General features: G+C 45.4%; 1 protein-coding gene and 1 pseudogene across 6 annotated transcripts; one reads left to right on the top strand and one right to left on the bottom strand.

Annotated features, from left to right (window-relative positions):
• Positions 1 to 26,563: 26,563 nt before the first annotated feature.
• On the bottom strand, positions 26,564 to 79,236 carry LOC308530452 (zinc finger protein 320-like). Of its 5 annotated transcripts, none has more exons than XR_013996846.1 (13): positions 79,075 to 79,236; positions 77,884 to 78,019; positions 72,900 to 73,026; positions 58,693 to 58,795; positions 51,458 to 51,565; positions 51,103 to 51,223; positions 44,836 to 44,981; positions 39,991 to 40,150; positions 38,215 to 38,323; positions 36,276 to 36,422; positions 32,787 to 32,913; positions 31,394 to 31,467; positions 26,564 to 29,814 (listed from the first exon to the last, which is right to left on the bottom strand). XR_013996846.1 is itself a non-coding variant. In XM_081107118.1 (5 exons), exons 2-5 carry the CDS (start codon positions 77,914 to 77,916, stop codon positions 58,787 to 58,789), a joined length of 225 nt encoding a protein of 74 aa, XP_080963244.1. In that variant the 5' UTR covers positions 77,917 to 78,019; positions 79,075 to 79,236; the 3' UTR covers positions 58,693 to 58,786. The 5 variants fall into 5 exon arrangements, 1 of the variants encoding a protein (XP_080963244.1); XR_013996847.1 differs by lacking the exon at positions 39,991 to 40,150 and adding an exon at positions 66,691 to 66,764 and having other exon boundaries at positions 79,075 to 79,235; XR_013996849.1 differs by lacking the exons at positions 51,103 to 51,223; positions 51,458 to 51,565; positions 58,693 to 58,795; ... (1 more) ...; positions 77,884 to 78,019; positions 79,075 to 79,236 and adding an exon at positions 49,511 to 49,672.
• A 10,471-nt stretch (positions 79,237 to 89,707) lies between these two features.
• LOC308530450 (sterol carrier protein 2-like) lies at positions 89,708 to 90,109 on the top strand (annotated as a pseudogene). The gene has a single exon. The product of its transcript is annotated as a sterol carrier protein 2-like (transcript).
• The last annotated feature ends 24,727 nt before the right edge of the window (positions 90,110 to 114,836 follow it).

The raw sequence follows: 114,836 nt of genomic DNA, 5'->3' as shown, positions 1-114,836 counted from the left end.
ACATTGCTAAATTGAGCACATTTTAATTTTATAGGTACATTATAAATCTATATATTTTAGAAATGATTGACGAAGTTTAATCCCACCCTGCATTTTTAAACAACGCAAATTATTTACACTACAGACTATGCGAATTCCTAGTTTTTCCAGATTTCCTTTCCAAGAATGCATAACAGTAAAAACTTGTTTTTAACCTTCATGTGCACAAACACACTGATCGACCAATGTAACTGACTTCAAATTGGGAGGTTTCCCAAATTCATAATATACTTGACTTTTTTAGGTAAAAAGAAATTTATTATGATAATTTTTCCAAATTAGTTCTGTTTATATTAATATCCTCTGTTGTCATCACACTCTTCCTCAAATTTCAAGGCTTTCATTAAGTGTACATTATCACATACACTTAGGAAGTGTACACCTTTTATATCTTACCAGTATTATTTCAGAGAATAAATCTTGTATTCCGGGCTTTGGCATAAAGGCCTGGTTATCTTTAGGTGACATAGCTGAAAGAAAACAAATTTTTCGTTTTGACAGTCACGTGAGTGCACTTAGAGCTTACCAGCAAGTATTGAGCAAATAACATTTTCGAGTACTCCAAGAACCAGTGTAGGATTCAACAAAAGCTCAAGATAGGTACAACGAGGAAAACTCACATCAAAGAGGGACAAAGAGTTGCTTACATCTGCCAATGATACTGGCTCAAATCCCCTGGCACACAATGGCAATATTATAAAAACACTCCCAATTCCCAGTTTCTTCACTGGAGAGCGAGATGAGGAAAGTGCATTTGTGCATCTTCTACTTGTGGTGTTCTATTAAAGAAACACGCATCACTTTGATTTCTCTTGTGGAACTTTAGAAAATAAAAGGAATAGTCTGAGTGGTGTGGCTCCGTGGATAAGGGTCCTACCTATGAACCAGAGGTCACAGTTTCATTACCGGTGAGGGCACATGCGTGTGTTGCGAGCTCATTCCCCAGTGTGGTGAAGCCAATCAATGATTCTCTCCATTATGGATATTTCTATATCTCTCCCCATCTCCTTCTTTGAAATTAAAAGGTGTTTTGAAAAAATAAAAAAATATATAAGAAGAATAAAATCTTAAATCTCTGCTGGCACACATTAAAGATAATGTGATATCAACGTATGTGTGTACATGGGTAAAAATGGCAATCTGCAGAGTTTTTGTATGCAGTTGACACTATGAGTTTAGGATACATTGTTATAACCTCAAGATATTTTAAGTAGTTCTCATGGTCACAAGAAAAAGAGAAAATAAAAATAGAAAATAAATACAATGGCCCTAGCCGGTTTGGCTCAGTGGATAGAGTGTCAGCCTGCGGACTGAAAGGTCCTGGATTCCATTCTGGCCAAATGCACATGCCTGGATTGTGGGCTCGATCCCCAGGAGGGGGCGTGCAGGAGGCAGATGATCAATGATTCTCTCTCATCATTGATGTTTCTATCTCTCTCTCCTTCTCCCTTCCTTTCTGAAATCAATAAAGAAATATACTTTTAAAAAATAATAAAATGATCTCTCCTAAGATGTGATAGAATTCTGTATTGCAAATCACAGACTCCATATTTCTAAAAATTTAGATGTAGATATAGAATTAATTTCTCAAAACATGCCATGTAAAACCACCCACAAAGTTAGGTGTGTTCCTGTAAGGTAACAAATATTAATACAAAATAACAAATTAAGTATGTATTTACATGAATAACAGCATAATTGAAAATGAAATATTAACAATTTACTTCCCAAGAAGGTGCACAACTTGTATGCTGTGAAGCATAAAATATTGCTTGGTGCCCTCTGCAGTGTGTCTCAGTGGTTACAGCATGGGCCCACCCACCAAATGGTTGCAGGTTTGATTCAAACCCCATTTGGGACATGTGAGGAAGCGAAACAACAATGTGACTCTCTCGCATCGAGATATATATATATATATAAAATATATTTCTTTATTGATTTCAGAGAGGGAGAGGGAAGAGAGAGAAACATCAATGATGAGAGAGAATCACTGATCGGCTGCCTCCTGCCCGCCCCCTACTGGGGATCAAGCCCGCAACCTAGGCATGTGCCCTTGGCAGGAATCGAACTTGGGACCCTTTAGTCTGCAGGCTGACGCTCTATCCACTGAGCCAAGCCGGCAAGCGCCGGATCAATATATTTCTCTCTCTTTCAATCCCCCTCCCTCCTTTCCACTCTCTCTAAAATGCAATGGGAAAAGTAACATCAGGTGAGAAGTAACAAGAGAAAACACACACACACACACACACACACGAACACATTGGCTGGCTGTAATTAAACACCGAATCAGTATGTTGGAAAACACAGTCCATGATCCGACTGAAATGCTAACAGTATCAGCTGTCATTAGTACCCAAAGTGACCTAAACATTCAAAGCAATCCCTATTAAAGTCCCAACGACACTTTTGGTGGAAATAGAAATTAATTTCTTTCCAAAATTAACGTGAATGTCACAGGACTCCATGTAACCAAGTGAACCATTAAAAGAATGTATGAAATTAAAGGCTTCAGGCTTCTTGATTTTAAAACATACTTCAAAGCTTCTGTTATCAAAAAAATTGTAATACAGCTCTAGCTGTAAGAAAACATTTATAAAAGTCAACTTGGCCGAGCTGGCACGGCTCAGCAGTTCAGTGTCGACCTATGAACCAAGATGTAACATTTTGAGTCCTACTCAGGGCACATGGCAGCCAATCAATGATACTCTCTGATCATTGATGTTTCTTTTTTTATATATATATATTTTATTGATTTTTTACAGAGAGGAAGGGAGAGAGATAGAGAGTTAGATACATTAATCAGCCGCCTCCTGCACATCTCCTACAGGGGATGTGCCCGCAACCAAGGTACATGCCCTTTGACCAGAATCGAACCTGGGAGCCTTCAGTCCGCAGGCCGACGCTCTATCCACTGAGCAAAACCAGCTTCAGCTGATCATTGATGTTTCTATCTCTCTGTCCTTCTCATCATTTCTCTGAAGTCAATAAAAAAATCTATATATTGTCCGGGAGTTTGACCTGGAGAGCGGAGTTCGATCGCAACCTATGACGTGCACTAACCACCAGGGGGCGAACAGCAGAAGTGGTGGGGCTGTGAAGGAGGGAAGGAGGAGGCCAGAAGGCCAGGCCTGGGAACCCTACCCAGCATGCATTTTGTACTCCAGGCCTCTAGTGTGTGTGTGTGTGTGTGTGTGTGTGTGTGTGTGTGTGTGTAAATAAAAAAGTCAACATACACAGGACAATTATGCAAAATAGACAAAGAAGTCTTCAAATTCAACATCGACAAAACAACTTGAAAAGGACCAAACACCTTAACGCACAGCACTACAAAATATATACTCAGAGAAAATCAGTGTAACAAGATCTTGCACGTCTTATGTCATTAAAGAAATGCACATTATAACAAAGAGAAGTAACAAAGAGCACAACCAAGCAATACTAAACCACCATGGAACAGGTCAGAATACAGAACACTGACCCCACCAAATGCCTTTGTGATGGTGGAACAACTGGAACTCCCAATCACTGCTGCTAAAAATGCCAAATGCTACAGCCCATTGGAGAGGTGCTCTGGAGTTTTTTATAAAGCTAAATATACACTCAGTAATTGGGCTCCTTACTCTTAAACCAAAGAGTTGAGCCTTTTATCTATACAAAACCCTACAAGGAGCTGCTTATTCATAATTTTCAATTATTAGAAGCAATGAAAAGGTCCGTCAACAAGTGAATAGATAAATACACTGAAGTACAAACAATGAAGTATTACTCACTACTATCATCATATCTAATAAAGAGGGAATATGCTAATTGGCCTTCACAGCATCGCAAAGATGGTAATTCACACAGTCAATAAGGAGGGAATATGCTAATTGACTGTCACACCCTTAAGATAGCAGCACCCATAGCCAATAAGACGGGAATATGCTAATTGCTGTCCCGCCCTCAAAGATGACTATTTCCATGGCCAATAAGGAGGGAATACGCTAAGTGAATGCCACACCTTCAAAGATGGCGGCACCCACAGCCACAAGATGGTCGGCAGGGGAGGGCAGTTGGGAGCGATCAGGATGGCAGGGGAGTGATTAGGGGGTGGTCACACTGGCAGGCAGAAGCAGTTAGGGGCAATCAGGTAGGTAGGCAGGCGAGCGGTTGGGAGCCAGCAGTCCCAGATTGTGGGACTGGCAGTTGGACAATCCCCAAGGGGATCCCAGATTGCAAAGGGTGCAGGATGGGCTGAGTGCACCCCCACCACCCAAGTACACAGATTTCATGCACCAGGTATCTAGTAAAGAAATAATACATCAAGACATGAAAAGACATGATAGAAGCCAAGATACATAGAACTAAGTGAAAGAATCCAATTTGCCTGCACAGGTAGCCCAGTTGCTTAGAGGATTATACCAATATGCTAAAGTAGTATGTTTGATCTCTGGTCAGGGCCCATATAAAAAAAATCAATGAATGCCCAGTTGAAGTTTCTATCTCTCTCTAATTCTCCCTTCCTCCCTGAATTCAATAAAATCTTTAAAAATATAAAAATTAAAGAAAATGCAGTATTTTGAGAGAGGCTTTCCCGTTTCCAATCCAGGTTGTCCTCTGGCCAGAACACATGGTAGAATGTTAGAATATTCTAGAAAATGATTTTCTAAAATTTTATCTTATGATAGTATTGTAATTAGTGTATACACCATGGAAAGTATGCAAACACTGAGTTCCTAATTCACGTACCTCACAAAGCCTTTCTTTTCTACCCTCAATTTGTTTCTCTTTTTAAAAATGTATATTTTTATTGCTTTCAGAGATGAAGGGAGAGGGAGAGATAGAAACATCATTGATGAGAGAAAATCATTGATTGGTTGCCTCCTGCAAACACCATACTGGGGAGGGAGCCAGCAACCCAGGCATTGGCCCTTGACGGGAATCAAACCTGGGACTTTTAAACCTGCAGGCTGGCACTCAATCCACTGAGCGTAACCAGATAAGGCCCAATTTGTTCTTTGAGAGCAAGAATCTACCAGAAAAAGCAGAAGCCCCTGAGAGATGTTAAAACAATGAAGGAAACAAAACCCTGAATATGGAGTAGGAAATCGGGAAGGAAGTCATCCTTACCCAGGGAAGCCAGGTTGCTGTAGTTTTCCAACATCACATCCATGTATAACTTCCGCTGAGCTGGGTCCAGGCATTCCCACTCCTCCTGAGAGAAATCTATGGCCACATCCCTGAAGGTCAACGGTCCCTGAAGGAAAACACACATTGACCAAGAGGTCACCAGAAGAGTTCATAATGTCACCCAACATGAAAAGAGAGTTAGGAGAAGAGGTTTTGACCTATGGGGTATCCTGAATTATCCAGTAAGATCACTTTGCCCCAGTAACATTCTCTGATGTGTTTTCTGACACTGACACACAAGATGACACATGTCCACAGTACAGATTTTATTTTACAGGAAAATAACCTTTAAAATTCAGGAATGCACAGGGGCATATGGATTTCTGAAGGCTGCATTTACATCGTTCAGGGTCAGTGATGTATATTTCTCAGCGGGAAAGGTCATGCTGGTTGGAAGTATATGGACTTCTTCTCAAGTGTGAAGCAGACCACAACGAAATGAACTTCTGTAAAAATACAGATGCTGCCCTAACTGGTTTGGCTCAATGGATAGAGCATCGGCCTGGGACTCAAGGGTCCCAGGTTCGATTCCAGTCAAGGGCATGTACCTTGGTTGCGGGCACATCCCCAGTGGGGAGTGTGCAAGAGGCAGCTGATCCATGTTTCTCTCTCATCGATGTTTCTAACTCTCTATCCCTCTCCGTTCCTCTCTGTAAGAAATCAATAATATATATATTTTTAAAAAAATACAGACGCTGATCCAGGTTCTGAGATGGGGCCTGTGTTTCCACATGTGTCACAAGCTCAGGTTTTACTTGTGATGCCAATATTTCCGCACGATGTGCCAAACATCTGAATACCCAGAAAAAGAAAACACAAGGAAAAATTCATACAGAACTTTGAACTAAAAGTGTCTATTAATGGAATTCAGTTCTCATGGAATAGGACACATAGGAATTACAATCCAATTTGGAAATTTACTGAGTAATCGTAGAAGAAGATTATTCGGCCAGATCCAGCTGGTGTGGCTCAGTGTTGCGTGCTGACCCATGCACCAAAAGGTCACTCACTCAATTCCTGCTCTGGACACACGAGCAGGTTGCAGGCTCAATTCCAAGTGTGGGGTGTACAGGAGGCAGCCGGTCAATGATTCTCTCTCATCATTGATGCTTCTATCTCTTTCTACCTCTCTCGTCCTCTTTGAAATACATAAAAATATACTTGGGGAAAAACACCAAGAAAAAATAGCTAAAATAAAGTTAACAGTTTAGGCACAGACACACACATTTTACAACTATGAAATCAAAATGGCTTAGTGACTGTATAAATCTCATGAATCTATTTGTGTATGATCGCCTTTGTGTTTTATAAACACAATACAGAGAGAAACTTAATGATATAAAGCCAAAAAGGCACACTGTTACCTATGTGTGGTTGTAAATGCTCCCCTGGGGAGATATTTTCCATTGACTTTTTGAGAGTGAAAGGCAGGAAGGTAGAGTGAAAGGCAAGCAGAGAGAGGGAGAGAGGTCAATGTGAAGAGAGACAGATTGGCTGCCTACCACAGGTACCCAGGAGCTACTTGCCCTAGGACAGGAATCAAACCCTCCACCACTGATCCACACCAGCCTGGGGGAACTAATTTTTTCTTACTAATACATTTCTTTCTAAATTTTTACATATCATTAGTGGAGAGCTATGTTGTAGAAATTTAGTAAAACTGATCAGACATTAATGATATCATTCTTGGAAACTTTCTAGAAAGTACAAAAAGTGACCATGTAGGGTACGTTCATGATGGAAGAATAGAATACAAGGAAAATGTAAAGAATCAAGGCCTAATTGTTTACAGCTCCCATGCAAAAGCTAATGATCTGTAGGAAAGAAAAGTAAGTCTTTCATTTTCTAAAGCAAACGCTACCTAAGAGGACGGACACTGCCAGATGTGAAGTGATGGTCTTTGCACAACTTTCATTAAATCGCTACTACAGTGAGGGGAGCACCTCTGCCATGTGAACATCAGGTGGACTGAGACAAAGGGCATCAGGTGACTGAAGCACAGTGAAGGTCAAGTCATCACTGGTGTGAAATTACTGCGAAAAATACCTCAATAAATTTTAAAAATTTCTGGAAATGATCACAAATAAACATTTATTTTTGCATGTGTCAATCCACGTGTACCTTTCATGTTCTGTAAGCTAATAGTACATTTATTTCCGAAGTCTTTCATAGTAATCTAATGAGCAAGTTTCTTCTATTTGCCCTTCTTTTCAGAGTTTTCTGAGCTATTCTGAGCAGTAAAATGTGCATCTTCTTACCTCTGATCTAGAGCTCATGCTGCAGCCCCGTGAACCTAAAACCTGCATTTTCCTTCTTCACTGATGCCTGGACCTCTGACCCCATCCCAGTAGGGATGTTAGACATGGCTGCCTTCCAAGTTTGATCTGTCACAAAAGAAATATTTTGAGCTGAAACCGGTTTGGCTCAGTGGATAGAGTGTCGGCCTGCGGGCTGAAGGGTCCCAGGTTCGATTCCGGTCAAGGGCATGTACCTGGGTTGCGGGCACATCCCCAGTAGGAGATGTGGAGGAGGCAGCTGATCGATGTTTCTCTCTCATCGATGTTTCTAACTCTCTCTCTCTCTCCCTTCCTCTCTGTAAAAAATCAATAGAATATAAAAAAAAAAAGAAATATTTTGATTAGTTGAAAGTCACCAATTAAAGGTAGTAATGCTTCCTAACCTGTGGAGGGTGACAAAATGAATGCAGACACGGCTCTGGCACAAAGGAGGGAATTATAGCCCAACCAGTGTGGCTGAGATGTAAAGGGCTGACCTAAGAACCAGGAGGGCAGGCTCCAGATTTCAGACTCCATACCCAGTGCAGGGTGGGGTGCAGAAGGCAGCTGATCCATAATTCTCTAACGTAATTGATATTTCTATCTCTCTCTCCCTCTCCTATCCATTCTGAAATCAATAAAAAATATTTTTAAAAAAAGAGAGTCAGAAAAAAAAAGAAAAACACACAAAAGAGAGAAATATAGAAACTGCTGACATTGACTGTGATCCATAAAGTAATGAAATAAGAAACAAAAACAACCTGCAAAGGCAAGAACACCAGAAAGAGAGAAATAAATCAACAGATGTTAGAGGAAAAGCAAACACAGTTTCTGTTCAGGACACATCTGATACCTGAGAGGCAGCCATTGGGTCCCGGTTCTGATCGGGGTCTGGGGTTGTTTCCTCAGGTGACACTATGTTGAGGAGTCACAGCCTGTTAATCAGCTCCCCTCACATTCAGTCAGAAGGACCTGGAAATGAGGAAAAGGTCACCCCTCCTGTCCTTGGTCACAGGAGAGAGACAGGAACAATGAGCTCCTACATGGAGACCCTACTGTGAATTTTCGAGTGTATATGTCATGAGTCTCTCCTCCCGTAGACTTTCACAAACTCCTACAGAAATGAGAAGGTGGGCTGCTATCCGGACCCCCTAAACCAAAGAGCACCCCCTTACCTCCCCTGAACAAAGTTTGCTCCCTACTCTCACAAAGGCATCCTGCAACCCTCCAGCTAATCCCTGTCCTCACCTTCCAATCACCTCAATAACCAATGATGCCCCACCTAGAGGAGCTGTCCAACTCTATGGGGGAAAGCGCACCTGAGGGAATTTCTTTAAACTCCTCAGGGAATCTGAGAAGACCCAGAGGATTTATCTCAGGATGTTTTTAAATAATAAATTGTCAGACATAGAAAAAGTAAATCCAGGAAAGTAACACACACACACACACACACACACACACACACACCACCACCACCAACAACAACCACAGCAACAAAACTAAGGCTTCGAATATTCCTTTTAAAAAGCATCAGATGATGACAGACACAGGTGACTTACTCCTTGCCATACCAGGAAATGACATGGGACCCATGACCAACAGACAAGTATCTCCCCTCTGAGTGAATGAAGTTTGCAATTGGAAGCAAATACTTACAAAATTCCCAAGCCTTATACAGTGGACATTTATAATTGTCATTCAAATCTGCATAACTAAGACAATTCAGCTGTTAAATGAAATATATAAAGTCACACCTAGAAGGCATAACTCAGTGACTGAGCTGGGACCTCTGAACAAGGAGGTCATGGTTAGATTCCTCCCTGCGGGCAGGTCGCCTCTTCAGGGCCTATGGCCAGGTTGCAGGTTTGATGCCCAGTGAGGGGCCAGGAGTAGGCAGCTGATCAATAATTGCCTCTCTTTTCCTCTCTTTGCCTCCCGGAGATCAATAGTAATATGTATCTCTAAATACACATATACACTCACACACATAAAGCCACAAGCCTATAGATCCCAACTTAACCATCCACCACCCCCTCAGCTCATCCCTCACCGAGATCAGGGATCCCCGCCTCCCACTACATGTATTTCTGTCTGTGGATCTGTCTCTGTCTCCTGCTCCCTTTCTCTCCACTGTGGTCCTTTCCTGTGTCCCCCTCTCCCCTGCTCCCTCTCCCCTTTTCTCTCTGTCTGTCCTACACCTGGACCATGAAACTCCTGAAACCTACTTCCCTTCAGGGGCTCTGTCTCCTGGTCTCTGAGGCTCCATCTCCACACACGTCTGCGTCTTCCCCTCCCCACGCCCGCGGCCCCTCTGCTGCCTGTTCCCGTCTGTCCGCGCCCACAGCTGCTGACTCAGGGCTGCTCCCTCTGCTCCCTCAGCCCTGAGCCCCCCTTTCTGTCCCTGCACTCGCTCCCCAACTCTTCTCCTCTGAACCAGTGTCTCTGTCTCAAGTGCCTCCTGTGCGGCCCCCACTTCTGCTCCCCAGGACCCGCTCCCTCTCAGCCCCCCTTCCTCTCTCTGGGTCCCCCTCCTCCCTGTGTCTCCACTTCCTTCCTCCTCAGGCCACTTTCCCGAGTGACCCCCTCACTCCTACCGTCGCCGTCCAGTCCCCCCCCACACCCCTATGGGCCCCTCTCTGTGGACCCCTCGCTGCCCTTTCTCCCGCCCACGTGTCTGTCTCTCACTCCCTCTCCTGACCCCCCAGCCTGGGCCCCCGCCCCCCGCAGTCACCGCGCCCACAAAGCCCCTCCCTGAGGGCAGGTCGCCTCTTCAGGGGACACCGCGTCTTTCCCCCGGAGCCCCCCACATGGACACTGTGCGCCCCGGGCAGGCAGACCCCTTATTCAATGGGGGTGGGCCTAGGAGGGGGGTGCAGACTCCCAGGCCGGGAGCCATCCGGGCTCTTTAGGCGGAAAGCGCCGGCGGGGGGAGGGGCGCAAAGGGCGGGAACCCCCTGACCCAGACTCTCAGCCCCGCGGGGAGCACCGGCGGCCCCGGGAACGGTTTTCAGCGGGAAAACCGCGCGGCAGGCGGTGGCCACAGCTACAGGCGGAGAGACCCCGGGCCGGGGCCTCCGTTTCCTCCCAAAGGAACGTGGCGCCCGCACCGCGCAGCCTCCCGGGACGCGGACTCACCGCTGAGAGAGGCTCCGGGGCGGGGACCCCAACAGGGACTTCAGCGCCGGCAGCGCCCTCAGCCTTCCCTGCGGGGAGGGGGGCGGGGAGCGTCAGCTTTAAAGACAAACACCCACCTCAGGGGGAACCGCCACCTCCCCCTCCACAGTAGCTTCCGGGTCTGCAAGGAACTGCGCATGCGCCTTCCCGCGGGGTGGGCGGGGCCAGAGCCTGAGCTGAGCGACTCCGCGATGGGGGCGGGGCCGAGCCCGGCGGCCAGGCCTGTGCAGGGACAGAGGGAGGGAGGGCGGGGCAGGAGCGAGGGGGCAGCCCCGGGTCCCCGCACCTCCTCCCACAGGGACAGCCCTTCCTGGGGGAGTTTCCCACGTCATTGTCAGGGTTTTGGCTGTTGACGCGGCTGCGAAAGGATTCACAAGGGAGAGAAGAGACAGGAGCAGAGGGAGGGCGTTTCTTTTACTTCTTTAAAGGGAGGAAAGGGCCAGGTGCCCTCTGATGGCACAAGGCACCCCAGATAGAGGGGCTCTTCCTTTATTAGGGTGCTAGCGAGTAAATGGCAGCTGTGGCAAAAGCATGAAGGGGGGGGGGGGGACCTGGAATTCACACAGAAGTTTCCCAGTTCCCAGAGGATCTGCTTAGAGCTACTGGCTGGTCTGCCCTTCAGCTGCAGGTGTCCCAGGGAGGGGTCTTTCCCAGGATCTTCACAACCCGGGAACACATTCTTATGGTGAACTTACAGAGAACTCAAAAGGCGGGCAGATTGGGTTTGAAACCAGAAACTTTCTGCCTCTGATTTGCCTGGATCCTTAAACCCTCAGTGAGGAGCTGGGAGGGGAAGGGCCTCCTTCTCTCAGCCCCTCCCTGTCTCCCCAACTGAAGGGAGAGGCAGCTTGAGTTAGGGAAGCAGGTGGATGGGGGTGTCAGAGACAGACCCAGATATCCAGTCATGGTTAGGCACCTGATGAGATAAGGTTCCACCCAACAGAGTGGGAAACAGATTTTAATTTATGTATTTTTCAAGGGATAAAAACTTTCTAGTTATAAGTTGTGATCTCTGAAGTCTTTGTGTTCTGGGAATGCATTGTAAAATTAATATTTTTTACTTTAGTAGTCCCTATAACCTAGTTAATGGAACACTGATATTAATGTAGAATGTCTCCTGTTAGTTTTCCTTATATTTTGGAAGCAGTACAATTTTAAAATCAACAATATTTAAAACAGTTATTAGAATATTAATATTGTCAGTTTACTTATTTCCATCTCCATTTTTGTTTATTTTTATTATTTTCCAGTATTTTCATGAATGTAGGTATTCATTCGAATTTTATAAATCCTCATTTACTTTAAAGATATTACTGTTGCCCTAGCTGGTTTGGCTCAGCGGATAGAGCGTTGGCCTGCGGACTCAAGGGTCCCAGGTTCGATTCCGGTGAAGGGCATGTACCTGGGTTGTGGGCACATCCCCAATAGGAGGCGTGCAAGAGGCAGCTGAATCGATGTTTCTCTCTCATGGATGTTTCTACCTCGCTATCCCTCTTCCTTCCTCTCTGTAAAAAAATCAATAAAATGTATTTTAAAAAAAGATATTACTTTGCCGAAACCGGTTTGGCTCAGTGGATAGAGCGTCGGCCTGCGGAATGAAGGGTCCCAGGTTCGATTCCGGTCAAGGGCATGTACCTGGGTTGCGGGCATATCTCCATTGGGAGATGTGCAGGAGGCAGCTGATCGATGTTTCTCTCTCATCGATGTTTCTGGCTCTCTATCTCTCTCCCTTCCTCTCTGTAAAAAAATCAATAAAATATATTAAAAAAAAAGAAAAAGATATTACTGTTATGCCCAGATTTCGAGATCCCCAATAGACCAACAGGGAGCCAGCCGGGTCTGATGCAAAAGCAGAGAGTCTTTATTATTACAGACCCGGGTCTGGCTTCCAGCTTCTACTGATTCAATAGTGAGAGGAGAGTGCCAGCCCCTGGGAAAAAGGGGTTTTAATAGGGGGGTGGAGTGAGGGGAGGAGAGATGACTGTGGGCCCTGCTGATTGGCCAGGTGCAAGTCGGATCTTGTTACACAGGATGTGGTCATATCTATGGTGCGCACATCCCTTGATTGTCATTGGTTAGTTTAAAGAAATCCTGGGCGTGGCTAGCAGAGGCTTGGGCTTCCCGGAAGAAGCCTTTCGGAGCACATGGCTGCTAGGGTAAGATGGAGGGCATAGCCCTCGCCCTTTCAATTACTTGTTTAGAAACCTGTAATTTAAAGTATGTCAGACCAGAAGATTGTGTTTAACCTATATAAGTATTTAATTGATTTAGGCCAATAAAATATCAACCCTTAGTAATGCCACCTGAAGCCAGTAAACACACCACATACAATAAACAGATAAACACACTGTTAACGTAAAAACCATTGAAACCTGTAAAGAATTTTGTGAGTTTATTTGAGCCAAAGTGTCAACATATGCTGGGAAGCGGAACCTCAATGAACTGAGATAATGCTCCAGAGAATGGCGGGGTTACATCCGTATTTATACATTGCAATCAAAGGAGGAACATAGGTGGGTTACAGGAAATTCATTGGTGACAGATTAAGGAGGAGGGATAAGCAAAGCAGGGAAACCCCTGGGATTGGGTAAAAAGTAAAATGATGGACACACACTTAGGTGGGTGCAGGAACAATTAACATGATAATGAAGGAATCTGTGGTATCTGTCCTGGGACCCAGCACATTTGGTTGTGCCCCAGGGGCTCCAGATAAAAGGAAGTCACAAATTACCCAGACATTTCAAAGGTATGTTATCATAGACGCAAAAAGACAGATATGCTCAGTTAAGGTAAAGGTTGACCTTGTCAGTGAAGATACTGGCCTAGGATGTAACTGCCCACCGTAACTGCTTTTAGTCAAAGTTTAATTTCAGACCAGCCTTTGTGGTTACTTTAAGTCTCTGAGTTAGCAAGACTGCAATGCAGGCCTCTCCTGAGCTTGTCAGGTCAGCATGTGGCCCCTTTCGTCCACAACATAAAGACAATCCATTCTACAAAGACGGTGAAAGACTTACACACTGAAAATGACACAGCAATGCTAAAGGAAGCAGATACAAATAAACTGAAAGACATTACTTAATATGTCCAAGTGTCTACACAATAAATAGATTACTTATTGAAATTCAAGACAGTTTTGGTTGTACTTTAAGCAAAAGAGATTCGGGAGAGGTTAAATACTTCAAATACAGGAAGATTCAATTTTTTACCCTGAAAAATATTTTACAAAGCAAGAGTAACCAAGTGGTTGTGATCCTGGATTAACACAGGTACATACACCAATGGAACTGAGGGGAATGCCCAGACAGAAACTCTGATGAAGCCTCACCTGCATCCAAGAGGAGCCTTCTCTGTGGGATAGGATACAATCCACAGGGGCAAACGCAACCTCCAGAAATGATGTTAAAAGTGATCTACTGAAGTATGGTAGCAATCATTTTGGGTAGAAACTGTAGTTTAACTCTAACCCTGCTGTTTGGTTTCTGTACTTTTCTTGCTAAAATAATAGAAAAGTTATTTTAATTATCTGAATTATAATAAATCACCCCATTTGATTAAATACCCTATTGATTGTAATGTGAAATCCCATTGGTTGTGGTCATACTGGCCTTAGAAAGCACATTTTCCTTTACCTGGGAAGGACAACAAAACACACCACTGATAGAAGAAACACTTTTGCCATCTGAGGTTACATAGGGTGTTTCTGACTCAAAAGTATTAATAACTGGTAACAAAATGGAAAGTTCAGAGATAGAACTAAGGTTCAAAGAGGGGTTTTAAATGACATAATTAGTGTTAAAATGTATCATGAATGTGACTTTTGAACAGTGAGTATTTGTTATTCTCTGCATGTCCTTCTCACAAAAAACCTTGGTGTTCAGCTGGGGATTCTCATTGTGCAGGTGACTGCAATAAAAGTGGATATAATTTATCCAAGACATAGAACCCATATGTGAGCTAAATGTAAGAACTCTGAGATAAAAACATAGGATTGAATCTTTATGACCTCGGATTTTACAATAGTTTGAGATATGATACCAACACAAAAACAGAGAAAGTTTAAATAATTACTCATCATCAAAATAAATACTCTGTGCATTGAAAGCCTATAGTACATGGGGGAAAATACAATCTATCAGATGAGAAAAAGTGATTGTAAGTCATAGGTCTTGAAGCATCTGTATCCCTATTTCCCCAAGTCCTACAAATCAACAACCAAAATACAAAGATCCCAGGGGGAAAAGATCAATCTCTGCTTTCATGTCCACCAACATTTGCTTTATACACTCAGGTCCTCCTACTTTGCATCCATAAGTGTTTATAAGGGTTTTATCCTCTTGATAAGATGATCCCTTTATCATTAGGAAGTACCTCAAATGATTTCAGGATAAAATAGTAACACTCTAAGAAATTGTACATATGGAAACATAAATTCTTTTGATATATTTAAGTATAGAAATATTACCTAACTACATTTAAAGAATGGAGTACACTGCATAATAAACTTTCTGATTGAGAGCAATACCTGAAAGGCATTTTTGCTACCTATCTAGTGTGAATTCAGTGATACTTTAAAATTCTTAATCAATTATATAGTTGGTTCAAGTTTTTACTTTTTAAATTCCTTGGAATTTTGTAAACTGTGTATTTTGAACAAAAGTCCTCTCTCCTGTATCATGAATGTAGAATTTCTACCCAATTACAATCCCTAATATTAACTGAAACTGTAGGAACAACTATATAATTTCCCACATTCTTCAGTGTTAAGGTTTCCGACTACAATGAATTCGAATGTGAGAAATAAGCTTCAGATGCTGATTAAAGAACTTAGGGCATTGTTTATATTTGTATTATTTCTCCCCAGTATGAATTCTGATGTTGGGTAAGGTTTGCATACTGAGTAAGCTTTGTCACATTCTTTGTATTTGCTGGGCTTTGATCCAGTAATAATTATCAGATGTTGTATGACATATAAAGATATACACTTTGACATATGCCTCATAATTTGTCAGACCTTATTTCATCATTCTCAATGATAAACCATGGGCAAATGTTTGAATGAAAACTTTATATTATTGCTCTCTTTCGAATGATTCCTAAAATGCTGAGTAGGTTAGACCTCAGGTTAAAGGCTTTCTCACATTTTTTACAGTGTAACCCTTCCCTCCACTATAAAAGTCTGTTATTAGGTAAATTTTGAGCTGTGAGTGCAGGCTCTTGCACATGCTCAAAATTTGAAAGGACTCTCTTTAGTATGAAGTCTATCAGGTACAGTTAAAGCATTTTCTACATTTTTCACATTTGTAAGGCTTCTTGCCAGTATGAAATCTGTCATGTTCAGTAAGTTCTGTTTGTAAAGGACTTAGGACACTCCTCAGATCTGTAAGTCTTCTCTCAAGTATGAACTCTGCTGTACAGAAAGGCAGGAACACTGACAAAAGTCTGTGTTATATTTTCTACATTTACAAGGATTCTCTCCAGAATGAACTCCCTGATGCTTACTAAGGCCTGAGGAGCTTCCAAAGGATTTGCCACATTCTCTACACTTACCTGGTATATGGTTTCTCTCCATTGTGAACTCTCATGATTAACAAGGGAGGAGGACTGGCTAAGGCTTTGCCACATTCTCTACCTTCATAAGGCTTCTCTCCAGTATGAACTTTTTCAGAACAAGTAAGGGATGAGGACTGGCTAAAGGACTTGCCATTCTCTACATTTATAAGGTTTCTCTCCAGTGTGAACTCTTTGATGATAAATAAGGAATGACAGAACACGAAAGGCTTTGCCACATTCTGTACATTTATAAGGCTTCTCTCCAGTATGAATTCTCTGATGACAAGTAAGGGATGAGGACTGGCTAAAAGCTCTGCCACATTCTCTACATTTATAAGGCTTCTCTCCAGTATGAACTCTCTGATGACAAGTAAGGGATGAGGACTGCCTAAAGTCTGTGCCACATTCTCTACATTTAAAAGGCTTCTCACCAGTATGAACTCTCTGATGATTAGTAAGGTGTGAAGACTGGCAGAAAGCTTTGCCACATTCTCGACATTTGTATGGCTTCTCTCCAGTATGAATACAGTTATGTGTAGTAAGATCTCTATGGCTGATGAACGCTTTTCAACATTCTCTACATTTTTTTTTTTAACATTCTCTACATTTATGAGGCTTCTCTCCAGTGTAAATTCTCTGTTGTGCAGTAAGGTCTGAGGAACTGCTAAAGGTTTTGTCACTTTCTCTACATTTATAAGATTTATGTCCAGTGTGAATTCTTTGATGAATACTAAGTTTTGAGGGTCAGCTAAAGGATTTGTCACATTCTCTATATTTATATGGCTTCTATGCAATATGAACTCGCTGATGTTGATTAAGGGCTGTGGACTCACTGAATGTTTTACCGCATTCTGCACATTTATAAGGCTTCTCTCCAGTATGAATACACTGATGACGAATAAGGGATAAGGGCCGGCTAAAGGCTTTGCCACATTCTGAACATTTATAAGGCGTCTCTCCAGTATGAATTCTCTGATAAGGGATGAGGAATCAGAGAAAGCTTTGCCACATTCTCTACATTTATAAGGTTTCTCTCCAGTGTGAATTCTCTGATGAATACTAAGACAGTTGAAGACTTGCTGGGGGATGTATCCTTCTGCTGCTATAATTTCAGCAAACGTTTTGAGGTCATCCTCACCTGCCTTTATATCCGCGCTCACTGCCTCACCATGTCTGACAACGGAGTGAATGCCAATCCTCTTTTTAAAATTTTTGAACCAGCCCCGACTGCTTTAAATGGCTCGCCCGATGCCTCGTCCATTGAAGTGCCTAGGGTCTGCTGCAGCAAATCAGCTTAAATAGCTCGTGCCTTCTCAGATATTCAAATATGCTGATCAAGTGAATTCACCATGAATAGATGGGCTCTGTGGGAACCAAGTTTCAGGTCAACCCAGTCCATCCTTTAACATTTTCTGAGAATGGAAAAGAGCGACTTGAGGGGAGCAGCTCCTTTGGGGCTCACAGTTACTAAATCAACAAATCACATAAAGGGAAGGAAGCAGATTCTCAGAGAACTAGACTCTGACTGTTATGATCGACATCCTTATCAGGTGCACGCTGAGATCGCCTCTATTACTAAGTGTCAATGAATGTTTCGAGATATGTTAAACAGTAGAAAAGACACAGGAGTGAGAATGTGAGCTACACACAATATATTTAAAACTAAAAACATCGCTGCTCAGCCTTTTGGCTAAGATCAAGTGTAGTATCTGTTCTTATCAGTTAATATGTGATACATCCTCTATCCAAGGACATTACATTAAATGTATTTTTGGAGCAGAGATATGGAACAGGAGCTTGCTCTGTCCACTCCACTCATTAAGGTGGTACTGCAGTACCTCTGCAATGATGCAAGAAGAAAAACAGACAAACAAAACCCACAAAAACAATTGTGGTGGTTATTTTTTTAATGTAGTGATATCTAGATTTAAATATGTAAAAAGGTGGAGACTACCTTATATTAAGAATGATAAGAGCTGCTTCTGAGATGTCACCAATGCTTATTTCAGCAGTTAAATATTTACATGAAGGAAATGTCAGAGACTTTCTCCCCAGTTTTCTCCACTGGGGAGAAAAAAAAGATTGATCTTTCTAATAATCCTTGATAAAACATCCTGTGGGGGCAGACTCAGTCATTTCTTGTCCCAGGTCACCTCCTTCTTGCCATCCCGGCAAATGACAGGGGGACAATCAGTAACATACCAGTCTCTCCCTCTGTGTGAATAGGTTTGCAAATGGTAGCAAATAAGTGTACATTTGGCAGACTTCATAAACTGGAGATTTGTAATTCTCAGTCAAATCTGTTTAAATAATTCAGTTGTTAAATTAACAATATCAACACACCAGACGATATACCACAACTTAATCATACACATCCCATCAGCTCCCCTCTCATCCAGATCAGGGTGCCCATATCTTCAACTACAATGTATTTATGTCTATAGTTCTGTTTCTGTCTCACTGTTCCCTTCTTCTCCACTGTGGTCCTTTCCTATATTTCACTTCCCTGTCTCTCGATCTTTCTCCCCTTTTCTTTCTGTCTGTCCTACACCTGGACCATGAAACTCCTGAAACCTACTTCCCTTCAGGGGCTCTGTCTCCTGGTCTCTGAGGCTCCATCTCCACACACGTCTGCGTCTCCCCCTCCCCACGCCCGCGGCCCCTCTGCTGCCTGTTCCCGTCTGTCCGCTCCCACAGCTGCTGACTCAGGGCTGCTCCCTCTGCTCCCTCATCCCTGAGCCCCCCTTTCTGTCCCTGCACTCGCTCCCCCAACTCTTCTCCTCTGAACCAGTGTCTCTGTCTCAAGCGCCTGCTCCTGTGCGGCCCCCACTTCTGCTCCCCAGGACCCGCTCCCTCTCACCCCCCTTCCTCTCTCTGGGCTCCCCCTCCTCCCTGTGTCTCCACTTCCTTCCTCCTCAGGCCACTTTCCCGAGTGACCCCCTCACTCCTACCGTCGCCGTCCAGTCCCCCCCAAACCCCTATAGGCCCCTCTCTGTGGGCCCTTCGCTGCCCTTCCTCCCGCCCACGTGTCTGTCTCTCACTCCCTCTCCTGACCCCCCAGCCTGGGCCCCCGCCCCCCGCAGTCACCGCGCCCACAAAGGCCCTCCCTGCAGGCAGGTCACCTCTTCAGGGGACACCGCGTCCTTCCCCCTGAGCCCCCCCATGGACACTGTGCTCCCCGGGCAGGCAGACCCCTTATTAAATGGGGGTGGGCCTAGGAGGGGGGTCAGACCCCCAGGCCGGGAGCCATCCGGGCTCTTTGGGCGGAAAGCTCCGGGCGGGGGGAGGGGCGCAGAGGGCGGGAAGCCCCTGACTCAGACTCTCAGCCCCGCGGGGAGCACTGGCGGCCCCGGGAACGGTTTTCAGCGGGAAAACCGCGCGGCAGGCGGTGGCCACAGCCACAGGCGGAGAGACCCCGGGCCGGGGCCTCCGTTTCCTCCCAAAGGAACGTGGCGCCCGCACCGCGCAGCCTCCCGGGACGCGGACTCACCGCTGAGAGAGGCTCCGGGGCGGGGACCCCAACAAGGACTTCAGCGCCGGCAGCGCCCTCAGCCTTCCCTGCGGGGAGGGGGACGGGGAGCGTCAGCTTTAAAGACAAACACCCTCCTCGGGAAACCGCCATGTTGCCCTCCATAGCGGCTTCCGCGTCTGCAAGGAACTGCGCATGCGCCTCCTGCGGGGTGGGCGGGGCCAGAGGCTTCGGCGAGCAATTCCGCTTGGAATTGGGGGGTGGGGCGAGCCCTCCGGCCAGGGCTGGGACAGAGGGAGGGAGGGCGGGGCAGGCGCAAGGGGGCAGCCTAGACTTTCTTCGTTTGCACAGCTCATGCACAGCTGGGCGCTGAGGGCAGATGCCCCCAGAGGCAACATAAGAACTGCCCTCCCCCTAACCCACTGGTGAAATCTCCTCCCTGTACTCCCTTGACCAAATCCTGCCTCCTCGCCTCTTGACCAACGTCTGCACCGCACCCTCACCCTTTCCTGCATACTTGTACCCTAAAGGAAGCCTAGTCACCCCTCAGGGCTGACACCAACACGCTGGTCTCAGGCCGCGGTGAGAGAATGCAATGCAATTTCCTAAAGTCTCACCATGTGTCTGGTGCTGGCTCCTGGACGTGGGACCAAACAGGAGGGAATGGGGGATATTCACACAGAAGTTTCCCAGATCCCAGGGGCTGTGCTTAGAGCTACTGACTGGTCTGCCCTTCAGCTGCAGGTGTCCCAGGGAGGGGTCTTTCCCAGGATCTTCACAAGCCGGGAGCACATTCTTACAGTGAAGTTACAAAGAATTCAAAAGTGGGGCCGATTGGGTTTGAAACCAGAAACTTCCTGACTCCCATTTCCCTGGAGTCATTAAAACCTCAGCGAGGCCGAAACCGGTTTGGCTCAGTGGATAGAGCGTCTGCCTGCGGACTGAAAGGTCCCAGGTTCGATTCCGGTCAAGGGCATGTACCTGGGTTGCGCGCACATCCCCACTGGGAGATGTGCAGGAGGCGGCTGACCGATGTTTCTAACTATCTCTCTCCCTTCCTCTCTCTGAAAAATCAATAAAAAAATATATATATAGCCGAAACCGGTTTGGCTCAGTGGATAGAGCGTCGGCCTGCGGACTGAAAGGTCCCAGGTTCGATTCCGGTCAAGGGCATGTACCTGGGTTGCGGGCACATCCCCGGTAGGAGATGTGCAGGAGGCAGCTGATCGATGTTCCTCTCTCATCGATGTTTCTAACTCTCTATCTCTCTCCCTTCCTCTCTGTAAAAAATCAATAAAATAAAATAAAAAAAATATATATATATATATATATATATATATATATATATATATATAAAAACCTCACCGGGGAGGGGAGAGGGGGGAAGGGGGAAGGGGGAGGGGGAGGGGGGAGGGGAGAGGGGGGAAGGGGGAAGGGGGAAAGGGGAGGGGGGAGGGGGGAGGGGGAGGGGGAGGGGGAGGGGGGAGGGGGAGGGGGAGGGGGAGGGGGGAGGGGGGAGGGCAGCCTGCTCTCTCAGCTCCTCTGTCTCTCCATTGGAGAGAGGCAGCTTGAATTAAGGAAGTCAGTCATCTCAGCGGATAATTATTAGGAATATAGTGTCTTCTTTTTAAAAATATATATATATATCTTTATTGATTTCAGAGAGGATGGGAGAGGGAGTTATAGAAACATCAATGATGAGAGAGAATCATTGATTGGTTGCCTCCTGCACGCCCCACACTTTGGATCGAGCCCCCAACCCAGGCATGTGCCCTTGGTCATAATCGTACCCGGCACCCTTCAGTCTGCATGCCGATGCTCTATTCACTGAGCCAAACCGGCTAGGGCTAGTGTCTTACTTTTTATCCAACGATCCAGGCCCCTGACCTCAACTTCACCTTGCCTTCCCTTTTTCTTTTCCCTTGGAATAACAACCCATTCCACCATTCCTTCCCACTTTCACTGCAATAAAATATCAACCACTCATCTGCCACCCCTTATTTTTTTTTTTAAATATATTTTATTGATTTTTTACAGAGAGGAAGGGAGAGAGATAGAGAGCCAGAAACATCGATGAGAGAGAAACATCGATCAGCTGCCTCCTGCACATCTCCTACTACTGGGGATGTGCCCGCAACCCAGGTACATGCCCTTGACCGGAATCAAACCCGGGACCCCTCAGTCCGCAGGCCGACGCTCCATCCACTGAGCCAAACCGGCTTCGGCTGCCACCCCTTATTTAAAAAAAAAAAAAAAAAGATGAAAGTGGGTGGGTTATATGAAATCCATTGGTGATAGATTAGAGAGGTAGGCGAGAGCCCAGTGAGGAAACCTCTGGAGTGGAAGAAAATTAAAATGATTGATATATGTCTTTTATATAGGTATACACGCCTTAATTAACAGTGAACAATTAACATAACAATGAGAAGGTTTACAGTTTCCCCTGGTGCATTGGTTGTGTCCTGAGGGCTGTGGAAAAGGGGGAGTTACCCTGATATTCCAAAGGAAATGTTATCCTGGCTGCAAAAGACAATAGACAGGCTTAGGTAAGGATTCTCTCGTTAGGGAAGATTCTTGCCTAGGACCTGACTACCTGCTATAAACTGCTTTTAGTGAAAAAAATTTTCATTTCAGACCATCCTTTCTGGTTACTTTAGGTCTCTGACTTTGAAAGACTGACCTGAAGGCCTTAAATGAGCTTGTTAACTTAGCATGTGTCCCCTTTTCGTGCATAGATTCCCTTTAGGATAATGAACCCAAAGGAAGTATTGAGGAGCCAACTTTCTGTAGGATAATGAGGTGCCCTGGTACTGGGAAGGCTCAGTCTTACTTTTTCTGCATAAATAACAGACCATTGGGGTTGGACAAAGACTGCAACCTTGGATAGAGTCAAGGCCAGTTTTGTTTTGTTTTTTGTAAAGTGAAAATACTGTAAATGGGAGGCAGTCAAGTCTTATGGGCCTCTATTAAGTATAACAAGCAATTTTTTAAAATAGATTTTTATTGATTTCAGAGAGGAAAGAAGAGGGAGAGCTGGGTCAGCTGTCTCCTGCCTGCCCCTCCCTGGGGATGGAGCCCACAACCCTGGCATGTGCACCAGCCTAGAATGGAACCCTCAGCTCCCAGTTCCTATGTCTATGCTCAATAACTGAGCCACACTGGTACGGCAGAAGAGATTAAATTTGTTATTATGATTCAGGTTTTGTTTTACTTATTATATATTGTGTTTAGTATATTTTCTTATAGTTTAAGAGCATATACCTTCAGTAATATTAATAGCTGTGACACATATATGTAAGCTTGACACAATCCTATTATTATTATTAATTACTGCTACTATTAGCAGTAACATTTGATAGGCCACATCAGTGTCTTCAGATGGCTGTCTATTTATGATGATTGGATTGTTCATTTCCGAAAAGTCTAATTTCTACTGTAGATGAGGGAAATGTCAGACAGACACAGATGTCCATCCATGGGTAGGCACCTGGTAACATAAGATACCTTCCAACACTGTGGGAGAGAAATTTTAATTAATGTATTTCTCAACAGAATATATTGATAGTAAGTTGTCATCTTTGAAGTCTTTGTGTTCTGGGAGCACATTATTAAATGAATGTTATTCATTTAGTAATCCCTATAATTTTATAAATGGGCCATTGATAATAATGTAAAATGTCTCCTTTTACTTTTCCTTCCCAAACAAATTTCTGGGGAATGAAAAACTATTTACATGCTGACTTCACTAAAAGGCAGCACTTTCACATGGGTCAGCTAACTCTGTAATATAATTGTATTCTTTAATATAACATTCATGCACTTGAGGGAGGTCCCTCAGCCTGCCACTACAGCTGTGCTCACCAGCTGTGAGCCTGGCTTTTGGCTGAGCTGTGTTCCCCCTGTGGGAGCGCACTGACCAACACCGGGCAGCTCCTGCATTGAGTGTCTGCCCCCTGGTGGTCAGTGGACGGCTTAGCAACCAGTTCCTCCACCATTCGGTCTATTTGCATATTAGCCTTTTATTATATAGGATTGCCTAGTTTTGTGTACCTATGCCACTTAATTATTTTTTTATAATTAAATCTTTATTGTTCAGATTATTACAGTTATTCCTCTTTTTCCCCCCCATAGCTCTCCTCCACCCAATTGCCACCCCACCCTCTGCCCTTACCCCTCCCATTGTTCTCATCCATAGGTGTATGATTTTTGTCCAGTCTCTTCCTGCACCCCCAAACACCTTTCCCCCCAAGAATTGTCAATCCGCTCCATTTCCATGCCCCTGGTTCTATTATATTCAACAGCTTACTCTGTTCAATAGATTTTCTTTTGTGTGTTTTTTTAAATTAAATCTTTATTGTTCAGATTATTACATTTGTTCCTCTTTTTCCCCCAAAAAACTCTCATCCACACAGTTCCCACCCCATCCTCCGCCCTCACTCCCCACCATCCTCTTGCATAGGTGCGCGATTTTTGTCCAGTCTCTTCCCGCATCCCCCACACCCCTTTCCCCCACAAGCTTTGGTGCTCACTGAGTCTGCCCCCTGAGTGTGTCCCTTATGGATCTGAGGAGTTGTAATATGGATGGTCCCGCTCTGACCACTGGGTACACTGGCTCTTGGATCTAAGGAGGTGCTAATTTAGCCTCTGCCTGAGGCTACCCAGCAGGAGTTACGAAGTGATCTGCAGATTCCCCTTCCTTTTTGGGGGTTTGGAGGTGCTCAGATGAGGCCCAGCTATGAAGCAATGCAAGCTGCTGTGCGGCCTTGGGCCTTCTCTTGGAAGTTCTGGGTCTGTCTGGCCCAGCTGCAATTTGTTAGGTAATTTTCAGATTGCAAAGGGCCAGGGCATTCATAAGCAAAAGCCTCTACTGCAGCCTGGGTGGGGCGGTGTCTTGGGGAATCAACAGGCAGAGCAAGCAGCTATGGCTGATCCTCAGCCCTGCCCTAAGGGGCCTCGTCTCAGTGTCCCAGTAATTGCTGCAAGCACCTCTGAGGGAAAGCCACCCTCAAGTTCTGAGTTCTGCCTGCTGCCAGACAGTCCAGTTTCTCCCCGTATGATACCTGGGTCCCCAGAGACTTCCCGGAACTGGAGTTCAGAGCAGTCGGGAGCTTGTGACTCCCTCCGGATTCAAAAAGACAGCAGCGTCCTAAGGTGCCAGCCCCTTTCCGCGTGTGCTTGAGGCTCCGTACCTCTGCACTTTACTTCCGCAGCTCCTCTGAGTCACAGTGTGCTTTTCTCTTTCCTTTTAGTTGTAGAATTTCCACTAAGCCAGCCTTCCTGTAGTTCTGGATGATTTGTTTTGTCTTTTCGTTGTATTTTTGAAGTTGTGGGAGGCAGCAATTTCTGGTGTTTACCTATGCCGCCATCTTGGTTTCTCTCCAGGTCAGCTAACTCTGAGCACGGTTATCCTTCCTCATGCCTACTGTATGTACACTGTCCAAGATTAGAGCTCTCACCAGAGCAAAATTCTCTGCAGAGTAGTTTCTTTGGGGCCCAAAGGTAGAGATGAAATAACTTTTTTTCCAACCATTTACTTCCATCTGAAATAGGTCTCATTTAGAGAGCATAAGTATGGGTATCGTTCTCATATCCATTCAGCTACCCTGTGTTTTCTGGTTGAAGCAGTTAACTCATTTATATTGTGATTATTGATAGGTATGTAGTTATTGGCATTTTTTAATTAATTAACACAGTCTGAGCAGGGAACTTTAGCTTCCCATTGACATCAATGGACAGATCTGCCAGAAAAAAAGTCAATACGCAAAATTGGTCTTAAATGGCTCATTAGACAAGATGGATTTGATGTTTATAGCAGAGATTATCAAGCAGAGTGTCACACTGGCAAACTGGTGTGCTGTGAGAATTTTTAGAAGGATAAACACCTGGCTATGTAGTCAATAGCACAGACTACATTACCCAGAGATTGTCAAATAAAATGTGACAAAGGCCAACACAGTAATAGCTGTGTGGTGGGCATGAGTCAAAGTCAGATATTTTTTAGACAGGTTGGCAAAATACATATTTTGGTGGACCTCTGAATTTCAGTAATTACTCCATTTGTGCCATGAGATTAAAAAATGTTAAAATCACTGACTTAGAGCTTTTCACCCCAAAGCAGAATATGCATTCTGGACAAAATGAACAGAGAAGGCCCTCTTAACCAAGAAACAATGTCTGCTTCATCAATTTTCCTAATGACCATGTGAAAAACAAATCTTTTGTATCTTTTACATCAATACACCCCCTCAATATTCCTCTTTAGAGTACCAGAAAATGGAACTATTGTCTAGGTGACATCAAATTTTTATGAATGATCCGGATCCAATAGTTTGTCCCGAACAAAACCATAAAACCTGTGGTCCAGATAGAGACCCAGTCACAAAATATCAGGATATTCTTATACGTATGAATGCTCCATGGGAATGTCAGGTAGTAGAGTAGAAGAGTATCCAATATCTCATTTCTTTAATCATTGTGTGATCCTTTGGATTGGCCCATGCAAAGCATATGATATTACCAGCTTGTACAAATTTACAAGAAACTGGAGAAGGAATGAATGTGGCACTTTCATTTCAATCACTGCTATCCTGCCGTCCCTGGGACTTACAGTAACGGTTAGGAAAACACTGCGGGGACAACTAACGCCTATGCACATAACTGTGGACATGCTGTCAATATACAAAATAACTTCTGATGAAAAATAAAATTTTTCAACCACACATCTGCCATGGTCTCTGGGATTCCTCTTCGAAGAATGACCAATAACAAGCAACATTTAAGTAATTGACAATAAAATCTGTTTAACAAGGGCTGAGCCCATCGCAAGAAATAAGGGAATGAGGTAACACAGAAATTCTTAATGAAAGTCAAGACAAGAAAAATCATTCCAGTGATAAAGCACACAGAAGCCAATTTATTATAATCCAAAAATTAACATTCATATTCAAAGTCTAGAATCCAGCATGGAAGCATCAATGGTTACCTTCCTACTTCATGAATATAAAGCAAGATATTGCCAAATTCTGAAGTCAGTTATCGCACTAGTAAAATTCTAAATTGCGGAACGGAAGCTACAGGGGCCAGAGGGCTCACGTGGGAGAGGAAGAGGTTTAGACGGCATTGTTAAAGCGGTGCAGAAAAGAGTATTAGCTGAGTAGAAAAATGAGAAGAAAAAATAACACTGAGAATATGAAATAGGAAATGAAAGAAATAAACTTAATTTTCTGAGTTCAGCTAGGAGTGCAGGTTGGAAACAGATGTCCTCTCTCCAATGCAGAGTTCATGGCAATTCTGCATCCTGGGTATGAAACATCTCCTACGTTGTACTACAACATCACTGATATAGGATGTGAGAGAGAAGGGAGGAAGAGAGATAGAAACAGCAATGTAACAGAGAATCATCTATCAGGTGCCTCTTGCATGAAAACTACTGGATATCCAGTCCACAAACAGGGCATGAAACTTAATCGGGAAATGAATGCTGACTTCCTGGTTCATGGGTCCATGCTCAACAACGTAGCTTCATAATGCAGGCAACCCCACTGCTGATCAAAGTTGCACACAGTACATTTATAGGTGTTCCCTCCACTACGAGTTCTCTTGTGTTGAGTAAGACAACAAGGACAATTAAAGTTGTGCCTCATTCTTCACATTTGTAAGGCTTTCCTTCACAATGAATTCTCTGATGTTAAATAATACTCCATTGACAAGAAAAGGATTAACCTCACTCATTACATTTGTAAGGTTTCTCTCCAGTATAAACTCTCTGATGTACAGGAAGGAATACACACTGACTAAATGTTTCCTCACAATTTTGTTTCCTCTTTCAAAATATATTTTTATTGATTTCAGAGAGGAAAGGAGAGTGCTGGAGAGAAATATGTATAAGAGGGAATCGTGGATCAGCTTGCTCCTACCAGCCCCACACTGGAGATCGCTTCCGCAACCAGGGCCACTGCCCTGACCAGGAATTGCACCCTGACATTGTGGTGCGTGGTCGAAGGTAAGCCACCAAGCCATGCCAGCCAGTGCTTTCTCACATTTTCTACAGTGTAAGGTTTCCTCCAGTATGAAATCTCTGATGTTTAGTAAATTTTGAGCTGTGGGTAAAGGCTCCAGCCTATTCTTTACATTTGTAAGGACTCTCTCTGTTAGGAAGTCTCTCAAGTACAGTAATACCTGAATGACTTTTCAAGGCTTTTTTACATTTTTCACATTCATTAGGCTTCTGTCCAGAGTGAATTCTGTGATGTTCAGTAAGTTCTCACTGCTGGTCAAGGACTCACGAAACTCTGCACATCTCTAAGACTTCTCTCAACTATGAAATCTATGCTGTCTAGTATGGCAGAAACAGTAAATAAAATCTTTGTCGTACTTTCTATATTTAACAGGCTTCTCTCCAGTATGATCTCTCTGCTGTGCAGTAAAGTCTGAAGACCTACCAACAGATTTGCCACATACTCTACATTTATAAGGCTTCTCTCCAGTGTAAACTCTCTGACGATAATTTACGTATGATGCTACAATGAAGGTTTTCCACATTCTCTACATATATGGTATAAGACTTCTGAGGACCTTCTAAAGACCTTGCCACATACTGTATATTTACAAGGTTTCTCTCCAGTATGACCTCTGTTATGTGTACTAAGTTCTGAAAAGCATCTATACTTTGCCATATTCTCCATATTTATAAAGCTTCTCTCCAGTATGAACTCTCTGATGCATAGTAAGGTGTGAGGACCATCTATAGGCTTTGCCACATTCTCCACATTTATAAGGCTTCTCTCCAGTATGAACTCTCTGATGCTTATTAAGTTCTGAGGATCTTCTAAAGGCTTTGCCACATATTCTACATTTATAAGGCTTCTCTCCAGTATGAACTCTCTTATGCAGAGTAAGTTCTGAGGACCATATAAAGGCTTTCCCACATTCTCTACATTTATTAGGCTTCTCTCCGGTATGAACTCTCTGATGGGTAGTAAGGTGTGAGTACCATCTATAGGCTTTACCACATTCTCCACATTTATAAGGCTTCTCTCCAGTATGAACTCTCTGATGCGTAGTAAGGTGTGAGGACCTTGTAAAGGCTTTGCCACATTCTCTACATTTATAAGGTTTCTCTCCAGTATGAACTCTCTTATGCGGAGTAAGTTCTGAGGACCATCTAAAGACTTTGCCACATACTCCACATTTATAAGGCTTCTCTCCAGTATGAACTCTCTGATGTCTAGTAAGGTGTGAGGACCATCTAAAGGCTTTGCCACATTCTCTACATTTATAAGGCTTCTCTCCAGTATGAACTCTCTGATGTGTATTAAGATGTGAGGACCATCTAAAGGCTTTACCACATTCTCTACATTTATAAGGCTTCTCTCCAGTATGAACTCTCTGATGCTTAGTAAGGTCTGAGGAGCTGCCATAGGCTTTGCCACAATCTCTGCAGTCATAAGGTTTTTCTCCAGTGTGAATTCTCAGATGAATGCTAAGGGTAGAGCACCGGTTAAAGTCTTTGTCACATTCTGAACATTTATAAGACTTTTCTCCGGTATAATTTCTATGATGTTGAATATGTCCTGAGGACTGACAGAAGCCTTGCCCATCTTCTCTGAGTTTGTAAAATTGTGCAATAGTATGAATTCTTCCCTCATGTACAATAAGAGATGAATGACATTTAAAGGTTTTGCCACATGCTTTACATTTGTAAGGCTTCTCTCCAGTATGAACTTTCTGATTTAGAGTACAACCTGAATGCCAAGTAGATATTTTACCAGAATCTTTACATTTATAAGGTTTTTCTCCATTATGGAATTTTTTGATTTTATTTAGACTGAATATTTGACTGGAAAATCTACCACAAGGATTCCACTTGTCAGCCTCCTCCCCCAAATGAATATTCTCTTGTTTTGTGTAATTTGAAGAATAATGAAAAGACTGGACACATTTACTTTCTTTGTGTGTCTTCTCCACAAGAAGAATAACCTGATGTACATTGTGATTGGACATTTGATCAATGACTTTTCCACTTTTATAACGGTCCTCTACAAGCTCCCTTCTCCATTGATGATTAAGATATGACTCTTGCTTAAAGTTTTTCCAATGTTCAATCCATTGATAACTGCTCTCTCCATTATAGGTACTCTGGTGATAATGGGAGATAGAAAGGCCGACAGTTATAACTTCATTAAACTTGTACACTTGTTGCATAAGAACCAGTACGTGATACTCATTAAACAAAGAGGGTTGTAGAGAAAAAGCTTTCCTAATTTATTAAAATTTTACACAAAAATAAATACAAAACATTGGCAGAGAAAGAAAAATGAATCCCTGTTTAAAAGATTGCCAAATTGCCCAGCAAGCATGGCTCACTGATTGAGCTTCAAGGTATGAGCAAGATGGTCATGGTTCCATTCCGGGTGAGGGCACAAGACCTGGGTTTAGAATCGGTCCCCAGTATGAGGAATGCAGGAGGCAGCCAAGAAATGATTATCTCTCATCATTGATGTTTGCCTTTCTCTCTTTTGCTATGTTCCTATATAAAATCAATAAAAATATATTTTTTAATTAAAAAAAATAATAAAATACCTAGCCTAATTGGCTCAGTGGATAGAGCATTGCCCTGAGGACTGAAGGGACCCAGGTTCAATTTCAGTCAAGGGCACATGCTCAGGTTTCGAATTTAATCCTCATATCGGGCATGCAGGAGGCAGCTGATCAATGATTCTTTCTTATCATTGATGTTTCTCTCACTCTTCCCCTCTCACTACTTCTCTGAATTTAATAAAAATATATTTAAAAGTAATAATATGCCGAAACCGGTTTGGCTCAGTGGATAGAGCGTCGGCCTGCGGACAGAGGTCCCGGGTTCGATTCCGGTCAAGGGCATGTGCCTGGGTTGCGGGCACATTCCCAGTGGGGGATGTGCAGGAGGCAGCTGATCGATGTTTCTCTCTCATCGATATTTCTAACTCTCTCTATCTCTCTCCCTTCCTCTCTGTGAAAAAATCAATAAAATATATTAAAAAAAAAAAATATTTAAAAGTAATAATAAGCCCAGGCTGGTTTGGTTCAGTGGATAGAGCATCAGCCTGCAGACTGGGGGATTCCCAGGTTCAAATTCCAGTCAAGGGCATGTACCTTGGCTGCAAGCACATTCCCAGTAGGGAGTGTGCAGGAGGCAGCTAATCAATGTTTCTCTCTCATCAATGTTTCTAACTTTCTAGCCCTCTCCCTTCCTCTCCGTAAAAAATCAATAGAATATATATATATATATATATATATATATATAAAATTAACAAGATTTCCAAATTGAGTACATTTAAATTTTATAGGTATATCATAAATCTCCACATTTTAGAAATGATTGCATGAAAATATAATCCCACCCTACATTTTAAGCAATTCAAAGGATTATTTACACTACAGACTACAATTCCTAGTTTTTCCAGATTTCCTTTCCAAGAATGCATAACAGTAAAAAGTTGTTTTCGACTTTCACCTTCAGAAACACATTGATCTGCCAATGGAACTGACTTTAATATGGGAGGTTTCCCAAAAGCATAATACTCTTGACCTGTATAGGTAACAACAATTTTATTATGATAACTATTCCAGATTAGTTCTGTTTATATTAATTCCCTCTCTTCTCATCACACTCTTCCTCAAATTCCAAGGCTTTTATTAAGTGTACATTATCAAAGTGACACCTTTTATATCTTACCAGTATTATTTCAGAGAACAAATCTTGTATTCCGGGTTTTGGAATAAAGGCTGGGTCATCTTCAGATGACATACCTGAAAGAAAACAAATTTTCAAGTTTGACAATCAGGTGGTGAGTGTTGAAGTTACCAGCAACTATAGGCCAATGACAGTTTTGAGTACTCCAAGACCCACTGAAGGATTCAACAAAGCTCAAGATAGGTACAATGAGGAAAACTCATATCAAAGAGGGACAAAGAGTTGCCTACATTTGCAAATGATACCTGCTTAAACCTCCTGGCATGCAATGGCAATATTATAAAAACACAGCAAAGCTATCATTCAGAATTGAAGGTCAGATAAAGAGCTTCACAGATAAGAAAAAGCGAAAGGAGTTCATCACCACCAAACCAGCATTATAGGAAATGCTGAAAGGTATTCTTTAAGCAGAGGAAGAAGAAAAAGGAACTCTTACCATTTGCCACAGCATGGATGGAACTGGAGAGCATTATGCTAAGTGAAATAAGCCAGTCAGAGAAGGATAAATACCACATGATCTCACTCATTTGTGGAATATAATGAACAACATAAACTGATGAACAAGGACTGATCCAGAAACGGAGAGGCATTGATTGGACTGTCAGGTCTTGGAGGGAAGGTAGGGGAGGATGGGGGTAAGGGGGAAAAATCAACCAAAGGACTTATATGCAAGCATATAGGCCTAACCAATGGACAAGGACAACGGGGGGGTGAGGGCATGAGTGGGGGGGTGCGGGGTAAGGGGTAACGTGGGGATAAGGACACATATGTAATATCTTAATCAATAAAAAATATTAAAAAAAAAAGATAAAAAAGAAAATGGAGTGTGAATTTTGATAAAGGCTTTCCCATTTCCAATCCAGGTTGTACTCTGGCCAGAAGACATGTTAGAATATTAAAATATTCTAGAAAATTATTTTCTAAAATATTTTCTTATAGAACCTCAATAATTGTAGGCAACATGTAATGTGTGAGTTCTTAATTCACATGTATCATAAAGCCTTTCTTTTATACCCCAAGGACACCCAATTTGTTCCTTTTTTTAAAAAAAATGTATTTTTTTATTGGTTTCAGAGGGAAAGGGAGAGGGAGAGAAAGAGAAACATCAATGATGAGAATCACTGATAGGATATCTCCTGCACGCACCCACTGGGGAGAGAGCCAGCAACCCTGGCATTGGCCCTGACCAGAATCAAACCTAGAACCTTTCAGTCTACAGACCTTTGCTGTATCTACTGAGCCAAACTAGCTAGAGCTCAATTTGTTCCTTGAGAGCAAGAATCTAGCACCGAAAGCAGAAGCCCCTAGAGATGTTAAAATAATAAAGGAAAACCCTGCAGGTGGAGTAGGAACTCGGGAAGGAAGTCATCCTCACCCAGGGAGGCCAGGTTGCTGCAGTTTTCCACCATCACATCCAGGTACAATTTCCGCTGAGCTGGGTTCAGGCATTTCCACTCCTCCTGAGAGAAATGTATGGCCACATCCCTGAAGGTCAAAGGTCCCTGAGAGAAAATAAATATTTACCAAGAGGTCACCAAAAGAGTTCAAGTTTCACAACATGAAAACAGTGTTAGAAGAGGTTGCGACCTATGGGAGTATACTGAATCACCTAATAAGATCACCTTGCCCCAGTAACTTTCCTTGATATGATTTCAAACACTGAGAAATGAGGATGACATATGTCCACAAATCCTAGATATAGATTTACCTTTACAGGAAAATAAACTTTACAATTAAGGCAAAGCCCTAGCTAGTTTGTCTCAGTGGATAGTGTCAGACTGTGCACTTAAGAGTCGTGGGATTAATTCTCATTGCAAGCTCAATCCCCAATAGGGGATGTGCAGGAGGCAGCCGATCAATGATTTTCTCTCATCATTGATATGTCTCTCTCTACCTCTACCTTCATCTCTGAAATAGATAAAAATGTACTTGAGAAAATAAGAAAAAAGAAAAAATAGCTGAAATAATGTTAAGAGTTTAAGCACAGAGACACACATTTTACCACTATGAAATCAAGGTGGTTTAGTGATCCTGTAAATCTTATGAATCTATTTGTGTGTGATCCCCATTGTGTTTTATAAACAAACTAGTGGCCCGATGCATGAAATTCATGCACATTAAAAGGGAATTAATCAGAGGAAATATTTTAATATTGCTATTTGCCCTTTCTCTATAATAGAAATTTCTGTCTGGCCCCAACCCCATTGGGCAACCTGCCTGGCGGGACACCCAGCCTCCCATCCCGGTGCTGGGGAGGGGTCCGCGGCCTCAGGGTCCCCCAACCTCGCCATGCAGAGCTGGAGACATTGGGACCTGCCTCCACAGCTCCACACTCACGATGTGATGGATTGTGACAGCATGAGGGCATCACAGCGTGATGGCATGAAGGTGTAAAGACCATTTGCATATTAGCTCTTTATTATATGGGAGAAGGAGAGAAACATAAGGATACAAAACAAGTTAAACCAGGGGTGGGCAAACTTTTTGACTCGAGGGCCACAATGGGTTCTTAAACTGGACCGGAGGGCCGGAACAAAAGCATGGATGGAGTGTTTGTGTGAACTAATATAAATTCAAAGTAAACATCATTACATAAAAGGGTACGGTCTTTTTGTTTTTTTTAGTTTTATTCATTTCAAACGGGCCACATCCGGCCCGCGGGCCGTAGTTTGCCCACGGCTGAGTTAAACCTACTTTCCTTTTTGTGGTTGTAAATCCTCACGTGGGGAGATTTTTTCCATTGAGTTTTAGAGAGCGGATAGCAGGGAGGTAGAGGGATGAGAAGGACAGAGAGAGAGAAAGAGAGAGAGAGAGAGAGAGAGAGAGAGAGAGAGAGAGAGAGAGAGAGAGGCATCAATGTGAAAGAGACACAAAGATACATGGATTGGCTGCCTACCGCAGATTCCCAGGAACTACTTGCCCTGGACCAAGAATCAAAACCTCCACCACTAATCCACAGGAGCCTGGGGGAACTAATATTTATTATCAGTACAATTCTTTCAAAATTTTTATGTATCATTAGTGGAGAGCTATTCCGTAGACATTTAATGAAATTGAACATACATTTATAATATCATTCTTGGAAACTTTCTAGAAAATACAAAAAATGACCATGTAGGGTATGTCCGTGATGGGAGTATAGAATATAACAAAAATTTAAAGAATCAAGGCCTGATTAGTTAAAGCTCCCATGAAAAAGCCAATGATCTGTAGGAAAGAAAAGTAAGTCCTTCATTTTCCAAAGGAAATGCAAACTAAGAAGTGGGACATTTCCAGATGTGAAGTGATGGTCTCTGCATAAATGTCATTAAATCGCTACCACAGCCTTGTTCTTGAGAAAGGGAGACTATTAACTCTGCATTTAGGCAAGCACCTCTGCCATGTGAACATCAGGTGGACTGAGACAATGGGCATCAAGTGACTGAGGCACACAGAAAGTCAGGTCACCACTGCTGTGACATTACTGCCAAAAATACCTCAATAAAGAAGGAATTATGTGGAAATGATCACAAATAAACATTAATTTTTGCAAGTGTCAATCCCCGGGTACCTCTCATGTTCTGTAAGCTAATAGAATATTTACCTACCAAGTCTTTCGTACTAATCTAGTGAGCAAGTCTCTTCTATTTACTATTTACTCATCTTTCAGAACTTTCTGAGCTATCCTGAGCAGTAAAATGTACATTTTCTTACCTCTGATCAAGAGCTGATGCTGTAGCCACTTGAACCTAAAACCTGCCTTTCCCTTCTTCAAGACACAAGAGCCTCTGACCCCATTCCAATAGGGATGTTATATATGGCTGCCTTCCCAGGTGGATCTATCACTAAAGGGATGTTCTGAGTTGAAAAGTCATTAATTAAAGGAGGGAATGCTTCTGGACCTCGGGGAGGCTGCATAAAATGAAGGCAGAGAAGGCTCTGGGAAAATGGAGAGAAGTATAGCCGGGCCAGTGTGGTTCACAGGTAGAATGTTAACCTATGAACCAGGAGGGCAGGTTTCCATTCCTGGTCAGGGCACACGCAAGGTTTCAGACTCCATCCCCAGTGGGGGGTGTGCAGGAGGCAGCTGATGAATGATTCTCTCTGCTCATTGATGTTTTTATCTCTCTCCCTCACCTTCTCATTCTGAAGTCAATAAAAACATACATTAAAAAAGAGAGAGGGAGCCGAAACCGGTTTGGCTCAGTGGATAGAGCGTCGGCCTGCGGACTGAAGGGTCCCGGGTTCGATTCCGGTCAAGGGCATGTGCCGGGGTTGCGGGCATATCCCCAGTGGGAGATGTGCGGGAGGCAGCTGATCGATGTTTCTCTCTCATCGATGTTTCTAACTCTCTATCTCTCTCGTTTCCTCTCTGTAAAAAATCAATAAAATATATTTTAAAATAAATAAATAAATAAATAAATAAATAAATAAATAAATAAAAAAGAGAGAGGGAAATATAGAAACTGCTGACACTGACTATCATCAGAAAAAAGGAAAGAAATAAGGAAAGGAAAACAACTTGGAACAGAAAGAACATCAGAAGTAGAGAAATATGGAGAGGAAGGCGCCCCAGAGACACCAAGGGGAGCTGCGAGGGAGAGGGGTTCTGGTGAACAGAAGTGGGGGCAAGAAAGGGAGAGGCACTTCAGACAAAGAGACTGGTTCAAGGAGAATTGGGGGAGCAGGTGCAGGAAAAGAAAGGGGGGTTTAGGAATGATGGAGCAGAGGGAGAAGCAGCACTGAGTCATCCAGCTGTGGGGAAACGGACAGAGTGTAAAAGGGGCAGCAGAGTAGACACAGGGGTGGGAAGGGAAAGAGAAATGTATCAACAGATGTTCAAGGAAAAGCAAACATAGCCACTGACACAGGACACATATTTTACCTGAGAAGCAGCCATTTAGTCCTGGTCCTGGTCCGGATCTGGGTTGTTTTCTCAGGTGACAATATGTTGAGGAGTCACAGAATGTGCCTTCAAAAGCACCCCTACAGCCTGTTAATCAGCTCATCTCACACTAACAGTCAGAAGGACCTGGAAATGAGGAAAAGGTCAGCCCCTCCTGTCCTGTGTCACAGGAGAGAGTCAGGAACAATGAGCTCCTACATGGAGACCACAATGGGAGGTGCTTTTTTCTGTCTTCATGTGTCAAACACTTCCACAAACTCCTACAGAAATGAGAACATGTGCTGCTCCGCTAAATCCCCAAACCCAGGAGAGCACCTGTTACCTCCCTTGAAAAAGCCTGCCCTCAGACCCATGACATGGCATCTTTTACTAGTTCCCTTCTGGGATCTGCGAGGCTCCCCCAGAGCAGTTTTCCTTAGCCCTGGGTAGCAGACATCACACCCAGCACCCCTGAGACCTCTGGGTAGTGGGAGGGGTTGAAGCAGGAACTTGTACACGTGCAGGTTTCCCAGGCAGATTTCCTTCCTCCTTCCCCAGGGAATTACAGAGAATAGATCTTCATGCTAAAGCCTTTGGGAAAAGTTAGCTATTGAAATATGCTCATCAAATGACTTCACCATGAATGAAGGAGGGTCTATGTGGCAACCAATTTCTAGTTCAATCCAGTCCATCCTTTAATATTTTTAGAGAATGGACAAGAAGGACTTAGGGGAATGTCTCCTTTATGGTTCATGGACACTAAATCAACAAATCACACATAAAGGGAAGGAAAGAGGAGCTAAACATTAGACCAACTCAAAAAACTAGCTTCTGACTGTTGATATCACTGACATCCTTACTAAGTGCACGCTGAGATCGCCTCGTATTACTAAGTGCCAATAGATGTCGCGAGGTGTGATAAACAGTAGAAAGGACGCAGGGCTCAGAATCTGAACTACACGTAATGCATTTAAAACCAAAAACAATTACGTTGTTTCTTTTAATGTAATGATTTCTAGGTTTAAAGTTTTGAAAAGGGAGAGACTGCCTTATATTAACAATGATAAGAAGTGCTTGTGAGATGTAACCAATGCTGATTTCAGAACTAAATGACTATTTACATGAATTGAATATCAGAGATAGAAAAATTCAAATCCCTGGGAAAGAAAAAAAGATCCAGCGCTTCTAATATTCCTTCATAAAACATCAGACTCAGTCATCTCTTATCCCAGGTCACCTCCTTTTTGCATTCCCAGGAAATAACAAGGGGCCCATCAGGAACATACCCATCAGGAACGTCTCTCCCTCTGTGTGATTAAGGTTGCAAAGGGTAGCAAATAATTATAAAATATTCATAAGCTTTATAAATTGGAGATCTGTAATTCTTATTCAAATCTGTTTAAACAATTCACTTGTTAAATTAAACATATAAGCCACAAGCCGATATATCACAACTTAACCATCCACATCCCATCAGCTCACCTCTGACCCAGATCAGGGTTCCCCTCCTTGCCACTGCTATGTATTTCTGTCTATGGATCTGTTTTTGTTCCCTGTTCCTTTTCTCTCCAATGTTGTCTTTTCCTATGTTTTTTGTTTTTGTTTTAATATATATTTTATTGATTTCAGAGAGGAAGGGAGAGGCAGAGATAGAAACATTAATGACGAGAGAGACTCCTTGATTGCTTGCCTCCTGCAAGCCCCCCAGGGGGGGACTAAGCCAAAAAACCAGACCAGGAATCAAACTGTCACCTCCTGGTTCATAGGGCCACCTTCCGCCACTGAAGCACGCTGACTGAACTTTTCCTATGTTCTGTCTCCCCACCCCCTTTTCTCTATCTCTGTCCCTACTCCTGCACCATGGAACTCCTGAAACCTACTTCACCCTCAGTTGCTCTTTCTCCCTGGTCTTTCTGATTGCTCCCATCTACATACACACCTGGGTCTTTCTCTTCCCACTTTTGTGTCCCCTCTGCTGCCGGTTACAGTCTGTCCTGTTCCCCAGAGTTGGCTGACTCAGTGCTGCTTCTCCCTCTCCTCTGTCATCCCTACAATTTAAAAAAATAAAGAAACTTCATGAGTATTCACAGCAGTTTCGGTAACTGAGAAGAGTAATAAAGACAGGTTAAGCAAGTAAGGAAAAATACCTCAAATAATGTTAACATTGTATGTAGAGTCAGACACATCTATGAGAACTATCTACAATAATAAAAGTGTAATATTCAAATCGACTGAATGACAGAACAGCAGGACTCTAGACGACCACACTATGATACACACTGGTGCCAGGTGAGCCAATGCAGGTGCGATGTGATTGGTCACAGGCCCGGCTATCGCCCCATTAATCGCCCTACAGTAGGAGGCCCAGGCCACTGGCCAGTAGGGCAAACGATCAGCTGGGTGGGCTCTACGTTTGCCCGAAACGGGAAGGCCCAGGCCACTGCTGGCTGTGACAGATGGGCAGGGTCTACCTCTTTGGGGTGATTGATCCTGGGGCACCCAGACTGTGAGAGACCGCAGGCCTGGCTGAGAAACAACCCCTCCCACCTCCCACCCCCCGCTCCCGCCCAGGTGTAAGAATTTTGTCCATTGGTCCTCTAGTGTACAATATAAAAGAGATAGAAAACAGAACTGTCATGTCAATGAACTCAAGATTATTTTGTGATTCCATAAATTTCATAAATCTATTTGTGAACGATACCCTTTGAGTATTATAAACAAAATATGGTGAGGAATTGACATAATGATAGAAAACAAATTAGACCTATTATTTCTTAGGCACTCATTTATGGGAAAACTAGTGGCCTGGTGCACAAAACTGTGAACGGGGTGGGGGGTAGGGGTGTCCCTGAGTCCAGCCTGCACCCTCTCCAATCTGGGACCCCTTAGGGGATGTCCGACTGCTGGTTTAGGCCCAATTCCCTCTCACAATCCAAGATTGCTGGCTCCTGACCACTCACCGGCCTGCCTGCCTAATCACTACTACACACTCTACCTGCTGGCCCTGCTCAACCCCAAATGCCCCCCGCCCCCTCTGGCCTGATCACCCCCAACTACCCTCCCTTCCTGGCCTGATCGCCCTTAATCGCCTCTGCCTCAGCTCTGCCACCATGGCTTTGTCTGGAAGGACGTCCGGAAGGTCTCCCGGTCTAATTAGAATATTACCCTTTTATTAGTATAGATTTCAGTATATCATTAGTGGAGAGCTACAATCATAGAAAATTTTTTTTTCAATTTATTTTATTGAATTTTTACAGAAAGGAAGGGAGAGGGATAGAGATTTAGAAACATTGATGAGAGAGAAACATCAATCAGCTGCCTCCTGAACACTCCCTACTGGGTATGTGCCCACAACCAAGGTACATGCCCTTGACTGTGGGAGCGTCCCTGTAGATGCCGCAGCAAACTGCTGGTTCTGGGTGCGTGGCCACTGTGACCTCTGAATGTCCCTCTCAGGTATGTTGGCAGTTGCTGGGGAAATGGAACCAAGTATGGTTGAGGGTAGTCTGGGAAACGGGGCAAGTTTATATTAGTAGTCGGGGCAATGGGGCAAATTGATTAATAATACCTTGGTAACGGGACAAAAATTGACTAATGATGTTTTATGTAATTCACTTGTTTTAGCAACCGCACTTAGCAACAATGATTGACTGTATAACTTTGAAGGAAATAAATAGGTTAGAACAGCGACCAAAAGGTGCCGTTGGCCATTCACCTGCATGTTGTGTAGGTGTCCTATTTTCCTTTCCACAGCTGGTGCCCCGTGTGAGGAATCCAGTGCCGCTTGCCAAGGGGAGCAGCGTAGGTCCGTGGAAAGACAGGGGAGTTCGATCGGAGGGATTGCGGCCGAATCCGAAAGAGCTTGGGTGAGTAGCCTTCAGGATAAAAGCATGGGGAATTCCATGATTAAGGATAAACAGCTTTTTTTTAAAGCTTATCCAGCAGTTGCTTCGGGCGACTGGCTGTGATTTATTGACTCTATTTATAGAGCAAATTCATTATCACTGTCTGTGGTTCCAGGATAAAGGCACGCTGGACGTGGAGGTGTGGAACCGTGTGGGCAGTACATTAAGGAGAGAGCAGGAGAGAGGCAGTGCGATGGGAGATTCTGTTTTAGGAACCTGGGCTTATATTACCACTGCTTTGCGGCCCTTGCAGCCAACTCAGGCGCCTATTACAGCAGCCTTGGTGTCAGAAGAACTGGAAAAGGCAGATGAGGAAGGGGCGGATAAGGAAGGGCATCGGTAATGACGGACCCTCTGGCTCCGCCGGATTCTAAAAATCTTTCCCCTGGAGGTGAGATTATTCCCCCCTTGCCAGGAGGCTAGGCAGTTGGTGAGCTCCTCCAGGCGGAACAGCGAGATGACAGTGCCCTCTGGCTTCCCCCTGTATCACTCTCACTGGCGCTGTCCACCACAGCCGCAATGGCTTGGGGAAGGAGGAGGAGCGGGAGAAAGCTGGGCTGCAAAGGAGTGGGCGCAGGGCGAGCGCGGGGAAAGTGCCAAGCTGAGTGCCTAACACCAGGGCGCAGACGCAGAGTGGCGAGAAGACAATGTTAACCTTTTAGAGTTATTTCTTTTACTCCTTTAGAGAATGCAATGACTGTTTTTACTAATAGATCAGGAAATACTGGTGTAGCTGGGATTTGCTGGAGTAAGCATAGAAGCTAGAAGCAATTTGCTGCTAAGAAATATTCCAACACCCAGCGAGCTGAGATAAAAGCTTTAATTTTAGCATTACAACATTTCCCCAATTCTTCACTCATATTACTAGCATCTCCTATAATCCCACTAGTCAGGGTATTTATAAAACGTGCCCATTCTACCTTGAAGGTTATATTGTTAAAACAAAAAAGGGGGGCCAAAACCGGTTTGGCTCAGTGGATAGAGCATCAGCCTGCGGACTGAAAGGTCCCAGGTTCGATTCCGGTCAAGGGCATGTACCTTGGTTGTGGGCACATCCCCAGTAGGAGATGTGCTGGAGGCGGCTGATCGATGTTTCTCTCTCATCGATGTTTCTCTCTCATCAATGTTTCTAACTATCTCTCTCCCTTCCTCTCTGTAAAAAAATCAATAAAATATATTAAAAAAAAAGGGGGGGGGAGTAGAGGGATGACGCCTAGAGATAGGCTAAATAGGGCACTGTATTTTTTAAATTTTTTATATCAGCAGCATGGGGAAATGGCTACTAAAAAACACTTAGTTCCTGAAGAACATAAGCCTAATCTAATCCTAAAGTAATGTACCGGGATCAGGAATCCTCCTTTTGGAAAGGCCCGGTGGATTTGCTAACTTGGGGAAGAGGGTATGCTTGTGTTTAAGTTCCAGATGCAGACCCCAACAACCGAGTTTGCAATGGATCTCTGAGGAAGAGGATAGAAGCCATAAACCTTCAGGACGCGCTCCAGGGGAGGGGTGGTCGGCAGATGGAGATAGCTCCTCCTATTACCTGGGACTCTTTGAAGAGGCTGGATGCGGAAGCTCAAAGCATTCACTCAGAACTCTTCCTGGGGGTTGATTTTGGCTTTGATCACCTTGACTGGACTTTTGCCAGTGACTTCGGCTGAGGTTCACTGGACTCATATGATTAATCCACCAACCTTCACTCTGCAGACTTAGAATGATCCTGATCCGCCTTGGACTACTAATGACTTGGACTATATTCAAGGGACTTGGGTGAGGCCTAATGGACATTTGGGGGACTCTCGTTTTCAAGCATTGTTTAACCAGACCCTCACCGGGAATGTACCCACTGTTCCTCTGTATATTCCTTAACAGCTTTTATTATGTCTACTATGGTAATTATCTCTTCTGCGGTAGCATCAGGATTTGCCTTGGAGACCTCTATCCTTACAGCCCAACAAGTGGATAGTAGGTTCACAACCTGACCTCTAACTTGGAAACACAGGTAGCCATTTATCAGCAGATTATGGCTAGGCTAGAAGCTCTGGAGGCTACCGTTTTGTGGATTGGTCAGTGTCAGCAGGCCATAGTCAGACAGCAGCAATTAACCTGTGATGCACAGTTTACCCGAATTTGTGTTACTAACTTCATTTATGCCAATAAATCTTGGAGTGATGAGCAACAAGCTCTCCTAGAAGTTTTTAATAGTAATCTTTCTCAGGATATTGGATCCTTAGAGAAGCAAGTGCACACTGAATTGGCAGGATTAATAACCGTTTCCCGAGAACAAGTGCGGGCAGACCTGTGGGGTCGCCTGCAATGGCACCCAAAGACCTGGTTCTCTTCCATTATTCCCAGTTCCTGGATCCCTGCAATACTAGTGGCTATCTTAGTACTGCTTTTAATCTTTTTTAAGAGAGGTTGACTAAAAAGGGGGGATATGTGGGAGAGTACCTGTAGATGCCGCAGCAAATTACTGGTTCCGGGTGCGTGGCCACTGTGACCTCTGAATGTCCCTCTCAGGTATGTTGGCAGCTGCTGGGGAAATGGAACCAACTATGGTCCAGGGTAGTCTGGGAAACGGGGCAAGTTTATAATAGTCTAGGAAACGGGGCAAGTTAATATTAGTAGTCGGGGTAACGGGGCAAGTTGATTAATAATATCTTGGTAACGGGACAAAAATTGACTAATGATGTTTTATGTAATTCACTTGTTTTAGTAACGGCACTTTGCAACAATGACTGATTGTATAACTTTGAAATAAATAGGTTAGAACGGCGACCAAAAGGTGCCGTTGGCCATTCACCTGCATGTTGTGTTGGAGTCTTATTTTCCTTTCCACACTCGACTGGAATCGAACCTGGGACCCTGGAATCCGCAGGCTGACACTCTGTCCACTGAGCCAAACTGGTTAGGGCTACAATCATAGAAATTTAGCTGAATTGAAGATAAATTAATATGATTCTTGTAAACATTCCAGAATATTCAAAAAGTGATCATGGACAGTATGTCCGTGACATGAATATAGAATATAATGAATATTTACAGGAACACGGCCTGACTGGTTAAAGCTCCTATGTCAAAAATCAAATATCTGTAGGAAAGAAAAGTAGGGCGTCTATTATTCAAAGCAAATAGAAACTAAGAAGTGGGGCCTTTCTAGATGCCATGTGATGGACTTTGAACGTCTCTCAACAAATCCCTACTAAACCCTTCCTACTGAGAAAGGGAGACCATCAGCTCTGCAGTGAGGGGAGCGCCTCTGCCACGTGAACCTCACATGAACTGAAACAATGGGCATCAGGTGACAGAGGCACAGCATAGGACAGGTCACCACTACTGACATTACTGGTAAAAATACATCAATAAAAAAATAATTGTGTGGCCGAAACCGGTTTGGCTCAGTGGATAGAGCGTCGGCCTGCGGACTGAAAGGTCCCAGGTTCGATTCCGGTCAAGGGCATGTACCTGGGTTGTGGGCAGATCCCCAGTAGGAGATGTGCAGGAGGCAGGTGATCGATGTTTCTCTCTCATCGATGTTTCTAACTCTCTATCTCTCTCCCTTCCTCTCTGTAAAAAATCAATAAAATATATTTAAAAAAAATAATTGTGTGAAAATGATCACAAATAAACATTAATTTTTGCAAGTGTTAATCCACATGTACCTCTAATGTTCTATAGGCTACTGGTACATTTCAATACCAAGTTTTTTGTACTAACCTAGTGAGCACGTCTCTTCTATTTACCCTGCTTTTCAGAACTTTCTGAGCTATTCTGAGCACTAAGATGTGCATCATCTTTTGTTTTTAATATTTTTTTTATCGGTTTCAAAGAGGAAGGGAGAAGGAGAGATAGAAACATAAATGATGAGAGGATCATTGATTGGCTGCTTCCTGCATGCCCCCTATTGGGGAGCGAGCCTGCAATCCGATCATGTGCCCTTGAACACAATCAAACCAGGGACCTTCGAGTCTGCAATCCAACGCTCTATCCATTGCGCCAAAACAGCTAGGGCATATGTGCATCTTCTTCCCGATCTAGAGCTGATGCTGCAGCCACTTGAACCTAACACCTACACTTGCCTTCTTCACTGATACCTGAGCCTCTGAGCCATCCCAGTAGGGATGTTAGACATGACTGCCCTGCAAGTTTGATCTCTCACAAAAAAAGATGTTTTGAGTACTTGAAAGTCACTAATTAAAGATAGGAATGCTTCCTGACCTGGGGAGTCTGCATGAAATGAAGGAGAGCATTATAGCCCGGCCAGTGTGGCTGAGAGGTAGATGACTGACCTATGGACCAGGAGGGCAGGGTTGGATTCCTGGTCAAGACACATTGCAGGATTCACACTAGACCCCTAGTGTGGGGTGTGCAGGAGGCAGCTGATCAATGATTCTTTCTCCTGATTGATGTTTCTCTGTCCCCCTCTCCTTTCCATTGTGAAATCAATAAAAATATTTTTTTTAAAAAGAGGGAGAAAAAAATTATGAAAAACAAGGGACAGAGAAATAAAGAAAATGTTAAAATTGACTATGATGAAAAAGGTAATGAAATAAGAAAACAACCTGCAAAGACAAGACCATCAGCAGTAGAGAAATAAATCAAAAGATATTCAAGGAAAAGCAAACACAGCCTCTGTCCCAGGACACATATTTTACCTGAAAAGTAGCCATTTGTCCTGGTCCCGATCAGGGCCTCGGATGTTTTCTCAGGAGACAATACGCTGAGGAGCCACAAAATGTGCCTTCAAAGAAGCCAGCACAGCCTGTTAATCAGCTCACCTCACACTCACAGGCAGAAGGACCTGGAAATGAGGAAAAGGCCACCCCTCCTTGGTCACAGGACAGAGTGAGGAACAATGAGCTCCTACATGGAGACCACACTGTGAGTTTGTGTGTGTATCTTCATGTGTCTCTCCTCCCAAAGACATCCGCAAACTCCTACAGAAATGAGAGTGTGAGCTGCTGTCCTGACCCCCCAAACGAAACAGAGCATCCCCTTACCTCCCCTGAACAAAGCCTGCTCCCCACTCTCACAAAGGCATCCTGCAACCCTCCTGCTAATCCCCGTCCTCACCTTCCATCACCTGGAGGCCCTCAGAAACCAATGATGCCCCACCCAGAGCAGCTGTCCAACTCCATGGGGGAAAGCCCACCTGAGGGCATTTCTAAAAGCTCCTCAGGGGATCTGGGAAAACCCAGAGAATTTATCTCAGGATGTTTTTAAATAATAAATTAAGTGTCAGACATAGAAAAAATAAAACCATGGAAGCAGCACACACACAGAGAGACACAAAACACCACAGCAACAAAGTTAAGGCTTCTAATATTCCGTGAAAAGGCATCAAGTGGTGATAAACCCAGGTCACCTCCTCGTTGCCATCCGAGGAATGGCACATGAGCAACAGACAAAAGTCTCTCCCCTCTGAGTGAAAAAGAGTTGCAATTGGAAGCAAATTATTATAACAGTAGAGGCCTGGTGCATGAAATTTGTGCAAGGGGGGCAGGGGGGTCCCTAAGCCTGACCTGTACCTTCTCCAATCCGGGCCTAAATGGGCAGTCAGACATTCCTCTCACAATATGGGACCTCTGGCTCCTAAGAGCTCACTTGCCTGCCTGCCCTAACCACTGTGCCTACCTTCCTGATTCCACCAACTGCCCTCCCCTGCCAGCCTAGTTGCCCCTAATTTCCCTCACCTGCTTGCCTGTTCTCCCTAACTGCCCTCCTTTGCAGGCCTGGTCGCCCCCAACTGCCCTCTTCTGCCGGCCTGGTTGCCCCTAATTTCCCTCACATGCTGACCTGTTCCCCATAACTGCCCACCCCAGCTGGCCTGGTCACCCCTAACTGCCCTCCCTGGCTCTCCTGACAATCTAAATGTCCTCACCTGTCAGCCTCATTGCTCCTAACTGCCATTCACTGCCACTCTGGTCATCCTACCTGCCCTCCCCTGCCGGCCTGGTCGCCCCCAACTGCCCTCCCCTGCCGGCCTGGTCGCACTCAACTGTGCTCCCCTGCTGGCCTGATCCCCTAACTGCCCTCCCCTGCTGGCCTGATCCCCATAAATACCATCCTCTGCTGGCCTGATCCTCACAATTGCCCTCCCCAGCCGGCCTCGTTGTCCCTAACTGTCATCCCCTGCCGAGCTGGTCACCCCTAACTGTCTTCCCCTGCTGGCCTGATCACCCCTAACTGCCCTCTCCTGATGGCCTCGTCGCCCCTAACAGCCTCTGCCAAGGCTCCCGCCATCGTGGATTTGTCCAGAAGAATGTCAGGATGGCTGTCTGGAAGATGTCCAGTCTAAATAGCATATTACCCTATTATTAGTACAGGTAAACCGGCACTCGGACATCCCACTCATAATCCAGGACCTCTGGCTCCTAACTCCTCACCTGCCTGCCTGCCTGATCCCCCTAGCTGCCCTCGCCTGCTAGTCTGATCACCCTAACTGCGCTCCTTTGCCTGCCTGATCCCCCCAACTACCCTCCCCTGATGGCCTGGTCACCCCTAAACGCCTCTGCCTCCGCCACAATAGCTTTGTCCAGAAGGACATGCGAATGGTTGTCCAGAAGATGACCAATGTAATTACCATATTATTCTTTTATTACAATAGATAAACTGGCAGTCGGACATCCATCTCGCAATCCCGGACCTCTGGCTCCTAACCATTCATCTGCCTGCCCTAACCACTCTGCCTATCTGCCTGATCCACCTAACTGCCCTCCCCGCTACCCTGATCCCCTTAAATGCCCTCCCCTGCCAGACTGGTCACCCTTAATGGCCCTCCCTACTGGACTGTATTCCCCTAAAGCACCCATGCCTCGGCCCCCACCACTGTGGCTTGGTCCAGAAGGATGTCCAAATGGTTGTCTGGAAGATGTCTGCTCTAATCAGCATATTACCCTTTTATTAGTATACATAAATCGGCAGTCGGACATCCCTCTCACAATCCAAGACCTCTGGCTCCTAACCACTCACAAGCCTGCCTGCCCTAACCACTCTACCTGCCTGCCTGATCCCTGTAACTGCCCTCCCCTGCCAGGCTGCTTGGCCCTAACTGCCCTCCCCTGCCGGACTGATCCCCCTAACTGCCCTCCCCAGCTGGCCTGGTCCCCGTAAATGACCTCCCTCTGGCCTGATCTGCCTAAATTCCCACCTCTGCCGGCCTGATCCCTATAAAATGCCCTCTCCTACCAGCCTGGTAACACCTAACTGCCCTCCCCTGCCGGCTTGGTTGCCCCTAACTGCCCTCCCCTGCCAGCCTGGTTGCCCCTAACTCCCCTCTCTTGCCGGCCTCATCGTCCTAAATTCCCTCCCCTGCTGGCTTGATCCACCTAAATGCCCACCCCTGCCAGCCTGATCCCCATTACTGCACTCCCCTGCCAGCCTTGTTGACTCTAACTGCCCTCACCTGCTGGCCTGGTCACCCTAAATGCCTTCCCCTTTCACCCTAGTCGCCCCTAACTGCCCTTCCCTGCCAGTATGTTTACTCTAACTGCCCTCCCCTGCCAGCCTGGTCGCCCCTAACTGCCCTCCCCTGCCGACCTGGTTGCCCCAAACGACCTTTGCATAGTCCCCTGTCACTGTGGCTTTGTCCAGAAGGTATCTGGTAGAATTAGCATATTACCCTTTTATTAGTATAGGTAAACCGGCAGTTGGACATCCTCTTGCAATCTGGGACCTCTGGCTCCTAACTCCTTACCTGCCTGCCTGATTCCCCTAACTGTTCTCCCCTACCAGCCTGGTCGCCCCTAACTGCACTACTCTGCCAGCCTGGTTGCCTGTAACCGCCTCTGCCTCAGCCCCTGCCACCATGACTTTTTCCAAAAAGACGTCTAATTAGCATATTACCCTTTTATTAGGATAGATTCCCAAGCCTTATAAACTGGAGATTTATAAGTCTGATTCAATCTGTGTAACAAAAAAAACAACAACAGCTGTTAAATATGTGAAGCCATGCTTAGGCAGCTCGATCACTGGTTGAGATTGGACTTAGGAACCAGGAGGTTATGGTTAGATTCCTAGTCAGGGCTTATGCCAAGGTGTCAGGTTTGATCCCCTGTGAGGAGCCTGCAGGAGGCAGGTGATCAATGATTGTGTCTCCTCATTGATATTTCTCTCCCTCTCCCTCTCCCTTTGAATTTGATATCGATAAAAAATATATTTTAAAATTTATATCTACATATATTTATATGCCACAAGCTGATATATCACAACTGAATCATCCACATCCCATCAGCTCACCCCTCACCCAGATCAGGGTTCCCTCCTCCCACTATATGTATTTCTGTCTGTGGATCTGTCTGTCTCCTGTTCCCTTTCCCTCCACTGTGGTCCTTTCCTGTGTCCTCCTCCCCCCTGCTTTCTCTCCCCTTTTCTGTCTGTCTGTCCTACACCTGGACCATGAAACTCCTGAAACCTACTTCCCTTCAGGGGCTCTGTCTCCCGGTCTCTGAGGCTCCATCTCCACACACGTCTGCGTCTCCCCCTCCCCACGCCCGCGGCCCCTCTGCTGCCTGTTCCCCTCTGTCCGCTCCCACAGCTGCGGACTCAGGGCTGCTCCCTCTGCTCCCTCATCCCTGAGCCCCCCTCTCTGTCCCTGCACTCGCTCCCCAACTCTTCTCCTCTGAACCAGTGTCTCTGTCTCAAGTGCCTCCTCCTGTGCGGCCCCCACTTCTGCTCCCCAGGACCCGCTCCCTCTCAGCCCCCCTTCCTCTCTCTGGGTCCCCCTCCTCCCTGTGTCTCCACTTCCTTCCTCCTCAGGCCACTTTCCTGAGTGGCCCCCTCACTCCTACCGCCGCCGTCCAGTCCCCCCCACACCCCCTATGGGCCCCTCTCTGTGGACCCCTCGCTGCCCTTCCTCCCGCCCACGTGTCTGTCTCTCTCTCCCTCTCCTGACCCCCCAGCCTGGGCCCCCGCCCCCCGCAGTCACCGCGCCCACAAAGCCCCTCCCTGCGGGCAGGTCGCCTCTTCAGGGGACACCGCGTCATCCCCCTGAGCCCCCCCCCATGGACACTGTGCTCCCCGGGCAGGCAGACCCCTTATTCAATGGGGGTGGGCCTAGGAGGGGGGTCAGACCCCCAGGCCGGCAGCCATCCGGGCTCTTTGGGCGGAAAACGCCGGGCGGGGGGAGGGGCGCAAAGGGCGGGAAGCCCCTGACCCAGACTCTCAGCCCCGCGGGGAGCACCGGCGGCCCCGGGAACGGTTTTCAGCGGGAAAACCGCGCGGCAGGCGGTGGCCACAGCCACAGGCGGAGAGACCACGGGCCGGGGCCTCCGTTTCCTCCCAAAGGAACGTGGCGCCCGCACCGCGCAGCCTCCCGGGACGCGGACTCACGGCTGAGAGAGGCTCCGGGGCGGGGACCCCAACAAGGACTTCAGCGCCCGCAACGCCCTCAGCCTTCCCTGCGGGGAGGGGGACGGGGAGCGTCAGCTTTAAAGACAAACACCCTCCTCAGGGGGAACCGCCACCTTCCCCTCCACAGCCGCTTCCGTCTGCAAGGAACTGCGCATGCGCCTCCCTGCGGGGTTGGCGGGGCCGCGCTGGATGGACAGAGAGGGCCAGGTGGCTTTTCTGATGTCACAAGGCACCCCAGACAGAGGGGCTGCTCCTTTATTAGGGTGCTAGCGAGTAAATGGCAGCTGTGGCAAAAGCATGAAGAGGGAGGAGGAACCTGGAATTCACACAGAAGTTTCCCAGCTCCCAGAGGCTGTGCTTAGAGCTACTGGCTGGTCTGCCCTTCAGCTGCAGGTGTCCCAGGGAGGGGTCTCTCCCAGGATCTTCACAAGCCGGGAGCACATTCTTACGGTGAAGTTACAGAGAACTCAAAAGGCGGGCAGATTGGGTTTGAAACCAGAACTTTCTGCCTGCGATTTGCCTGGATCCTTAAACCCTCAGTGAGGAGCTGGGAGGGGAAGGGCAGCCTGCTCTCTCAGCCCCTCCCTGTCTCCCCAACTGAAGGGAGAGGCAGCTTGAGTTAGGGAAGCAGGAGGGTGGGGGTGGCAGAGACACACCCAGATATCCATTCATGTTGGCACTTGATGAGATAGTCCCATCCATCATAGTGGGAAACAGGTTTATGTATTTTTTAAGGGATAAAAATTTTCTAGTTGTATGTTGCGGTCTTTGAAATCTTTGTGTTCTGGGAATGCAGTTTTAAATGAATATTTTGACTTTAGTAGTACCTATAGCCTAGTTAATGGGACACTGATATCAATGTAGAATGTATCCTGTTACCGTTTTCCTATTATTTGGGAAACAAAACAATTGAAAATCAATATTTAAAAGAGTTATAAGAATAATAACTATTATCATTTTACTTAGACCCATCACCATTTTTATTTTTATTATTTTCCAGTATTTTCATAAATATAGGTATTCATTTCAGTATTATAAATCTTTATTTACTTTAAAGATATGACCTGTTTAGAAACCTGTAATTTAGAGTAAGCCAGACCAGAGGATTATGTTTAACTTATATATTTAATTGGTTTATGCCAATAAAATATCACCTCTTAGTATTGCCACCTGAAGCCAGAAAACACACCACATATAATAAACAGTTAAACACATAAAGACAATCCATTCTACAAAGATGGTGAATGACTTACACACTGAAAATGACACAGCAATGCTAAAGGAAGCAGATACAAATAAACTGAAATACATTCCTTTATATGTCCAAGTGGCTACACAATAAATAGATTATCTATGGATATTCCAAGGCAATTTTGACTGTGATTTAAGCAAAAGAGATTCCAGAGAGGGTAAATACTTCAAATATAGGAAAGTGGGATATTCACGTTTTTACACTGAAAAACATTTTACACAGCAAGGGTAAGCAAGTGGGTGTGATCCTGGATTAACACAGATCCATACACCAATGGAACAGAGGAGAATGCCCGACATAAACCCTGATGAAGCCTTACCTGCATCCAATAGGGAGCCTTCTCTGTGCCAGAGGATACAATCCAAAGGGGCAAATGCAACCTCCAGAAATGATGTGGTAAAAGTGATCTTGAACTTTCCGACATGTCTGTGGATTTCCTCCTAAAAATTGATAATGAAATGAAACACCCTCTGGCAGTTATGTCTGCTTGTCAACATTCCTCTCCATTCCCAATGGTGAAGTTTGGAAGTCAGTGACTCACACAATTAGCTTCAAATATATTATGAAAGCACTCAGAAAGATTTCCACATGTGTTGGAAACTACAGTTGAAAAGGATTACATCAGGAACTAATTTACCTCCCCCCGGCCCATCCCACCCCCATCTCCTGCTTACCCTGGGCCAAGCAGGCACATATTGGTAGTGAGACTGAAGCAACTCTGTAGCAACTGGGATCTCAGGGAGGGTCTGGAAGTGAGGAGGGGCTTGAACTCAGGAACATGACTGCAATTGGAATTCATGTAAGCACTTTAATGAAACAAAAAATGGCAAATATGTGTTTGAGGATGAACTAGACTGTGAAACAAAACTCTCCATGGGTAGACAGGCAATTTCATACTGACACCGGCAGCCTTTTCCTGCTCCCTGCCTCAATCCCCAGGGAGACCATAGCTCAACATGGCTGAGTTTCAGAGCCTTTCAGGGACAGGATCTGGGATATGAGAATTAGATTCGATGGCTAGGACATATGATCATTTAGGACAATAGCACTGCTTAAAAATAAACCTTTTAAAAATATTGTTATAAACTGCATTACTAAAACAAATGTTGTGTCCGACACTTAAATTACCTTGAAGTACTATTTTTCACTACAAACCTTTTATTATTTCATGTATTACCTGTTCCAAAATTAAACAGGTCCTATATAATAAAGAGCTAACATGCTAATTAGCCCAAACATCAGAATGACCCACCAGATGAAGCTGGGGCTAAAAGGGCCGGGGGGCAGGGGCGCTGCGAGAGTCTGTGAGGGGCTGCGAGGGTCAGCCTTAGCACCTGGGGCTGTGAAGGCTGAGCCCTTTGCATGAATTTTGTGCATCAGGCCTCTAGTCTACATCCGATCTAATAATAGACAAACATGTTAATTAACTGTACCTCTGACACGCTTCCCATTAGCTAATCAGGGCAATATGCAAATTAACTGCCAACCAAGATGGCGGCCGGCAGCCAGGCAGCTGCAGCAAACAGGAGGCTTGTTTGTTCCAGTGATGGAGGAAGCCAAGGTTCCCCGCATGCCACTGCTGACCTCTGAGCTGCACTCTAAGAAACAATGTTACAATTATAGAAGCTAAACAAACCCCAGAAACCTGCTTTCTGCCAGCCGAGCCTCAGACCTGGAGCTGCAACAGTGTTTCAATTATAGAAGCCAAACAAACCCAGATACCTGCTTTCAGCAGCCGAGGTCTCAAGCTGGAGCCGAACCTCAGAACTAAAGCCAGCTCTCTCAGTTTCAGTGACAGCCATAGAAGGTAAATAAATCCCAGAATTAAAAAAAAAAGAAAAAAAGGAGAGGCTGGGAGCTTCAGTCACCCTCCAGCCTGAAAACGGCCCTCAGTCCCTCACCCAGACTGGCCAGGCATCCCAGTGGGGACCCCCACCCTGAAGGGGGTGTGACCAACTGCAAACAGCCATCAGCCCGTCATCCAGGCTGGCAAGGCACCCAAGCGGGACCCCACCCTGATCCGGGACACCCTTCAGGGAAAACTAGCCGGCCTCCACTCGTGCACCAGGCCTCCATCCTATATAGTAAAAGGATAATATGCAAACTGACCCTAACAGCAGGACTGGGAATGACTGGTCACTATGACACACACTGACCACAAGGGGGCAGACAATCAATGCAGGAGCCGCCCTCTGGTGGTCAGGGCGCTCTCACATGGAAGGAGTTCTGCTCAACCACAAGCCAGGCTGATGGCTGCCAGTACAGTGGTGGTGGTGGGAGCCTCTCCTGCCTCCTCAGCAGCGCTAAGGATGTCCGGCTGCAGTTTAGGTCTGCTCCCTGCTGGAAGTGGACATCCCCCGAGGGCTGCCAGAGGGATGTCTGACTGCCAGCTTAGGCCCAATCCCCTGGGGCGCGGGCCTAAGCCAGCAGGTGGTCATCCCTTGAGGGGTCCCAGACTGCGAGAGGGCACAGGCCGGGCTGATGGACACCGCCCCCCCGGCCCGAGTACACAAATTTTTGTGCACCGGGCCTTTAATATATATATATAAAAGGCTAATATGCAAAGTGTCCCCTTGTTAGTTTGACCGGGGGACTGGGAATTCGATTGCTCTCAAATTCTATGATGTGCACTAACCAGTAGAAGGTGGCGCAGAACATTGTGGGCTTCAGCAAAGCGGCTCCAACAGTGGGTGGCAATGGGGGCCCCAACGAGAGAGGGACCTCAGCAGGATGGTGGAGCAGGGGCCAGAACCACCTGCAGGTCATGGGGTGGCCCGCCACCCTGCTCCCAAGCACTCAGGGAGCTAGGGAATGAGGAGGCTGGGAGTCAAGTTGGGAACTAGTGGAAGCTGGCAACTGGCGAGGGGAGGAGGAGAGGAAGCAGGGAACCTGACTGACCCTGGTCGCTGGCCAGGCTTAGGGACTCTACCCATGCATGGCTTTCGTGCACCAACTCTCTAGTCAAAAATAAATATTGTGGACTTAACTCAGAAAAAGACATTGAACTATCCTTTCTTTTCCTTTTTTTAAAACATATTTTTATTGATTTCAGAGAGGAAGGAAAAGGGAGAGAGAGATAGAAATATCAGTGATGAGAGAATTATTGATCAGCTACTTCCTGCATGCCGCAGACTGGGGATCGAGACTGCAACTTTGGCATGTGCCCTTGACTGGAATCAAATCTGGGACCTTTATGTCCTCAGGCCGATGCTCTATCCACTGAGCCAAACTAGCTAGGGCAAACTATCCTTTCTAGATAATATTATCTAAAAAAAACTTCAGGAATATGTACAGACAGGTTACTTGATCTCCTTTTATAAGGAACCCACTTCTATCAGATTAGGACCCCACTCTTGTGACCTCATATAACCTTAATGACCTCCCTAAACCCCCAATCTCCAAATACAGACATATTGCAGGTTAGGCCTAAAAAATGTCCATTTTGAGGGGACACAATTCAGCCCTGTACAATCAGCATCTCAAGTTCATTATCTGTTTTATAAACCACCCAAAACTGATTCTCTTAATGCAACAATATTCAATATTTCTTAGGAATCTATGGGTTGCTCAGGTGGTTGTTCTGCTTCTTGTGCTATTGGCAAAAGGTTTGTTAATGTTTTCATTATATGAAAACATGATTTCCCAAAACAAACCAGAAAACCAAAAAAACACATGATTTCCTGTGCTTCCAGACTTCAATCCTATTTCCTTCGCTTGCAGCATCCACTAACAGTCTCCTTCCAGCCTCTATCCACTAGCCAGGCCCAAGGGCATGCCACACGCATTAGGTTTTTATTATTGAGCACCTCAATCTCAGGAACTCTGTTCTCTTACAACTAGTCTTTGTTGTGAAATAAAACACCCCAAAGTTTAGTGGCTTAAATCAACCAACATTCATCATTGCATATAATTCCGGGGTGGCTGAGTCCTTCTCCGCTGCTTTCACTTAGGCTAATACATGCAGGTGCCTCCAACTGGCAGGTCAGCTGTCTGGGGCCTCAGGGACTTGGAAAATACCTTGCTTTGAAAGTTTTTTTAAAGTTTTTTAAAAAATTTAATTTAGAGAGGAAGGCAGAGGAGATGAACATCCAATGGTTGCCTCACAAAAGTGCCCTGAGGAGCTCTGGAATCACACCCCCAATATGGCATTTGTGGGACCAGGAATGAAACTTGCAACGTTTTGGTGGAGGGAATACATGCAGAGAAATGAGCCAAATGAGACAGGGTTAGAAAGACCTTTGAGATAAACTTCCTTACATTGTGATATATTTGTCAGTCATATCTCATATAATGTAACTTCAAATTTTTTATAAGTCCCTTCAAAGAGAATCTATAGCTCATCAGGTGTGCTCAGTAGTTAGAGCATCATCCCTCCTGCAGTCAACAATTTGATTCCCAGTCAAGTCTGTTACCTGGGTGGAAGGTTTAGTCTCCAACCTACCCTGTGTGCCAGAGGGAAGCAACCAATTGATGTGTCGCTCTCATATCAATGTTTCTCTACCTCTCTACCCACTATCTCTCCCATTCTCTCTAAGATCAATGGAAAAAATTATCTTTAGATAAGAATTTAAAGAAAGAGAAACTACATTTACTTTTTAGAATATTTTATTGATTTCAGAAAGGAAAGGAGAAACATCAATAATGAGAGTGTATCAATGTTCCACTGACTCCTGCATACCTGCTCTTGGGGACTGAAGGGGAAACCTGGGCATGTGCCCTATGAATCTAACCTGACCTTCTGGTTCATAGGTCACTGCTCAACCACTAAGCAACACAGGCCGGGCCAGGAAGATTACTTCTTATATTATGACTAGAGTCTCTGTGCACAAAAATTTGTGCACTCGCGGGGGGAGGGTCCCTCAGCCCGGCCTGTGCCCTCTTGCAGTCTGGGACGCCTCGGGGGATGTCCACCTGCTGGCTTAGGCCCGCGCCCTGGGGGATCGGGCCTAAGCTGGCAGTCAGCCATCGCTCTGGCAGCCTGGGAGCCGTCAGCGGATGTCGACTTGCCAACAGGGAGCAGGCTGAGAAGCTGCAGTCGGACATCCTTAGTGCTGCTGAGGAGGTGGGAGAGGCTCCCACCACCACCGCTGTGCTGGCAGCCATCAGCCTGGCTTGTGGCTGAACAGAGCTCCCCCTGTGGGAGCGCACAGACCACCACAGGGCAGCTCCTGCATTGAGTGTCTGTCTGCCCCCTGGTGGTCAGTGTGTGTCATAGTGACCAGTCATTCCCAGTCTTTCTGCTGTTAGGTTCAATTTGCATATTACCCTTTTATTATATAGGACTAGAGGCCTGGTTCACAAAAATTTGTGCACTCGGGGGTGTCCCTCAGCCCAGCCTGTGCCCTCTCACAGTCTGGGACCCCTCGTGGGATGTCCACCTGCTGGTTTAGGCCCCTCCCTGGGGGATCAGACCTAAGCTGGCAGTCATCGACATCCCTCTGGCAGCCCAGGACCCCTCAGGGGATGTCCACTTGCCAGTGGGAAGCAGGCCTAAGCTGCAGTTGGATATCCTTTGTGCTCCTGAGGAGGCAGGAGAGGCTCCCACCACCACCGCTGTGCTGGCAGCTGGCAGCCTGACTGGTGGCTGAACAGAGCTCCCCCTGTGAAAGTGCACTGACCACCAGGGGGCAGCTTCTGCATTGAGCGTCTGTCTACCCCTTGGTGGTCAGTGTGTGTCATAGTGACCAGTGATTCCCAGTCGCTCTGCTGTTAGGATCAATTTGCATATTACCCTTTTATTATATAGGATAGAAGCCTGGTGCATGGGTGGGGACCGGCTGGTTTGCCCTGAAGGGTGTCCTGGATCAGGGTGGGGGTCCCGCTAGGGTGCCTGGCCAGCCTGGGTGAGGGGCTGAGGGCTGTTTTCAGGCTGGTCAAACACTCCAGCGGGGACCCTAACCCCATTGCAGTGTGGCCAGCCTGGGGGAGGGACTGATGGGCGTGTTCAGGCTGCTCATGGCCCAGGCTGGAAGCAGTTACCTGGGATTTATTTAACTTCTATAATTGAAACTTTGTAGCTTTGAACGGAGCTCAGGGCCGGCAGGGCAGGTGGAAAGTGTGGCTTCCTCTGTTGCCAGAGGCAACACTCCAGCTCCATGGCCGCTGCCATCTTAGTTGGGTTAATTTGCATATTTGCTCCTGATTGGCTGGTGTGTGTGACTTCTGGGCGTGACATGTGCGTGTAGCGAAGGTACGGTCAATTTGCATGTTTCTCTTTTATCAGATTAGCTAGAGGCCTGGTGCATGGGTGGGGGCCAGCTGGTTTGCCCTGAAGGGTGTCCCGGATCAGGATGGGGGTCCCACTGGAGTGCCTGGCCACCCTGGGTGAGGAGCTGAGGGCTGTTTTCAGGCTGGCCACACCCCCTTCAGGGAGGGGAGTCCTGCTGGGGTGCCTGGGTGAGGGGCTGATGGCAGGCTGGCCAAGACCCCGAGTGGGGACCCTCACCCCATGAGGGTGTGGCCTGGGTGAGGGTCTGATGGCTGTTTGCAGGCTGGCCACAGCCCCTAGCCACCCAAGCTCCCAGTGGAGGCTGGCTGGAAGCAGGTATCTGTTATTTATCTTCTATAATTGAAACTTTGTTGCCTTGAGTGGAGGCCGCAGCCAGCCAGGGAAGATAGGAAGCTTGGCTTCCTCCATCAGCGGGGCAATTGAGCCTCCTGCTTGCTCCAGGTCAGTGGATGCCAGTTGCCATCTTGGTTGGGTGAATTTGCATATAGTCGCTCTGATTGGCTGGTGGCCATGGCTTGGAGCATAGCGGAGGTGCAGTCAATTTGCATGTTTCTCTTTTATTAGATCAGATAGAGGCCTGGTGCATGGGTGGGGGTTGGCTGGTTTGCCCTGAAGGGTGTCCCGGGTAAGGGTGGGAGTCCCACTGGGGTGCCTGATCAGCTGGGGTGAGGAACTGAGGGCCATTTTCAGGCTAGGTAAGTCCCCCAGTGGGACCCTCACCCCATGGGATTGTGGCCAACCTGAGTTTGGGTCTGATGGCTGTTTGCAGGCTGGCCACAGACCCTTCAGGGTGGGCGTCTTGTTAGGGTGCCTAGCCAGCCTGGGTGAGGGGCTGAGGGCCGTTCTCAGGATGGCCACACCGCCTTCAGCGTGGGGGACCCACTGGGGTACCTGGCCAGCCTGGGTGAGGGGCTGATGACTGTTTTCAAGCTGGCCACGGCCGCAGGCTGGAAGCAGGTATCTGGGATTTATTTACCTTCTATAATTGAAACTTTGTAGATTTGAGCGGAGCTCAGGGCTGGCCAGGGCAGGCGGGAAGCTTGGCTTCCTCCACTGCTGGGGGCAACTTCAGCTCCATGGTTGCCACCATTTTAGTTGGGTTAATTTGCATATTCGCTCCTGATTGGTTGGTGGGGTGTGGGTTGTGGATGTAGTGGATATACGGTCAATTTGCATGTTTCCCTTTTATTATATTAGATATAACCTATTTTGTTCCCCTAACCCCACTCCCAAATCCTCTATTTTTTCTTTTGTTTTCTATTTCTGAATGATCTGTCACGTATGCATAAGAAACCTGTCAAGCCCTGGCCGACTTGGCTCAGTGGATAGAGCGTCGGCCTGCAGACTGAAGGGTCCCAGGTTCAATTCCGGCCGAGGGCATATGCCTGGGTTGTGGGCTCGTTCCCCAGTAGGGGGTGTGCAGGGGGCAGCCAATCAATGATTCTCTCTCATCGTTGATGTTTCTGTCTCCTTCTCCCTTCCTCTCTGAAATCAATAAAGAAATATATTTAAAAAAAAAGAAAGAAACCTGTCAAATATATACACTGAAGAAGACATTGGGACACATTTTTAGCTCAAGAATCATTAATTCCTGCTCTAGCGGGTGTCACTCAGTGGATACAGCACTGACTCATGGACTGAGAGTCCTGGCTTTGATTCTGGTAAAGGGGACGTACCTACCTTGAGGCTGGATTCCTAGCACGTGCAGGAGTGTTCCAATCAATGTGTCTCTCTCACACTGATGTTTCTCCCTCTGTGTCTGTCCCCTTTGTTTTCACTCTCTCTAAAAATCAATGGAAAAATAGACTCAGGTGAAGATTCACAACAAAAAGATTCATTAATTTTGTCCTGGCCACGGAGTAACTTTGCTGGTTGCAGCATCATCCTAATGTGCCAGGATTGCAAGTTTGAGCCCAGACTGGGGCACACTCAGGGGTCAAAAATAAACAACAAAAGAATCACTAATTCTGCAACATTTTGTATGATAGTATATTCTCTGTTACGTAAGCCTAAAAAGAAGTAAAGCCATTGATCAAATATCCAATAATTACATCTCCCTTTATACCCACAATAATTTTTACCACAATGTGTTAGTGAACATCTAATATGAAGTATATTTCATTGAAAAAAAATTCATCTATAAACAAACAGCAGGACATTCTCTGTGTAGTGAGTACACATGAGTGAGAGTAAGCTGAGTCCTGGGGGCTTCGTGTTTTGTTGTTGTTATTGTTTTTTATTTGTCCAATAGCAATGTATCTCCCAAACTTTCAATCTATCTCAGCATAAGAATTTATTTAAAAAAATAAAACCAGCCGAGAAAACCAAGATGGCAGCATAAAGGTAAAATTTTCAAAACAACAACACTGAAACTACCAACTATAAGACAAAACAGTTATCATTCAGACCATGGGAAAGCTGGCCCAGTGGAAGTTCTACAACTGGAAGGAAAGAAAGAAGAGCATTGAGACAGAGTAGGATGTGCAGAGGTGCCAAGAACAGAGGTACGGAGTCACGCACCAGGCGGGCTGCAACTGGATGCGTGTGTTTTTTTCAATCGGAAAGGGTTACAAACTCTCAAATCCACTGAGCTTGTTTGGGGCGGGATTCTGAGGTCCCAGACCCCTACGGGGAGAGGCGGGACGGCCTTGCAGCAGGTCGGAGAGCGAGGGTGGCTTTCTCGTGGAGCTATTTGCCAGCACTGGGGGACACGGAGATGCGGAGAGGCCATTGCTGTTTGCTCCGCCCTGGTGATTCCCTGAGATCCCACTCTAATCAATTTACATCCCCACCCAAGCTGTGCCAGTGGCACAAAAGGAACCACCTGCACTTATCCGAAAAAACTGCAGATTTCAACTCCTTGCATCCACAAGGGACACACTCAAGAAGCAGAATCAGGTTCAGAGGAAGCCGGAGCCGGACCCGGCTGAGCTGGCGACATGGAACCGCTGTACCAGAAAACGCACAAGCAGGTCCACCAGATCCAGTCTCACATGGGCCGCCAGGAGATGGCAGACAAGCAGTCTGTGCACTTAGTAGAAAACAAAATCCAAGAAGGCATACCAGATATTCAGCCAGCAAGAATGCCTGGAGATTTTGTCCAGCAAGGAGCTGCCCAACAAAAGACAGAATGTCAAACTTCATGTTGACCAGTTAAAGTATGATGTCCACAACCTGCAGACTGCTCTCAGAAACTTGCAGCATCGGTGATATGCAAGGGAGCAGCAGGAGAGACAGCAAGAGGAACTTCTGTCTCACACCTTCACCCCCAACGTGGGATGCGGCACCCCTTGCGAGGCTGCGACGACCCCTGTGAGGCACCAACAGCCCCTATGAGGCTGAGACGGCCCCTATGATGCTGAGGCAGTCCTGTGAGGCGCATGCGGAGGGGGCTGGCAGCTGAGGACATAGTTGTCTTTTTCAATCGGGAGGGAGTCTCAAGCTCTAAGCTCCAGTTCCGGGTGAGTCTCTGGGGACCCAGACTCATATGGGAGAAACTGGACTGTCTGGTATTGGTCGGAACTCGAGGGCAGCTTTCTCTTGGGGGTGCTTGCAGCGATTGCCAGGACACTGAGAAGTAGGGCCCCTCTAAGGGCAGGACTGAGAGCAGCCATAACTGCTTGCTCCACAGGCTTTTGCATATGAAAGGCCTGGCCCTTTGCAATCTGATAATTACCTAACAAACTGCAGCTGGCCCAAGGTCCCAGGGCAACTTGCATTGAGTCAAAGCTGGCTCCTGCTGGATAGCTTCAGGCAGAGTCTAGATTAGCACCTCCTTAGAGATCCAGTAGCCAGTGTGCCAGGTGGTCAGAGTGGGACCATCCAGATTGCAGCTCCTCTGATCCATAAAGGACACACTCAGGGAGCAGACTCAGTGAGCACCAAAGCCCCATTGAAGCAAGTCTTGACCCAGAGGGGTGTCTCCAGCACAGAAGTTCTCCCACTGCAGACACAGCTGATTCTCACAGCCAACTGGCCTGGAGGTCAATTCCTCCCAGTGATACCTACAACAATCAAGGCTTAACTACAACAAGACTGTGCACAAAACCCACAAGGGGGTGCACCAAGAGTGTCTACCTCAGGTAATTGGGGACGCTGAGCCACTGGGCCCTATAGGACACCTAGCACAGAAAGCCACTCTATCGACATAGTGAAGCATAAAAAAATGCGGAGACAAAGAAAGAGGACACAAATGACAGAAATAGAGGAAAGCAAACTACGGGATACAGAGTTCAAAACCACACTTTTAAGGTTTTTCAAGAATTTTCTAGAAACTACCGATAAATGTAGTGAGATCCTCAAGAAATCTAATGATGCCGAAACCGGTTTGGCTCAGTGGATAGAGCGTTGGCTTGCGGACTGAAAGGTCCCAGGTTCGATTCTGGTCAAGGGCATGTGCCTGGGTTGCGGGCACATCCCCAGTAGGAGATGTGCAGGAGGCAGTTGGTCGATGTTTCTCTCTCATCGATGTTTCTAACTCTCTATCTCACTCCCTCCCTCTCTGTAAAAAATCAATAAAATATATTTAAAAAAAAAAAAGAAATCTAATGAGACCCTTGAGGTTGTGATAAAGGACCAACTAGAAATTAAGCATACACTGACTGAAATAAAGAATATTATACAGACTCTCAACAGCAGACCAGAGGACCGCAAGAATCAAGTCAAAGATTTGAAATACGAAGAAACAAAAAACACCCAACCGGAAAAGCAAAATGAAAAAATCCAAAAATACGAAGACAGTATAAGGAGCCTCTGGGACAGCTTCAAGTGTACCAACATCTGAATTATAGGGGTGCCAGAAGAAAAGAGAGAGCGATACTGAAAACCTATTTGAAGAAATAATAACAGAAAACTTCCCCTACCTGGTGAAATAAAACAGACTTCCACGTCCAAGAAGCGCAGAGAACCCCAAACAAAAGGAATCCAAAGAGGACCACACCAAGACACATCATAATTAAAATGCCAAGAGCAAAAGACAAAGAGAGAATCTTAAAAGCTGCAAGAGAAAGACAGTCAGTTACCTACAAGGGAGTACCCATACGACTGACAGTCAGTTGATTTCTCAACAGAAACTTTGCGGGCCAGAAGGGAGTGGAAAGAAATATTCAAAGTGATGAATACCAAGAACCTACAACCAAGATTACTTTATCCAGCAAAGCTATCATTAAGAATTGAAGGTCAGATAGAGCTTCACAGGTAAGAAAAAGCTAAAGGAGTTCATCACCACTAAACCAGTATCATATGAAATGCTGAAAGGTATCCTTTAAGAGGAACAAGAAGAAAAAGGTACAGATACAAATTATGAACAACAAATACACATCTATAACAAGTGAATCTAAAAATCAAGTGAATAAATAATCTGATGAACAGAATAAACGTGATTATAATAGAATAAGGGGCATAGAAAGGGAGTGGACTGCCTATTCTTGGGGGGGAAAGGGGTGTGGGGGATGCGGGAAGAGACTGAACAAAAATCGTGCACCTATGGATGAGCACAGTGGGGGAGGAGGTAGGAACCGGAGGGAGGGAGCTATAGGGGGAAAAAGAGGAACAACTGTAATAATCTGAACAATAAAGATTTAATTTAAAAAAAAAACTATTTACATGGGTTAATTCCATCCCCAATAAAGAAGTTAATGGGCTAACAATGAGAAATCCTTAAGGTTTCCAATGAAAAACAGGACAAGAAAACTCATTCCAATTACAAAGTACACAGATGCCAATTTGTGGTATTCCGAAAATTCATATTCATATTAAAAACTATAGGTGTCAGCATGAGAAGGTGAATGGTGGGCTACCTACATCATGAAAATAAAGAAAAATATTCACCAAATTCTACTGTCAGTCATTGCATTTTTAAATTCAAAACTACTGAGTGAATGTTACAGGGCTTTGAAGGGCTGGTGTGGGATAGGAAGAACCTTACATGCTGTGGTCATAGCAATGGAATGGCAGCTTAGAAGACAAAGTGAAAAGGAAAGAAGACAGAGAGGAACAGGAAATGAGAAATGAAAGAAATGGAATTAATGTTTCTGAGTTCAGCTCGATGTGTACACTGGACACTGGGAAAAGTGTCCTCTCTCCACATGCAGCGTTCATGCCAATTCTGCATCCTGGGTACAACAATGTCACTGAAATATCCCTCGTAATCACAGAAAATCTATTACACAGACAGCACTGTCCTGAGTGTAGTTCCAATCACCTAAATGTGACAACCACAAATTGACATGCCCTCAAAAAGTTTTCACCTGAACACACTGGCAAAGAAAAGGAAGTATCCTTGATGACATCATTTACAAAACTTGAGAACTATTTTTAAAAATTTATTCAATAGTATTATTCTCTAATAGAAGAAAGTAATGCGCCGTACAATGTACCCAATATTCCATGGGAATGTGTACATAAGTGAAGTCCATATAATATACAACATCTCACAAATCTTTAAGACAGAAACAATCAACCCCATGATTTCACTGACACACACCAGATATAAAACATACCAGCATCAAGTGGTATGGGAGTAGAATCACATTAACATTTCCTTTTCAAAATACTTCAAATGATTTCAATATAAATGAGATAACACTCTAAGTAATTGTACATATGGAAACATCAACTTTTTTGATATATTCAAGTATACAAACATTACCTAACAACATTTAAAGTTTGGAGTACACTGTGCGTACTGATTTAGGGCTATACCTGAAGGGCATTTTGGCTATTGATCTAGTGTGAATTCAGTGAGACTTTAAAATTCATAATCAATTAAATACTTGGATAAACTTTTTACATCTTTAAAGCCACTTTAAGGCATAAATTCCTTGGAGATTTGTACACTGTATATTTTAAAGAAAAGTCATTCCTCCTATATTAAAAAAAACGTGGAATTTGTACCCAATTATAATCCCTGATAAGACTGGGGCTGTAGGTTCAATTATATGATTTCCCACATTTTTCAGTTTTAAGGTTTTCCTCTAGAATAAACTCCAATGTGAGCAATAAGCTACAGATGCTGATTAAAAATTTTAGGACAATGTTTACATTTGTATTGATTCTCTCCAGTTTTAATTCTGATGTTGGGTAAGGTATGCATACTGAGTAAGCTTTGTCACATTCTTTATATCTGCTGGGCTTCGATCCAGTAATAATTCCAAGAGGTTCTATGACATGTAAATGAGAATACACACTTTTGACATATCCCTCAGAATTTGTAAGACCTTATCACTCTCAATGAAAGCATCGTTAAATCTTTGGATAATTTTATATTTTTGTTGTTTCTCTTTAGAATGCTTCGTAAAATGTTAAGTTTGAACACAGATTAAAGGCTTTCTCACATTTTCTACAGTGTAACGCTTCCCTATACTATAAAATCTCCGGTGTTCAGTAAATTTTGAGCTGTGGGTAAAGGCACCAGCCTATTCTCTACATACGTACAGTATCTCTCTGTTTGGAAGTCTCTAAGGGACGGTAATATGTGAATGGCTTTTAAAAGTTTTTTACATTTTTCCCATTCATAAGTCTTCTTTCCAGTATGAATTCTGTGATATTCAGTAAATTTTCACTGCTGTTCAAGGACTTACAACACTACACACATCTGTAAGATGTCTCTCCAGTATGAACTCTATGATGCTTAGTAAGGTTTGAGGATCTGCCAAAGGATTTGCCACATTCTCTACATTTATAAGGCTTCTCTCCAGTATGAACTTTCTGATGCATTGTAAGGTTTGAGGCTCTCCCAAAGGATTTGCCACATTCTCTACATTGATAAGGCTTCTCTCCAGTGTGAACCCTCTGATGCTTAGTAAGTTCTGAGGAGCTGACAAAGGATTTGCCACATTCTGTACATTTATAAGGCTTCTCTCCAGTATGAACTCTCTGATGCGTAGTAAGGTTTGAGGAGCTGCCAAAGGACTTGCCACATTCTATACATTTATAAGGCTTCTCTCCAGTGTGAACTCTCTGATGATAAGCAAGGGTTTCAGATCTGGTAAAGGCTTTGCCACATTCTATACATTTATAAGGCTTTTCTCCAGTGTGAATTCTCTGGTGCTTTGTAAGGTTTGAGGCTCTCCCAAAGGATTTGCCACATTCTCTACATTGATAAGGCTTCTCTCCAGTGTGAACCCTCTGATGCTTAGTAAGTTCTGCAGAGCAGACAAAGGATTTGTCACATTCTGTACATTTATAAGGCTTCTCTCCAATATGAACTCTCTTATGCTTAGTAAGGTTTGAGGAGCCGCCAAAGGACTTGCCACATTCTATACATTTATAAGGTTTCTCTCCAGTATGAACTCTCTGATGCATTGTAAGGTTTGAGGATCTGGTAAAGGCTTTGCCACATTCTATACATTTATAAGGCTTCTCTCCAGTATAAATTCTCTGATTTAAAGTACAATCTGAAGGCCAATGAGATGTTTTACCAAAATCTTTACATGTATAAGGTTTTTCTCGACTATAGATTTTTTTCAGTCTATTTACATTGAATATTTGACTGAAGACTCTCGCACACAGATTCCATTTGTAAGCCTCCTCCCCAGTATGAATATTCTCTTGTTCAGTGTAATTTAATGATTGCTGAAAAGACTGGACACATTTATTTCCTTTGTGTGTCTTGTTCACAATAGGAATAACCTGACATATATTGTGATTGGACATTTGGTCAAAGACTTTTCTAATTTTATAATGGTTCTCTGCAAGCTTGCTTGTCCGATGATTAAGATATGACTCTTGCTTAAAGTTTTTCCAACGTTTATTCCATTGATATCTGCTGTGTCCATAATATGTACTCTGGTAATAATGGGAGATAGAAAGACCTTTAGTGACAGTTATAAATTCATTAAACATGCACACTTGTTCCGTAAGAACCATTTTGTGATACTCATTAAACCAAGATCGTTGTATAAAAAAGAGCTTTCCTAATTTATTGAAATTATCGACAAATAATAAATACAAAAAATTAATTGTTAGAGGAAGAATATTAAATCCTTGTTTAAAAGACTGACAAAAATAAAAAGACTGCCAAATTGCCTAGCCAGCATGGATCAGCGGTTGAGCTTCGAGGTATGAACAAGTAGGTAATGGTTCCTTCCCGGTCAGGGCCACATGTCCCAGTTGCAGGATCAGTCCACAGTGGGAGGCATGCAGGAGGCAGCCAATGAATAATTCTCTCTCACCATTGATATTTTTGGCTCTCTCCTCCTCTCCCTTACTCTCTGAAATCAATAAAAATATGGTGTGTTTTTTTTTAATCATAAAATAATGCCAAATTGAGCACAGTTTAATTTTATAGGTACAGTATAAATCTCTACATTTTAGAAATGATTGCATGAAAGTTTAATCCCACCGTACATTTTAAACAACTGAAGTGATTACACTACAGACTATGTGAATTCCTAGTTTATCTAGATTTCCTTTCCAAGAATGCATAACCAGTAAAAACTTGTTTTCGACTTTCATGTACAGAAACACACTGACCTGCCAATGTAGCTGACTTTAAACTGGGAGGTTTCCCAAAAGCGTAATGCACTTTACCTCTTTAGGGAAAAAATATTTTATTCTGGTAAGTGTTCCAGATTAGTTCTGTTTATATTAGTAACTTCTCTTCTCATCACACTCTTCCCCAAACACCAAGACTTTCATTAAGTGTACATTATCAAAGTAACACCTTTCATATCTTACCAGTATTATTTCAGAGAATAAATTTGGTATTCCGGTATTTGGCATAAAGGCCTTGTCATCTTCAGATGACATAGCTGAAAGAAAACACATTTTCAGTTTTCACAATCAGGTGAGTGCACTTTGAAGTTACCAGCAACTATACACCAAATGACAGTTTTGAGTACTCCAAGAGCCAGTGAAGGATTCAAAGAAAGCTCAAGATAGGTGCAATGAAGAAAAGTCACATCAAAGAGAGACAAAGAGTTGCTTACATTTGCCAATGATAGCCGCTCAAACCCCTTGGCACACAATTGGAATATTACAAAAACACCCCCACCTCCAAGTTTCTTCGCTGGAGAGAAAGAGAGATGAGGGAAGTGCATGTTCAATGATCTCCCTGTTTTGAAGCATCTCGAACACCAAGCGCATATTGTGCATGACACAGAGTGCGAACAGAATGGCAGTACACGGTAAGCGCCTTGCAGTGGCTGCTACAAAGAAGCAACGAGGTGTCATCTGCCATTTTGTGTGTAGCAACGTGGCCTCCACATTCTTTGAGCGACTTCTCTGCTTCTGTCTATAACGCCCCTTGATCACAAGCATGTCTCAAGATAGGTTCCGGAGATGCAGCCGTGGTACCCAAAGTGAAGTAAACATTCAACTCAATCCCTATCAAAGTCCCAGCGACACTTTTGGTGGAAATACAAAAGCTCTTCCTAAATTAATGTAAATGTCACAGGACTCCCTGTAACCAAATTAATCGTGAAAAGAATGTATGACATTAGCCCTCACCGGTTTGGCTCAGTGGATAGAGCACCAGCCTGCGGACTGACTGGTCCCAGGTTAGATTCCAGTCAAGGGCATATACCTTGGTTATGGGCACATCCCTGGTATGGGGTGTGCAGGAGAAAACTGATCAATGTTTTTCTCTCATCAATGTTTTTAATTCTCTATGCTTCTCCCTTCCTCTCTGTAAAAAAATCAATCCTATCTAATAATAGACAAACATGGTAATTGACCGTACCTTCGCTACGCCTCCCATCAGCTAATCGGCATGATATGCAAATTAACCACCAACAAAGATGGTGGCTAATTTGCATACTGCAGACAAGGCGGGACAGCACGAGCCACCAGTGCACTGCCATCCAGGCCCCCATGTGTGACCACAGAAGCCGCTTGCCTGCTGCCCGTGATACGATCCGATCCCGGGCCACTGGCCGGCCCGAAGCCCCAGAAGCCGCCTGCCTGCCGTCTGTGTGCACAGCCCGGTGGCCGGCAGGGCGGGAGCGGCAGATCATGATCTGCCTGCCCCGCCCTGCCGCCCGCCGGGCCTGCAGTCCATATGCGCGAACCGGTGGCCGGAGGGGCCAGCAGTCCGTGTGTGCAGCCCAGCAGCCACCGGGGCCTGCAGTCCGTGTGTGATCCGTGCCCGCCCTGCCCCGCTGCTCGCCCGGCCAATCGTGATTCGCCCGCCCTGCCCCACTGCCCACCGGGCCTGCTGGGTGTGGTGGGCGGTGGGGCGGTGCAGCAGAGGGCCTGCCATCTGTGACCCAGCCTGGGATCCGGGCCTGCCATTTGTCACCCGGGGAGCCGGCCTAAGCCAGCAGGTGGTTATCTCCCGAGGGGTCCCAGACTGTGAGAGGGCACAGGTCCAGCTGAGGGACCCCCCCACCCCCCACTCCACACCCCCCACCAGTGCACCAATTTTTGTGCATCGGGCCTCTAGTAAAATATATTTTAAAACAAAACAAAACAAAAAGAATGTATGAAATTAAAGGCAAGGAAGAGGGGGTCAGTCGATGTGTCTCTCTCACATCAATGTTTCCCTCTCTCTACCCTTCCTTCCTTCCTCCCACCCTTCCACTCTCTCTGAAAAGCAATGGAAAAAAATGTCTTCATGTGAGGATTAATAACAACTATAGCCGAAACCGGTTTGGCTCAGTGGATAGAGCGTCAGCCTGCGGACTGAAAGGTCCCAGGTTCGATTCCGGTCAAGGGCATGTACCTGGGTTGCGGGCACATCCCCAGTGGGAGATGTGCAGGAGGCAGCGGATCGATGTTTCTCGCTCATCGATGTTTCTAACTCTCTCTCTCCCTTCCTCTCTGTAAAAAATCAATAAAATATATTTAAAAAATAAATAAATAAATAACAACTATAAAATAGAAGCACTGTAGAATAAAGAGCCTACTTACAACTTCTCACATATGAGGTAAAATAATCTTCTACAAGGGTGCTTATACCACAAAAGAAGTAAATATTTGATTTTTTATTATAGCACTAAGAGGAGAGATAAACAAAACAAAATAGTCAAAAGGCATTATGCCCCATATAAAAATAACATCACATTAAAGCAAGTTGTCAGTGCATTAAAAATACAAGCTGTAAAATGGGAAAAACTTCTGCAAAGCATATTATCTGTTAAGTACTTAATATCCAGAATATATAAGACCTTTTACAAATCAACATGAACAAAGAAGTAACACAACTTTAAAAATGTCCAAAGCTAAATAGCTAACTAATCTGTATGATAGAAGGCAAGAATACACAGTAGGTAAAGACAGATTCTTCACCAAGTAGTGTGAGAAAAGCAGAACAGATACATGCAAGAATTATAAGACTAGGCCCCTTTCATAGGCAATGAACCAAACTGAACTCAGCATGGATTAACAACTAAAGTATCAGACCTGAATCCATGAAAACACTGAAAGAAAGCATAGTCAATGAACTTTACCATCACTCTTTAAAATACTGGTTTGCATGTATCTTCCTAGGCATAACAAAGAACCCAAAAAATAAAAAAATGAGACTACAAAACAATAAGTTTGGCATACCAAAAGAAACCACAAAATAACAACAACAAAAACCAAGCAATGCTACATCCTCAAAAGCTAAAGACCCAAAATATATAAAGAACTCTCACAAGTTAACACCAAAAGTCAGTGTGATTGAAAAATGGGCAAAGGACCTGAATAGACATTTCCCAAACAGGACATAAAGATGCCCAATAGACATATTAAATGATGTTCAACTCCATCATCAGAGAAGTGAGAATGACACCAGCATGAAATACCACCAAACACCTAACAGGATGGCAATCATCCATAAATCAAAAACGACAAGTATCACCAGTGAAGTGGAGAAATGAGAACATTTATTCGCTGTCAGAAAGATTATAAACTCACTGGTAAAGCCACTAACAAAACACAATGGAGGATTTTTCAATATTTACAAACAAATACCAGGTAACATAGTGATTCCATTTCTGGGGATTTATACAGAGAACATGAATTCAAAAAGATATACCGCCCTAACCAGTTTGGCTCAGTGGATGGAGCGTCAGCCTGTGGACTGTAGGGTCCCAGGTTTGATTCGGGTCAAGAGCACGTACCATGGTTGCGGGCACATCCCCAGTAGGAGGTGTGCAGGAGGCAGCTGATTGATGTTTCTCTCTCATCAATGTTTCTAACTCTCTATCCTTCTCCCTTCCTCTCTGTAAAAAATCAATAAAGTATATTTTTAAAAAACAAAAAAGAAAATGTTAATTCTTTAATTCTTCAAAAAGATATACCCCCCATATATCCATTACAATAGTGATGATAGCGAACTGGAAAAAAAGGACTATTTTCACAATGATGCTCTACCATTTAAAATAAATAAAAGACTTCATTTGACTTGACATGTAAGGAGACAAAATTTATATCTCAACTCATCTCCTTCAAGGTAAAACTATGTGTTTATTCCAGAAATGACATAATAGCTGCAAATAAAACTTCCACATTATTGAATATAAAACTACATTAATTTTATAAACTTCACATTTTTATAAGGCAAATACGTACCCAAGTTTGTATTTCAATCCACTGTATTAAAATGGAAACTCCCCATGTATCAACTCAAACATTAAAACAAAAACAAAAACAATAAATATGGCATTATCAACAGAAAAAAAAAAATAAGAAGCCACAGGCAGAGAAAACATATTTGTAAAAGTTGACATGGCCCAGATGGCACGGCTCAGAAGTTGAGTGTCAAGCTACAAACCAGGAGATCATGGTTCAATTTCTGGGCAAGGCACATGGCAGCTGATCAATGACTGTCTCTGATCATTGTTGTTTCTATCTCTCTCTCCCCCTCCATTTCTTTCTGAAATCAATAAAAAAAAGTCCTATAAAATAAAGAGGGAATATGCTAATTGACCACCACTCCCTCACAAAGATGGTGGCACCCGCAGCCAACAAGGAGGGAATATATTAATTGACTGCCACGCCCTCAAAGATGTCAGCGCCCCGTTCTCTCATCCCAGCTGGGGTGGCAGGCGCACCTCCCTCCAGAGTCCCCCAGTCCCCTACGTCCCCCAGGACCGGCCCAAGGCACAGGCAAGCCTTGGATGGCGGCTGCTCAGCCAACGCCTGAGTCACAGGCAAGCCTCGATGGCAGCTGCCCAGCCACTCAGGACTGGCCCGAGGTGCAGGCAAGCCTCGGATGGCAGCTGTCCAGCCGCCGAGGGCTGCCCAAGTCTCAAGTAACTGGGGCCGGCCGAGGTTTGAGCTGTTGGTAGTGGCAGCAGCAGAGGTATAATGGGGACATTGCCTTCCCCTGATCGCCAGGTTGCCTCCCGCCCCTGAGGGCTCCAGGACTGTGAGAGGGGGCAGGCCAGGCTGAGGGTCGCCCCCTCTAGTGCATGAATTTTCATGCACCGGGCCTCTAGTATATTAATAAGACAGTCAACATGTACAGGACAATTATACAAAACACTCAAAGAAGTCTTCAAATTCAACAATGAAAAAAGAACCAACATGACTAAAAAGGGCCAAAAACCTTATCACACAGCACTACAAAATATATACACATAGAAAATCATGGAGGGTCAGGGAGACAATGGGGGTAGGACACATATGGAATACCTTAATCAATAAAGAAAAAAGAAAGAAAAAGAAAATCAGTGTAACAAGAGCCTGCATATGTTATGTCACTAAGGAAATGCACATTAAAACAATGAGAAGTAACAAATAGCACAGGCAAGCAACACTCACCCACCACTGAACAGATCAGAATCCAGAAAACTGACCCCTCCAAATGCCTTCGTCATGTGGAGCAACTGGAACTCCCAATCACTGCTGGTGAAAATGTCAAATGCTACAGCCCCATGGGGAAACAGTCTGCAGGTTTTTATAAAACTAAATATACACTTGCCATGGAATCCAGCAATTGGGCTACTTACTATTAAACCAAAGACTTAAGCCTTTTATCTACACAAAAGCCTACAAGGGGCTGTTTATTCATAATTTACAAAAATTAGAAGCAATGTAGAGGTCCGTCAACGAGTGAATGGATAAATAAACTGAAGGACCTACAATGAAGTCTTATTCATTACTATAAAGAAATAATACAAAAAAAAAAGAAAAGAAATAATACATCAAGCCATGAAAAGACATGAGAGAAGCCTAGATACATAGAACTCAGTGAAAGAATCCTATCTGTCTGCACAGGTAGCCCAGTTGCTTAGAGGATCGTACCGCTATACCAAAGTTGTAAGTTTCATTTCTGGTCAGGGCATGTACAAAAAAATCAACTAATGCTCAGCTGAAGTTTCTCTCTCTCCAACTCTCCCTTCTTCCCTGAAATCAACAAGATCTTAAAAAAAAAAAAAAATAAAAGAAAATGGAGTGTGAATTTTGATAGAGGCTTTCCCATTTCCAACCCAGGTTGTTCTCTGGCCAGAAGACATGGTAGAATCTTAGAATATTCTAGAAAATGATTTTCTAAAATATTAGTTTCTGATAGTACTTTAACTCGTCAAGACAACACATAAAGTGTGCAAACGCTGAGTTCCAAATTCACATACATCACAAAGCCTTTCTTTTCTACAAAGAACCCCCAATTTGTTGTTCTTTAAAAAAAATTTGTTTTTATTGCTTTCAGAGAGGGAGAGGGAGAGAGAAATAGAAACATCAGTGAAGAGAAAGAATCATTGATATGTTGCCTCCTGCATGCCCCTTAATGGGGAGCGAGAAAGCAACCCAGGCATTGGCCGTTCACCAGCATCCAACCTGGGACCTTTCAGCCCCTAGGCCACTGAGCCTATCCACTGAGCCCAACCATCTAGGGACCAATGTATTCTTTGAGAGCAAGAATCTAACACAGAAAGCAGAAGCCCCTTAGAGATGTTAAAATAAAGTAAACAAAACCCTGCGGATGAAGTGGGAATTCTGGAAGGAGTCATCCTTACCCAGGGAGGCCAGGTTGCTGTAGTTCTCCAACATCACATCCAGGTACAATTTCCGCTGAGCTGGGTCCAGGCATTCCCACTCCTCCTGAGAGAAATCTATGGCCACATCCCTGAAGGTCAACGGTCCCTGAAAGAAAAGACACAGTTACCAAGAGGTCACCAGAAGAGTTCATGATATCATCCAACATGAAAACAGTGTTAGAAGAGGTTTGGACCTACGCAAGTATCCTGAATCATCCAATAAGATCACTTTGCCCCAGTAACATTCTCTGATTTGTTTTTTAACACTGACAAATGAGGATGACATATGTCCACACATCCACAGTACATATTTTACTTTACAGGGAAAAAAACTTTAAAATTACTCAGTTTGGCTCAGTAGATAAGAGTGTTGGCCTACAGACTTAAGAGTTGCAGGTTCAATTCCAGTCAAGGAGACATGACTGGGTTGCGGGCTCCATCCCCAGTAGGGGGTGTCCAGGAGGCAGCTGATCAATGATTCTCTGTCATCAATGATGTTTCTATCTTTCTCTCTCTCTCCTTTGTTTTCTGAAATCAATAACAATATACTAAAATAAATAAATAAATAAATAAAATTAAGGCATGGATACAGGCATATGGATTTCTGAGTGCTGTATATGCATCATTCAGGGTCAGTGGGGTATATTTCTCAGATGGAAATATCATGCTGGGTTGGAAGTATATGGACTACTTCTCAAGTATGAAGAAGACCACAACAAAATGAACTTCTGTAAAGTGTAAAGACACAGATTCTGATCCAGGTACTTAGATGGGGTCTGTGTTTCCACATGTGTCACAAGCTCACTTTTGACTTGTGATGTCAATGTTTCTGCATCGTATCTCATACTTCTGAATACACAGAAAAAGAAAACACAAGAAACAATTCATATAGAACTTTGAACTGAAAAGCTTTGTTAATGGAATTCAGTTCTCATGGAATAGGACCCAAAAGAACCACAATCCTAGTTGGAAATTTACTGAGTAATCTTAGAATAAGATTATTCTACCTGGTCCAGCTGGTGTGGCCCAGTGGTTGAGGGCTGACCCATGGACAAAGATGTGACTGGTTTCATATCCTGTTTGGACACACGACCAAATTGTGGGCTGAATCCACAGTGTGGGGTGTGCAGGAGGCAGCCAGTCCATGATTCTCTCTCATCATTGATGTTTCTCTCTCTACCTCTCCCTTCCTCTCTTGTTGCAGAAGATCAGAGAAAAACCAAGCCACGCTTAGAGAAAGGGAGTTACATTTTATTATTAAATTCTGTGCAGGCCCAGGGAAAAATGTGTCTTTCAAATTCTGGGCCCCCAAATGGAGGAAACTCTCTTTATTTATACTTTTTCCAGTCCTCTGTCTCCCAAATTTGGAATGAGATTTCCGGGCTGTCTGAGAAAGAAGGCCTATGAGCTGGGAAGGGGCCATGAGACCATATCTCAAGGCCTGGCCTGGTGTCAGCACTGACAACTCTGTCTCGGGCATAGTTTATGGCCTCTCTGAAATGGGAGTTGTCACATTTTCCTTATTATTTAAGCAAGCAAGCATTTACAGAAGCCATATTATCAGGGTTAAAATTTCAAACAGCAGTTTTTATATAAGACTAGGGGCCTGGTGCACGAAATTCGTGCACTGGGTGTGTGTGTGTGTGGGGGGAGTGTCCCTCAGCCCAGCCCGCCCCCTCTCACATACTGGGAGCCCTTAGGCGTTGACCCCCATCACCCTCCGATCGCCTGATCGGCCCCTTGCCCAGGCCTGACGCCTCCGCCAGAGGTGTCAGGCTTGGACAGGGGACCCCCATCTCCCCCCGATCACTGGCTCTGGCCCCCGCCCAGGCCTGAGGCCTCTGGCCCAGGAATCATGCCTGGGCAGGGGACCCCCATCTCCCTCTGATCGCTTGCTCCACCCCCCGCCCAAGCCTGACGCCTCTGACCCAGGCTTCAGGCCTGGGCAAGGGGACCATCATATCCCCCCAATCCCCAGCTCCGCCCCCCACCCAGGCCTGATGCCTCAGCCAGAGGAGTTGACCCTCATCACCCTCCGATCACCAATCACCGGATCGGCCCCTTGACCAGGCCTGAGGCCTCCTGCAGAGGTGTCAGGCCTGGGCAGGGGACCCCCAGCTCCCCGCGGTTGCAGGCTCCGCCCCTGCCCAGGCCTAACGCCTCTGGCCTAGGCGTCCGGCCCAGGCAGCGGGGACCTGCAGTGGCAGCGGGGGGCGCCGCGATTGTGGGCTTCGCTTTAGGCCCAGGCAAGGGACCCCTAGCTCCTGCGACTGCCAGCTTCGACCGTGCCCAGCTCCCATCGCTGGCTCCACCCCTACTTCCTGCTATCACTGGCCAGGGCAGCAAAGGCACCTGATTCTCCCTTGGGCCGCCTTTGCCCTGCCCCCCCGCTCTTAGCTCCCCCCTGGGTTTCTGATCACAGTCAGTGGCAGGGGGCTTCTTCCTGCTTTCCCTTTTGCCTCCCTGCATTGTGCCTACATATGCAAATTAGCCGCCATCTTGTTGGCAGTTAACTGCCAATCTTAGTTGGCAGTTAACTGCCAATCTTAGTTGGCAGTTAACTGCCAATCTTAGTTGGCAGTTAATTTGCATATAGCCCTGATTAGCCAATGAAAAAGGTATCGCCGTACGCCAATTACCATTTTTCTCTTTTATTAGTGTAGATGGATGCTTCACTCTGAAATCCATAAAAATATACTTGGGGGAGGGGGAGCAAAAATAGCTGAAATAATGTTAAGAGTTTAGGCACAGAGACACACATTTTACAACTATGAAATCAAGATGGTTTAGTGATTCTATAAATCTCAAGAATCTATTTGTTTAAGATCCCTGTGTGTTGTATAAACACAATAAGGAGAGAAACATAAGGATACAAAACAAGTTAGACTTATTGTTTCCTTTGTGAGGTTGTAAATCCTCGCCTAGGGAGATTTTTTCCACTGACTTTTAGACAGTGTAAGGCAAGGAAGTAGAGGCACAAAAGGGAGAGAGGAAGAGGGGGAGGGAAAGAAGGAGAGGGAGAGAGAGGTCAATGTGAAAGAGACAGAGAGACACATGGATTGGCTGCCTACCACAGGTACACAGGAGCTACTAGCCCCGGACCAGAATTCAAACCCTCCACCACTGATCCACATGCAGCCTGGGGAAACTAATTATTCTTACTAGTACATTTGTTTCAAAATTTTTATGTATCATTAGTGGAGAGCTATGTTGTAGAAATTTAATGTAACTGAACATACATTAATAATGTCATTCTTAGAAACTTTCTAGAAAATACAAAAAGTGACCATGTAGGGTATGTCCGTCATGTGAGTATAGAATATAATGAAAATTTAAAGAATCAAGTCCTGGTTGTTTAAAGGTCCCATGCAAAAGCCAATGATCTGTAGGAAATAAAAGTAAGTCCTTCATTTTCAAAAGCAAACACAAACTAAGAAGAGGGACATTTCCCGATATGAAATGATGGTCTTTGCACAACTTTCATTAAATCGCTACTACATCCTTGTTCCTGAGAAAGGGAGACTATTAAATCTATAGCGAGGGGAGCACCTCTGCCATGTGAACATCAGGTGGACTGAGACAATGGGCATCAGGTGACGGAGGCACACGGAAGGTCAGGTCGCCACTGCTGTGACATTACTGAGAAAAATACAGCAATAAATATGTAGAAATGATCACAAATAAATTTTGCAGTGTCAATAAACAGGCACCTCTCATGTTCTGTAAGCTAATAGTACATTTAACTACCAAGTCTTTGTACTAATGAGCAAGTCTCTTCTATTTATTATTTATTCTTCTTTCAGAACTTGTTGAGCAATTCTGAGCAGTAAAATGTGCATTTTCCTACCCCTGATTAAGAGCTGATGTTGTAGCCACTTGAACCTAAAACCTACATTTCCCTTCTTCAAGACACAAGAGCCTCTGACCCCATCCCAATAGGGATGTTAGACACGGCTGCCTTTCCAGGTGGATCTGTCACAAAAAGGATGTTCTGAGGAGTTGCAAGTCATTAATTAAAAGAGGGAATGCTTCCTGATCTTGTGGAGGCTGCATAAAATGAAGGCAGAGAAGGCTCTGGAAAAAAGGAGAGAAATATAGCCCTGGCAGTGAGGCTCAGAGAGTAAGTGTTGACCTCTGAACCAGGAGGGTAGGGTTCCATTCCTGGTCAGGGCACACATCAGGTTTCAGACTAGATACCCAGTGGAGGGAATGCAGTAGGCAGCTGATTAATGATTCTCTCTGCTCTCTATCCCTACCCCTTACATTCTGAAATCAATAAAAACATACATTAAAAAAGAGAGAAATAGAGAAATATAGAAAATGCTGATACTGACTATCATAAGAAAAAAGGAAAGAAATAAGGAAAGGAAGAAAACCTGGAAAGGCAAGAACATCAAAGTAGAGAAATATGGAGGAGAGGAAAGAGCCCCAGAGAGATGAAGGGGAGTGAGAGGGAGAGGGGTCCTGGTGAACAGAAGTGGGGGCAAGAAAGGGGAGGCACTTCAGGTAGAGAAACTGGTTCAAGGTGAAGAATTGGGGGAAGGCCGTGACTGGTTTGGCTCAGTGGATGGAGCGTCGGCCTGCGGACTGAGGGGTCCCGGGTTCGGTTCCGGTCAGGGGCGTGTGCCTTGGTAGCGGGCACGTCCCCAGTGGGAGGTGTGCGGGAGGCAGCTGATCCGTGTTTCTCTCTCATCGATGTTTCTGGCTCTCCGTCCCTCTCCCTTCCTCTCTGTGAAAAATCAATGAAATGTATTTAAAGAAAAAAAAAAAAGAATTGGGGGAGGGAGTGCAGGGACAGAATGGGGGGTTTAGGGATGACGGAGCAGAGAGAGAAGCAGCACCGAGTCAGTCCGCTGTGGGAAGCAGGACAGACTGTAAGAAAGGCAGCAGAGGGGACACAGGTGTGGGAAGGGAAAGAGAAATATACACACAGATGTTCAAACAAAAGCAAACAGCCTCTTACCAAAGACACATCTTTTACCTGAGAAGCAGCCATGTGGTCCTGGTCCTGATCCCAGTCTGGGATGTTTCCTCAGGTGACACTATGTTGAGGAGTCACAGCCTGTTAATCAGCTCCCTTCACATTCAGTCAGAAGGACCTGGAAATGAGGAAAAGGCCATCCCTCCGGTCCTCGGTCACAGGAGAGAGACAGGAACAATGAGCTCCTACATGGAGACCACACTGTGAGGGTTTTTACTGTCTTCATGTTTCTGTCCTTCCAAAACTGCCACAAACTCCGACAGCAATGAGAGTATGTGCTGTTCGCTTGTAGCCTCAAACCCAACACCATAGCCCTTATCTCCCCTGAAGAAGCCTGCAATGGGGGCCATGACATAGCATCTTTAACTAGTTCCCTCCTGGGGTCTGCCAGGCTGTCCCAGAGCTGTTTTCAGTAGCGCTGGGTACCAGACACCAGACCCAGCAGCCCTGAGTCCTCTGGGTAGTGGGAGGGGGTGAAGCAGGAAGTTATACACATGCAGTTTCCCAGGAAGATTTCCTTTCCTCTTGTCCCAGGAAATTAAGGAGAATAGATCTTCATGCTAAAGCCTATTTCTCCACTTCCTTCCTCCTCAGGCCACTTTCCCGAGTGACCCCCTCACTCCTACCGTCGCCGTCCAGTCCCCCCAACACCCTCTATGGGCCCCTCTCTGTGGACCCCTCGCTGCTCTACCTCCCGCCCACGTGTCTGTCTCTCACTCCCTCTCCTGACCCCCCAGCCTGGGCCCCGCCCCCCGCAGTCACCGCGCCCACAAAGCCCCTCCCCGCGGGCAGGTCGCCTCTTCAGGGGACACCGCGTCCTTCCCCCTTAGCCCCCCCATGGACACTGCTCCCCGGGCAGGCAGACCCCTTATTAAATGGGGGTGGGCCTAGGACGGGGGTGCAGACCCCCAGGCCGGGAGCCATCCGGGCTCTTTGGGTGGAAGCGCCGGGGCGGGGGAGGGCGGGGCAGGAACGAGGGGGCAGCCCCGGGTCCCTACACCTCCTTTTAGCCCCGCGGGGAGGACCGGCGGCCCCGGGAACGGTTTTCAGCGGGAAAACCGCGCGGCAGGCGGTGGCCACAGCCACAGGCGGAGAGACCCCGGGCCGGGCCTCCGTTTCCTCCCAAAGGAACGTGGCGCCCGCACCGCGCAGCCTCCCGGGACGCGGACTCACCGCTGAGAGAGGCTCCGGGGCGGGGACCCCAACAGGGACTTCAGCGCCGGCAGCGCCCTCAGCCTTCCCTGCGGGGAGGGGGACGGGGCGCGTCAGCTTTAAAGACAAACACCCTCCTCAGGGGGAACCGCCACCTTCCCCTCCACAGCCGCTTTCGCGTCTGCAAGGAACTGCGCAGGCGCCTCCCTGCGGCGTGGGCGGGGCCAGAGCCTGAGCTGAGCGGCTCTGCGATGGGGGCGGGGCCGAGCCCGGCGGCCAGGCCTGTGCAGGGACAGAGGGAGGGAGGGCGGGGCAGGAGCGAGGGGGCAGCCCCGGGTCCCCGCACCTCCTCCCACAGGGACAGCCCTTCCTGGGGGAGTTTCCCACGTCATTGTCAGGGTTTGGCTGGTGACGCGGCTGCGAAAGGATTCACAAGGGAGAGAAGAGACAGGAGCAGAGGGAGGGCGTTTATTTTACTTCTTTAAAGGGAGGAAAGGGCCAGGTGCCCTCTGATGGCACAAGACACCCCAGATAGAGGGGCTGTTCCTTTATTAGGGTGCTAGCGAGTAAATGGCAGCTGTGGCAAAAGCATAAAGAGGGAGGAGGAACCTGGAATTCACACAGAAGTTTCCCAGCCCCCAGAGGCTGTGCTTAGAGCTACTGGCTGGTCTGCCCTTCAGCTGCAGGTGTCCCAGGGAGGGGTCTTTCCCCGGATCTTCACAAGCCGGGAGCACATTGTTACAGTGAAGTTACAGGGAACTCAAAAGGCGGGCAGATTGGGTTTGAACCCAGAACTTTCTGCCTGCGATTTGCCTGGATCCTTAAACCCTCAGTGAGGAGGGGGGAGGGGAAGGGCAGCCAGCTCTCAGCCTCTCCCTGTCTTCCCAACTGAAGGGAGAGGCAGCTTGAGTTAAGGAAGCAGGTGGATGGGGGTGTCAGATACAGACCCAGATATCCATTCATGGTTAGGCCCCTGATAAGATCCCACCCAACACAGTGAGAAGGAAATTTTAATTTATATATTTTTCAAGGGATTTTTGGTCTTTGAAGTCTTTGTGGTCTGGGAATGCATTTGGGAGAGAATCCATTTTTTTAAATATACTTTTTTACAGAGAGGAAGGGAGAGGGATAGAGTTAGGAACATGGATGAGAGATAAACACCGATCATCTGCCTCCTGCACACTCCCTACTGGGGATGTGCCTGTAACCAAGGTACATGTCCTTGTCTGGAATCGAACCTGGGACCCTTGAGTCCGCAGGCCGATGCTCTGTCCGCAGGCCGATGCTCTATCCACTGAGCCAAACCGGTTAGGCTCATTTTCATTCTTAAGGATTCTTTCTGAGGTTTTTGCCAGTTGAGTCTGTACTTTATTCATTTCCATATTCTCATTCTGTCTAGTTCAGTGCCTCGGCCGCGCACTCCGCTCCGGCAGCGACAGCGTCCCAGTCTCTGGCACCGGCACCTGCTGAGGCTGTGGCTAGGATCCCGCCCTCGCCCCCGCTGCCCTGCGGGGCCCATCCCAGACAGGTCTCCGCCACTTCTCGGGGGAATGCATTTTTAACAGAATATTTTGACTTTAGTAGTCCCCGTAACCTAGTTAATGGGACACTGATATTAATGTAGAATGTCTCCTGTTAGTTTTCCTTGTATTTGGGAAACAAAACAATTTTAAAAACAATATTTAAAACAGAGCTATTAGAATACTAGTGGCCTGGCGCAGGGATTCTTGCATATTTGAAAGGAAATTAATTAGAAGATTTGTGTGGTAATTACATTACTGCAAAAGCTACATGTCAAACCCTAACTGGTATGGCTCATTGAGTAGAGCACTGGCCTGCGGACTGAAAGGTCCCAGGTTAGATTTTGGTCAAGGGCATGTACCTTGGTTGTGGGCATATGCCAGTAGGAGGTGTGCAGGAGGCAGCTGATCGAGGTCTCTCTCTCATTGATGTTTCTCTGTATACCTCTCCCTTCCACTCTGTAAAAAAAAAAAAAAAAAAAAAAAAAAAAAAAAAAAAAAAAAATTAAAAATCAATAAAATATATTTTAAAAATTATGTCAAAATAGTTTATATAGTATAGTGTTATATAATTAAAACACCCGTGCGATAGGCGCCAGCGAGAGCTTTATATGTATCACATGCGCAAAAGTCTACCTTTATTTTAAAGCTGTCAGTGTGCCCGACCAGCTGGTCGGTCACTCAGCCTTTTACATATATATAGAATCACTATTATCAGTTCACTGAGTCCCATCACCATTTCTGTTTGAGTATTTTCCAGTATTTTTATGAACATAGGTATTCCTTTGAGTTTTATAAATCTCTACTTACTTTACAGATATGGCCTGTTCAGAAACCTCTAATTTACAGTAAGTCCGACTCGATTATGTTTAACCTATATAAGTATTTCATCTCTTTAGACCAATAAAACATCAACTATTGCCACCCAAAGCCAGAAAACACACCACACATAACACATAGACAATCCATTCTACACATACAGTAGAAGCTTTTACAATGAAAATGACACAATGCTAAACAGATACAAATAAATGGAGACATTTCTTAATATGTCCAAGTGTCTACCCAATAGATTACCCACGGAAATTCCAAGGCAATTTTGGCTGTAATTTAATAAACAACACTAGAATTCATATGGAACCAAGCAAAAGAGATGTGGGACAGCCAAACACTTCAAATGTAGGAAAGCTGGAAGATTCATTTTACACTGGAAAACATTTTACAAAGAACGAGCAACCAAGTGGGTGTGATCCTGGATTAACACAGACCCATACACCAATGGAACGAGGGGAATGCCCTCACATAAACCCTGATGAAGCCTCGCCTGCATCCAACAGGAGCCTTTTCTGTGGCAGAGGATACAATCCACAGGGGCAAATGCAACCTCCAGCAATGATGTGGTAAAAGTGATCTCCAACTTCCCGACATTCCTGTGGATTTCCTCCATAAAACTGATAATGGAATGAAACCCTCTCCAGCAGTGATGTCTGTTTGTCCACATCCCTCTCCATTCTCAGTGGTGAAGGTATTGAAGTCAGGGACTCAACACATTCAGCTACAAATATTTATTATGAAAACACTCAGATTTCCATGTGTGTTGGAAACTGACAATTGCAAAGGGTAATGTCAGGAGCTAATTTGCCCCCACCCTCTCCCAGGTCATGCAGGTAGATGTTGGTAGTGAGGCTGAAGCAACTCTGCAGGAACTGGACCTCAGCGAGGGGCGGGAGGTGGAGAGGGGCTTGAACCCAGTAACATGACTGTAATTAGAATTCATGTAAGCACTTTCTTTTTTTTTTTTTTTTTAAATATATTTTATTGATTTTTTACAGAGAGGAAGGGAGAGAGATAGAGAGTTAGAAACATCGATGAGAGAGAAACATCGATCAGCTGCCTCCTGCACATCTCCTACTGGGGATATGCCCGCAACCCAGGTACATGCCCTTGACCGGAATCGAACCCGGGACCTTTCAGTCCGCAGGCCGGCGCTCTATCCACTGAGCCAAACCGGTTTTGGCCATGTAAGCACTTTCATTAAACAAAAATTGCAATCGTCTGTGTGAGGATGAAGAAACAAAATTCTCCCTGGGTAGACAGATAATTTCATACTGACACCAGCAGCCTTTCTTGCTTCCTTACTCATTCCCCAGGGTGACCAAGACTCAACAGCATTGCGTTCCAGTCTTTCAGAGGGACATGACCTGGGATATGAGATTTGGATGACTAAGACATGTGAGCATTTAGGGTAATAGCATTGCTTAAAAATAAACCTTTTAAAGAACACTGTGATAAACTGCATTAGTAAGACAAATGTTGTGCTCAACACTTAACCTTAAATACTGTTTTTTCACTACACACCTTTTATTATTTCATGAAGCATTTTAATGTGACACCTATTCCAAAATTAAACACATCAAAATATTGCTAACTTAGCTCAGAAAGACATTGAGCTATCCTTTCTTTTGAAATATATTTTATTGATTTTTTCAGAAAGGGAGAGGGATAGAGAGTTAGAAACATCGATGGGAGAGAAACATTGATCAGCTGCTTCCTGCAAACCCCCTACTGGGGATGTGCCTGCAACCAAGGCACATGCCCTTCACCGGAATCAAACCTGGGACCCTTCAGTCCGCAAGCCGGCGCTCTATCCATGGAGCCAAACCGGTTAGGATGAGCTATCCTTTCTTGATAATACTGTCCAAATGAAACTTTAAGCACATGTAGACTGGTTATTCTATCTCCTTCTTTTATAAGAACCCCACTTCTAACAGATTAGTACCCCACTCTTGTGACCTCATATAACCTTAAGTACCCTATCTCCAAATAGACATATTGGGGGTTAGGGCTTCAAAGTATCCATTTTGAGAAGACACAATTCAGTCCTTAACACTCAGCATCTCAAGTTCATTATGTTATATAAACCACCCCAAAACTGATTCCCTTAATGGAATAATTCAATATTTCTTATGAGTCTATGGGTTGGCCAGGTGGTTCTGCTTCATGTGGTATAGGAAGGCAAATGTTGGCAGTGAGGTTGAAGCAACTATGTAGGAACTGGGACCTTTAATTTAGATCAACTTTTCCCTAAACCAAAACATGATTTCCCACGCTTCCAGACTTCAATCCTAGTTCCTTCAATTCTAGTTCCCTCGCACGTACCTGTCCACTAAATCTCCTTCCAGCCTCTATTCACTAGCCAGTCCCACGGCCATGTCACACACATTAGGTTTTTATTATTGAGCACCTCAATCTTCGTCTCTTCTCTTTCAACTAGTCTTTTTTAAAAAATATATATATTTTATTAATTTTAGAGAGGAAAAGAGAGGGGGAGAAACATCAATGATGAGAATCATTGATTGACTGCCTCCTGCACACCCCCAACTGGGGATCGAGCCCGCAACCCAGGCATGTGCTCCTGGCTGGAATCGAACCTGGGACCCCTCAGTCCGCAGGCAGACGCTCTATCCATTGAGCCAAACCAGCTAGGGCATTCAACTAGTCTTTGTCGTAGAATAAAAAACCCCTAAGTTTAATAGCTTATATCATCCAAAATTAATCTTTTCACATAATTCTGTGGTGGCTGAGTGCTGGGGTCCTGCCCCAGCAGGTCCAGGGGTCCCCAAAGGTGTGGACGGAGTCGGCGAAGAAGGAATGACACAGAGACAGCGTTCAGTTGATCAGCAGCCTAGCCAGGATCTCTAGCCAAGTTCTGGTCAGGATCTCCAGCGAAGTTCTGGTTAGGATCTCCAGCCAGGTTCTGTGTCCATGTTCTCTTGCTAGGTTCTCCAGCCAGGTTCTGTGTCCATGTTCCCTCGCTAGGTTCTCCAGCCAGGTTCAGTCACCAGGTTCTAGTAAGGTTCTCTTGCCATGTTCTATCCAGGTCCTTCAGCCAGGTTCAGTCACCAGGTTCTAGTCAGGTTCTCTTGCCATGTTCTATCCAGGTTCTGTAGCCAGGTTCTGTCTATAGATTCTTCAGCCAGGTTCTCTTGCTAGGTTCTGTGGCCAGTTTCTGTCCAGGATCTTTTGCCATGTTCTCTCCAGCGAAGTTCTTCTGTCTCTAGGTTCTGTGTAAGTTCTGTGTCTAGGTTCTGAGTCTAGGTTCTGTTGTCTTGTTACATCTGTATTTATACCAGTTGATTCCAATCCTATCAATCTCTATTCCAAAGGTTAGGGCGTTTCTTATCTCCATTCCAGGGAGTAAAGATTATGTAGCTTAAGCATGATTGTTCGTAGTTAAAGTGATTAATTACCCGCCTGGCACTTAGTTAAGGGGTTTATTCCCTCCCTAACTTCAGGGGAAAATCCCTACCTGGGGAAACAACCTTTCTCGGAGAGGTGACCTTGGTTAAAACACATAGTGCCAAGAAGGTGAGCAAACATATTAAGAACAGTATGCCATATACGCCAGGTCCCTTGAAACAGCAAGGATGGACCGGCTCCCGGCAGCTGAGCCCTTCTCTGCTGCTTTCTCTTAGGCGCATACACCCAGGTGTATCCAGCTGGCAGGGCAACTCTCTGGGGCTGCAGGGAGCTGGGAAATTTTTCTTTGAAACAATTTTTTTAACATATTTTTAGAGTGAAATTATAAAGGAAGGAACAGATAGAGAGAAACATCTACAGTGGGGCCTTGACTTACGAGTGTCCCAACTAACAAGTTTTTTTGAGATACTAGCCATCTCTCGGACGATTTTTTGCTTTGAGTTGCAAGCTCAAAAAAATTCGGGTTACGAGCCACCTTCAGTTACCCCACTGCTAGTTGGCGCAGCGAACATCACAGTGATTTGACATACGAGTAATTTGAGTTATGAGCTCCATCACAGAACGAATTAAACTCGTAAGTTAAGGCCCCACTGTATGTGCAAGACATTTATTGGTTGCCTCCCGAATATCCCCTGAGCAGACCAGGAATCACACTCCCAATCTGGGTCTTTGTGCACTATGAACCAAACCTGCAACTTTTTTAAAAAAATATATATGTATTTTATTGATATTTTTACAGAGAAGAAGGGAGAGGGATAGAAAGTTAGAAACATCAATGAGAGAGAAACATTGATCAGCTGCCTCCTGCACACCCTCTACTGGGGATGTGCCCACAACCAAGGTACATGCCTCTGACTGGAGCCGAACCAGGGACCTTTCAGTCCGCAGGCCGACACTCTATCCACTGAGCCAAACCAGTTAGGGCAAACCTACAACTTTTTAAATTTTTATTGAGTCAGAGGAGAGGAGAGGGAGAGATAGATAGAAACATCAATGATGAGAGAGACTAGTTGATCACCCCCAACTGAGGATCATGCCCGCAACCTGGGCGTGTGCCCTTGGCTGGGATTGAACCCAGGACCCTTCAGTCTGCAGGCCGATATTCTATCCACTGAGCCAAATCACCTAGGGCACGAGTATGAATTTTCTTATGGCGAGTAAGTTTTCTCGACTCCCTGAAGTCTTTGCCGCATTCATTACATTTAAAAGGCTTCTCTCCAGTATGAATTCTCTGATGGTTTATACAGCCCGAGTAATGCCAAAAGGCTTTGCCACATTCATTACATTTATAAGGTTTCTCTCCTGTATGAACTCTCTGATGTTTATTAAAGGTTGAGGACTGACTAAAGGCTTTGCCACATTCATTACATTTATAAGGCTTCTCTCCAGTATGAACTCTCTGATGTTCAGTAAGGGTTGAGGCCTTGCTTAAAACTTTGCCACATTCTCTACATTTATAAGGCCACTCTTCAGTATGAACTCTCTGATGAGAAGTAAGGGATGAAGAGTAGCTAAATGCTTTGTCACATTCTCTACATTTATAAGGCTTATGTCCAGTATGAACTCTCTCATGTCGCTTAAGGCCTGAGGTCTCACTGAATGCTCTCCCACATTCTCTACATTTATGAGGCTTCTCTCCAGTATGAACTCTCTGATGCTTAATAAGGCCTGAGGAGCATCCAAAGGCTTTGCCACATTCCCTACATTTATAAGGCTTCTCTCCAGTGTGAACTCTCTGATGCAGAGTAAGTTGTGGGGATGACCCAAAGGATTTGCCACATTCTGCACATTTATAAGGCTTCTCTCCAGTATGAATACGCTGGTGACGATTACGGTGTGAGGAGTGATTAAAGGCTTTGCCACATACTTTACATTTGTAAGTCTTCTCTCCAGTATGAAATTTCTGATTTAGAGTACAACCTGAAGGCCAATTAGATGTTTTACTAGAACCTTTACATTCATAAGGTTCTTCTCCACTATGGATTTCTTTCAGTTTACTTGGATTGAATATTTGACTGGCGATTCTACCACAGGCATTCCCTTTGTAAGCCTCCTCCCCAGCATGAATACCCTCTTGTTTGGTGTAACTTGAAGATTCCTGAAAAGATTCCTCACATTTACTTTCTTTGAGTATCATCTCCACAATAGGAATAACTTGATGTATATTGTGATTGGACATTTGGTCAAAGAGTTTTTCACTTTCATAATGATCCTCTGCAAGCTCACTTCTCCAATGATTATTATGATATGGCTCTTGCTTAACGGTTTTCCAATATGCGTTCCATTGATAACTTCTATCTTCAGTATATGTACCCTGGTGAGAACGAGAGATAGAAAGGCTTTCAGTGACAGTAATAATTTAATTAAACGTGTACACTTGTTTTATAAGAATCATTTTGTGATACTCATTAAACCAAGATGGTTGTGTAAAAAAGCATCCCCAATCTATAAAAATTATAAACAAAAAATAAAATGTTTAATTGTCAGAGGAATAATAATGAATCCTTGTTTAAAAGCTTGCTAAAATGCCTGGAAGGCATGGCTAAGTGTTTGAGTGAAGATGTATAAACAAGGAGGTTAGGGATTGAGTCCTGGTCAGGACACATGCCTGAGTTGTGGGCTTGAACCCCAGTGAGGGGTGTGCAGGAGGCAGCCAATCAATAATTCTCAACATTAATGTTCTTCTCATTCTCCCTTCCTCTCTGAAATAAAAAATGTATTTAAAAAAAATAAAAATATATTGTAAAATTGAGCACATTTAAATTGCATAAGTACATTATAAATCTCAAAATTTTAGAAAGGATTGACTGAACAATTAATTCCACCACACACTTTAAACAATTAAATGATTATTCATAACACAGACTTTCTAGTTTTTTTTTCAGATTTCCTTTCCAAGGACACACAATAGTAAAAAGTCATTTTCTACCTTCATGTGCAGAAACACACTGATCTGCCAATGTAACTGACTTTAAAGTGGCAGATTTCTCAAATGCATAATACCCTTGACCTCTTTTGGTAACAATAATTTTATTATTAATAATGATTATTATTAATATTAATTATTAATAATATATTATATTATTACTAGAGGCCCAGTGCACAAAATTTGTGCATTCAGGGGGGTCCTCTCAGCCTGGCCTGTGCCCTCTCCAGTCCGGAGCCCTCGTGGGATGTCCAACTCCCACAGCAGAGGTGGGAGAGGCTCCTGCCACTGCCACTGTGCTCGACAGCCATGAGTCTGGCTTCTGGCTGAGCAGAGCTTCCCATGTGGGAGCGTTCTGACCACCAGGGGGCAGTTCCTATGTTGAGTGTCTGCCCCCTGGTGGTCAGTGTATGTCATAGGGATCAGTTGAGCAGCTTTAGCATATCAATAGCATATTTTGCTTTGATTGGTTGAACAGACGCCTAGACAACCAGATACTTAGCATATGAGGCTTTTATTATATAGGATTCTCTCTTCTCATCAACTTTCTCAATTCCAAGTCTCTCAAGTGTACATTATCAAAGCCACTACCTTTTATATCTTACCAGCATTATTTCAGAGCACACATCTTGTGGTTCGGGCTTTGGCAAAAAGGCCTGTTCTTCTTCAGATGACATAGCTGAAAGAAATAAATGTTCAGTTTTGACAATCAGGTGACTGACTATACTTTCAACTTACTAGCAAGTGTTGAGCAAATGACAGTTTTGAGTACTCCAAATGCAAGTGAAGGATTAAAAAAAAGCTCAAGATAGGTACAATGAGGAAAAGTCATACCAAGGGGGACAAAGAGGTGCTTACTTTTGCCAATGATACCTGCTTAATTAACCCCCCTGGCACACAATGGCAACATTATAAAAACACGCCCACCTCCCAGTTTCTTCGTTGGAGAGAGAGATGAGGGAAGTGCATGTTCAATGATCTCCCTGTTTTGAAGCATCTTGAAGAACATGTGTCTGTTGTGCATGACACAGAGTGCAAACAGAATGGCAGTACACGGTGAGTACTCTGTAGTGGCTGCTACAAAGAAACAATGAGAAAGTGTTCAAGTACCACAAAGACTGTGGTACTAAAGATGTATATCAAGCCTGAAAAGATACCATGGGTCTGAGAAAGAAACAGAGAACATTTCCAACTGGGAAATTAAACAGACAACCGAACCAAGAATAACGATCCTGAAAAAGTGTTGAATGAAATGAGAATTTGTTCCACAGACGGTTATTATTTGTTTCCTCCTACAGAAAACATATTCAAAAGCCTGCTTGTTTACAATTCCTGAATCTCAACAAAAGATATCAAGTCATGCAAAGAAACAGAAAGTGTCCCATCAGAAACACAAAATATATGTAATCAAAGTGGCACTACATCAATGAAAATATATTAATTAAATGAAAAAAAGGGAAAATAAGTATCTTAAAAACAAAATGTAGAAAAAAAAATGACTACTGTATAACATCAGGAAAACGTTATGACCAAAATAAAAATACAATGAGAAAGTATATTTTAAAAAACCACTCCGGCCAAAACCGGTTTGGCTCAGTGGATAGAGCATCGGCCTTTGGACTGAAAGATCCCAGTTTGGATTCCGGTCAAGGGCATGTACCTGGGTCGCAGGCACATCCCCAGTAGGAGATGTGCAGGAGGCAGCTGATCGATGTTTCTCTCTCATCGATGTTTCTAACTCTCTATCTCTATCCCTTCCTCTCTGTAAAAACTCAATAAAATATATTAAAAACAAAAACAAAACAAAACAACACTCCGAAGTGGGAAATTAAAAAACTCAATACCCGAATGAAAAAATACAGTAGAGAAAAGGCAAGTTCCTGGTGCAAAGTTTGCTCTGCAGCATAATTTAGGCCTCAGAGGAGCTGTAGTGGTCGCAATCTACAAGATGGGTTTTCCCGAAGCTGCCAGAACTCATCAAATTGAGGCTGCTCCAACCAGAGCTGCAGTTGAAGGGTTAAAGGCAAATCTTGTTTTTAAGGAAACTGAGAAGGAGCTAGAAGAGGCAGAGGAACAGTTGTGACATTTTTGCCTTCAAGGTGAAGGATGGCCCTGGGGTAAAGAAGCCACCTGGCTGGATATGAAGACTGGCAAAGAATTAGTGCTTCCTGGCTCAGATAAGGCTGACTGCCCAATTACAATAGCTGACTTGGACTTGATGGCTTTAATGACACATAAAATGAATACTCAGTGGGCCTTCTTTCAAGGCAAATTGAAAATCACTGGCAACATGGGTCTCGCTATGAAGTTACAAAATCTTCAGCTCCAGCTGGGCAAAGCTGAGCTGTGAAGAACATCCTGTGCCTACCTTTGAAAATCAAGATGAGACTTAGAGACATATACCATATATTTCACTGTCAGAACTTACACTGAAACCATGCATTGGGATTTGTTTTTAAATGGGTGCGACCAATCCTGTTTCTCCTAAGCTCTGGGTAAACAGAGCCTGATGGTATACTACTGCTTTCCTGAATTGCATACAACTATGCATTACAAAGGTAATATGGTAATTATGGTTTGGGAGTAAAATTGAGTTCCAGAATTAAAATAAGATCAGCAAAATCTAAAAACTATGTAAACAAAAGCTCTCATTTTGCATATGAAGTACATTTGAGGATTATTCTGCTGAAGATTCAATAGAAGTTTTCCTTGGGAGAACAAGGGGAGAAACAAAATACCAGAAGCTGGCCAGAAATCAGTGTTGTGCAGTTAATGACTTTAATCTGTTTTAAATTAATAGTTTTTAAAATTCTATACTGGGATTGAAACAATTAAAATTTTTGCATTTTGTGCAATCAGAATGGTATTTTCTTCCCGAATCTGAATAAAAGAAATATCAGAGCTTGGGTGGACACAGACTTATTTTTAAAGTAAAAATATTTTTAAATTAGTTTCATACTCAAAAAATCAGTATCATTAAGTTATTTTAATGATAAAATTTGCTTTAATATGCAGTTTATTATTTTTTAAATATATTTCATTGATTTTTTACAGAGAGGAAGGGAGAGGGATAGAGAGTTAGAAACATCGATGAGAGAGAAACATCGATCAGCTGCCTCCTGCACACTCCCCATAGGATGTGCCCGCAACCTAGGTAAATGCCCTTAACCAAAATCGAACCTGGGACCCTTGAGTCCGCAGGCTGATGCTCTATCCACTGAGGCAAACCAGTTAGGGCTTCAATATGCAGTTTAAAAATTATCTCCTATCCTACCTAATAAAAGAGTAATATACAAATTAGCCGTCACTCCATGACAAAGATGGCGGTGGCTGGGCCAGGGCACTGCGTTGTTGTTGCCATAGTGACGACACAGGCATTCTGCCCCAACCTGCTGGCGGAGGGCGTCTGGGCTTGCTTGGCCACTGCTGCCACGAGGGCAGGGGAGCAGAGACACAAGCCTTCAAGGGGGTCCGGCACCCAGCAGCTCTAAGCCCCGTGGCCGCAGAGGTGTTGGGGCTGGAGGAGCAGAGACACAGCCCACAGGGGGGCCAGCACCCAGCAGCCCCAAGCCCCGCCTGGGCTCTGCGGTCAGAGGAGCAAAGTCACTGCCCGCAAGGGGGCCCGGCAGCCAGCAGCCCCAAGCCTCACCTCAGCGCTGGGGTCAGAGGAGCAGAGACACAGCCCGCAGGAGGGCCAACACCCAGCAGCCCCAAGCCCCATGGCCGCAGAGGCGCTGGGGCCACTGGGGGTGCAGCAGAGACACAAACCTGCTGGAAACCTGTGGAAAGGGAGATAAACTATCATAACTTTATCTCCCTTTCCACAAGATGGGAAAACTGACCCTGATTTATTTAGTGATATGGCCCACACCTTTCTACAAGCACAGGGTATGTTACGACCACTCCCAGGAAGGTCTGGTCAGAATACTGTCTCCAGGGAATAACGCTACTGTGGCAAATCATCTAAGAGAGGAAACAAGCTTTTGTTGGGTTTATTCTGAAGGTCAGAGAACAGACCACCTCAACATATGCCATGTTGTTATATTTATGATCTTGAGGTGCAGATGCTTAAAAAACAGCAAATGCAAGGAGAGGCTATAACTGAAGTCTCCTGATCTGTCTAAAATCGGACCCCCCAAAAGTTTCCCTCGATGGGAAAAGTGCCATCAGTCAGTGAAGACTGACTCCTGTCACAGGATAGGAGACTAGAAGTTGACATCACACCCAAACTTTGTTACAAACTATCTCCCCCTCCCCCATTCATCTTTCCTAAAAATCATGTACTCTCTAAGAGGCCTACATATCCCGTCCCCCTTCCCTAGGAAGAAGGTATTTAAATCTGGATTCTAAGCTACCTTGGGGAGTTACTCATTTTTCCCTGGGATCTCCCACATATACACGAGGTATACCTGTTAATGAACTTTTCTGTTTCTCTTGGTAATCTGTCTTTCATTACGAGGGCCTCCGCTAAGAACTCAAAAGGGAATTCCGGTAGAGGGCATGTACCTTGGTTGTAGGCACATCCCCAGTAAGGGAGTGTGCAGAAGGCAGCTGATCGATGTTTCTCTCTCATCGATGTTTCTAACTCTCTATCCCTCTCCCTTCCTCTCTGTAAAACATCAATAAAATATATTTGCCCTGGTCAATTTGGCTCCGTGGATAGAGTGTCGACCTGAGGACTGAAGGGTCTCAGGTTCGATTCCGGCCAAGGGCACATGTCCTGGTTGCGGGCTCGATCCCCAGTCGGGGGCGTGCAGGAGGCAGCCAATCAATGATTCTCTCTCATCATTGTTGTTTCTATCTCTCCCTCTTTCTTGCTCTCTGAAATCAATAAAGAAATGTATTTAAAAAAAAAAAAACTCAGAAGGGTAGAGGAAAACTACGTTTCCTCTTCCATAATTCTATCTTGGGAAATCAAGTCCCAGGCTGAATAGTGAATTTGGCTCAAGTGCCAAGCAGTCCCCGCTGAGGGGAGGGAGGCTTCTAGGGGGAAATCAATGATATTGGCATCAAAGTAGGACAGAGGGCATACGCATGGTTGCTGGTGGGAATTTAAAGTGGTACAACATTTTTGGAGGATGATTTGGCAAAATTGATAGAAATGTTCAAGGTACATCCAAGAGTCTTCTAGGAATCTCATTTGCTGAGATAAAGCACGAGTGCATAAGCCCTGGTCAGAACCCAGGATAATACTGCAGGCTCCCCTTCCATGACAGGAAAACCTTCTAACAACCTGGATTTTTGGGACAAGGTGGCATCTACACTAATAAGTGGGTAATATGCTAATTAGACTGAACATCTTCCTGACGACCTTCCGGACATCCTTCTGGACAAAGCCATGATGGCAGGGCTGAGGCACAGGCGGTTAGAGGTGATCAGGCAGGCAGGAGAGAGCAGTTAGGAGGATCAGGCTGGCAGGGGAGAGCAGTTAGGGCAGCGATTCTCAACCTGTGGATTGCGACCCCTTTGGAGGTCGAACGACCCTTTCACAGGGATCGCCTAAGACCATCAGAAAACACATATATAATTACACTAGAGGCCTGGTGGACAAAAATTTGTGCACTCCACGGGGGGTCCCTCAGCTCAGCCTGTGCCCTCTTGAAGTCTGGGAGCCCTTTGGGGGGAGGACCACCTGCTGGCTTAAGCCTGCTCCCTGGGGGATTGGGCCTAAGCTGGCAATCAGACATCCCTCTGGCAGCCCAAGAGCCCTCAGGAGATGTCCACTTGCCAGCGGGGAACAGGACTAAGCTGCAGTCGGACATCCTTAGTGCTGCTGAGGAGGCGGGAGAGGCTCCCACCACCACCGCTGTACTGGCAGCCGTCAGCCTGGCTTGTGGCTGAGCAAAGCTCCCCTTGTGGGATTCTTAAGACACTAATAAATCAAACTTCAAGGGTACCCCATAAAGACAGAACAGTGAAAAAGAGGAGGTAAATTAGCTAAAAAAATACGAAAATATCATGAATCACAGAATACTATCCTAAAGGCATGTGAAAAATAAATTCTCATTGAAAAGACAGCCCTTCTAATATTACTGGGGGTTAATAAACAGAAAACTATTGGGGTGAAAGTGGCACAAAATAAAACACTGAACTGATAAAGGAACAAAAACCATTCAAAAAGAACACTGACAAAACACATCAACAACAATGGAGAGGAAAAAAAACTTTTGCCAACTCCAAAATTTTCTCAAGTCAACGATTTGAAATACAAAGAAGCAAAAAACACCCAACCGGAAAAGCAAAATGAAAAAAGAATCCGAAAATACGAAGATAGTGTAAGGAGCCTCTGGGACAGCTTCAAGCGTACCAACATCCGAATTATAGGGGTGCCAGAAGAAGAGAGAGAGCAAGATATTGAAAACCTATTTGAAGAAATAATGACAGAAAACTTCCCACACCTGGTGAAAGAAATAGACTTACAAGTCCAGGAAGCACAGAGAACCCCAAACAAAAGGAATCCAAAGAGGACCACACCAAGACACATCATAATTAAAATGCCAAGAGCAAAAGACAAAGAGAGAATCTTAAAAGCAGCAAGAGAAAAACAGTCAGTTACCTACAAGGGAGTACCCATACGACTGACTGTCAGCTGATTTCTCAACAGAAACTTTGCAGGCCAGAAGGGAGAGGCAAGAAATATTCAAAGTGATGAATGCCAAGAACCTACAACCAAGATTACTTTATCCAGCAAAGCTATCATTCAGAACTGAAGGTCAGATAAAGAGCTTCACAGATAAGAAAAAGCGAAAGGAGTTCATCACCACTAAACCAGTATTATATGAAATGCTGAAAGGTATCCTTTAAGAAGAGGAAGAGGAAGAAAAAGGTAAAGATACAAATTATGAACAACAAACATGCATCTATCAACAAGTGAATCTAAGAATCAAGTGAACAAATAATCTGGTGATCATAATAGAATCAGGGACATAGAAAGGGAATGGATTGACTATTCTTGGGGGGGAAAGGGGTGAGAGGGTGCAGGAAGAGACTGGACAAAAATCGTGCACCTATGGATGAGGACAGTGGGTGGGGAATGAGGGCAGAGGGTGGGGTGGGAACTGGGTGGAGGGGAGTTATGGGGGGAAAAAACAGGAACAAATGTAATAATCTGAAAAATTAAGATTTAACTAATCAAAAAAAAAAAAAAAGAAAGAAAAATCCTTCTGGAGGTAATTTTAAATGTCTACACAATACTAACATATGAACATAGAAACATTCCTTGTATGTGAAAAAAGATACAGAAATATTAAATTTTGTGGTGTTTTAATAATGAAACAAATATCACTTTGATTTCTCTTTTGGAACTTTAGAAAATAAAAGGGATAGTCCAACAGCTGTAGCTCAGTGGTGGATGGTTGACATGGTTCCATTTCCAGTCAAGGTGCACGCCTATGTTGAGGGCTCGATCCCCAGTGAGGGGCATGCAGGAGCCAGCCAATCAATAATTCTCTCTTGCCCTGATCGTTTTGGCTCAGTGGATAGAGTGTTGGCCTGCAGACTGAAGGGTCCCAGGTTTGATTCCGGTCAAGGGCATGTACCTCGGTTTCAGGCACATCTCCAGTAGGGAGTTTGCAGGAGGCAGCTCATCAATGTTTCTCTCTCATTGATGTTTCTAGCTCTCTATCCCTCTCCCTTCTTCTCTGTAAAAAATCAATAAAATATATTTTAAAAAATAATAATTCTCTCTCATCATTGATATTTCTAAATCTCTCCACATCTCCTTCTTCTCTGAAATCAACAAAAATATATCATTAAAAATAAATTAAAAGTATAAGGAATAAAATCTTATATCTCTGCTATAAGACACACAATGTATACCTGGTAAGATAATGTCATATCAATAACTTAAATGGGTACACAGGTACAGAGGCAAGTAGCAAAGTTTTCCTATGCAACTGACACACTGAGTTGAAAGTATATTGTTATAACCTTAAAATATATTTTTTTAAATTTTTTTTATTGATTTCATGGAGGAAGTAGAGGGAGAGATAGAAACATCGATGAGAGAGAATCATTGATTGGCTGCCTCCTGCATGCCCCCCACTGGAAATGCAGCATGCAACCCGGCATGTGCCCTTGACTGGAATCAAACCCGGTACCCTTCAGTTTGCAGACTGACGCTCTATCCATTGAGCAAAACCAGCTAGAGCCTTAAAATATTTTAAGTAGCTCCCATCATCCGAAGAAAAATATAAAATAATAAAATGATCACATTAAGAAGTGACAGAATTGTGTATTGCAAATCACAGTGAATTCGATTGGAATCGAAAAATCCAATGAATTTCTCAAAACACAATATATAAGACCAAGTCACAAAGTTAGCTGTGTCCCTGTATAGGAACAGAAATTAATACAAAATAACAAATTAAGTGTGTAATTACATAAATAATAGCATAAAGAAAAAGAAAAGAAAATACTGCTGGCGGCCATCCTAATTCTAGTTATATATCGGAAAATATTCACAAAAGATCTGAAAGAGCCATTTACACATTTGTGTCCATTATAATGTTATTCACAAGAGGCTACAACAGATGGGAGCAACTCTAATGTCCATGGATAGTAGAGTGAATAAAGAAAATTTACCATATATGTGTAATGGAATGTCTTTCTGCAATAAGATAAAAATAGAGCCCTGACCAGTTTGGCTCAGTGGATAGAGCATCGGCCTGTGGACTGAAGAGTCCTGGGTTCGATTCCGGTCAAGGGCATGTACCTTGGTTGCGGGCACATCCCCAGTGGGGGGTGTGTAGGAGGCGACTGATCGATGTTTCTCTCTCATCGATGTTTCTGGCTCTGTCCCTCTCCCTTCCTCTCTGTATAAAAAAATCAATATATTTTAAAAATAAAGTAAAATAAAATAAAATAAAAACAGCTATTGTCACCTGATACCACAAAGAGAAACGTTCATGACAATTTTTAAGTGAAGCACACAAGTCACAAAGAGACAGATAATACATGATTTCCCTCAGGTGAGTAATCAAATGTAGTCCACGTTATATATATATATATAAAAAAAAAAGGTAGTTATGGGCCATACTTTTAAAGCAAATGAGGAATAGTGGTTTAATACATAATGAGACATTTCTATAAGATGGAAGTTTTGAGAGATCAGATACATAATACAGACAGTAAGAATCTACCCTAGAAAGCAGGTCCTAGAGATGTTAAAATAACAAAGGAAACAAAGCCCTGTGCGTGGTGTAGGAACTCAGGAAGGAAGTCGTCCTCACCCACGGAGACCAGGTTGCTGTAGTTCTCCAACATCACATCCAGGTACAATTTCCTCTGATCTGGGTCCAGGCATTCCCACTCCTCCTGAGAGAAATCTATGGCCACATCCCTGAAGGTCAGCAGTCCCTGAAAGAAAAGACACATTTACTAAGAGGTCACCAGAAGAGTTCACAATGTCACATCTAACATGAACACAGTGTTAGAAGAGGTTTGGACCTAGGGGAGTATCCTGAATCATCCAATAAGATCAGTTTGGAGAAGCATCGAACTGACTGTCAAAGTACAGCAGGAAGGCTGGGGAGTGATGGGGGGCAGTGGTAAGACATCAACCGAAGGACTTGAATGCATGCATATAAGCATAGCCAATGGACACAAGACACTGGGGTAGAGGTGGGGGTGGGGGTGGTGGTGAGGGCATGTTCCGGTGGGTAGGGAGGCCGAGGGATGGTCAATGGGGAAAAAAAGGAGACATATGTACTACTATTCGTAATACTTTAAACAATAAAAAATTTTAAAAAATAAAAGGATCACTTTGCCCCAGTAACATTCTCTGATGTGACAAATGAGGATGACACAGGCCCACCAATCCATGGTACAGAATTTGCTTTTCAGTAAACAACTTTAAAATTAAAGCATGGACACAGGCATATGGGTTTCTGAGGGCTGTGTTTGCATCATTCAGGGTCAGTGGTGTATATTTCTCAGCTGGAGATGTCATGGTGAGTCGGAAATATAAGCACTTCTTCAAGTGTAACATAAACAACGATTGAACTTTTCTAAAAATACAGATTCTGCTACATGTTCTGAGATGGGGCCTATGTTTCACATGTGTAAGAAGCTCACTTTTTACTTGTGATACCAATGTTACCACATCACATGTCTGAATACACAGAAAATGAAAACACAGGAAAAAATTTACAAATAACTTTGAACTCAAGGGGTTTGTTAATGTAACTTACAGTTCTCATGGAGTAAGAGCCACAATCCTATTTGAAATTTTACTATGAATAATCTTAGAGCAAGATTATTCTGCCTGGTCCAGAGAGTGTGCCTCAGTGGTTGACCATTGAGCCATTAACCAAGAGGTCACTAATCACGGCACATGCCCAGGTTGCAGGATAGATCCTAGTGTGGGACGTGCTGAATGCAGCCAATCAATGATTCTCTCTCATCATTGATGTTACTACCTCTCTGTCTTTTGTTCTTCCTTTTGCAATCAGTAAAAATATACATCAAGAAGGGGAGAGGGCCCTGACCGGTTTGGCTCAGTGGATAGAGCGTCGGCCTGCGGACTGAAAGGTCCCAGGTTTGATTCCAGCCAAGGGCATGTACCTTGGTTGCGGGCACATCCCCATTGGGAGGTGTGCAAGAGGCAGCTGATCAATGTTTCTCTCTCATCGGTGTTTCTAACTCTCTATCCTTCTCTCTTCCTCTCTGTAAAAAAATCAATAAAATATATTTTAAATAAATAAATAAATAAATAAATAAAAATGAGAGAGGGAGCCCGAACTGGTTTGGCTCAGTGGATAGGGTGTCGGCCAGCAGACTGAAGAGTCCCAGGTTGGATTGCGGTTATGGGCATCTACCTTGGTTGCGGGCGCATCCCCAGTGGGGTGTGTGCAGGAGGCAGCTGATCCATGTTTCTAACTCTCTGTCTCTCTCCCTTCCTCTCTGTAAAAAAAATCAATAAAATATATATTTTTTAAAAAAGGAGAGAGGGAAATATAAAACTGCTAACATTGACTATCATAAGGAATAAGGAAAGTTAAACAACCTGGCAAGGCAAAATATCAGTAGTAGAGAAATATATTCGAAGATGTTAGAGGAAAGCAAACATAGCCTCATCTTTTACCTGACAAGCAGCCATTTGGGTCCTGGTTACTGATGCTGGTCCTGGGATGTTTTCTCAAGTGACAACTGAGGAACCACAGAATGTGCCTTCAAAGGCATCCACACAGCCTGTTAATCAGCTCACCTCACACCCACAGTCAGAAGGACCTGGAAATGAGAAAAAGGCCACCCCATCCTACATTTGTAACAGGAGAGAGTCAGGAACAATGAGATACTAATGTGAGGTGTTTTATTCTATCTTCATATGTCTGTCCTTCCAAAGACTTCTACAAACTCCTACAGCAATGAGAGAATGTGCTGATTTCCCGAAACACCAAGCCAACAGAGCACTGCTTACCTACCCTGAAAAAAGCCTGCAGAGGCCCAAGCTATGCCATCTTTCTCCAGTTCACTCCTGAGGCCTGTAAGACTGCCTTAGAGCTGATTTCAGTAGCCCTGGGTAACACATAAGTCCCAGCACACCTGAGACCTCTGGGTAGTGTGATGGTGTCACAGCACACCTACTCGGAGTCCCTCTATTCTGAATTCTGGTCGACCATGTGTGAGAGTAGCATCCATTTCTCCGGGAGTGCTTACTGCTAAATCCTGCTCATAATTCTAATTGTGAGAGCAAGTTCCTCCTTGAACCCTGCTCGCTGAACTAACTGCTGGGAACTTACAGGTAGTCTCTAAGTTCCTCCTTTACCCTCAGCTCGAGTACACCAAATGTGGGGTTTGAGCTCCTCTGCCAGGGGCTGGACCTTCTTGAACAGCAAATAGTAGAAGGAGAAGCCATGAGAAGTTGTGGGTATATATATGAGTCTTTATTATAGAAGCTAGTGGGCCTATAGGCACTGCTAACAATGAGCCATCAGACAAAACAGCTCTTCATAACAGTCCTATAAAGGCAGCTGTACACCAGCTGATAAACAAATACATCTTTCCCACAAAGTAGCAGTAGCCTCTGTACCCATAGCCTTAAGCAGCAGCAGTATCCTCTGTGCCTACATCTATCATCTGAGCAGCCACATGCTGCCTCTGAACTCACAGCCTCACATAGTAGCGGCATCTGAGCTCCCTGCATCTTCCCAGCCTCTTTAGCACGCTGGGTTCACAAGGTTGCTATATCTGAGCTCTCCATAAGCTCTTAGCCTCACATCATAGCAGTACCAGCTCTCAGCTTCATCTGAGGTCTCTAGCCTTACTAATATACTTTAATACTAATTAGACAAAAGAGGCTTCCTGCCAACAGTGACATCAATCCTTTGGGTTATAGAAGGGCACAGTTGCCCTGGCTGGTTTGGCTCAGCAGATAGAGCATCGGCCTGCGGACTGAAAGGTCCCAAGTTCGATTCCGGTCAAGGGCATGTACCTTGGTTGCAGGCACATCCCCGGTGGGGAGTGTGCAGGAGGCAGCTGATCGATGTTTCTCTCTCATCGATGTTTCTAACTCTCTATCCCTCTCCCTTCCTCTCTGTAAGAAATCAATAATATATATATATATTTTTTATAAAAAGGGCACAGTGCAGATTGCAGTGGCCTTGTATCTCTGTATAGTCCTTGATCAACCTGATTAAGATTCCCATGCTCAGAGTGTCCTTGGCTGTCTGGCATATTATAGATGAATCCTTCACACTCTAATTACCCTTGACTATCACTGACATGGTTCCCACAGATGGCTGGAAGCAAGAAGTTTTACCAGTGCAGGTTTCCTAGGTAGATTTCCTTCCTCTTTTTCCAGGAAATTACAAATAGTAGATCTTAATACTAAAGTCTTTGGGAAATGTTAGATATTCAAATATGCTGATCAAGTGAATTCACCATGAATAGATGGGCTCTGTGGGAACCAAGTTTCAGGTCAATCCAGTCCATTCTTCAATATTTTCTGAGAATGGACAACAGGTACTTGAGGGGAATGGCTCTTTTGTGACTCATAGACACAAATTCAACAAATCACATAAAGGAAAAGGAGCAGCTAATGAACATTAAACCAACTCACAGAACTAGACTCTGACTGTTAAGATCATTGACATCCTTACCAGTGCATGCTGAGATAGCCTCATATTATTGACTAGGTGCCAATTAATGCATTGAGGGATGATAAACAGTGGAAATGAAACAGGTCTCAGAATCTGAACTACACACAATATTTAAAACCAAAAACATCGCTGCCGGGCCTTTTGCATAAGATCAAGTGTAGTATCTGTACTTATCAGTTTAATATGTGATATGTCCTCTATCCGAGGACATTATATATATATTTTTTAAATATATTTTATTGATTTTTTACAGAGAGGAAGGGAGAGAGATAGAGAGTTAGAAACATCGATGAGAGAGAAACATCGATCAGCTGCCTCCTGCACATCTCCCACTGGGGATATGCCCGCAACCCAGGTACATGCCCCTGACCGGAATCGAACCCGGGACCCTTCAGTCCGCAGGCCAACGCTCTATCAACTGAGCCAAACCGGTTTCGGCTGGACATTATATTAAATGTATTTTTAGAGCAGGGAGATGGAACAGGATTTTGCTCCACCCAATCCATGCACCAAGCCGGTATTGAAGTATCTCTGGGAACAGTGCAAGAAAACAAACAAACAAAAACAATTAGGGTGGTTGTTTTTTTAATGTAATGATTTCTACATTTAAAGTTTTAAAAATGTGGAGACTACCTTATATAAGCAAAGAATGATAATAGCTGCTTGTGAGATGTCAGCAGTTAACGACTATTTACGTGAATGAAATGTCAGATAGAGAAAATCAAAGCCATGGCAGACAAAAAAAAGATTGATCCTTCTAATATCTATATACGAGAGGCCCAGTGCACAAAAATTTGTGCAGTGGGGGAGGGGGGTCCTTCAGCCTGGCCTGGGCCCATTTGCAGTCCAGGACACCCTTGGGGGATGTCCACCTGTTGACTTAGGCCCACTCCCCGGGGGATCAGGCCTAAGCTTGCAGTCAGACATTCTTCTGGCAGCCAGGGAGATCTCAGGGGATGTCCGACTAAAGGCTTAGGCCCCCCAAGAGATCGAGTTTAAACCGTTAGCTGGACATTCTTAGTGCTGCCAAGAAGGTGGGAGAGGCTCCTGCCACCACGTCTGCACTGGCCAGCCATAACTCACCTTTTGACTGAGTGGCACTCCCCATATGGAAGTGTACTGATCACCAGGGGGCAGCTCCTGCACTGAGCATCTGCCCCCTGGTGGCCAGTGCGCATCACAGCAACCGGTCATTCTGCCGTTCAGTCAATTTGCATATTAGCCTTTTATTATTATTATTATATAGGATTCCCTATTTCCCCCCTTGTGCCTCCTCTATCCGGCTCTCGCCCCCCACTTCTCTCTGGCCATCACCATACTGTTGTCTGTGTACATGGGTTGTGCATATATTTTCTTTGGCTAATCCCTTTAAATTCACTTCTTTAAATTTTTATTTTCAGATAAGTGCTTATAACTGAACTATTACATATTTTCTATTATATAATTTAGAATTAAGATATTTTTTATTTTTTTTTAAAATATATTTTATTGATTTTTTACAGAGAAGAAGGGAGAGAGATAGAGAGTCAGAAACATCGATGAGAGAGAAACATCGATCAGCTGCCTCCTGCACACCCCCCACTGGGGATGTGCCCGCAACCAAGGCACATGCCCTCGATCAGAATCGAACCCAGGACGCCCGAGTCCACAGGCCGACGCTCCATTCACCGAGCCAAACTGGCCAGGGCAGTGTTAATAATTTAAACATAACCATTCTACAACTAACAAAATTTGAAATATATTTTTCTTATAATCTCTTTAATGTTACTTAATCCATTTACTTTGTTTTTGTTAATCTTCACCCAAGGATATTTTTCCATTGAATTTTAGAGAGAGTGAAGGGAAAGGGAGACACACATTGATTGTTGCCCCCTGCACATGCTCTGATAGGGACTGGGGATCAAGCCAGCAACTGAGGTACATGCCCTTGACTGGAATGGAACCTGGGACCCTTCAGGGGCTAATGCTCTATCCCCTGAGCAAAACAGGCTGCAGCTTAATTCATTTACTTTTAATCTATATGTGTCTTCATATTTAAAGTGGATTTTGTTTTTGATTCACCCTCATAATGTCTATTAATTGGTGCATTTATGCCACTGACTTTCAGAGTGCTTACTGACAGAGTTACTGTCATATCAGGTGGCTTCTGGGGTTTCTGGGACCGGCCTGCAGCCCAGGATTGGATCCGATCACGGGCGGTAGGCAGGCGGATTCTGGGGTCGCACACAGAGGCCTGGATGGCGGCTCGTGCTGTCCCACACTGCCTACAGTATGCAAATTAGCTGCCATCTTTGTTGGCGGTTAATTTGCATATAGCCCTGATTAGCCAATAGGAGGCATAGCGAAGGTATGGTCAATTACCATGCTTGTCTATTATTAGATAGGATATCTATATCTATCTACACTAACAAAAGAGAAACATGTAAATTGGTGCCACTCTGCTACATCAACAAGCCACACCCACAAGCCAATCAGGAGCAAGTATGCAAATTAACCCAACCTAGATGGCAGCGGCCATGGCACTGGAGCAAGCAGGAGGCTTGAGTTTCCACCGGCAATAAAGGAAGCCAAGCTTCCCACTTTGCTCAAGGCTACAAAGTTTCAATTATAGAATATAAATAAATCCCAGATACCTGCTTCCCTCCACTCAAGGAGGCGTTGTAAAAAGAAAAAAAGGAGGGGCTGGGAGTTTGGGTTGCCAGGGGCTGTGGCCAGCCTGCAAACAGCCATCAGCCCCTCACTCAGGCTGGCCAGGCACCCCAGAGGGACCCCCCACCCTGAAGGAGGTGTGGCCAGCCTGCAAACAGCCATCAGCCCCTCACCCAGGCTGGCCACACTCCCCCAGCAGAAACCCTCACCCCATGGAGGCGTGGCTGGCCTGCAAACCACCACAGGCCCATTACCCAGGCCGCTCACCTGATCTGGGACACCCTTCAGGGCAAACCAGCCGTCCCCTACTCGTGCACCAGGCCTCTATCCTATCTAATAAAAGAGAAACATGCAAATTGACCATACCCCCGAACGCTTCCCATTGGCTAATCAGCAGGATATGCAAATTAACTGCCAACCAAGATGGCGGCCAGCAGCCAGGCAGCTGAAGCGAACAGGAGGCTTGCTTGCTCCAGTGATGGAGGAAGTCAAGGTTCCCCGCCTGCCACCGCCCAGCTATGAGATCCGGATGCAACAATGTTGCAATTATAAAAACTAAACAAGCTCCAGAAACCTGCTTTCAGCCGGCAGCGGGCTCAGAGCTTAGAGCAGCAGTGATGGCAACAGAGTTTCAATTATAGAAGCTAAACAAAGCCCAGATATCTGCTTTCAGCAGCCAAGGCCTCAAGCTGGAGCTGGCCTCAGAGCTAAAGCCGGCTCTCAGCTCCAGTGACAGCCATAGAAAGTAAATAAATCCCAGAAAAAAAAGAAAAAAAGGAGAGGCTGGGAACTTCAGTCACCCACCAGCCTGAAAACGGCCCTCAGCCCCTCATCCAGACTGGCCAGGCACCCCAGTGGGAACCCCCACCCTAAAGGGGGTGCGGGCAGCCTAAAAACAGCCATCAGCCTGTCATCCAGGCTGGCCAGGCACCCAAGCAGGACCCCCACCCTGATCCGGGACACCCTTCAGGGCAAACCAGCCGGCCCCCACCCTTGCACCAGGCCTCTATCCTATACTACAGGCAGGGCAGGACAACGCGAGCTGCCATCTGGGCCCCATGTGTAGCTCTGAGCAGCGGGGCATAAGCCCCGCCCCCACCTGGGACCCCTATGTGCCACCTGAGCCCCCAGCCGGGACCCCCATGCCGCCTAAGTCCCGCACTGCTAAGCCCCGCCCCCAGCTGGGACCCTATGACTATTGGAGAGCGGAAAAGTGCCGCTGGGCCCTGGGTCGCTGTGGTGAACCAGCCATCAGTAAGTAGAAAAGTGCGGCCTGTAGGCAGCCCCCAGCTGCGCCTGATCAGGGAGCAGGAAAGCCCGGCCTGAGGGCAGCCCCAAGCTGGGTCTGATCCAGGAGCAGGAAAGCCTGGCCTGAGGGCAGCCCCAAGCTGGGCCTGCTCCCCGGTCGCCATGGGGATCCGGGAGCAGGAGAGCAAGCCCAGCCTGCGGGTAGCTCCAAGCTGGGCCTGCTCCACGGTTGCCATGGAGACCTGGAAGCGGGAAAGCCTGGCCTGTGGGCAGCCCCCAGCTGGGCCTGCTCCCCTGTCACCATGGCGATCCTGGAGCAGGAAAGCCCGGCTTGCAAGCAGCACCCTCATCCTGGCCATAGCTCAAGGGAGAGTACAACATGCAGTGGAGGCCAGGAGCCTGAGAGATCAACACAGAGGGGCTCCTGCTCCAAGCCTCCATGGTGTGGCTGGGGGCAGGCCCCCAGCAGAGAGAGAGAGACACACACACACACATACACACACACACACAGTGCCTGCTCTGAGTCTCCAATGTGGCTGGGGGCAGAGCCCCAGTGGGGACACACACACACACACACACACACACACACACAGCAACTGCTTCAAGCCTACGTGGCGCAGCTGGGGGCAGGCCCCAGCAGACACGCAGGCAGACACACACACACACACACACACACGGGATGCCTGCTCCAAGCCTCTGCTGCCAGACTGTGGCCATCAGTAGGACATCCACTGTGGGCTCCCGGACTGTGAGAGAGGCAGGCTGGGCTGAGGGAACCCCCAGCCCCCAGTACACAAATTTCATGCACTGGGCCTCTAGTCTATACTAATAAAAGGGTAATATGCTAAATAGACTAGGAGACCTTCCAGGAGACCTTCCGGACATTCTTCTGGACAAAGCCATGGTGGCTGGGCCAAGGTAGAGGCGGTTAGAGGCCAAGAGGGGAGGGCAGTTGTTGGTGATCAGGCTGGTGGGGGGCGGGGCCATTGGGGATAAGCAAACCAGCATGGGGGTGAGTTGGGGGCAAGCAGGCTGTCAGTGGGGGTCAGTTGGAGGCGATCAGGACAGCGGGGGGGGGAGTGAGTTGGAGTAAGCAGGCCAGCAGGGGGGCAGTTGGGGATGAGCAAGCCAGTGGGGAGGGAAGGTGGGGACAAGCAGGCCACCACAGGGGGCAGTTGGGGTGAGCAGGCTGACAGGAAAGGCAGTTGGGGGCGAGCACACTGGCACAGGGGCAGTTGGGGGTGATCAGGCTGGCGGGGGGAGGCATTTGGGGGAAAGCTGGCCAGCGGTGGGGGGCAGCTGGGGGTGAGCAGGCCGGCAGAGTGGTTAGGGGCAATCAGGCAGGTATGCAGGCAGGTGAGCAGTTAGGAGCCAGCAGTCCCAGATTGCGAGAGGGATGTCCGACTGCCAGATTAGGCCTGATCCCTGTAAACCAGCGGGACATCCTTCGAGGGGTCCCAGATTGGAGAGGGTGCAGGCAGGGCTGAGAACACACACACCCCTGTTAACGAATTTCATGCACCAGGCCACTAGTGTGCGTGTGTATCTACACTAATAAAAGGCAAACATGCAAAGTGACCGAACCTTCGCTACGCCTTAAGACACACCCACCAGCCAATCAGAGTGACTATAAATTAACTCAACCAAGATGGCAGCCGGCAGCCACGGAGCTGGAGCGAGCAGGAGGCTTGGTTGCTCCAGTGATGGAGGAAGCCAAGCTTCCCGCCTGCCAGAGCCCGGCTCTGAGCTCCACTCTAAGCAACAAAGTTTCAAGTATAGAAGGTAAATAAATCCCAGAATAAAAAAAAAAAAGAAAAAAGGAGAGGCTGTGAGTTTCCATCACCAGGGGGAGTGGGGGATGGGGGTGGGGGCTTGGGCAGCCTGAAAATGGCCCTCAGCCCTTCACCCAGACTGGCAAGGCACCCCATTGGGGACCCCCACCCTGATGGGGGCTTGGGCAGCCTGAAAACAGCCATCAGCCCCTCACCCAGGCTGGCCAAACCTCCATGGGGTGAGAGTCCCCACTGGGGAGGGCTTGACCAGCCTGCAAACAGCCACTAGCCCCTCACCCAGGCTGGCCAGGCACCCCAGTGGGGACCTCCATCCTGAAGGGGGTGTAACCACCCTGCATACAGCCATCAGCCCCTCACCCAGGCTGGCCAAGCACCCCAGTGGGGACCCCCACGCTAAAGGGGGTGTGACCAGCTGCAAACAGCCATCAGCCCCTCACCCAGGCTGGCCAGGCACCCCAGTGGGGACCCCCGTGACCAGCCTGCAAACACGCATCAGCCCCTTACCCAGGATGGCCAGCACCCCAGTGGGATGCCCACCCGGATCAGGAACACCCTTCAGGGAAAACCAGCCAGCCCCCACCCGTGCAACAGGCCTCTATCCTATATAATAAAAGGGTAATATGCAAACTGACCCTAACAGCAGAATGACTGAGAATGACTGGTCACTATGACACACACTGACCACCAGGGAGCAGATGTTCAATGCAGGAGCTGCCCCCTGGTGGTCAGTGTGCTCCCAAAGGGGGAGCTCTGCTCAGCCACAAGCCACGCTGACGGCTGCCAGTACAGCGGTGGTGGTGGGAGCCTCTCCCACCTCCTCAGCAGTGCTAAGGATGCCCGACTGCAGTTTAGGCCTGCTCCCTGCTGGCAAGTGGACATCCCCAGAGGGCTGCCAGAGGGATGTCTGACTGCCAGCTTGGGCCCGATCCCCCAGGGAGCCGGTATAAGCCAGCAGGTGGACATCCTCTGAGGGGTCCCAGACTGCAAGAGGGCATAGACCGGGCTGAGGGACCCCCCGAATGCACACATTTTTGTGAACCGGGCATGTATACACACACACACACACACAGTGCCCAGATTATTATGACCACCCCATCAGTACAATGAAGTGAATTAGTTATGCAAATAATAATAATAAAACGTTAAGAGTATTTGCTTAGAAAGTAATCAATAATCAGTATTTGTGGTAGCGTCAATGAAGTACTGATGGGGTGGTCATAATAATCTGGTCACTCAAGTGTATATAAAATAGAGAAATATGCTAATTAACTGGGACCCCTAACAGGTCCACAGGACAGGAGGAGGTTGCGGGGCACAGCATCAGGGGCAGGGAGGCAGGGGACTCCCTGCACCTGAGCTGGGGGAGGGCCTGATCAGCTGCAGCATGGATGCTTGAATGGCCAGAGAGGGAGTGGCCAGCAGCAAGGCTGGACTCCTAGTTTCCTGATAAAAAGCATCCTGTGGGGGCAGACTCAGTCATTTCTTGTCCCAAGTCAACTCCTCTTGCCATCCCAGGAAATGACAGGGGGCCCATCAGGAACAGTCTCTTCCTCTGTGTGAATAAGGGTTTCAAATGGAATGAAATAAGCATATAATTGGCAAACCTTATAAAGTGGAAATTTATAATTCTCAGTCAAATCTGTTTAAATAATTCAGTTGTTAACTTAACCATATAAACACACAAGCAGATAGATCACAACTTAATCACCCACATCCCATCAGCTACCCTCTCATTGAAATTAGGGTTTCCCTCCTTCCCATTACTATGTATTTCTGTCTATGGATCTGTCTCTGTCTCACTGTTCCCTTCTTCCCCACTGTGGTCCTTTCCTATATTTCACTTCCCTGTCCCTTGATGTTTCCCTTTTCTCTCTGTCTGTCCTACACCTGGACCATGAAACTCCTGAAACCTACTTCCCTTCAGGGGCTCTTTCTCCTGGTCTCTGGGGCTCCATCTCCACACACGTCTGCGTCTCCCGCTCCCCCCGCCCGCGGCCCCTCTGCTGCCTGTTCCCGTCTGTCCGCTCCCACAGCTGCTGACTCAGGGCTGCTCCCTCTGCTTCCTCATCCCTGAGCCCCCCTTTCTGTCCCTGCACTCGCTCCCCAACTCTTCTCTGAACCAGTGTCTCTGTCTCAAGTGCCTCCTCCTGTGCGGCCCCCACGTCTGCTCCCCAGGACCCGCTCCCTCTCAGCCCCCCTTCCTCTCTCTGGGCTCCCCCTCCTCCCTGTGTCTCCACTTCCTTCCTCCTCAGGCCACTTTCCCGAGTGACCCCCTCACTCCTACCGTCGCCGTCCAGTCCCCCCCACACCCCCTATGGGCCCCTCTCTGTGGAGCCCTCGCTGCCCTTCCTCCCGCCCACGTGTCTGTCTCTCACTCCCTCTCCTGACCCCCCAGCCTGGGTCCCCGCCCCCCGCAGTCACCGCGCCCACAAAGCCCCTCCCTGCGGGCAGGTGGCCTCTTCAGGGGACACCGCGTCCTCCCCCCTGAGCCCCCCCATGGACACTGTGGTCCCCGGGCAGGCAGACCCCTTATTCAATGGGGGTGGGCCTAGGAGGGGGTGCAGACCCCCAGGCCGGGAGCCATCCGGGCTCTTTGGGCGGAAAGCGCCGGGCGATGGGAGGGCCGCAAAGGGCGGGAACCCCCTGACGCAGACTCTCAGCCCCGCGGGGAGCACCGGCGGCCCCGGGAACGGTTTTCAGGAGGAAAACCGCGCGGCAGGCGGTGGCCACAGCCACAGGCGGACAGACCCCGGGCCGGGGCCTCCGTTTCCTCCCAAAGGAACGTGGCGCCCGCACCGCGCAGCCTCCCGGGACGCGGACTCACCGCTGAGAGAGGCTCCGGGGCGGGGACCCCAACAAGGACTTCAGCGCCAGCAGCGCCCTCAGCCTTCCCTGCGGGGAGGGGACGGGGAGGGTCAGCTTTAAAGACAAACACCCTCCTCACGGAGAAGCCGCCATCTTGCCCTCCACAGCCGGTTCCGGGTCTGCAAGGAACTGCGCAGGCGCCTCCCTGCGGCGTGGGCGGGGCCAGAGCCTGAGCTGAGCGGCTCCGCGATGGGGGCGGGGCCGAGCCCGGCGGCCAGGCCTGTGCAGGGACAGAGGGAGGGAGGGAGAGAGGGAGGGAGGGAGGGAGGGCGGGCGGGGCAGGAGCGAGGGAGCAGCCCCGGGTGCCCGCACCTCCTCCCACAGGGACAGCCCTTCCTGGGGGAGTTTCCCACGTCATTGTCAGGGTTTGGCTGGGGACGCGGCTGCGAAAGGATTCACAAGGGAGAGAAGAGACAGGAGCAGAGGGAGGGCGTTTCTTTTACTTCTTTAAAGGGAGGAAAGGGCCAGGTGCCCTCTGATGGCACAAGGCACCCCAGACAGTGGGGCTGTTCCTTTATTAGGGTGCTAGCGAGTAAATGGCAGCTGTGGCAAAAGCATAAAGGGGGAGGAGGAACCTGGAATTCACACAGAAGTTTCCCAGATCCCAGAGGCTGTGCTTAGAGCTACTGGCTGGTCTGCCCTTCAGCTGCAGGTGTCCCAGGGAGGGGTCTTTCCCGGGATCTTCACAAGCCGGGAGCACATTCTTACAGTGAAGTTACATGGAATTCAGAAGGTGGGCAGATTGGGTTTGAAACCAGAAACTTTCTGCCTGCGATTTGCCTGGATCCTTAAACCCTCAGTGAGGAGGGGGGAGGGGAAGGGCAGCCTGCTCTCTCAGCCCCTCCCTGTCTCCCCAACTGAAGGGAGAGGCAGCTTGAGTTAGGGAAGCAGGTGGATGGGGGTGTCAGATACAGACCCAGATATCCATTCATGGTTAGGCCCCTGATGAGATAAGATCCCATCCAACACTGTGGGGGAGATAGTGTTATTCAGATATTTTTCCAGGGATAAAAATGTTCTGTTTGTGGTCTTTGAAGCTTTTGTGTTCTGGGAGTGCATTTTGAAATGCATGTCTTTAATTTAGTAGTCCCTATAATCTAGATAATGGGCCATTGACAATAATGTACAACGTCTCCTGTTAGTATTCCTTATATTTGGGAAACAAAATAATTTAAAAATCAACAATATTTAAAACAGTTATAAGAATAACTGCCAAAGCCGGTTTGGCTCAGTGGATAGAGCGTCGGCCTGCGGACTGAAGGGTCCCAGGTTCGATTCCGGTCAAGGGCATGTACCTGGGTTGCAGGCACTTCCCCGGTGGGGGATGTGCAGGAGGCAGTTGATCGATGTTTCTCTCTCATCGATGTTTCTAACTCTCTCCCTTCCTCTCTGTAAAAAATCAATAAAATATATTTTTTTTTAAAAAAAAAGAATAACTATTATCAGTTTACTTAGTCTCATCACCATTTTTTAATTTTGGGGGGAAATTTAAAATGCATTTCTAAATAACTCATGAAGGAAATTATAACATAGTTGTTACTAAATGACTATAAAAATATATACAAATTTGTGAGAGTACCTAAAGTTTTATTATTTAAAACAAATGTAAAAATCAAGGAAACAATAAAATCAATAAAACCAAAATTGAGCTCCTTGAAAATGTAATGAAAACTAATCTCTGGTAAAACCCATCTAGGAGAAGACACAAAAAAACCACAGAAATGATACTCAGAATAAACAGGGCTGTAGTTGTAGATATTACCAATTTTTTTTTTTCTGTTTCTAGTTTATTTTTTTCATTGGATTCCACATATAAGTGTAATCATATGGTATTTGTCTTTCTCTGACTGGCTTATTTCACTTAGTATAATACTCTCCAGGTCCATTTTCGAATATTGTCATGAATATAGATATTCCCTAGAGCAGGGATCCTCAAACTACGGCCCACGGGCCACATGCAAATACAAATATTGTATTTGTTCCCGTTTTGTTTTTTAACTTCAAAATAAGATATGTGCAGTGTGCATAGGAATTTGTTCATAGTTTTTTTTAAAACTATAGTCCGGCCGTCCAATGGTCTGAGGGACAGTGAACTGGCCCCCCGTTTAAAAAGTTTGAGGACCCCTGCCCTAGAGTTTTATGAAACTTTATTTACTATACAGTAAGTAATAAAGAGTAAATTAGACCAGAGGATTATGTTTAACCTATATAAGTATTTAGTCACTTTAGGCCAATAAAATATCAACCCTCAGTATTGCCACCCAGAGCCAGAAAACACACCACATATAACTAACAGAGAAACACATAAAGACCAAGCCATTCTACAAAGACAGTTAAAGACTTCTACGCTGAAAATGACACAACAATGCTACAGAAAGCAGATACAAATAAATTGAGAAATTCCTTAATATTCCCTGTTCTACAGAATAAATAGATTACCTATCAAAATTCCAAGGCAATTTTGTCTGTGGACAGCCAAGAGATGTGGGACAGCCAAAATATTTCTAATATAGAAAAGTTGGAAGATTCACTTTTTTACCCTAAAAACATTTTAGAAAGCAAAAGTAACCAAGTGGTTGGGATCTTGGATTAGCACATATACATACACCAATGGAACGGAGGAGAATGCCAGCAGTTAATTTGCCCCCACCTTCCCCTGGGCCATGCAGGCAGATGTTGGTAGTGAGGCTGAAGCAAGTCTGTAGGAAGGAACTGGGATCTCAGGGAGAGGTTGGAGGTGGGGAGGGGCTTGAACCCAGGAACATGACTGCAATTGGAATTCATGTAAGTACTTTAATTAAACAAAGAGTTGCAATGGTCTGTGTGAGGATGAAGAACTAGAAGGTGAAACAAAACTCTCCCTGGATAAGATAGGCACTTTCATACTCACACCAGAAGCCTGTCCTGCTCCCTTCCTCATTCCCCAAGGAGACCAAGACTCAACATGGCTGAGTTCCAGAGCCTTTCGTAGGAACACGACCTGGGATATGAGATTGGATGACTAAGATGTGTGATCATTTAGGACAATAGCATTGCTGAAAAATAAATCTTTTAAAGAAAATTGAGGTAAACTGCATTACTAAATCAAATGTTGTGTCTGACACTTGAATTAAATTACCTTAAATACTGTTTTTTCACTACACACCTTTTATTATTTCAGGCAGCATTTGAATGTAACACCTATTCCAAAATTAAATAGACACATCAGAAATAAACATTGCCAACTTAGTTCAAAAAAAGATATTGAACTATCCTTTTTTGATAATATCTACACTAATAAAAGACAAAGATGCTAACTGACCATACCTTCACTACGCCCATCAGCCAATCAGATGAGTATGCAAATTAACCCAAGAAAGATGGTCGTTAAATTTGCATACTGCAGGCGGGGTGGGACAGTGCAATCCGCCGCCCGCCCGCCGCCATCTGAGCCTGCCATGTGCGACCCAGGGAGGCGGGGCAGTCACCACGGGATCGGGCCAGCCATCTGCCACCCGGGGAGTGGGCCTAAGCCAGCAGCTGGTTATCTCCCGAGGGGTCCCGGACTGTGAGAGGGAACAGGTCGGGCTGAGGACCCCCCACCCCCGCCCCCGTGCCAGTGCACAAATTTTTGTGCACCGGGCCTCTAGTTATCTATATAAAAATCCAAGAATATGTACAGACAGGTTATTCTGTCTCCTTTTATGAGGACCCCACTTCTATCATATTAGAACCCCACTCTTGTGACCTCATATAACCTTAATGACCTCCCTAAGGCCCCTATCTCCAAATACAGACATATTGGGGGTTAGGCCTTCAAAAAACTGATTTTGAGGGGACACAATTCAGTCCGTAACAGTCTGCGTCTCAAGTTCATTATTTGTTATGTAAAACCACCCAAAACTGATTCTCTTAATGCAACAATATTCAATATTTCTTAAGAGTTTATGGCAAGGGTCCTCCAACTATGGCCCACGGGCCACATGCAACTACAAATATTGTATTTGTATATAATACAAATTTGTTCCCATTTTGTTTTTTTACTTCAAAATAAGATATGTGCAGTGTGCATAGGAATTTGTTCATAGTTTTTTTTAAACTATAGTCCAGCCCTCTAACGGTCTGAGGGACAGTGAACTGGCCCCCTGTTTAAAAAGTTTGAGGACCCCTGGTCTATGGGTTGCCTAGGTGGTTTTTCTGCTTCATGTGTATTGGAAAAAGTTTTGTGAACTTTTTCACTAGATCAAAACATGATTTCCCCAAACAAAACAAAACAAAAAAACATATCATTTCCCGTACTTCCAGACTTCAATCCTAGTTTCCTCACTTGCAGTGTCTACTAACAGCCTCCTTCCAGCCTCTATCCACTAGCCAGTCCCAAAGCCATGCCACACACATTTATTTTTATTACACATTATTTTTATTACTGAGCACCTCAATCTCAGAAACTCCTTTCTCTTACAACTAGTCTTTGTTGTGGAATAAAATGCCCAAAGTTTAGTGGCTGAAATCAACCAACATTCATCATTGCACATAACTCCGGGGTGGCTGAGCCCCTCTACACTGCTTTCACTTAGGCTCATACACACAGGTGCCTTCTCCTGGCAGGGCAGCTGTCTGGGGCCCCAGGGAGCTGGAAAATACCTTGTTTTGAAAATATTTTTAAAGTTTTTTTTAAAAAATTGAATTTACAGAGGAAGGCAGAGATGGAGAGAAACATCGATGTGCAAGACAAACATCCATTGGTTGCTTCCCGAAATTGCCCTGAGCAGCTCTGGAATCATACCCCCAAGTCCAGGAATCAAACCTGCAACCTTTTGGTGGAGGGCACTACAGGCAAACAAATGAGCCAAACGAACAGGGTTAGAAGGACCTTTGAGATAAACTTCCTTACATGGTGACATATTTGTCAGTCATATCTACACTAATAAAAGAGAAACATGGTAATTGGCGGACAACCGCTACCCTTTTCATTGGCTAATCAGCGAGATATGCAAATTAACTGTCAGCCAAGATGACTGCCGGCAGCCAGGCAGCTTGAAACTAACATGAGGCTTGCTTGCCTCAGTGACAGAGGATCCTTGGAGGAAACCAACGTTCCCCGCCTGCGGCTGCAGGCCTCTGAGCCTGCAGTTTAAGAAACATTGTAACAAATACCGAGGGACTTCAGCCAGCAGATTCGCAACATTGTAAGCAAAGGCCAGAAACCTACTTTCAGCCGAGTGCGCGGAGGCCTAAGAGCTGGAGCCAAGCCTCAAGGTAAAGCTGGCCCAGAATAAAAAAAGAAAAAAGAAAAAAGGAGCGGTTGGGAACTTCAGTCACTCCCAGCCTGTAAACAGCCCTCAGCCCCTCACCCAGACTGGCCAGGCACCCCAGTGGGGACCCCCACCCTGATCCAGCACACCCTTCAGGGCAAACCAGCCGGCCCCACCCATGCACCAGG

The sequence above is a fragment of the Myotis nattereri genome (assembly GCF_964212035.1).
Source record: "Myotis nattereri genome assembly, chromosome: 15".
In the NCBI taxonomy this organism is placed as follows: Eukaryota; Metazoa; Chordata; class Mammalia; order Chiroptera; family Vespertilionidae; genus Myotis; species Myotis nattereri.
This window is presented reverse-complemented; position numbering and strand designations above follow the sequence as displayed.

Coding starts and splice junctions, on each gene's coding strand:
- LOC308530452 (XM_081107118.1), bottom strand. Junction 66,765..72,899: donor CAGCAACCTGGCCTCCCTGG/GTAAGGATGACT, acceptor GTTTTCTTTCAG/CTATGTCATCTGAAGATGAC.